The sequence below is a fragment of the Neolamprologus multifasciatus genome, chromosome 10, assembly GCF_963576455.1.
Source record: "Neolamprologus multifasciatus chromosome 10, fNeoMul1.2, whole genome shotgun sequence".
Lineage (NCBI taxonomy): Eukaryota > Metazoa > Chordata > Actinopteri > Cichliformes > Cichlidae > Neolamprologus > Neolamprologus multifasciatus.
In genome coordinates this window covers 19,083,238-19,217,791 of record NC_140448.1, presented here as the reverse complement: position 1 = coordinate 19,217,791, position 134,554 = coordinate 19,083,238, and the positions used below count along the sequence as shown (strand labels likewise).

The 134,554-nt window shown below is 40.9% G+C and overlaps 13 protein-coding genes and 1 pseudogene across 20 annotated transcripts; 2 read left to right on the top strand and 12 right to left on the bottom strand.

Moving 5' to 3' along the window:
* Positions 1 to 1,851: 1,851 nt before the first annotated feature.
* On the bottom strand, positions 1,852 to 13,612 carry pcyox1l (prenylcysteine oxidase 1 like). Of its 4 annotated transcripts, none has more exons than XM_085174818.1 (9): positions 12,587 to 13,612; positions 10,908 to 11,114; positions 10,531 to 10,705; positions 9,254 to 9,514; positions 9,101 to 9,162; positions 8,838 to 8,978; positions 8,205 to 8,616; positions 7,399 to 7,688; positions 1,852 to 6,562 (listed from the first exon to the last, which is right to left on the bottom strand). In XM_085174818.1, exons 1-8 carry the CDS (start codon positions 12,693 to 12,695, stop codon positions 7,439 to 7,441), a joined length of 1,617 nt encoding a protein of 538 aa, XP_085030944.1. In that variant the 5' UTR covers positions 12,696 to 13,612; the 3' UTR covers positions 1,852 to 6,562; positions 7,399 to 7,438. The 4 variants fall into 4 exon arrangements, with proteins under 4 accessions (XP_085030944.1, XP_085030945.1, XP_085030943.1 ...); XM_085174819.1 differs by having other exon boundaries at positions 7,409 to 7,688; XM_085174817.1 differs by having other exon boundaries at positions 1,852 to 7,688.
* A 120-nt stretch (positions 13,613 to 13,732) lies between these two features.
* tcerg1b (transcription elongation regulator 1b (CA150)) lies at positions 13,733 to 33,654 on the bottom strand. 3 transcript variants are annotated; one of them, XM_085174813.1, is made up of 21 exons: positions 33,287 to 33,654; positions 31,536 to 31,761; positions 30,047 to 30,199; positions 28,623 to 28,899; positions 28,295 to 28,537; positions 25,809 to 25,868; positions 24,594 to 24,794; positions 23,284 to 23,390; positions 23,086 to 23,174; positions 22,817 to 22,977; positions 21,446 to 21,527; positions 21,200 to 21,335; positions 20,928 to 21,017; positions 20,701 to 20,819; positions 18,528 to 18,678; positions 18,227 to 18,391; positions 17,796 to 17,978; positions 17,367 to 17,576; positions 17,169 to 17,252; positions 15,585 to 15,685; positions 13,733 to 14,461 (listed from the first exon to the last, which is right to left on the bottom strand). In XM_085174813.1, exons 1-21 carry the CDS (start codon positions 33,331 to 33,333, stop codon positions 14,260 to 14,262), a joined length of 3,087 nt encoding a protein of 1,028 aa, XP_085030939.1. In that variant the 5' UTR covers positions 33,334 to 33,654; the 3' UTR covers positions 13,733 to 14,259. The 3 variants fall into 3 exon arrangements, with proteins under 3 accessions (XP_085030939.1, XP_085030940.1, XP_085030941.1); XM_085174814.1 differs by having other exon boundaries at positions 17,397 to 17,576; positions 33,287 to 33,647; XM_085174815.1 differs by lacking the exon at positions 25,809 to 25,868 and having other exon boundaries at positions 33,287 to 33,649.
* Positions 33,655 to 40,415: 6,761 nt separating this feature from the next.
* Positions 40,416 to 44,954, bottom strand: LOC146510123 (uncharacterized). 2 transcript variants are annotated; one of them, XM_085174821.1, is made up of 5 exons: positions 44,658 to 44,949; positions 44,421 to 44,555; positions 42,023 to 42,262; positions 41,657 to 41,921; positions 40,416 to 40,723 (listed from the first exon to the last, which is right to left on the bottom strand). In XM_085174821.1, the coding sequence occupies exons 1-5, from the start codon at positions 44,851 to 44,853 to the stop codon at positions 40,483 to 40,485; spliced, it is 1,077 nt and encodes a 358-aa protein (XP_085030947.1). In that variant the 5' UTR covers positions 44,854 to 44,949; the 3' UTR covers positions 40,416 to 40,482. The 2 variants fall into 2 exon arrangements, with proteins under 2 accessions (XP_085030947.1, XP_085030948.1); XM_085174822.1 differs by lacking the exon at positions 42,023 to 42,262 and having other exon boundaries at positions 44,658 to 44,954.
* Positions 44,955 to 46,598: 1,644 nt separating this feature from the next.
* Positions 46,599 to 57,459, bottom strand: LOC146510122 (clathrin interactor 1-like). Its single transcript, XM_085174816.1, has 12 exons — positions 57,230 to 57,459; positions 54,741 to 54,845; positions 54,529 to 54,625; positions 54,030 to 54,138; positions 53,591 to 53,767; positions 53,058 to 53,226; positions 52,548 to 52,764; positions 52,382 to 52,463; positions 52,217 to 52,294; positions 50,258 to 50,580; positions 49,901 to 50,084; positions 46,599 to 48,871 (listed from the first exon to the last, which is right to left on the bottom strand). The coding sequence occupies exons 1-12, from the start codon at positions 57,268 to 57,270 to the stop codon at positions 48,471 to 48,473; spliced, it is 1,983 nt and encodes a 660-aa protein (XP_085030942.1). The 5' UTR covers positions 57,271 to 57,459; the 3' UTR covers positions 46,599 to 48,470.
* An 838-nt stretch (positions 57,460 to 58,297) lies between these two features.
* Positions 58,298 to 67,823, top strand: tmtops3b (teleost multiple tissue opsin 3b). The gene is made up of 5 exons (XM_085174589.1): positions 58,298 to 60,572; positions 60,879 to 61,047; positions 62,060 to 62,231; positions 62,335 to 62,568; positions 63,804 to 67,823. The coding sequence occupies exons 1-5, from the start codon at positions 60,251 to 60,253 to the stop codon at positions 63,996 to 63,998; spliced, it is 1,092 nt and encodes a 363-aa protein (XP_085030715.1). The 5' UTR covers positions 58,298 to 60,250; the 3' UTR covers positions 63,999 to 67,823.
* tpst1l (tyrosylprotein sulfotransferase 1, like) lies at positions 64,187 to 76,833 on the bottom strand. The gene is made up of 6 exons (XM_085174532.1): positions 76,564 to 76,833; positions 72,076 to 72,757; positions 70,772 to 70,930; positions 70,365 to 70,618; positions 66,179 to 66,380; positions 64,187 to 64,752 (listed from the first exon to the last, which is right to left on the bottom strand). Exons 2-6 carry the CDS (start codon positions 72,481 to 72,483, stop codon positions 64,717 to 64,719), a joined length of 1,059 nt encoding a protein of 352 aa, XP_085030658.1. The 5' UTR covers positions 72,484 to 72,757; positions 76,564 to 76,833; the 3' UTR covers positions 64,187 to 64,716.
* Positions 76,834 to 78,563: 1,730 nt separating this feature from the next.
* crcp (calcitonin gene-related peptide-receptor component protein) lies at positions 78,564 to 82,053 on the bottom strand. The gene is made up of 6 exons (XM_085174580.1): positions 81,915 to 82,053; positions 80,981 to 81,017; positions 80,787 to 80,885; positions 80,604 to 80,698; positions 80,429 to 80,486; positions 78,564 to 79,436 (listed from the first exon to the last, which is right to left on the bottom strand). Exons 1-6 carry the CDS (start codon positions 81,920 to 81,922, stop codon positions 79,290 to 79,292), a joined length of 444 nt encoding a protein of 147 aa, XP_085030706.1. The 5' UTR covers positions 81,923 to 82,053; the 3' UTR covers positions 78,564 to 79,289.
* Positions 82,054 to 82,472: 419 nt separating this feature from the next.
* Positions 82,473 to 85,357, bottom strand: LOC146510118 (E3 SUMO-protein ligase ZBED1-like). Its single transcript, XM_085174512.1, has 2 exons — positions 84,194 to 85,357; positions 82,473 to 84,059 (listed from the first exon to the last, which is right to left on the bottom strand). The coding sequence occupies exons 1-2, from the start codon at positions 85,261 to 85,263 to the stop codon at positions 83,402 to 83,404; spliced, it is 1,728 nt and encodes a 575-aa protein (XP_085030638.1). The 5' UTR covers positions 85,264 to 85,357; the 3' UTR covers positions 82,473 to 83,401.
* Positions 85,358 to 89,168: 3,811 nt separating this feature from the next.
* Positions 89,169 to 93,200, top strand: LOC146510116 (uncharacterized). The gene is made up of 3 exons (XM_085174583.1): positions 89,169 to 89,263; positions 89,350 to 89,467; positions 89,599 to 93,200. Exons 1-3 carry the CDS (start codon positions 89,192 to 89,194, stop codon positions 89,757 to 89,759), a joined length of 351 nt encoding a protein of 116 aa, XP_085030709.1. The 5' UTR covers positions 89,169 to 89,191; the 3' UTR covers positions 89,760 to 93,200.
* Positions 91,364 to 91,933, bottom strand: LOC146510117 (claudin-4-like). Its single transcript, XM_085174574.1, has one exon. The coding sequence runs from the start codon at positions 91,931 to 91,933 to the stop codon at positions 91,364 to 91,366; it is 570 nt and encodes a 189-aa protein (XP_085030700.1).
* A 1,111-nt stretch (positions 93,201 to 94,311) lies between the features above and the next one.
* Positions 94,312 to 95,851, bottom strand: LOC146510115 (serine protease FAM111A-like; annotated as a pseudogene).
* Positions 95,852 to 96,670: 819 nt separating this feature from the next.
* LOC146510114 (claudin-4-like) lies at positions 96,671 to 99,674 on the bottom strand. The gene has a single exon (XM_085174560.1). The coding sequence runs from the start codon at positions 99,525 to 99,527 to the stop codon at positions 98,865 to 98,867; it is 663 nt and encodes a 220-aa protein (XP_085030686.1). The 5' UTR covers positions 99,528 to 99,674; the 3' UTR covers positions 96,671 to 98,864.
* Positions 99,675 to 100,627: 953 nt separating this feature from the next.
* Positions 100,628 to 101,868, bottom strand: LOC146510113 (claudin-4-like). The gene has a single exon (XM_085174568.1). It carries the CDS (start codon positions 101,598 to 101,600, stop codon positions 100,974 to 100,976), a length of 627 nt encoding a protein of 208 aa, XP_085030694.1. The 5' UTR covers positions 101,601 to 101,868; the 3' UTR covers positions 100,628 to 100,973.
* A 341-nt stretch (positions 101,869 to 102,209) lies between these two features.
* On the bottom strand, positions 102,210 to 106,125 carry LOC146510112 (serine protease FAM111A-like). Of its 2 annotated transcripts, none has more exons than XM_085174518.1 (3): positions 105,749 to 106,125; positions 105,056 to 105,118; positions 102,210 to 104,840 (listed from the first exon to the last, which is right to left on the bottom strand). In XM_085174518.1, exon 3 carries the CDS (start codon positions 104,451 to 104,453, stop codon positions 103,008 to 103,010), a length of 1,446 nt encoding a protein of 481 aa, XP_085030644.1. In that variant the 5' UTR covers positions 104,454 to 104,840; positions 105,056 to 105,118; positions 105,749 to 106,125; the 3' UTR covers positions 102,210 to 103,007. The 2 variants fall into 2 exon arrangements, with proteins under 2 accessions (XP_085030644.1, XP_085030645.1); XM_085174519.1 differs by having other exon boundaries at positions 104,455 to 104,840; positions 105,749 to 106,111.
* Positions 106,126 to 134,554: the final 28,429 nt, after the last annotated feature.

Here is a 134,554-nt window from a genome sequence, read left to right as displayed (position 1 = left end):
TAGCAAACAACATGGCAAAGAACCAGTTACATTTTTTTAATCTTTAGTCACAAAACCTTTGCTGAATCTACAAAAATGCCAAAGATAACACAGTTTGAGAGAGATAAAATAGCATTTTTGCACCAAGAAGGTGATTCCCAAAAAGCTGTTAGCTGAAAACATGGCATATATCATGGTGTGCAGTGTGTCCTTAAAAAAAATTGGAAAATAGATAAGTGGAGGACAAAAGAAGAAGGGGAAAGGCTAAAAGTCTATCTGTAGCAGATGTCAATAAGAAACGGGGAAAAGTATAGCAAAGACCTGACACAACACCTGAGAGATGCATATGATCCTTCAGATGATCTATTGCTCACTGACGCCTCATCAGAAATGGTCTCAGTGGAAGGGTGGCTGTCAAGAAGCTATTAATAAGGAAGAGAAACAAGGCAAAAAGGTTGAGGTATGTCAAATTACACAAGAACTTATGGAGTGATGAATCCAAATTTGAAAACATTAAGAACAAAACACCATCAGTATGAATGGTGAAGGTCAGGAGAGAACGTCTACAACTATCTGCAAAACACAGTTGAAACATTCAGATACAGTTGAAATGTTACAAGACTCAAAACCAGGTCAGGCAGTGGAAAACACATCACACAAACACACAACTGAAATAAGCTAAAAACAAACAAACAAACAAACAAAACAAAACACTGACAGAGGCATAAAGGGAGAGAACATAACCACGACTGCAACAGTGCAAATTTTTGGTATGTGTTGGGCTTTATGAATCAGTCAATAACACTGAATAAAAACAGGAAACTCTATGGGTGTGCAGTCACTAACACTGAGCAAAGACAGACAGATTCCCTTCAAAGTTTTTCTTAAAAGTTTTGAGGAGTGATAATGATGGGGTGATAAAGTGAGAACATACTCAGATGCCATGCGAGTTCCTGGCGAGATCAAATGAACATCCATGGTTATGACTAAATGAGTAAAGAGCAAACAAAGTTATCAAACAGCTTTTTAACAAAGAGTCTATATGATAAAACAACTTAGTGTCCTTGTCGAAGAACAGACACATCCTTTCAGAAGAACCAGTGGCAAGCTGAAAAATATAATTTAAAAGCTTTCAGTTCTCTGGTTGAGGAAAAGCAGGACTAACAGAGTAAGTCTCCATTGAGTTCATTCCAAAAGAAATTATCCAAAAGGGGGTCATAAAGCCAACTGTTCCAGGCAGCCTCCACCCACCTCTTCACTGGAAAGAGAAACCACCAAGTGTCAACACGGGTACAGACTGTCACAAACAAATTTAAATTTACCATTAAAACATCCTTGAAAAAAAAAGACATATTTTGATCTGAAGTAAAAGTCTTGATGAAAGAAAGAGAGCAGAAAAAAAATAGTAATTTTAACAGAAAATGAAACAACATAGCTCTTTCAGTTTCATTATTACTCAGTCCTAAAAGTGAAAGTCCAAAAAATGTTAGCACAGTAGTGAGGTTAATAATATGATAGTTGGGGGGTTTGATGGGTGGTCTTCAGATGTGGGGGTTTGCAGTCAGAGGACTCTCTTAAAGAATCACATCGATCTCTTCTGCAGACTTCCAAGGAAGACTTAAGTTGTTCTGGTAACATGTGGTGGACCAATGCCTCACTAAGACAAATATGTGTCAGTTTTTCCCCTTTAATTTGTTTCCCATCTGTATCTGTCAGGTCGGCTGAATACAGCAGTCTTACAGACTTCCACTGATTTAATAGCCTCAGAGTAAACAGATCACATGCACATCAAACGGCCTGTGGGAAGCTCTGCCAGGCTGGTAAGGGATGGGAGAGGATCAGATAGAAGAGAACAGTATGAAATATGGAGTGTGTGTGTGTGTGTGTGTGTGTGTGTGTGTGTGTGTGTGTGTGTGTGTGTGTGTGTGTGTGTGTGTGTGTGAGAGTGAGAGAGAGAGAGAGAGTTCTGTGGAATTTCTGAGCCTCTGCTGAAATTAGGTTTCACAGGAATTCACTGCATCCTCAGAGCAACTCGTGTCGGCCCACTCAGCTGCACTGTTATCAATTAAATCCCTTTATTTAGCACACTTTTTTGGTTATGAGTTATCGTTCTGTCAGCCTAGAAAAGGATCATACTGCATAGTACTACATACTGATCATCTACCACAAGTGGTAGGGGTGAGGGGAGGAAGACAGGACAAAGACATGTTGTAGATGAGAGCCAGTGTACATCATGGAAATCCCCCAGCAGCCTACACCTATTACAGCGTAACTAAGGGAAGATTCAGGGCCACCTAATCCAGCCCTAACCATATGCTTTAGCAAAAAAGAAAGTTTTAGGCCTAATCTTAAAAGTAGAGAGGGTGTCTGTCTCCCAAATCCAAATTCAAAGCTGGTTACAGAGAAGAGAGGCCTGAAAGCTGAAGGCTCTGCCCCCCATTCTACTTTTAAGTACTCTAGATAAAAACAAATAAACTGGCAGTCTGAGAGCAAAGTGCTCTAACAGGGTGATATGGTTCTCCCTGATTATTCAAGACCTTGTATGTAAGGGGCAGGATTTTGAATTCAATTCTGGATTCTCTTTTTAGTCCCTGTCAGTACTCTTGCTGCAGTATTTTGGATCAACTGAAGGCTTTTCAGGGAGTTTTTAGGAAATCCTGATAATAATGAATTGCAGCAGTCCACCCTAGAAGTAATAAATGCATCAACTAGTTTTTCAGCATTTATAAGCATGTAGTTGTAAATCCATCAGTCCAATTTCTTAACCACTTACCCCACATCTAAAATATGTCTAATAGCAATTTATAATTCTCTAAAAATGCTATAATCAGTAGATGTATTTCAGATAAAGATAAACCATTTGGCTTGTGTCTGTATGATACATACACTCACCAACTACTTTATTAGGCACACCTGCTCAACTGCTCGTTATTACAAATATCTAATCAACCAATAACATGGCAGCAACCCAGTGCATTTAGGCATATAGACATACTCAAGACAACCTGCTGAAGTTTCAACCGAGCATCATTAGGGGGAAGAAAGGTGATATCAGCATGAATGTTGGATGTTTGTTGGTGTCACATAGGCTGGTCTGAGTGTTTGTGATGAGAATGTTTACAGAGAATGGTCTGAAAAGGAGAAAATATCCAGCGAGGAGCAATTTTCTGAGTAAAAATGCCTTGTTGATGTCAGAAGAGAATGACCAGACTGCCTCAAGCTGATAGGAAGGCAACAGTAACTCAAATAACCTCTCTTTCCAACCAAAAACACACAGAAAAGCATTGGTGAGTGCACAACACTTGAAACCTTGAAGCAGAAAGCCAAACCATGTGCCACTCCTGTCAGCTAAGAACAGGAAACTGAGGCTGCAGCAACTGAGGAATGGGCTCACCAAAATTAGATAGAAGATTGGAAAAAGTTTCCTGGTCTGGCCTGCTGTAGTAAACAACCTGAAAGCATTATGAAGACAACTGGAGAGATGAGATATTTTATTGTTCAGTTTTCATTACTAATGATGTAATGTCCCAAGTATTTAAAATCAAGGGGAACCTTGCATCTGAAGAAAACATCTTCAGTCAATTCATTATATAAAGGTGCATGATGACAGGCTTGATGATTTATGACTATGGTCATAACTCATCAAGCCTTTGTAAAACAGGGTAATGGTCACATAAATATTTAATTATAAGAGTTTGACCTAGTTGGCTATGTGCCCATCAACCCGGTTGATTGAATGACGAAAAAGTGCATAAGTGGTTGAGCCTTGGGAGACTTGCGTTCTATTTTCAGCAGTGTGATTGTTTTCCTGCTGCTAGGAAGCCAAGCAGGAGAAGATACAGAGCCCATTATATGTTACATTACATTGCTGCAAGCCTGGAGATGGCTTTTATTGCCTTAAGTTACAGCAGCACCATCATCCCTTTACATGTAATAACCTGCAAAATACACTATATATATTTAATTGCATTTCTTTCAGTAGATGATTAAAATGTGTTTTTAATGTCTTTATCCTCAGTAACCATCTGATCTGATGTACATCAGAAATTCTGTGATCCAGAGAACGACCAAGGGACCTTGGGTAACCTCCCTGGAGATATGGTCAATTTTCCGGGTACAGACGCAGAGGCAGGAAAAACAAAACGAATAATTCATTGTGGAATAAGTACTTACCCTGTCAGAGTGATTTAGATTATATGCCAACTGGAGCACAGAATTAAAACTTGACTGGACACCAGGAGGCTTGTTTTTCAGGACTTTGCATTATTGAACAAATCAATTTTCTTATGTGTAATTATTAATAGAGAAGAAATAAAACCCTGTCTGCTGACACATAGTCAGCACTGAAGTAGACTTCTTAGTGTCCTTGTTTGAAAGCCAAAATGAACAAAAGCTCACTACAATAGAATAACTTTTATTCTATTAACAGTCAGAGAAAAATGCAAATTACTCTAAAATGCATTATTATGTGCATCAGAAAGATTAAATGCAACATGTTGATTAATGCCACTTCATTTTTACATTTCAAAAAGATTTTGGCAAGTACAATATTTTACAATCAGTGTATGACATTTTGTGAAATTAAACACTTTGTTAAACATTAACTTGTTGGTTCCGAATGAATTAAGGCATCTGACCTCAAGCACAGAAATAGCCCTCAGCTCATTATTGTTACCAAGTCTTTAGGTGGTCAAGCCCCCTCAATAGCCCCTCAGATCACTCATATGGAGGACTTGATCCCAAGGACAGGAATCACTGGACTGAACTCCCCAGCTGGATGTCAAGTAGGTAAAATTGCCTTACCAGCCAGCTACAAGAATAACACGCTATACAAACCAATAAGGTCATGTACAGTTAGTTAAGTATTTGGACAATAACAAGCATTTCGTTAACTGATTAGGAACTGCAGACATTTTTATTTAGTTCTTCATTTTCCGAGGCTAAAAATTAGTTGGACAATAATCCGACAAGCACACTGATGGCCAGATTAAAGATCTGGAGCTGACTCAAAGTGTAAACCTTCCATTTGATAGATCTTCACTGGAACTCTATATCAGGTAAGAAGAAATACTTGATGCCTGTGGGGGAGGACATCATTAGGCTGAAAACCAAAATAAACATACAGAGAGACGGGAAAAACTTTAGGAGTGGCTAAATAAACAATCTGGTACATTACGAAAAAGAAGGAATGCACTGACCAACTTGGAAACATCAAAAGGCCTGAAAGATCACAGAAAACAACTAAAGTGCATTATGACAGAATTATTTCCAATGGTTAAGAAAAAAAAACTTTACAACATCTGACCTCTATTAAAGAATGCTTTTCATTTACTGAAGACAAGCGTGAAGCCACAGACACAAAAACAAGTAGCAGCTGAAGGCAGCTGCAGTAAAGGCCTGACAGAGTATCTAAAAGAAGGAAACACAGCATCTGGTCATGTCCATGGGTTCTGGACTTCAGAGGATTGGACTGTAAACGATTTTCATCAAAGTATTTAAAACAATTCTGATATTTAAAATTATGTTTGTCCAATTACTTTTGAGCCTCGGGGGAACTCTGTATAAAAATTGCTGTAATTTCCAAACAGTTAATGCAACACGTTTGATAAACTCACTCAATTAAAGATGAAAATCAGCACTGTGGTTCTATGCAAAGACAAAAATACAAATATTGTGTCATTATACAAATACTTATGGACCTGACAGCATAATGAGTAATACCAAGGGGCAATTTATTACTACTTTCACTCTGTACTTACAGTACAGCTTTAGAAAGTTTATGACTATACTAATTTTTACCTGTAGAGGACCCCCCCCCCCCTCCCCCCGTAACCACTGTACTATTCAGAGTGCACAAATTGGAATGGGAACATTTAGACCATAAATACAGAAGTTTGCCAGATAATTCCAATTTCAGACCCCATTCGTCTCACTACTCTTTAATTTGATCATGTTTTCATGATCAGAACTTTACAGCTGACACAGACAAGTAGTCTGAACAGTATTGAGATGTGTATTTGCTAGAAAATTTACATACAAGTACTGGGGTTACAAATTCTACTGTTATACCTAGGGAAGCAATTTTTGAAATGAAAAAAGAAAAAGAAAAAAAGGGCTAAAAATACACAGTTTCCACCACATTGATTCTGAGGCCATCACAGTGTTTTAAATCAGTGTCATCAGCCACTTTTCAACACACAACAGAAATCACATTATCCATCAACTGAAGCCCTTTGGAGTCACAAGGTTTTCTAGAAATCCACTTCAGCCCAAATCCAGTGCAGATAAATTAGAAATTCAGAAAACAAGACTACTCAGTCACATGAAGATAATCAGCTGTCAGCGATTTCTCATTGTGTCTTCGTACAAACCTTTTCCCCATTCTGAAAGTGAAACCCAAAATTTTCATGTGTGTGCTTTACATGATTAAAGTCCTCAGCAGAAAAGCTTTTTTCCCACTGACGCTTTTAATGCTTGCGAGAAAATGGAAACATTTGTGGTCAGCAGCAGCAGCAGCAGCAGCAGCAGAGATCTGTCCTCTGCTTTTATTCAGTCCGCTGTGAAAGCCGGCTGGCTCATTTCCCTGAAAAAAAAAAAAAAATCCGCTGGATTATGCAACAAAAGCAGCAGGAAGGGGAGATAATAATGAAAGGGACAATAGAGCACTGCACCAGTGGCCACTACCATGGGTTGGTGAATAATTATTAATTTACAGAAATCCTACTGAGATTACTTTAATGAGATCTCATTGGTGGCAACAACCAGTCCATTAACAGTCCCTACATTTACAGAGTAGCAGCAGCAGTGCTGTGGTTTCGATTAGATGACAAAGTTAAATCAGTTACGTGCTGTACAACAGCTTATTGTTCTAAACGCTTTCTTGGCTTGGAAACAGAAACATTTGTTTAAGAAGAGCAGTACCAAAACCGTAAACTGGTATTTATATTAAACGGTGTTCATTAACAGCACTACCACCTCCTAACAGTCCGTACAGTATACAGCACGCCAGCTGGTGTTCACCACATTTGCTTGGTTTTCTTATTTCTTGGCAAAGGAAAGGTCCTTTTTGGATGGAAACTGCCAATTAGCATCGGCAATAAATCCACAAACAAAACTGCAACATGTCTCTTTTATGTGGCACAGAGAATCAGTGAAGTGAAACAGGCCTTTTGAGTAGCAGAGCAGGACCAGAGTCTATAATGGTGCCAATATAATGACTTGATTTATGGTTTTTGATGTTTACGTTTAGTTAGGAGGCAGCAGGGCTAAGTTATGTTCAACTTACTGTACTGACTGAATAAATTCAATGCATTCACGAAAGGTTATATTATATAAATGGACATCTAAATTCACTTGCCACTGGTCAAAATCACAAAAAGTTTATCATTTGGTTGGGTGACACCATACACTCAGACATACATCACATTACCCATCTGGGTCTTAGCATTCGTTTGTGAGGTTATAGTTCGGTTTTGATCCTGTGCACCAGATCTCTCTGGTCCACCATGTCTGTCTGTCTATTCCAGCGGTGGTAGGCTAGCAGGGCGATGTTTTTGGCAGCCACTGAGCTCATCTCCATGGCGCTACCAGCCCACTCAATCCCATTGAGGTAGTAGAGATTGGGGTGCAGCTCCACAGGTGGCAGTCGCTGGCTGCTGCTGTAGCGAGGGTAGGCCTGCCACTCCGTCACCTGCACTGAGTAGTACGACCTAAAATTGAAGAGGACAGTATGATAGAGTAAAGCAGCCAATTTAAATAAATACCTAAATTTCACTACCTGAATAGGAATATTTGCTGGTTTTCTCTGTCTTATACAATAGTAAATTAAAAAACTTACACTAGACCTTGACTGATATTTACCGATATCAGCGCTGGCATTTATAACAGCCGATACATTACAAATTCAAAAGGACGAGACGTTAGAAAAATACCCTTCAAACATGTAATAAAAGCACAAACAACAGCTGAACCAGTCAGAGCCTAAACAAGTAAACGTGGAGTCATCCACGACTTGCTGTAACCACAAATCAAGTTTATTTTTAAACTGAACTGACTCTTACATAACTACACTAAGAAACGTTAGGGAACATAATCGGCCAATATATTGGATTCTTACAGATTGGTTTTAAAAATCTCATATCCGTCAGGCTTTAGTTTGTACCAAACAAATACAGAATTGCCCAGGCATGACTATGGGATCAACTTCTGGGAAGAACATGGCTGACCTGAATAGCGTTTTGAGCTGAGACTTTTCCAGCAGCTGTGGGGAGAACACCTTGTAGACTCCAGCCTCCTGCGGCTGCTTACGCCGGAACCCTGCTGAGATGTTGACGGGACAAACACTAGCCACGCTGTTAAAGAACAGATCAGGTGTGTCGGTCGTCAAGACGCTGGCGAAAGGGAACAGACGGGGGTCCGGGAACCCAAAGAAGGAAGTGTTGAGGTAACCATGGACGATGGTTGCTACAGTGCTGTGATAGCTGCCAGGCAGCTCATCAAACGGAGGCGTGAAACCTTGAAACTGGACTCCAGACCCAACGCTAGCCTGTAGAGGCGTCGCCAACACTACAATGTCATACAGCTCTGATGCCGTCCCAGTTGCCGTGGTGAAGCTCAGCTGGTACTGGAGTCCCTCCCCTGTATTACAAAAAAAGCTCTGTGGATGACAGTGTAAATCCTGACAAACCATCTCATTCTTTCTTTCATGTTTGCTTTTATGTTCAGCTCTCTCTTCAACACAACAGGTGGATTATAATATACAATGGACACACAGACTCACATAGAATAATCAATACCAGTAAAGCTGTCACAGCTGAAAAAAAAAACTTAAAAAACAGGACACATCAGGATGGCATTACCTGAGTGGATGGGAGAGATGGAGTTGACCTGTGCCTCCAGCAGGTTAGCACTGGCCATTTTCAGCAGGCCTGAACACACCAACTTGTTGCCTCCTTCTACCGCCCACAGGTTGTTCTGGGCACCAGCTAAAGACACAGCTCCTGAAACACACACAAGCACACGCAAGCTGAACAGACAGTGCCAAGTGCTTTAAACCAATTATCAGCTGCCCACACGCTTTCCTGTTCTCTCACTCCCACAGACCACCCCGCTCCCCTCTCACCTTGCCTTCCTCTTCTACTCTCAACCCTGCATCTCTTTTCCTCTCTCGTCCTTTCCTTTCTCCTGAGCCAAATCAGAAAGGAAGACGTTCAGGTCATAATTGTCCCCAAATGCACCTTCACAGCTGTTGCCCTCTTACATCACTACTCATCACCCTTTCACTTCTTCCTCCACTGCTGCTTGCATCTTCCCACTTAGCTGACCTACAAAGGCGGGGATGCTGACATTCTGTCCGTAGTTGATCCTCATCACGGGTGCGATAACCTCATCAATGAAGCGTTGGGACACACCCAGCTCCAGCAGCGAATCGGAGAGCGGCCTCCGGGTCATGTTGATGAAGCCGCTGCCCCCGAGAGAGTCCAGCAGTTCCTCTACGGAGCTAAAGGCGTAGCCGTGGGCCTGGTATTTGTAGATCCTATATTTCACATGCACAGACACACAAATTATAACAGTTAACGGCTAAATCAGTAGACAGAGCAATATGGAGATGTTTTGTTGTTTTTATTTGGTTTCGTTTCCTGCTCAAAGTTATTCAGTCAGCAATAATCTATTGGCAACAAATCAGAGACGGAGAGAGAGATATAGAGGCTTGTGGTTGTCGACTTAGAGAGAAGGAAAGAAAGAAAAAAGTGATGAAGAGATAAAAATCACTTCCTGAGGGAGGAAATAGATGTTGGTGGTGGAGGAAGGAAAAAGCAAAATTCTGTTTCTGGTTCATCTTTCAAGGCAAAACTGAGCAGAGGAAATATAAATGTAAGCAAAAGATTTGACATGTTTGGCCTTGAGAGGGTTTGATATCTGAAATACACTCATGCAATTCTACACTGTATATTTGTGTTGCTGGAGGATAAAGACAAGTTTCATGTCAGTGGTCCTTTCTCACTGGCAAATCCCAGGCAGATGGCTATCTATATTTACGCAGACCTCATGCTCGGAAAGGCACACAATGAGTCAAGGTTTTGCAGTTATTATGGCTGCAGATGCCTAAGGCGCAGGGAACAATAAATAGCTCAAAAACAGGCTTCCCCCACTGACTGCAACACCAGAAGGGAATGCTGTGCACATTTTAAGGGCAAGACAATTGTTTTTATAGTCCAGCCTTATCTATGAGATAGAAAAAACAATTTTGGGAAGAAAAGCACTCGAGGCATGAATGACTCAGCTGGATCTGCAGTGCCAATTTTGGAGCATTCATGTCATTACCACTAATCAACTAACAATACTGCCACCAGAAAAAGGCAGGAGAAAAAATGAGCATTAAGAAATAAACAAAGCTTTGCTTCCACTTGCAGAGACACCCACAACAGAGTTATGATACCCTGACAGCGCAGTTTGTAGCGGCGCCCCTGCCACATCCCATCAAGTGTCCAACATGCAAAGAAGCTGAAGAGACAAAATAATAAAATCAAGGCACTAAAATTTCTGACTCACCTCATAAACTTCTCCATAATCTCCTCCACCCACATCTGCAGACGTATGAAGCTAATACCGTAGCGCCACCACAGCCGGAACAGGTCGAGCAGGTACCAGTCCGTCTCCTCCAGAATCACCTCTTCGCCGTTAAATACCGCCATCTTTCCGGCCACGTTGCGACGATACTTCAAACCTTGTATGGGCAAACACAGGACGACATGGAAGACCAGCATAGTGTCAGGTTTCTAACTTTCCTCTTGTAAAGTGATCGCTTTTGCTGGGGAATATTTTAAAACAAACCCGCAAGAATCCCTCCCCTGGTTTGAAAAAGCAAAGCCAAATTTTAAAATCTGACCTCTGCTGTGACTAATTAATGTCTTTGTCCATGAACTCACCCAGCTGCTTGACAAACTCCTGCATGTGGAGGTTGAGTGAGTGAATAATGGAGCCTCCAGACTCATAGTCGTTGTGATTGACGGTTACGGTGGCGAGACGGCCTCCCACCTCTCCCTTCTCAAACATGTCCACCTGGACCTCTGGGCCAAAGTGCTGCCGCAGGAAGTGGGCAGTGGCGCTGCCTCCTATCCCTGCCCCAACCACAGCTGGAGAGCAAGAGACACAGAGTGAGGTTGGGTGATGAAATGTGCCTTAAATCTAACGGAGATCTATAATACAGTGTAAATTTGCTGTTTGCTGGTGTTGTTGGCCTCTCTATAAGGGTAATAACAGTTTCATCAGTATTTACTATTCATCTATAGGTGGACTGAGGATGAGGACAATAAATTATGCTTTTCTTGAGTTTTTGGGTTATCTTGAATAGAGGCACATTGATAGGGCATATTGTTTAATATCGAATGATCTCTTGTTACAGCACTTCCACTCATCATGGGGATGAAGGTCATTGTAATTCTGGCCTTTTAATGATTTCTTTGAACTGTTCTTTTTTTCAGGGTGAAATGACTGTACAGCATACATCTTTACATATGACTTTAAAAAACAATAATTGGGTGCACAAGTTTTGGATTTTCTTTAATCCACATAGGCTTCAAATTAAACACAGATTCAAATATATATATATATATATATATATATATACACTCAGTTAAATCTTTTATAAGTGGCGCTGAAGGCTCTACAATGTTGTTTAGTTTGACAAGGCCAAGGCCTACAAACTTCTCATTAGTGATCACGATTAGGAAGCTCCCTTGTAGCCATTTGTATACAACTGCAGATTCCAGGATTATCAGACAAATGTAATTGTAAAAATGATTCAGATGTATCAAAACTTTGCCTGGGGCTGTTACCAGTGGTACTGGTACATTGGGGGGAATAATGAAGAAGGACTAATTCTTCAACCTTTGGACACAGGTGTTGCAACAGAACAATGACCCCCAACACACATCGAAACTGTTTTGAAAAGGCTAAATCAGACTAACATTAAGTTTCTGGGATGGCTTTCCCAAAGCCCTGACCTCAACCCTGTTGACACTTTGTGGACTATGCTTAAAAGCTGGGTCTGTGCCAGGAAACCAACCAATTCTGCCAATAAACTCACATTGAGAAAGAAACCGCCAAAACAAAACAAAATATACCATGACATTCATGCTCATGATGACAGTATGAAAAACTTCTGACTGCAACTGTATGTAAAAGGAAAAATGAATTTATTACTTCGATGTTTAACTTAAAAAAAACCCCCAAACAAACACATTATTATTTTGTTTTTTCAAGTGTAAGATTTGCTGTATTTCCTCTTTTGTGCTTTTATATTTTCCGTCATATCTTTAGGTTTTTTGGGCCTCCTGGATGGTGATGACAGCTGAAGCTTTACTTCCTGTTTATTTGAATAAAGGTTGCTTCAAAAAGCAAATTAACAGATAACTCGTGTCTATAATTAAGCTTTCTTAGTCACGTGACACACAATGTTCAGGCTAGGTTAGTGTTTGCCTTTATCTTCAGTATTCGGAGACCCCTGATGGATGCTGCTTATTCATCAGCCCTCAGACTGACTGAGAGGCTAATATTAGCTGAACTAAACACCTAACTAGGATGGTTTAATAACTGCTTTTCTTGCCTATCTTTGAAGGCGGAGCTCCGTCGACAGGACCGTGTTCCTCCGGGTCTGCGACAACAAACCGGGCTGCCAACACAGCGACGAAAAGAGGGAGCAAAGAGCAGCCCATAGCGACAGCAAAGCAGCGATGACCGGATGGAGAGGAGAGGATGCGACCGTTAGGCTAATAGCACACGAGGCTAGCTTCTACCTTCTCTGTGCGTTCACAACAGTAGAAACTCAACGGTGTGACGATTAACGTGTAAGTAAATGAGGCCGAATAAGACGAGGATACAGCACAAAGGATGGATAAAGATGGTGACGATGATGGTGCAGCAGTGGACCGCCACTCACGTCTACGTCCGGCAATATCACGTGATCCAAACAGATTGTTCCGACCAATCAGAGACGGTCGACTGCTGTGTCGTGCATGTCAGTGGTTTTCCAGCTTACTGCTTCCAAATTACGCTGAAAAGCACACCTTTAATGATATCTATAGAAAATATGTATATTATATAGCATTTTTGGTTGTCAGATGAACGCAATTCTGAGCATAACACCCACACTTTTGTTCATTGCTTTGTTTCCGGTGCCCTCTTGTAGAACGTGAAGTTTTTTTTAAGGAGAGATTGGTTTTCAGTTGCCTCTTTCACTTGCTTGGCGGAATGCTGGCATTAGTTAATTCCTTCCAGCAAATGACTCACTGTCACTGGAGGCTGTTTACATCCAGCCGAAACCATAAAGCAAACTGCTTTCACAGGAAATTTCCGCCCCTCAGGTGGTTTTGTGTCAGAGGAACAGCTCTGGAGACAAAATTACAGAGACAAGGCTGAGATGGTTGGGACACGTGCAGAGGAGGGATATGTTTTTTTTTCTCTCCAATATATTACTTAAAAATTGTGTGTATTGTACAATTTATTTAGGTTTGTCAATAAAAAAAAATTAATTTCAAAAACACATATTTAAAATATAACACACTTGTTGTTACAGGGTTAAGGAGTATTTTATAAATACTTGCAGTTTTAATAACTGCCTAAATAAGTGTCCCGGTGCACTTAAAGATTCTTGCTGAGCAGCAAGACTTAACTTTTTGACATGTGTTATTTGAGAATAAAGTGTTACCTCGATTTTGACATTTCAAATAATCCAAAGCACAGCATATTGAAAAACAGTGGAAGTCGTCTTTATTTCATTCAACAGAAAAGCTGCTGCAACATTGGAGTGAACCACTGAGCAGAAACTAACATTCACACTGAGCCGCTGAAAAGATGACCTGGCACAGTGGATCTGTAAGGCTTAAGGACGCCTCAATCACATGCATACACACACTCAACCTCATTTACATCGGCTTTCTTACACCTGTGTGGCTGCACAACCTGCAGCCTCATTGCTATCCCTCCTCCCTCTAATGTGGTCAGTCAGAGGTGAGGGGTTAAGGGTCACCTTGGGATCAGGTAACCTCTAGTCCCTGCGCCTCAAACGCAGGGCTTTTTCATGACTTTGACATAACACAGAGACGTTAACCGTTCATCTCTATGGTACACATCTAAGCAACGTAACCCCCCTGAAAAAACACTGCATGGCCAGCCGTGGGCCAGGAGAGCGGAGATCAAGGGTGCTGAGGGGAGGGCATGCTCTGGCCAAAGGGAGGGCGAGGAGGAGTACAGCACTGGCCAAGACAGTAATTAGATTGGTCACTTGGTAGATCGTCGGGTAGGCTCAGAGGCGGTGGGAGGAGGTGGCGGGCCACGGCGGTCTAGATCTTCAATGTAGAACATGATGAGCTTCCTGCGCTCCTCTGGGACACACTCCAGAACAAGGTACCGCTTGTCGTTCTGAAGAATCTTCTCTACGTCCTTCAGATGCTGCTCCGACTCCTGGATGAGCTTTCTCGACCTGGGCACAAGGAGACAGGGAGAGCGCGCTCACAAGCAGGAATACAATAAGATGAACATCACCCTCTCCGAGTCCCGGGGATGGAGTCTACTCGCTCTAGAGCTGAGTGTTTTTAAGACGTCAGCCCGATTTAGTTGGACTCAGGCATGCTGCATATAGCTGCCTTTAGTAAAAATAGCTGTGTTAACTGACAGCATGTCACCACTTCTAAAATTGGTCCTCATGAAGCTACAAAATGTAACAACGTTGCATCCTGGATGCTCTGCAGCAGATAAAAAAAAAAGATCTTGCAGAGGGTAATAAAACCAGCAGAAAAGATGGCTGGCTCTGGTCTTCTGTTGCAATCAAAGAGACTGCAGAAGCAAGACACCACTCAAGGGTTTTATGTAAGAGTCACTAAAGACAGATCTCATTCTGCACTCACTGTTTGACCTGTGCTAGATGCTACAGGTCCATCAAAACAAGGACACGTAGATTAAAGAGCTGTTTTTATTCAGCTGTGCTACATCAAGCATGGTTACTGCAATACACTATGGGATGTTCTATTTAATTCTCGACTCCTTCATATTAAAAATTATTTATTATCTTTTACTGAGAGGGCTTGGATTATTGTGTGAATGGCTTGTTTTTGTAGTGTTCTTTATTTTGGGAGTAGCACTTCTGTTACGTTGTATTATTTTAACACTGTAGACAATGAAAGGCATTCTGATTCTGAAAATGTTGAGCATCACTGCGCTCTGTGTGTGCGCACATCAAGGACTAGCGAGCTGCTGAGACAAACTTAAGCATACTCAGGTGTGAATCATGTGCAGCGCAGTGTGAGTGCAGGCCAGTGGGGATACAGGGACAATGGTTAAAAACTGTAATTCAGATATTCTCACTATTAAGCAGACTACGGTTTCAAGTCATGCAACCTGTGCAAGAATCTTCCAGTGTCGTTACAAAAAATAAAATAACTCAGATTTCACCCACACCAGTTTTCCACTTAAACATCTAACACACCATCTGCTTAAAGGTGCAGAGAAATAAAGACTAGATAAGCTTTATTTATAACAAGTTCCTAGGAAGGGGCACAACTGTGTCAGGTTATGCAAACTGAACATATGTGAAACAAAGCACAGACCTGTATGTGATGAACTTTGTCTCCTTTAACAGTGTCCTGAAGTCAGCTTTGGCTGTGATGTATTTGTCTTTGATGTAGTCTTCAAACTCCCGCTGTCTCTTCTACAAACAAGGACAGACAGAAGTCAGAACTCCAGAAAATGGAAGTGTACTTCACACAAATAATTAAACTCACATTATAATATGTTTAAGATATATCAGCCACTGTTGAGAAGCTTTGCAGTCCACAGGCAACAGCTTTCATTGTAGAGGTAGGATTATGAATAGAAACACCACATGAATCCAAAACAACGTAAGCTGCCAAGTCCTTGAGATCATGACGATGAAAGTAATCATTTGATTACAAGAAGCCTTTGAATAATAGCCTGAATTCATGCATGCGTTTTTTTCATGCTGACATTTCATTTGTAATTTAGCGTTTGCTTCAATCTAAACGTTTCCTTGAATAGGACGGATGCGGTTCAGGCGTCTACTAATCGGAAGGTTGGCGGTTCAATTCGTGGGCCCCCCTACTCTGCATGTCAATGTATCTGAACCCCCATCCATTTAAATCTTTTAAGCTTCCCCAAATCCATCCATTGGAGTGTGAGCGTGTGCGAACGATACACAAAAACTGCTTGTATGAATGTGTGTGTGATGAGTGAATGAGGCTTGTAGTAAGAAACCACTTTGAGGGCTCAAACTCAGTAGAAAGCCTCCTTGTAGACACACCTATGTAATGGATTTCAAAAGGTTAATTGGCACTATGTATTCTTGGCGTCTCAGCTCGCAACCAAAGGTGATCAGGAGATCCAGCACCACCTTATGGCAACAACCAACATGGGTTTAAACTAAACTAAAAAAATGAATTAATTGCTGTTTTAATAAAGAAAAAAAAATAGAGTATTTGTCCTTTTTCTGTCCTTCTGTAAACGATGGTGATGTTTTTATGCTGCAAACAGCAGAGCACGTTGAAAGCGAAAGTTGAGACATTTGAACTCTGGAATTTTCTGGACTTCCCCTTTCTCGCATTTCGCTGAACAACAGAGAGAGTTTATCCACAATAATTACCACACACACCACCGAAGATTCAGCAGAGAGTGAGAGATACAGCATCACTTTCACTACCCTCTTGATAAATTCAGATTCATGGTTTGGATTTTATTAGACGCGCTTTTAGTCTGCAGTTTTAAGTCAAATCATCTTTTGGGCTGACTGAAGAGACGTGGAGCAGGACTGGATTTATAATTCACTTTTGAATTATCCGATTCTTTTGTTTAGACTGGCAATAAGATAAGATAAGGTTTATTAGTCCCACACGTGGGAAATCTGTTGTATCACAGCAGAAAGTGGACAGTGCAAAGTTATAGCAGCAAAAATTTAAGAAAAACACTGGAATAGGATAAGAAGCAGCTGTGAAGACTGCTACAGGGTGTTTACTCCTAAGGTGTGGCATTAAGTGAGATTTTAAGTGAAAGAGATAAACACACTGCAAGAGACACACTACAGAGCAATACTGCTTTCTTGTGACGTACTTTTGCAACACGACTAATCTCTTATCATCTTATAATAATATAAAGATGGGTTGGAGCCCATAACGTCTTACCCTGTCACTGGAAGAGAATTTAATACAGCGAGGATCGTCTTTGATAACTTTCTTCACCTCCTTCCATGTGGTTGTCAAAGTAATCTACAACACACACAAAAACAACAACCTTTTCTTTAAAATTGTCAGTGATCGAGCTGCAGATCTATCATATATAACGTATTATATATATATAACATATAAAATGACTTCTGGCACCTTTTTCTGTCCTGTTTTTTCACTTCTTACCATGCTGGTCTCATCCAGCAGTTGTCTGAAATGTTCCTTCTTTTTCTTGGCCAGCGCTTCTACATGTTCATTAAACAGCTTCTCCTTTTCCTCTCTCTCCAGCAGCGAAGCTGACTCCCAGCGATGGTCTTTCCGCAGGTTACGACGTGTGTCTGACCATGTTGCATCAGAAGAACGGACCTGAAGGGTGAATGCAAAAACAGCCGTGAAAAAAAACTGCTTGAAGGGATCAAAGAGGGGGAAAAAACCCATCTAGTAGGATTAGCCCCAAAATAAGCAACACATGAACTGTAACATTTCAAACACTTTTTGACAAACAATGATCACAACTTAACGAAACTCACACATGATAAGAGCATGTGTTTTTTCACACCCCAGTGTTTCTGCAGAGCACCTCACCATGTCAGACATTAGAGCTTTGAAATGCTGGATGGCCTCCTCCCTCTTGTGCTGTTCCCTTTCTCGGTCGATCTCTTTGGTCTGTTCTGATCGGGCCTTCTGGACCTCCCGCTCCCTTTCTCTGAGACTGGCCTCAATACGAGCCTGACGTTCCAGCTCTCGCTCCTTCTCAATGTCAATGTTCTGCAGGTGATATCACAAGAAGTCTGTGTAAGCTTCTTTCGATATGTTGCACTAAATTCTCTCTTTTAGAAATACAAGTTAGGTTGAGCTGGTGCCATATACATCAGGTCAACGTCCAGTTAGTTAACATTTATTACATGTGCACCTCCCTAAAAGTACATGAACAGTAATTATTCCAATGAATGCTTTCGAACACATCAGATATCAGCACATAAACCCTGACGTTATCTCCACAAAGCTGCTCCTACCTTGGCTTGTTTTTCCATGAACTGTTTGAAAAGCTCTTCTCTGAGTGCAGAGCTCTCCACATTCTTGTATCGCGGGTCAGTCTCTAGCCTCTCTTTCACTTTGCTCCACCGCTGACCTCCCTCTATGTGCTGCTCACTCAGAAGATCAAAAAAGTCCTGCTTGACCTTAAAGAAAAAAACAAACACGTCAAACTTTATTATAAATCTGGGTAAAAACAACGTCAGCAGCAGAGATACAACTCTGGAGAGTTTAAGGCTAAGAAAGAAAGACTGTGCACTTTGAGGTGTGAGTGAGTCTTACCTTCTCTCCCCTAGACTTGGAGTCCTCTTTTTCTCTCTTCCTCATAGCAGTGATGAATTCCACAAAGATAGCCTCCCTGTCTTTCATCTTCTCTATGGTCTTAAATCTGGGATCTCGGCCATGCTTCACTGCAAATTCACTAAATGTTGTCCTGCAAAAAAGCAAATATGCTGATTATTAGGAAGCAAAACCACTCGGTACAAAGATATTTAAAGTCTAAAAAGGACCTTGCAAAAATACTGGTGGCTGACAATGCTACTCCTTAGCCTCCTAGTAGATGCGTGCATCTGATTTTCAGAAAACATGACCTGACCTTGACCTTCGAACTCATCTGAGATTATTTTTTTTGTAGATTTTTTTTTTTTTTTTGTGGGGGGTGGGGTGTAGAATTTCAAAATATTACGCTACCCGGTTCCTGCATTTATTCATTCATAGCCTACTCAAACAAAAGCCTCCTTTCCACTAGTACTTACTCAGCTAAACTCTACTTGATTTTTAGGGTTTTCTATTTAGTCGTAGTATTCGGCAACAGTTACTGTTTTTAGTACCTCAGGGCTGAAGTTCCAAACCCCTGAGTTGAGCTGAAAATGTGATGTCAACAGGCTGCATGCCACTGATTGGTCAGGAGGTGCCGTCACTGGATGAGAGTCATTCCTTCATGAGAATCAAACCTGACATTTTTGAAACCCGGCAATGATGTCGCTTCGATGTCCTGCATTACTGTGTTGTGTTTGTGTTGCATACAAATTACATGACGGCACTTTCTCACCACCTTGCTATAACGACTAGGGCTGGGTATTGTCACTGATTTCTAGAATCAATTCGATCCACGATTCCATTCAATTCTATTTGAATTGGGGAAATTTTGCCTCAGTCTATTCTATTATACTATTATAATTCTGATCACATATCAGTACATTTCCATATTTTTATATCTATAAAAAGAAAGCTGACAGTTGCGAGCCTTTATCAGAAGTGTAAGCATCACAGCAGATGCCTTTGTGTCAAAGTAACTGAGGATAAAACACAGAAAAACATGAAAGCGACTTTCCTTGCCTGGGATTTTATGGCAGATGACCTTAAAAATATTCTGCAGTAGATCAAAAACGAAAGAAAGTGATTAATCAACATATGAACATTACCTGATGCTGCTGAAGTGAAGCAGAGCAAAGTTACAGAGGTTTTATTAGAGACACAGCTAAGCGTTTTGCAATTTTGCATAATTTTAAAAAGTTTACATTTGTTCAGAAGCCTATTGAACAGCAGAAATGAGGCTTTCTTTTCAGAAGTAAGTAAAAGGAAAAAAAACAGCGGCCGACAGCGCTGTAAACAACGGTAGATTTGTGCGTAATAAGCAAGCGAATAATGCAGAAAAAAGATTTTTAGATGGGAAACTGTTCTTGAAGTACAGAGAGAGAGAGACAGCGAGCTCTGCATGATGTGTGATTTTATCGTGGTGGAAGCAAAACAGCAAAACTAAGAGTGAATTTATGACGACGTTTACGTGAAGCGAAATGTGAAGCATAGTTTGGATCTTCTTTTGCTGCTGGTTCAGTCAATATTGTTTGGAGAGAGATAAAACTAACAGCTTTAGAATCAGCGCAAAAAGGGCGTAAACACAAAGCGCGGACCCGCCGAAACATCAGAATCAGCGAGCTGTCAGCTTTCAGCCCCGACCGTGTCCGTGCCTTCGGGTGAGAAAGGCGACATCTCACTGATTCTGATCTGTCGGCGGGTCCACACTTTGTGTTTACGTCTTTGTGCAGAATCCGTGTACCTGCTCTCATTTACTGTTTTAGCTGTTTGGTGGTTGTTGAAATTTTGTGAGGTTTAACCTGAGATTCTGGCGTTTCGGGCAAAATAAAAGTATATTTAAAAATCGATTCAGGATTTTAATGAATCAATTTTACGTTATCCAAGGTAGAATCGATTTTAATTGATAAATCGATCATCAAAACCCAACCCTAATAACAACCCTACCCACATTGAGGGGGTACTCAATTGTAATGGAAAATGACCGAAACCAATGGTTGAACGGCGCTTAGTAGGTACTAGTAAAAAAGAGGCAAACGAGTAATGTAATAAGACTTTTCTTTGAGGGTAATTGTAGTGGTGACTGATTTGACCCCATAAAACCACTATGAAATGTAGTAAAAGTGGACTGTCCTGTCACCTTGGTGTGAGCTTCGCCTCCTCCATCATCCTCCTGAACTCATCTTTGGCCTGCATCAGCTTGTTCTTCTTCTCCTTCCTTTCCTCCTCTGCTCGTGTCTTCACATATTGATCAAATACCTGAAGCACAATTATACCAAAATGACTCAAAGACCGCAACAAAGTGTAACAGCTAAAAATACAGTACAAAGAAATACTGAGAAAAGGGTAAAAAGAAAAAAAAATAACCTGTTTCCTTTCTTTGGGGTTCAGTAGTAGGTAACGTGGGTCAAAAACAATCTTGTGGAGTTCTTTGTCCCAAGTTGAGAATGCAGACACCTACAGGCAGGAAAGACAACAACAAGACTAAACGGTGACCACGTGTCTGACAAAAGCCTGAAAGATTTGACATTTCCGAGCATGTGCAATGGAAAGAAAATCTCAACAAGTGAGAACAATTCATCTCATGTGGTTCTCTCAAACAAACTTTTTTTTTTTTTTTAAAAAAAAGGATGTGTTACCCCTCTCTCCAACAACATATCTTTGAACTGGGTCATCCTGGCCTCTAGTGGCACTATAGCTCTTTCTCTAGCTGCTCGGAGCTCTGCCTCCATGGCTGCTTCCTTCTCAGAGTCTGCCTCTTTCGTGTCCTCCTTCCTGCAAGTGTTAAAAACAGAGGTGGTGGTGAGAGAATCATAATTTGTTAAAAGGTTAATGAATCAAAAAGAGAAAGGAAAAAAGGAATTTTTCACAGGGATAGGACTTACTTCCTCTTTTTGGCTTTGGTTGGCTCCTCATCTTGATTCTCTTCAGCAGCAATGGATAGTTCTGGATCCTCCTTGCTGACAGCTGTGTGTGAACACAGACACAACACAAATATAGTGAACACAGAGAGCCAAGAGTGACTGCAACACTTGTGGGTTTTTTTTTGAGGGCTCCCTGCCAAAAGGTAGTGCCACACAACTTCAAAGACTACTAGTTCAACTTGGACTGTTTAAGCCCAGCATTTGTTTGTTCTGAGGGCATGTGCTGTGTTCATGGCTAACTGATAAGAGCTGAGCCTGAGCCTGTCCCTCTAATGAACGTGGCCACGTGGGTAACTGTTGTGTGACGCAGGACTATTGTTGCAGAAAGTGGTTTTACCAGCGTGCAGCCATTGTGAAGTCCACGCTGACAGAGGTGAGCCTTAGCCTTAAACTGTATAACAGTGGAACAGCTACCCAAATGTCATGCACAGGGTTTACTGTTCCAAAAGAGAGAAAATAAACACTTGATCTGTGCAACTACATCACTGCTGTCTCTCCAATCACTGATACGTGGTAATGTTCAGTAAAAGGTGGTTAAGGGTGAAAGTCAGAGGTCTCACAGGTGGGTTGAAGACACAAGTGTACGACTGTATCAGTTCTTATCCCTACTGAGCCACAAAGATCGACTGATTATACAGATTCAGATGCTGCAAAAATTTTGGGAAAAAACAAAACAACATCAACAACAACAACAAACACTGTAGTCTTTGCTCCTGGTCTTGACTTCTTCTCTTCCTATATCAGATCTGATGAGGGAGTATTGTCTCAGTGGCGACACCTATCATTCAGGAGAATATGGTAGTTTGCCCCTTAATGGTGAGCATGAATAGAAGTGGCCGTGTGATGATGTTGCCAGCAGCATGTGAAGTGTCCAACGTGGCAGATATACCGGGGCCTAAAATATGTCAGTATTTAGATGAACTGTAACAAATTAAATATCAGCTGCTTCAGGCAGGCCACACTGTGAATATATTTTAAGTGTTTATTTTTGTTTCACTAACATGTAGTTTTAAGCAAAATAAAAAAAACAGGGGAAAAAAGTTGATTTCAACAGAAACACATTATGTATTCTGTGGCTCGTTATTATGGAAAATCCATAAAGCTTGACATAACTTGGAAAAAGAAAAGAGGACAAACACTCAAATATGTGAAAACATCTGACTGAAAATTCGGACCACAGGCTGTACTCTTGTTGCTTCGTCAAATAAAAAGATAAATAAATAATAATAATACTAATAATAATAACAACAATAATTAATATGCCTTTCTTACCTTTCCTATATCAATACTCACAGTACATAATGTATAATTTATAAAACATTGCATCCACACCTGTCTTCTTGTTGTCCTCCAGACCCCTCTTATGTGGTGGCTCCTGGATGTGCTTGTCAACATCAGCTCGACCAACCAGCTCCTCGGGGCGGTCCCACATGGAGAGCCGAGTTGTTGGGTTGTAGAAGAATACACGATCATCGCCTGTCCACACCACACACCTAAAGCAGATTAATAGACACAGAAGAAGAGAAAAAAAGGGCAGCATTATATTACCGCCCTGCCATATACCATGAAGGAAAGTGTGCGATGATATGCAGGGTCTGTACCATGGCGTGCCAGGAATAGGGTTGGTGGCTACAGGCCTGGCTTTCTGAGCTGCCTTTTCCTCCTCCGTCATCTCTTCTTCTTTCGTCTCCTTGATAAAGAGAAAAAAACAAGAAATGGTTCTCTGTTGCTGCTACCTTCAGATGGTTTACTGGATTCAATCTGTTTTGGCTTGGCAGTGCAAGTGGTTAATCAGATACCTCCTTCTCATTATTAGTGTTTTCCATTTTGTTCTCCTTATCCTCCATCTCCATTGCCTCAGCTTCCTCCTGGGCAAGTCGCTCTTTTGCCTTTTCTGCTTCTTTTTCTACAGAGAAGGGAGGAGAAAAAAAACCAGACATAAATGCGGACAGTGAGATAACTAAAGTTTGGCTTTACAGCTGGTCTGACAAGAAAGTCAAAGTGGTTATAGCCTATGAGTTTGGTAAAACTGAGAATGAGCCCTTTTAATTTAATTAACTCTTCCACTGAATGAGCTGGAGCCTGAAATCTCAGCAGGACTGGGAATCAGTGTATACAAGCTTCAAACTAACTGGATACTGTGGCCATCCACTCACCAGTCACAACATTAGGTACACGTTGCTGGCACCAGGTTGGACCTCCTTTAACCTCCAGAACTATATTACCTCTTTATGGTCCATATTGACATGACAGCATGAAGCAGATTTGTTGGCTGCTCACCTATGACGCAAATACCACCATACCCCAAAGACTGGACTGAGATCTGGACACTGTGGAGTGTCCAGATCTGCGTTTTCTCCGTTTTTCTCGTCCACACGTAAATGCAAAAACTGAGTTTTCAAAAATATCCACCCTGGCCGGAGTTTTTAAAAATCTCCATTTTCAGTGACCAAAAACGCAGTTTACGTGTGGATGAAAGGTGCAAACGCATAGAAAAATCTGCGTTTTCAAAAATACCCAGGTACATGTGGACGTAGCCTGAATGTCAGAGCAAAAACTGACCCCAGCATTTTCAGAGAACTGCTGCTTATCGGATATTTTCTCTTTTTCAGATCATTCTCTAGAGATGGTTGTGCAGGAAAATCCCAACAGATCAGCAGTTTTTGAAAAACTCAGATCAGCTTGTCTTGCACTACCCCAACCATGCCAAGTCACTTAAATCACCTTTCTTCCCCATTCTGATGCTCATTGCAAAATTTTGCAGATGGGCCAGTTACATAGAGCAGTGCAACAGATGTACCTAATGAAGTGACAGGTGAGTGTATGTAAAAATGACGAGTCTGAAGAAACATCGTTTCCTGTGTTTTGCAGTGCAGAAAAATCGTTATTACAGATTTTTGGGACATTTTAGAAGATTTGAAAAGAAATTCAGCTAGACCCACTATTTGATTTGCATTTAAAAGAACACAAGTCTCTCTTTTTTTAAAATACAGATAACAGATAGCTAACAGATAGCACAGTTTTGGGAAAAACTCATAGCTCAAAAGGATAATACTGGATAAGACACATGATGTCAAACTAAAAATTTCACCACGTCAGCAAAGCCTACCTTTCTCCAACACAGCCTGTGGTTTCTCCCAAGTGGACTCGAGCGTCCGGTTGTTGTAGTAGTACGTTTTCCCGTCTGCTGTTTTGTACTCCGACCACTCGGGGAGCTGCAATGATCCAGCCATGGAAGCAGGAGCTGCAGAGAGTGTCAGCTGGGGGTGCATCACGGAAACTAAAGGCGGGCCCATACCAGGAAGCATGCCTGTCAGCAGTCATACAGGGAAGAGAGAGACCATTGTTGGCTGAGTGTCATCTTTATGTCTGAGCCACTAACACTAGCTACAATGGCATTAGTTTAGACATTAATGAAGGTGATTTCATGACCCAGACTGTTACCAACATGTGGTGATAATAACAACAAAAAACCCACATCTTAATAAAACCAGAGGTAAGAATGACTCACTGCAAGCTAAAAACTGTTGTTGTGAGGGTTTGTCTGCTCATCAAGCAGAGCAAGACGAGGGAAAATAAAAAAAGAGGGTATTGTGATTTTTGTGAAAGAAACTCTTCACGTCTAAAATGCTTTGAACAAGCAACTATATGACAATGAACACAGGCCACACAAACAGACAAATACAATAGTGACCACAAACACACAACCATGCCACAAAGGAGGACGAACACAACAACACATCATGTAGCCCTATCCGTTACACTACCAAAGCCCTGACAACAATGAGACTGCCCTTAAAATATAAAGATGGTCACTCCTTTCTTATAAAAAAAAACAAACTTGTTTACAGTCGACAACCACATGCCTAAAAATGACCCAACAACCAACAACTCAGTAACATCTAACAATTTACAACAGTTAACAGCAAAAAATTACCCCCTTCCGGTTCAAAGAATCAGTGTCAGTATCATTTGTTAAATGTTAAATCGTGTTCTTGTATGTTTGCTTCTCTTCTTCTTTTTTAAGTGGGGTGGAAGAATTCAGTTAAGAAACTAGAAAAGATGTCACACAAGATGAGAATGAAACACTGCACGTGACTCTATCTAATCACCCTCTCTGATCATGGAAACAAAATTAAGCTTCTGTTTCTATCAGCTTTAATGGAAGGAATTTCACCACTGTACACCCAATGGACCATGTTCACAGCACTCAACACCATGCCACTGTTTGTGGGTCTGCATATACACCAGACTACGCATGTAGACATCATTCACTACCATGCCATCTACTGTAGATCTGATAGGCGAGCGGCTGGGTGTTTACCGTTGGCGCTGGGGCCTGCCTTTACACAGGTTGCATCTACTATCTGCATCATTGCTACACCTGCAAGAACAACGGACAAGCAAGCATCTGGTTGAACACAGCAGGACACTAGATATCAGCTACCATGTTGTGTAAGAGCTTGTATATGTTTGGCCCAGTTCAGACAAAACACACAACCAGATTTTTTTTCTGCCTCTGTTGAAATTTATGTGGCTGTAGTATATTTAAAAATGTCAGGAATCAGCTGCACAACATAACGTACGGCCCGTATTGATGGCACATCTGAGAGAGTGAATCCATAATAACAACACCGTCAATCAGGAGATTCCAAGTCTGACGTTTGAAAACCATCTGTCCTAATTGAGGTGTGCTTTCAGCCAATTTTGATTTTAGCTGGCAATAAATTTATCCATCTGCATGACCTTTCACTTTAAATTAGATCTAAATAATGGGCTGGATGCCTGCTGGCTACCCAAATCTTTTGTTGTTAATATTTACAACAATAATAAAGCTTCTTTTGGGTGCTCCCTTATTCATAAGGGGTCACCAACGCAGATGAATCTACATGTAAGATTTGGCACAGATGCTTACACCCTCCTGACACAACCCTCCCAAGCATCTGTGCCTCTTCCCAGTCTTGACCTGGGGATCTTTCACACATCAGGCAAATGTTTTTATGACTGCACTATAAAGTCACAATTAAAATAAAATAAAAATCTGGGTTTCAACCCCCCCCCCCCCCCCCAAAAAAAAAAAAAAAAGTTGCTATCTGCAGTACTGAGTGTGGCTGTATCCAAATACTTGACTCTGTGGATTCTTCTTTATTGTTGTAATTATTCAGTTTCATCTCTTACACTCAAAAAAGGAGAGAGATCGCAAACTGATCTTTTGCTCTCCTACAACCTAGAATCTGGTCAGTGACCCCCTGGCAACCTTCATTTGGAAGTAAAAAAATGTGTATTCCCCAACTGGTTGGCAAGCAGTTGCTGGATGTCGCTGGGTGAAATCGGTCGTGATGTAGGGTTGGGCGATATGTAAAACTTTTCCAACTGGCAATTGTCAGTCCAACAATCGCCAATGGGCAATATATTCGCGCATGCGCAGAGTTTTTGATGGGCAGGGCAATGTAATCATGCATGGACTGATTTTGTTTGACGACCCCCCCCCCCCCCCCCCCCAAAAAAAAACAAAAAAAAAACCCAAACCCAGCTGTCAGCGTTAACGCGGCTTAAATGCAGTCATCACGATTAAAAATTTTAACACTCTCAACCCATCTGGAGCGCAGAATGAACAAAATTTGGACTGCCAAAATGCGTTGACAGAGACATTTCAGGGATTTTGACTCAGTCTGCGCTCCAGATGGGTTAAATGGAAATTCCTTCCATTAAAGCTGAGGGGGAAGGAACGTGATGAAGGCACGTTAACGCTGACAGCACTAAAAAAATGTAAAGTCGACAATTTGGGATTTCTTAGGCGTTAAACCAGATGAAAGGGGCAAACCTAAGGATGTAACCAAAGCGTTGTGCCACTTGTGCAGACGTTTAGCGTGAGCTGAGTACTTAAACACGGTTAACTTGCATGAGCACTCTGAGGAGGGTGCATTTCACTCGCAGATGAAAGAGGGTGCAGTTAAAACAGCGTTATTATTTTTTTCTATTGACTGCTCCATCATTATTAGCAAACTTACTCATGGGCAAATAAATAAATAACACCCTTGTAAAAACTATCGTCGATAGTCGATATATTCGTCCAATCGCCAAACCCTAGGGTACTGCATAAAAAATTCCTTGTTATTGCTTTGGTGGCTAACAGATTGAGGAGGTCGCTTATTGTTTGTTTAGAAGATTGGAAGATCACTACAACTCAGAGACTAAGAATAAGAAGAGAAGATGCAGCACCTTCTTTGCAACTGATTTCACCATGTGACAGCCTGCAACCAAACAGTTGGGGAATACACATTTTTCCCTAGCAACCTGTGGTCCACATGGTTAGTGACTGACTGCTAGACCTACATGAATGGGGTCTAACAATCACTGTCTCTTTGCTATGCAGTGTAAAAGAGCAGAAATCTGGGGCTGTTTCTAACATTTTCTCTGAGCAATCATCTTAAATGTAATTAAAGCTAAAAATCACAACACTAATTATATTTAAATCAAATTTGTGGCAGTTCTGCTGACCAAACGTTCCCTTTTGATAACCACTAACAAGCCTGGAGTCCAAAGAATAGTATTCAGGAGAATCATACACCCTATAACCAGCCCTACGTGTCTTGTGCACACCTGACTGGATTGAATCATATGTACATCCAAATATTTTAGAAGACCTTAGATACAAAAACCCCTCCTGGACTGTAAAAGACAGCCTTACAGCAACAGCAGCAGGCCATGGTGGACAAAACATTTAAAAACATGGCCCAATGAGGCAGAATAGTCATTACAGTATATACATGTACAGCTTGACTAAAGGTTTTCGTGTCTCATTCTCACCTGGTAGAGGGATGTGCATGCCTGGCAAAGGCACCCTGAAAGGTGGCACCATGACAGGAGGGAAGGCAGGTATGGCTGCGGTGGGCTGGGCCACACTGTGAGGCAGGGCTGCTGGCAGCAGTGGCACGGTCTGCACTGCCGTAACAGGAGATGGCACCGTGGAAACAGTCACCACAGTGACCGGAGAAACAGCAACAGATGAGGTCACTGTGGCAATAGGAGGGAGGTCTGCTACAACGGTGGCTTTTGGGAAGAAAAAGAAGTACTTTTGGTTTTATTCTTGCTTTGTGTGTGTGTGAGTGTGAGATGTTGATGAAGTGCTGTTTACCTGCTATGCTCGCAGAGGGAGAATGGGTGGTGATGGAGTCTGGACTGGAGGTGAGTGTGCGGGAGGGGGCCGAGGATGGAGCTTGAGTAGGGGAGGCTGCTGCTGCTGTGCTTGCTGTAGTGTTGACACTGCTTGAGCTGGCGGTGACCCCAACGTTTGCCCCTGAACCTGCAGCCCCAGCCACAAGAAGAGGGTTGAGCTCAGACTGCTGGATGACCTTCACGCCATCAGGTTTACTCCATGATGACTCTCTGGTCCGGGCGTTGTAGTAATATGTCTGTGAATGAGAAACAATCACAGTTGGTTTTTTTTAAATATTGTGAAAAAAATCAGTTTTTTATGATTACAAAAAATGAAAGAACAATTTGTATTGAATTACAAATAATTAATAACAAAAATTGAATCTTGTTACAGCAGAGCTCTGATTTAGGGAATACAGCAAAATTGAAAAGGAAGGTTTACAAAATGTTAGTGAGACCTGCTTTGACACATGGTTTTGAGTAGGTGGCAAAAACAAAAAGACAGGAGGCTGAGCCGGTGGTGGCAAAGCTGGAAATGCACAGATTTTCATTGAGAGTGACCAGAAAGGATATGATTCAAAATGAAAATATAAGAAGGACCAGGTCAGGTTGAGCGATTTAGAGACAAAGTTATAGTGGCATGGTTGAGAGGGTTTAGACATGTGCAGAGGAGGGTTAGTGGATATATTGGACAAAGAATGTTAAAAGTGGAGCTTCCAGGCAGGTGGAAAAGAGGAAGACCACAGAGAAGATTCAGTGAAGGAGAACATGCAGTGGGTTGGTATAAGAGAAGGATGGAAGACTTGGAGGCAGATGATATGATAAGTAGTAGTACAGTGACTGGGAGAGTGGCAGGTGCCCACTTGATAGGCTTATCAGTTATAACTACACTCAAAAGGCAGGTCCCGATTAACTAGTTCTGAAAAGATGACAACAACATTTACAGTGAGTCGATGACAATTGAAATATGTTAAAAACTGTTATTAGCAGCCTTGTTGTCTTCCAACGGTGACTGAAATGCAAACCAAGTAAAACATTAAGTAACCAATATGGGAACTTGACAACTCGAGTCTGATGACTGAGCTTCTAGGGGCAGCAGCCAATATTTCAGGCTAAGCAAGATTTCTTGTTCTACCAACTAAGGAATTTAGCAAACTGTAAAAATCTCATTATAAAAAAAAAACACAACACACCACTTTTAATAAGAGACAATATTGATGCAACCATAATTTCCAACCTAATGTCAAGCAAAATAATTCGATGATTTGCTGTCATTTCCTCTAACCAGCTTTAACTATGTGTGCACAAATTATTATTAAAGCTGTTTTAGTGCAATCAACTTATTTATTACACATATCATCTTGAGGATGCCTGCTATCTGCTTTCATAGGACCTCCACCTTACCTTTCCTTCTGGCGTCTTGTTCTCTACCCAGATTTCTTCAGCAGGGTTGAGCGCAGGGTTTCCAGATGCGGGAACGGGAGGCATCCCAGGAGGAAACAGCATTCCTGGTGGAGGTGGCAGGTTACCAATAGGAGGGGGAAGGAACGGAGGTCTCTACATAAAAAAGAGAGGGCACAGAATTTAGCTTTCATATAATAAAGAGCAGAACTGAGAGTCTAAATTATCCCGTTAAAGCACGCTATCCTCCAACATAATGTGTCTGTAGAGGATACAGAAAAGTGCACAGTCACAAGCAGTGGAGGGCTCAGCCAGCAGTTGATGCTAATTGGCCTTTTTGGATTCCAATTAGGGAGATTTGAGCATCATTACCGTATTATACAAGAGAAAAATCACATTGCACCAAAGAATCAATCATGAACCCAAAAAGATTATAAAACAAAGATTAGTCATATGCCTCCTTATTGCCTGCCCCTCCTTTTAAGAGTGAATACTGCTGTTATGCTGTAACAGAGAAGGACACACTCTTCTTTGCAGACTCTACCTGGGGCTACACGGCTGATCAATGCGTATTCAATAACTTAAAATAATAACTCAATTCACTCCGTTTCAAAAACCATTGTGAGCACGTCGCCAGAATAAAGTTGTCGCAATATAAGAATTTTAAACTAGATACCAAAACACATGACAATACTTGATACCATTTCTGATACCATGAGGAAGATTTTAAACCCATCCTACATCACCAGAATAAATGGCGAAGACGTCATATCCTCAACTTGCACTCACTGTGAAAGTTTATTATCTAGTTCACATATGCCTGCAGCCTCGCTCTCATCCAGCATGTACACTGCTCCAACTCAGCCTGCAGCTCTTCACCTCCACACCTCTGCGTTAAGAATTGGAACCGCCTGATTTCCCGCTCCAGACTTCCGTCTTTATTTGCTCGGATTAGTTCGCCACATTTCCCTTTCTGCTTAGCTCGGCTACGGTTCACTCCCTGCTCTGTACAGCCAGGAACCTGCCAGGTTTTCTGTTTCTCCATAACCACCTCTGCCATGGCTAAGTATTCGATCAGTCAGTCGTTCAACCTGCAATAATTATTCATCATTTTTCATTCATTCATAACAGACAGCTAACAAGGCTGTTGGGTAACTGACAATAGTTAAATAGCTAATGTTAATGTGTGCACTGGTCGGGTTAACATTTTTATCTATTTAATACTCATGCTGTTGAAACAGGAGCTTTACTAACCTTAAAAAATCCTCTTAAAGTGTTGTTCAGTGTTATGAACGTTAACTACTACAACTGTTAATGACAGGAGGAGCCATGTGAAGTTGTGTGTCATGGAGGAAGGAAAGACAGGACTGTTGGTATCAGTATTGTTGCAAGTGAGTATCGAGTATTGATTTTTTTTTAACAACCCTACACCACAAGAGGGTAACATTTCCATGATGAAAACCATGCTTGTAAAAGAATGTGGAGCAGTTACCTGTAGGTGGGGAGGCCCAATAGGTGGAGGCATCCCTCCTGGTGGAGGGATTGGTGGCATGCTGGGGTCGAAGGGTGGACGTGCAAACGGAGGTCGTGGCGGAGGTCCCCTCATCATCCCAAAAGGAGGCGGCGGTGGCCTAAGGAGTGGTGGTGGGCCTCTTAACACTGGGGTCTGTGTAGGCGCAGGCGCAGGGCCGCGAAACCGCACTGCCTGCTGCGCCATTCTGGCACAACATAATAAAAGTTATAGTTAAAGCTTATGATCAATACTAACATGACACTAAACTGTAAATAAAGCCTTTGAAAAGAGTGCAGAAAGCAATTATCAGCTTAATACAGTACAAATTATACAGTGCAATGACAAATTATCCTTCACAATCCAAAAATAAATGACACTACAAAAGTAATAACATCTGTAATATCATATTAAAATCTTTTTACAATCGAGGAAGCTGCAGTATAAGCCAGGAATGGTTAGCAATGAATACAAACACTTTCTGCTGACTAATGTGAGACTTGCTGCAGAAATGGGCCAGCAAACAGCAGCGGAAGAAGTACTCAGACCTATTATCAAAGTCAAAGTAGCAATAGCACAACTTAAAACCACTCTAATAAGAAGCAGAAGCTTTGTGTTATGTCGCAACAATTTAATGCTGGCTAAATGTTCAAAGATGCTATGATAGAAATGAAAGATTTCTCTGGTTCTCTGACACAAAAAATAAACAAATATATATAAGTAAATAAAAAAAAATAAACTCTGGGCCATTGCCCATCACCTAAACTACAATTTTAATCCGAATTTGCCTAGAATTTCACAATCAGTGTATCGCTAAAGTATCCATCAGACACCAACATGAGCTCTGTTGTATGCTGTACTTGTGAACTGTTATTACTGATGCATAAACATACATTTACATGTACGGACTGTAAATACTGCTCGCTTTTCTAACCAGCTGACTGGATGGTGTATAACACATTCATTTCATTAACTTGTAACTATGTCTCTCAGATACATGTTCCTTATTCAAGCAACTCAAGAAGTCCAGACGCTTTTCTTTCCAAGCTCCTTAGACTACGATGACCTGAATGACTGAGAACCTTCACAGATACATGTTCCTTATTATAAATACCTTAGGATTCTACTTAAGGACATCATTTAGGGGAAATTTACTTAATTGCTATGCAAGGCTGTTTGAAGACGGTGTGACGTGAACGTGTTGTCCATTCAGACTCTGTGGTGTTTATATTCCTTCATATCTGCATGCTGAACCCTTCAGGGTTATACCCGCTTGGCCGATGAACACAAACATTCAGCAAATGTCGTCTTGTGATAATCGGGCTAACATCAACCTTTTTTCTGTCTATTTAAAACAGCTACTTTCCAATCAATTTAGCATATTTTTGGTAGCTGGTTATAATTGATAACAACCGCCAAGTTTGAGCCCAAGCACAAAGCCGGGTGATTGGGGTGGCCTTGCGTGAGAGGTAAACATCTGTCTGTTTAATCTGTCTGGCCCATGTTTACCGCGTGCCGGGGAGCGGAGAGCAGAAATCGAGCCGCTCTTCAACACGGGGCTAGCTAGCTGGAAGCTAGTTAGCTGGCGTGGCTACATTGACATGCACGGGCGCCACATATCAACACCACTGAACCAAAAGCAACGCAGACTAGCTGCATATTAAATGTCCGCAAATGCTTCATATTACCCACGGTTAATAATCATTTTAACGCTTTACTCGCTGTTATCTGACCTGTTGTCGTTGAACCCGATAGTCTCGCTCTCTGCCTGGTCCGCCATTACAGGAAAATGTAACCGCTCTCTTCCTGGAAACGCCCCTTAGCGGTGACTACTTTTCCTATTCGCCAGGCGCGGACCTCAGTCACGATACAGTTCGAGCTGCGTGGACTGTGATTGGATATTGTCTTTCTTGCGAACGTTCAGTAAAGTGTTCATTGGTCCGTTTGGGTCCCATTTTTCATGATGTCTTTGTTCAGTCGGTGCTCCGTGCTGTTGATAATAAGGCGGATTCTAATCACTGGAGATTTGCACACACTCCACTTGTGTTTTGGTGTCCGTGTTTTGTTTGATTTACACCTGTTGAGATGGCATTCCGCTACTTAAAAGAAGTGGCAGTACACCATATAGTGGAAACGCCCTGCGCTTACTGGAAGGCCTTCTGAAATGTAGTCACAAACCTAAAAGTGCATGATATTATCTTAAAATCACTAGTAAATATTATCAACATCTTTTTACGGCCAACGATTTTCCCTGTTTCTCTCACATGTGCTATTATCATTCTGCGGATCCATTGGTAATTAATAATTATCAGCCTATTTCTAATCATTATTTGCTCAGCAATATATATATATATATATATATATAAAGAAATAACTGAATGAAGACCTTTCATCTCACAGTATTAATAAGTGCCAATCAGGTTTCAGAGCCAGAAACAGCTCTGACTAAAGTTATCAACCTGACCTGAAGATCAATAGTGCTTGGTGCAGTGTCTCAATGTTGGAGAATTTTCAGATTTCCAATGTAGCAGAATGCACTTTTTCATTGCAGTACTCGCAAGTAAAATAAAATATTTCTTATGACAATTCACTCTTCTATCACTGGGCAATTCCACAGCATGTGCAGGAGATCACTATCTGTCACCTTACATCTCAAACATTTGAGGGAATAATTATTATCAATTTTATGTAACCTATAAGGGGTGTAATATATCCTATGAAATATATTAAATTGCATTTGCCTGTGTTTTGTAGAAATTAACATGGTCTGTGCCTGTTCCAATAAATGGTGCCATTCTACCTCTTCATAGACATGGCCCAGGTCTGTCTCCCATTTTCTTTTTATCGACACTTTGTTATGGTCAGATAACTTTTCACTGGTAATAGCATATATAGAAGATGCTATTCCTTCTATTGACTTCCATGGTTTGGTGCAAAATTGTGTTTCAAGAGGAGTTTCTTTTGGTATCTCGGGGAATAACCCTTTGGATTTCTCTTTGACCCAATCTCTTATTTGTAGGAATTTGAAGAAACTTTGTCCTGGGAGTTTGAATTTTTCCTTTAGTTGTTGAAAGTCAATAAATGTATCATTATTGTATAAGTCAGCAACAGTTTGAATATTTCTGTCCTTCCATCCCTGCAATATTGGGTCAGCAATATGATGAGAGAGATTAGGGTTGCCTCATAGGGGTGTCCTTCTAAAAAAAGAGATATTTATTTTCAGAAGTGAGTGGGATTCCTGCCAGGCACAGAAGGTGTTTAATATTATCAAATTGTTTGTGAGCTTGGATAGACATTTTTTTGTACCTAAAAATAGAACATCTTTTAATAGTATGGGGTTCACCTCATGTTGTTCTATTGGAACCCATCGAACCTCACTCCTCTCTGCATGTAGCCAGATCCAAATTGATCGATACTGGGAGGCAAGATAATAGTTTGGTACTTTAGCAATCAGAATTATTGTCTGAAGGCCAAGAAAGATGCCCAATGAATTAATTTTACCAAGTGGATCATTATGGTAACTAGATTGACCTTTGTTATTATTATTTATTTATTTTTTATTTTATTTATTACAAACTGGACAGACATGACTGGGGGATGGGAAAGGGAGAAAGAAAGGGAGGGAAAGAAAAACAGAGAGGAAGAGGGACAGTGAGAGAAGAAAAAAAAAGAAGAAAACAAGCAAAAAGAGAGCAAAACAATATGGAGACCACAGCAATAACCTAGACAAGTGTAAGTAACAATAAATACTAAATAGTGAATGTTATTTTGCAGCACGCAAGACCGACAGCGCACGATGTGCTTTGAGGTAGCAGCCAAGAAAGATATAATTTGTGTCTGTGATCACCCGTGTGTACACCTGTGTGCACACCTGTGTAGATGAGTGCGCTTGTATTAAAAAGGTTTCTCCATGTGAATTTCTGCCAGAGGTTGTGGGGAGCCATAGCCCTGCCCCCCAGGCCCCAGACATCCAGAAGCCCCCAGAGCGCGAGAGCCCAGGGAGGACCATCGGAGGGGCAGCCACGCCACCCTCCCGTAAAGAGCTGAGGAGAGCCCGAGATGTGGGGTCACCAAGCCGGCACGGTGCAGAAGCCACAGGGAGCTGCAGTGACGTGTCCGTGGGCTCCGCCAGCAGCCAGAGCAGACTGAGGCCTGAGGTCCGAGAACCCCCCCACCCCCCAGAAGGGACCCAACTGAGCCAAGCAGGCACCGGTAGTGAACCGGTACATACCTGAGCGCCCAGTCCTGGACAGCAAGAACCACCAATGCACCGATGTCTGGGGACACCTGAGATGTTCCCAGATCGTCTAAGACCCGACCTGACACAGACACACACATACACAAACATGCATTCCCACCCTCATGCACACATATATAAATACTCGACACTCGCCCAACATGGAGACAAACAGAAATGGACACTGTACTCACACTCCCCACACATACTCTATACTCTCTCATGGGGCGACCGTGGCTCAGGGGGTTGGGAAGCGTATCTGTAACCGGAAGGTTGCCGGTTCGATCCCTAGGCTCTCTGTCCTGGCCGTTGTGTCCTTGGGCAAGACACTTTACCCTAACACCTACTGGTGTTGGCCAGAGGGGCCGATGGCGCCAACAGGGAGGACCATCGGAGGGCAGCCTCGCTTCTGTCAGTCTGCCCCAGGGCAGCTACAACCGTAGCTTGCCTCCACCAGTGTGTGAATGTAAGAGTGAATGAATAGTGGTATTGTAAACCTTGAAAAGTGCTTGGATTGGATAAATCCAATCCATTATTATTATTATACCCCAGGAGATGTTATCCTTTTCCCTGGGGAAGAGACAAGCAGTCCTGCAGCACCCAAGAGGCCCAGCATCCCAGACCCCGACCAGAAGGCCAGCCCCCTGCCCCGACTAGCAAACAGCAAGTCTGCTAGTCTGCAGCATTCAGATCCACCCCAAAAATCGTTCAGTGCTCAGAGAAACTGCACTATACCCAAGAGCTGCATCTGAGACCAAAGTGGAGGTTTGGCCATAATGCACAGCAGTACCTTCAGCAAGAATCAAACACCTCAAACCAACTGTCAACTATGCTGGTTCAAGGGTGGTGATTTTTTCAAAAAGAGCTTGTTCTGCAGCCACAAGAGATAGTCACCTTGCAGCTGACAAATTTGAGGCCGTTTGTCCGACAGCTAAAGCTTCTCCTAAATTAGGCCATGCAACAGGATAATGACCCCAAGTACAGAAGCAAATGTACAGCATGGAAGCCCAGACCTCAACCTGACTGAAATGCTGTTTATAAAGGAATGCTTGCAATGCTTGAATTGAAGCAGCAGAGTTGCGGCTGCTAACTGCTGGTTCTGTAAACTACTCAAACATAGAATGATTGTGATATTGAACTAAAACAAATGCCTGAATCCGAAATCGTGGATATCCTATTGTGGTGATCTGAAATGTAAAACTAAATGTGATTCAGAAAGTTTTCCTTTATATATATTACTTTGCATTACTTTGGTTAATATATACTAAAGAGTATATATTTTCATCATAGTCAACAAAAATTGGAACTAAAATCTGGATTTAGTTACATGGAAACCTCTTGTTTATTTTGTGGCATGTACTGTCACATATGCTAAGCCTAATTACACAATGATTGCCTGAGCCTATTCTTTTTAAATGATGAAAAACTCAAAGGCACGTTTGAGCAGTGGATCTGTGTGAAATCAGCAGCTTGCAAAACTAAATCAAAATGTGTGCTATCGATTCTAAAAATAGAAATCACAATAAAGTTCAACATTTACTAAAACCGCCATTCAATCATCTGAGAATCTTTACTCATGAAATTATAATGGTTAGATTAATTTATATGCAGTGATTTACTGATCATTGATAAAAGGGGAGATTTATGCAATAACGAAGACTGTCATGAAAAGTATTTGGCATCTGATCTCCTGTAACCCGCGGAGCTAAGCTGTTTTACCAGCTCTGCTCTCTGATTTTTCTTTTTTCTTTTATGAAAAAACATAAGTTGTCAAAGTTATTTGTTTGCAAATGTATTTCAGAAATATCGACATACTTTTTTTTAATCAGCAGAAACTTTATGTCAGTAGTACAAAAACCTGCACTGATCTGACCTAATTTCTTCCTCATCCTGATTACTGACCTGGGAAGGGAGAGAAATATTTGTTTTTGTTTGTCTTCTTGTTTTATTTAATTCCTTGTGGGATTTGGATCCAACACGTAAAGTATGCATATTATGCACACACACACACACACACACACACACACACACACACACACACACACACACACACACATTTCTTGTATTCTTGAATAAAGACATTGATTTGACACATTTAATTAGCAGCCAATTGTTTTTATTGTTCAATTATTAAGATAAAAGAAAAGGTGGGGGTGGGGGGATGTAAAGAAGAGCGTAAAGTAAAGGGAGAGAGGAGAGAAAACCCCAACAATCCCCTCTGAGCAAGCACTAGGCGACAGTGGATAGGAAAAACTCCCTTTAAAGGAAGAAACCTATGACAGAACCAGGCTCTAGAGGGGGCAGTCAACTGTCGGGACTGGTTGGGGGGTGACTGTGAAAAGAGGGGAGGGAGATGAGGGAGATGGGAGAGGTGTTAGTAGTTAAAGGAAGGGAGGGGGGGGATTAAGCTGGAACAGAGGTGGGGGAAGAAGAGATGGCATCAGTAGTAGTGAAAGAAGGAGTGTTCTTCCTCCAGAAGAAGCGGAAACGTTTTTTCTTTTTCTCCAGCTGCTTTTCCACGAGCACCTTTTTCTCGAGGATGAGGATTTTCAACTCTTCGATTGTTTCTGTGTTTTGCTTCTGCAGCTTATTGCATTTTTTCTCCACTTCTTCTATTTCGCCTTGTTTTTCTTCCAACCTTTCTTTCAGCACTTTAGATGTTGCCTCCTGTTTTTGCAGTTTTTCATTTTCTCCTTCCAGCTCAGATGCTTTGAACTTCATTTTGTTGTAAAGTTCTTGCGGATTTTGGTTTTTCTTCTCAAACTCCTGGAGAAGAAGTTTTTCTCCTCTCTGCTTAATGACCAGCTGTTCTCTCTCTTGAAGCAGGTCTTGATATTTGTGCAGTGTCTCATCGAACTTTACCTGCAGCATCCTGTCGTTTCCCTCCATGAGCTGGAGTTGGCACTCCATGTCTCCCTGCTTTCTGTCCAGCTGCTCTTTCTCTTGAAGGATTTCTTTATTTTGTCGCAGAGCTTCATCAAGCTTTCCTTGCAAGCTTTCATTTTGTTGCTTGATGCTCTGAAGCTTGGAATCCATTTCTTTTTGTTTGATTTCTTGTTCCCTTTTCTCTTGAAGAAGCTTCTCCTTTTCTTGCAGTGTGCGATCAAGCCTTTTTTTTGTCTACACTGTACATTAGCTCCATGTCTCTGAGATTGCTGTGCAGCCCTCTCTTCTTCATGCCATCTTGTTTCTTCTCTTGAAGGAGTTTTTTATTTTCTTGCAGAGCTTCATCAAGCTTTCCTTGCAAGCTTTCATTGTGTTGCTTGATGCTCTGAAGCAATGAGGTTGTCACATGATGTTTTTGGAGGAGGGCATTTTTCAACTTGGACAAATTATCAGTAAAGTTTCAATCTCTGTTATTTTCCCCAAAAAACGTGTTGTCGCAATAATGTTTTCTACTGTAATTGGTGCCAACAGATGGCGGCAGTTTAAAGTTGGCTGTTACTCTGCCCAGGCTGCTACCATAGAAGAAGAATGTAGACCAATAGTACTTTAAGGTTGGTCAGGTTCTTGACTGGTTGTCGTCATACCTAAAGGGTAAATGAGTAATTTTAGAGCTGCAGAATGAAACCAGGTGTTCCTCAAGGGTCAATTCTGGGTCCAGTACTCTTTAAACATCCCAAACCAGTCAGGAAAAATGGATGCCCCTCCTTGATCCTGCTTCTGCTGGAGGTTTCTTCCTGTTAGAAGGGAGTTTTTCATTCTTACTGTTGCAAAGTGCTTGCTCATAGAGGGGTCATCTGATTGTTGTGGTTTTCTGTGTATTATTGTAGGTTCTTGACCTTATAATATAGAGCACCTTGAAGCAAATGCTTTTGTGATTTGGTGCCTCAAGGCACTTTCAAAAACTGTGAAATCATATAAAACAATATATCAATCAGGTTATGACTATTGCTCTATTTGCAGGATCACCCGAATCATCAGTGCGCCTTACACACACGCGCGTGCGCACACACACACACACACACACACAGAGAAACTTTACCATATTTCTGCAATACTGAAGCCACTTCACAGGCTCTCAATGTAGAATTACCTTTAAAATACTTCTATTACTTCATAAAGCAGCTTTCAGTGGTTTGGCTCCCCTCGCAACATCTCTAATTTGATCATTGTCTATAACCTGATTAGACTTCTCAGGCTATTGGGTGCAGAGCTTTCAACTGTTTCCAGAATCACATCCAGGTATGCCATGAGGGCTTTCAGTTACTGTGGTCCCATTCCTTGGAACAAGCTGCCTGACCTGAGGTCCATTACAACAGCTGTGTGTTTATGTGTGACTGTTAACGTTATTTTTTTTGTAAAGTGGTTTTACTTTTATTATTTGGAATGCCTTAAGACATTGTAGTTTTTTTCTATAGTTTCTATGTTAAGCACATTGAGCTTTCATGTAATGAAATAGGTATATAATGAAATGTTTCAAGAAGAATTGCTGATTTACTAATTGCAGCAGATTACACTGCTGTTTGAAGCATGTGTGCAGTCAACATCATTCATCCTGTGTGTTTCTGCTGTTAGTTTACATCAGTAGCAATAAAAAAAAGCACAATTTCTTTTTGTGTTGTGGAGTGCTCTAAATACATGACAACAGCTAAACAAAAAGTAGAATAAAAATGAATAAACTATTAATATGCGAAAAATGTATATTTGATTTGCTCCAATGAAAATCAGCCAGTGTGTGCTGAACATCTCCTAGAACAGTCCAACCACGTCGATGTCCCCCTCAGATTTGTTCGCCTCGTTTCTGTTTGAAGACAGCTGCTGATTGGTGATGATGCTGGGCTGTGTGTGGCTCTCTAATGTGAATGAACCACTGAGGACTTTCTCAGTGCTGTTAGGCTGCTGCGCTGTTTCCCCGCTGAGGGAGGCTGGAACAATCTGGCCTGTCTGCAGGTGAATGCAGTGGTGATCCCTCCCTTCTCCCATGGAGCTCCTTGGATTTGGACATATAGAGAAAAGCCATACATAAAGACACGGAAAGGTAATTATTAGAAAATGTGACAGTGAAATTAAAAGTCCAGTAGCTGCCAACTATGAGAATCTTTACATTCTGTTAAAGCACTAATATTACATTTATTGCCCAAAGAGCCCTGACCTGTCCAGAGCAATGATAACGGACCTGCTGGGTGTCCTGGGGTGTCTGGATGAGTAACACTAACTGCAGCTTGTTTGCGAGCAGCTTTTGCACACACTACCATTGTCTCTTACTAGGATGGTAAAAGTGGTGACTGGTTTGGGTGAGGGTGCTCGATCAGGTTGGGCTATGGGGAGTTGCTACATGTCAAAACTACATTCGTGCAAGGGATCAAACTTCATCTGTCCGTGCATCTTTTGTTGTGGCTGCTTGGTGTAACACTAATGTACAATATGTTGATTAAAAATAAATAAATTCCCTGACATAAGAACTCCTGACTGATATAAGACTTAATCAAGTCGAAACCCTATAGTGCTGAAAAATGAAGGCAAAAAAATGCATTTCCTTTAGTGGTAACTAGGGGTTGCTTCCAAAAGCAAGTTGATGGCCATAGACAGCCATGTTAAAATATCCAACTAAGCGACATTAAAAAGCATATTTACAGCCTCATAGAAAAACTGGCTTATGATCTAAGGATCGATTTGTGGGAACTTTTTGATAACTCAGGATACAGGAGTTAGAGGCATGGTCGCTTTGATTGACAGGCCTGCTGCCATGATTAATGATTTCCACTTGTCTCCGAGCTCTCAACTCAATAAACGGTGTCACTGAATTGGACTTCTCTGTGACGTTTATGCCGTTGGTGTACTGCCGCAAGATTAATGTGTTCGTGAGCTATGTAGTGCTTAAAAGTCTGAGTTTTCTGTGTCATGAAAGTGGCTCTCTCTTTACCTGGTTAAATCAATATGGTAACTCAGACTGGACACATAGGGGACAGGTAGTAGGTAGTAGGGATTATAGTACACTTTGTAGGAGCCAGCGGGTGCCGAAGATATGATGGGGACCGGGCACGTGGGCTGAGCTGAACACAGTGTTGTCTTTTCTTGTGGGAAAAAGGGGGAAAAACTAAACTGGTGCTGCCCCCAGTCCTGTCTAGCTTCCTGCACTGGGGTGAAATATTCTCTGTGCTTCCTCTTTCTGGGTTGATACTCGTAATCTGGCATGATGAAACAAAGACAAGTGTTAATGGAAAACAGATCCACTTTTACTCTGCAATAAATGTTTACTATCATGTAGTCTAGGGTTTTTGCTTCATACCAGGAAATTGGTGACTATGGATGTTTTTCAGTTGATGAGCCACTTGAAAGTAGGGCTCCTGCTGTTCCTTGCTAAGCTTGGACCACTCCAACCCGAGCTGAATGCTAATGTTTTTAATACTGCCTCTTGTCATGGTTTTCTGCAGGACCTTGCGGTGTATGTGAGCCCACACCATGAAAGCATTCAGTGGCCTTTTAATGTATCCAGTTGCGTCTCTGCGAGTCTGCATTTGCTTTATGTCTGTGGGAGACATAAACGTTGTGTAACTATATTACTGGCAACTTTTGTTAATTTTCTTTTGAATTTTTTAGAAATATTTTTAGAATGTTTTTTTAACCTTTAAACACACTCCCAATAGAGTAAAAGCATACCTGGATAGAAAAACACACAGTCAAACACTTTAATTGTTAATTGTTTAATTCGGATGTTCACTAGCACCCAGATGTCAGTATTATTGAAGCAGTGTAGGATCATTTGACAGAGAACTAAACAGGCAGCCAACATCCAAAGAGGGGCTTTGGGTGTCCATCAAGATGCCTGAACTATTCCTAAAGACAAAGGAGCTTGCAAAGAAAAGCGTCTGGACTTCTTTAAGTTACTTGAAGACGTTTCACCTCTCATCCGAGAGGCTTCTTCAGTTCTAAGGTCAAATGGTGGAGAGTCCCAGATATAACCCTGGTGGGAGTGTCCCCCCACAGAGGGACAAAAGAACCCCCTGATGATCCTCTAATCGCCTGAGCCAAGGTGTGGAACTGGGTGTGGGTCCCAATCAGCCAGAGTTTCGGGTGAGTTCATTGTGAAACCTGGCCCCACCTTATCATGCGAATTCCTGAGGTCAGATGGCCCAGGGTGTGAGTGGGCGTTAAGGCGTCTGGGAAGGGATCTCAAAACTGGATTATAGATGGCAGAGAGTTGGTGTCATAAACCACCGCCTCTGTTCAAAGATGGTCGCTCACAGTGGACATAGATGGCTTCTTTCACTCCTCTTTCAAACCATCTGTCTTCTCTGTCCAAAATGTGAACATTGGCATCCTCGAAAGAGTGTCCTTTATCCTTAAGATGCAGATGGACAGCTGAATCTTGTCCTGTGGAGGTGGCTCTTCTGTGTTGTGCCATGTGCTTGTGAAGTGGCTGTTTGGTCTCTCCAATGTAGAGGTCTGGGCATTCCTCACTGCACTGTACGGTGACAGTGACACTGTACGGTGACCTTAATGCCCACTCACACCCTGGGCCATCTGACCTCAGGAATTCGCATGATAAGGTGGGGCCAGGTTTCACAATGAACTCACCCGAAACTCTGGCTGATTGGGACCCACACCCAGTTCCACACCTTGGCTCAGGCGATTAGAGGATCATCAGGGGGTTCTTTTGTCCCTCTGTGGGGGGACACTCCCACCAGGTTTATATCTGGGACTCTCCACCATTTGACCTTAGAACTGAAGAAGCCTCTCGGATGAGAGGTGAAACGTCTTCAAGTAACTTAAAGAAGTCCAGACGCTTTTCTTTGCAAGCTCCTTTGACTACGATGACCTGGATGACTGAGAACCTTCACAGACATATTCCTAAAGACTACTTAAAGAAATTATATGAAAAGCTTGGCTATGAGAGTTCAGGCTGTGTTGCAGAATAAAGGTGGTCATACCAAATATTGACTTTTAAGCTCACTGAAATTGTACAAACTCAGTTTTTCCCTTATGTAGTTCCATGTATGTCTGCACATGTTTCAATAAATTGCTGCACCTAATTTCCATTTTTCTGGCAAAATATAATAAAAACGAGGGGTGACTAAAGACTTTTGCATCATACTGCAATAACATGCAGAAAGGCCAGGAGTTTGTGATTTTGATTTCATAAATGATTCCTGTTTTCACTTAAAAAGTTAAGATCTGGCAATTCTTCCATACATACTGTTACTTTTCACCTAGTATATCATAAATGAGGTTAATTCCTTGTTGGGTTGTTAATATAGATTCTACCTACCACTATACTTAAAGTGACATTTACATTAATGAATCAATAATTATGACCCAACAATATCATGGACATGGGTCTGTATAATAAATGGTCGTACTTTTACTTTAGATACTTCAAGTACATTCTGTTACTAAAACAGTTTGTATTATTACTTAGTACTTGTATTATTACTGTTTGTAGTATTACTAAGTAATACTGGCTCACAAGCCAGTATTACTTAGTAATACTTTTACTTAAAAGTTATAAATACTTGTTTCACTACTTTTTAAAACAGTTAGTCATTTTTTTTTTATTCATAAGAAGACACGCAATACCCTGTGCTGGTCCATCACATTGAAAAAGTCCTGAAAACACTCCTGCATACACGTTTATTTAATACAAATACGATTTAGCAGGCTATGTTAACAGCTACTACTTATGATACCTTTCTCTGTTGGTTGGATGGTTAAACAGACAGCCGGAATATCATCTCCCTGTGTGGGCGAGGTTTGGGTGAAGTGGTCGGGTTCCTCCTTCAAATATCCACCAACTCCACAGCCCTGAAACATCCCATTGTGACCTGAAAAGGGATCATTCGTTCACCACCTTTTCTGACCTAGCCCCGTCATAATTTTGGATACTCATTTGGAGGTGGATACTTTCTCTCTTTCTCGTAACTTACTTGTTTCAACTGAGGCCAAACTGGTTTTGTTTCTGGGAGTAGTTGGCCCGCTGATCCCGCTCTGGTGACCCTCTTTTTTGACTGGACAATCCTGAAAGGTCTCTTGACCCGGGCTGACACTGAGCCACGGGTGTTTAAAACTACCTTCTTCAGCCTCTTCTTCCTCTTGTTTTATCTTTTTGGAGTTGGTTTCCATTGTGAGACTGTTGTAGCGATTATTTTGGAAGAGTCTCTGTGTGTCGTGCGTGTTTTAATTGAGTGTGACCGAATTCAAAACCGTTAGTTGCCAAACGCGGACGTTATGCAGCGCGAGATCTGAACGTTGAATGCTAATGTGTTTGTAAAATGGGTTTTAAGAGTTTTACAGAGAGAAAGATGATGCGATAATTAAAAATAGCTACTTTTACACCTTTCTGCAAGTTATAAGGTTAAAAAACTATTTCAAACATGTCTGGAAATGTACAGAACTATGAAAAAGTCTCGAGTCTCGAGGAACCGTTGATTCCTTTATTTATTTGTCAGGAAAATTGAAAAACAGGTGTAACGAATTACTGCAACATGTGCTAACATGCATGGAAATACCGTTTTAAGGGGGAAAAACAGAGTTTGTACAATTTTAATGAGCTTCAAAGTGAATATTTGGACCAACCACCTTTATTCTTCGTTACAGACTGAACTCTCTTTTCCGAACTTCTTGAAGGAAATTCAAAGCTCTCCTTTGGATGTTGACTGGCTTTTGTTCTGTTCTCTGTCCATGTGATCCCACACCGTTTCAGTAATGTTGAGGTCTGGGCTCTGGGGAGGCCAATTTATGACTGATATTATGTTTTTTTCTATTCAGATATGCTTTTACTGCAGGGACAGTGTTTGAGATTATAGTCATGTTAAAAAAATGTAGTTGTTGCCAATCAGATGCTTTACAGATTGTTAGGTGGACCAAAATCTGATGGTACATTTCTGTGTTCATAATTCCCTCAATTTCCTCCTGGCTTTCTCTGTACATATTGATGATTTGGACATCAAATTTCAAATTTTGATTCAACACACCATAAAACCTTTTCTTATAGCACTATGTAAGAACCAGTTCACTTACCACTGAATCCATTTCTGATGAGGCTTCAGTGAACAGTAGACAGATCAATGAAATCCATCTCTGTGGATATGGTTCTGTCTGAGGTTTTTACTGGATTTTATTAGGCACAACATTTCTTTGGTTCCCAACTTATCCTTTTCCTCAAATCTTAAGAACTCACTGTTTACCGTATGCCAAGTTGTTGGTTTTTAGCTCTTTGGGAATCACCTTGTTGGTGCAAAAAAACATTCTGTGTCTGTCAAACTGTTATTGTCAGTATTTTTTGTCACTTGTTCTTTGCTAAGCTTTCTGCTATGCATAGACACACCACTGGTTCATCTCTTGAGTTAGTTGCCCTTTTATGCTTGAGTGATTCATGGGGCAGTGTTCCAAAGTTGTAGAATGATCTGACCTTGCACGTTAGGCAGGCCTCTTCTCTTTCTGAGCTTAAAACTCCTCTTAAGACACATTTATCTGCTAAAGCCTTTGGCAGTCTTTTAAGGGGTTGACTCAATTTGACCTTAAAAAACAAACAAACAAAAAAACAAACAAAAAAAACCCCTCTGGTTTTATGTTAAAGTGCTTTATGAATAAAGATGGTATGGAAGTGTTCACTGGCTTAACAAAAACAAAACATAAAAAGCTCAAGAAACAACAAAACTACTGCCCAAGACTATAATTTTGGAAACAACTGAATTACAAAAATAGAAATCTCCTGTGGTCAGACTAAAGCCTGTTTGTGGGTCTGGCAGGCAGGTCAAGTTCACCAATGTCCCCCATAGATACCAAATCTAAACACCAAAAATACGTTTTTAAAAAGACAAAGAGAAACTAGCCTATAATAAGTACACAAAGAAGAAAACTCTCGATTCATGTTGTCATTTAATTTATTGTTGAATGAATTACAGAAAATATAGGGTACAATCAAATTAAATGAGCTGTACTGAGAAAAAAATAAAATAAAATCATGATTTCAGTTAACTAAATTACATCATCAGTAGCTCTCCCATATGAACACAAAATTACAACTAATAAAATATTAAACTAATAGCTATGGTGTTATCCTTTTAAGAGTAACAAAATAAAGATTTGGTCTTTTGGAGTGCAGTGCCTCAAAAACATGACAAGAGGTTCTGCTGAGCTGTGTCTGCACATCAAACAGAGAAAACTACACACACACACGCACACACACCTCTCACACAAACTCCACTCAAGATCCCCAAACCTTCCATAACCATTTATGATAACTAAGCAGATGAAGTATCAAAAGGTGAGGCCAGATTTTTTCTTAGCAACCAAGAGACCCCCACCCCCAAGTGAAGTGTGAGTTGACAAAAATACTTTCTAAATAAATGTACCAGGCAGCTGTCTCAAAAAACTCAGCATTGTCTCACTCAAACAAAAATGTTGCAGATTGTGTTTTCAGTTTTGTAAATATTGGCCCCGCCCTTTCCCGCAATCAATACATATATGGTGTCCATACGTAAAGCAGAAGAGACCTAACAGAAATATGTAGAAAGAAATGACACAATCACAAGGAGGTTTAAGGGGAAATAGGAGTGGAAAATACTCCGAATAAAATACTGACAGCCTTTTAATGAGGCTTGTAGATGTCAGATGCACCTACAATAAAATATAAATACAGGGCAAGTGCCACTTTTAACAGTAACTGACTGTTATGAACTTTTAATTTCCTCCGAGTATTTTACAGTAGGTATATTAGTTTATGTTGTCTTTTGAAGGGCATGTTATTCACATACTGAGCATCCATTATAGAGAAAAGCTACAAGCCTGATAAAAAGAGAAAAACATGAAAGCAATTAATCCACGCTCATATGGCTCAAGAATAAGTATAAGCATCAAGTGGTACCTCAACATGTACAGGTTTCTACCCTTTGATGGACCAGATTAAGAATTGTCTACACTCCAGAGGTACAAGTGCCTCTCTTCTGCAGACGAGTGCAGGTACTGCTGCACAAAAAAAATAAAAAAATAAAAAGACTGCTGCAGCTGTCAAAAAATAAATAAATAAATAAATTGTGTGTGTTTTTTTAAACAACTTCTGTTGCATAACACTGTAATATTCGCTTCTTTAACCTGTTGAATTCTGGGCTGGTTCTCAAGTCACTGAGGCAGGATTAGCAGTGCGCTCACACAGCGTCAGTGTGAAAGAGATGAAGGAAATAAATGTATCTCTTGGCATGATGGAACAGATTCTATTCTGCTACTGAATTTGGTTGAAACCACACAGAACCTGATCTCACAGCTATAAAAAGTTAAGGCAGTAATGCCATTTTTATTGGAGTCCACTGTAGTGATTAATTTCTCTGAGCAGATACAGATGGAAAGATTTTGCAGTGTTTCTGTACTGAAGAGAGATACACCGTGAATAATACTGTATATGAAACCGTTAAAGACGAAGATTTTACCCCCTACAAGGAGGTAATGACTAGAGGCTTTGTGATGACACCTTCTCTCCATTTCTGAGAATCTCATACATCTAATTACCACTGGATGAGGAGCACCAGTGGGTGCTTTCCCCTGCCTCCCCCTGTATCAGCAGACTGGGATGACGAATGATTACTTCACCAAAGGAAGCAGAAGCAGAAAAAGAGACTCATGCAAGGTTGTCTTCGAGTACAGCAGTCCTTTCATAATTCACTCCCTCATCAAGTCAGACATGCACACCCGCACACAACTCTCTCACTCGAACACACACATACGCACACAAAAACAAACCTTTATTTCCCAAAACTGCCAAAGTTAGCAAAGGCATCTTGTTTGGGTGGGACCACAGCTGGGGTGATGGAGTGTGGTAGGCCCATCCCTACTGCTGGAACTCCCATTCCAGCCATACTGCCCATCATCACTGGAGCAGACATGCCCATATTCATGTTCATGTTCATTCCCATCATGCTTTGGTTTACAGGAATCCCACCCTGTAAACCTGTGGTCATTGAAGCTGGCATACCTGTGGCCAGGGAGCCAGGCATGCCAGTTGTCATTGTTGCAGGCATGCCCATTGTCATGGGGTTGCCTACCATCATGGGATTAGCTGGTGGTCTTATTGATGCCGCATGGGGCGGAGAGCTGAGGTTCAGTCCTCCGAAGTTCTGGGCCAACAGGTTGACGGGAGGCACGCCTACACGGACACATATGGAGAGTTACTCAATATTCTCTGCTGTATAACTTATAAAGTATTATCACATCTAATAACTGGATCATTAGATGGCCCATTATAAACAATATACATTACAGCACAAAAGCTTAGGGCAGTTGGCAGAAAATTAAACATCCCTACATACAGAGTAACAATTATTTTCAGCAACAAGGACGACACCTGCAACAGGTCCTTGTCTCACAGAGCCATGCTGTCAGTATCACAGGGATAATGAGGAGACAGAAGCAACTATGACACATTCCTGAAGCTATCCAGAACAATAACAGCCAGTATCAAAGTAGTGTGAGGTCACTCAAAGGTTAATGAAGCCCAGTTAGGAAGCCTTGAGCTGAGCTTTTTCATGGTTGCCATCCTTGTGTTTTACACCAAATGGGATGAGCACAGCGTGGATCTGACTGAAGACTTACACTATCTGAGTAATAATTTGATTGGTAAGTTGTTAGACTATGAGCATACCTGGGATAAACTGCCTTTCTGACTCTTAGAATGACAAATTACATAAGACAGTTACATGAGGCTTAATGTTTTATTCTAGATGAACCGAAACTATCGACTAAGCCCATAAAGTCATCAGAAATGAGGTTTACTGACCTCACAGAGTGAGGGAGCTGAGGGCTTTTCCCCCCATTGACTGCTCTAGAACTAAAAGTCAACCCCTGCTGGCCATTAAAAAGAATGCAGACAATTTTTAACCCTTGAAGCCACACCCATCTTTCATACCATCAACAGGAGCAACATCTCTGGAACTCCAAGTACTTTCAATAAATGAGTGCAAGTCTATGGATGAACACCAACTTTATAATGTTCTGTTTATTGCACATTAACTCTTCATGCAGGGGATTATTATTTAAAAACATCTTCAGTTTACTTAAACTTTTCTACAGTATTGAATATCCAAAAGGTCTTTTGACTTTGCCATTACACTAAATCTGTAATGTGCATCAATTAAAATCCTTATTTGTTTCCTCATACTGTGTAATACACACATACCTTGTTGCTGGATGATATTGTTGAGTGTGGGTGGTGTCTTAGTGGGGTTGAAGCCTGCTGAAAGGAAGTCCAAGCTGATGTTGACAGAGGGGTCAGACCAGGTTGACCCTAATGTTCCCTGACCTCCAATACCAACCTTCTGCTGTTGTCCTATGGGTGGCTGAGATGACATGGCTCCCAAACTCTGAAAAACAAATAAAAATGTTTTCTTTACACAATACAAAAATAAATATAGTAATGTGTATAATAATTGAAAATGTACATTCTCAACTGAAGTGCCCCCCCTCCAATTTTTATTTATTTTTTATTTTTTTTTATTTTATGAGAAAAATGAGACCACCTTGTTACTGCACCTACCTGTTGAGAACGAGAGAGGGGCATGGTGTTTAAACCACCAGAAGCGCCGGGTGTCACCCCTCCCAGAGAGAACGTGAGGCTCTGAGAGGCACTAAGTGTTGTATGTGGACTGGTTATTTGATTGTTAACTCCGCTCATCAGGTCCAAAAGCTCAGCAGAAGGTGGAATAGAGGTGGTACTGGAGGTCGGGGCTGTGGGTGACTGAACGCTGCCAAACAAGTCAGCGACAGGTTGGGAGGGACCAGAACTAGATGATGCTGGAGGACTGGCAGAGAAGGCATTCCAGTCCCCAAATTCTCCATTTCCATTGGATGATGCAGCAGCTGCCAATTGGACGGCAAAGGTACGTTTAGTTGTAACATATTGACAGGAGCTGCTCCACTCCTTTACTGCATCTTTCTTTAAAAATGTATTACTAAATATACACTCTCAAAAAAAAGAAAAATCTACATAAAAGTATAGTCCAAAGTTTACATCCACCCAAGGGCACAAATATCACAGTAATTTTGGGCTTATAATGATTTCTTTGACAGTCCCTTTTCCAGGGTGAAATGATTGTTCAGCATAAATGTTAAATGACTGCTGAAACTCCAGGGTCACTGTCCACAGTGAAGCGAGTTTTACCTCGCAATGGGCAGTGGCTGTCAACTAAGAAAAAAGACCCTGCTCCAAAATCGACACCTTCAAGCTCAAGTGAAATTTCCAGCTGCCTACATGACCAAGCCAAAAGCCTAGAAAAAGGTTTTATGGACATGAAGTACAGATTGGCCATAACAGAAAGAGTTATGTTTGGAGGAGTAAACGTTAGGCTTTCAGACCCAAGAACACTGTACCAACTGTTAAGCATGGTGGTCGTAGCATCAGGCTCTGGGGCTGTTTGGGTGGTACATTGCAAAAACTGAACTAAGAGAGGAGGACTACCTGCAAATTCTTCAACTTCACCTCAAATCCACAGATGGATAGTTAAAACATAGACACAGTTGGTTGTTCCAACAAGACAAGGATCCCAAACCATGAAGAGGTGGTATTAATGGGAATTAATGAAGTACAAATACTTCATTACCGTCCTTAAGTGGAATTTTCAGGTATCCATACTTTACTTGAGTATTTGTTTTTCTGACAAATGTTTACTTTTATACCAACTTTGCATTATTCAAACATTGCATGAAAATACTGGGTAGTTTTGTGCAGGATAAATAAGTTAGCCTGCAGCAAGCTTACAGCTTGTACCTGTGGTGAATTCTAAGTTGCACTGGTGCACAGTGGCTACGGTGCTGATGTCGGTATTCGGCTACATAAAGCATAATAGATCAATCTACATTTAAGCTGTGGAAGCTTCAATTAATTCACTGAATACCAACTGTATATGGTCTAGTTAAAAGATAATCTATAGTATAGTGTCACAGTAGGAAATGAAAAGCTGCCGAGTTAGCATATGAGACATTTGCTTACATATTGTTAAATTCAGTTTTGTAAATCCACAAAGAGCAGCAGGTGAGCTGATCACAGCTTGCAAACTTTAAAAAAAATACATAAATAAATATGTAAATAAATAATTTACTGGAGTTCACAATAGAAATTGAGCTGTGATTCTTTTTGCCATGCTAAGTGACTACAACAGATCTTAGTGTTCCCCCACCTCCTGAATCCCACAACTGTACTCATTTTTCTGTTTAGGTGTATGAGTTGGGGTGTATGGATATATTTGTGCTTGTGCATATACTTTTGACCCTGTTTATATTAGAGAAAATGCTAAATTAATTTAACTCGTGCACTGTTTTTTTCAAGTCATTAAAGACGATTGGTTTAAAATAATTTCACCCTGGAAAAAGAACAGTTCAAAGAACAAAAAATATATATATAAAAAAAATTAGCAAGACATTTATGCCTATGATAAGTTGTAGCAAACGTCAAGAGTATTATTCTACAGTATGAAGCCAGCACTAAAATGAGGTTTACCGGCGGAGGTTGGGAGGCTGGCAGAAGCTGCAGGAGATGAGAAGTCTGCAAAACCACCAATGAGGTCTGAACTGCCACCTGGAGAGATCAACACAAAAGCTGACTCATATAAACTGACTCATACAAAGTTCTAGAAAAAAAGTGACAAAAGCAGTTTTCATTTACCTGTTGTAGTGCTCTGATTGGACAAAGGGTCGATCACAAGCAGGTCAGCCAGGCCACTGCTGGAAGACTGCCTGCTTGATGGCTAAAGAGAATACAGGAGGAAAGTGTCCACATGTGTAAGTACACTGAAACTCTAACACATCTGGTAAGGAGCATGTGCAAATACCTTCTCCTCTGGGCTCTTGTCTCCAGTATAGTTGGCTGCAGCACCCAGGTCCAGGGTCTTGTTGGTTGCTGCCACGGTGCGCTTCCGTGTGGTGGTGGTGGTGGTTTCAGTTGCTTGTGTGATCTGAATGCTCTTTGTTGTGACGGTTTCCTCCTCATCCTTGAACTCGAGTGTTTCCTGCCTACCGTTTCTTGATGCTCGGTCCTCCTCATTGTCACTATGGCAACCACAAGAAGGATGTATAAGCGCTCATGAGATTTTTCTTTGGTTTCGTTGTTATTGTGCTATAACTGTATGTCGGTGCACATTATTGGTTGGATGAGTAATCCAGGTCCTGGTGGTTTAAACATTAAACCATTTGATGTTCAATGTGTGGGTGACCATGCATTCATTTTTGTTTATTTATTATGAGCACTCAGTTGGCTACTGTGATAACATCTTCTGCAGCTTAAACCCCGCAATCATGCACAGATCAGTGTGCATTATTATTATTCCAGAATGCATGTTTACCTAATTCTGTCAGGCGAGTCATCTCGTTCCTTCTTCCTGAACTTGTTCAGAGTGTCATCAATGGTGCTGCCAATCTTATCACTGATCTCTCCGAGCTTCTCACTAAAAGGGAAAGATCCTCTGCTTTTATCCCAGTCTTCATCCCACTTATTCCGATCCAACTCATTAGCTGAAGGGAAAGATGACAGAACTGGAGATGATTCAGTTTCATACGAATCAAACAAAGGATGAACAGTCTTTGGTACCACTAGTATAAACCTAACTGCACATGCATAGTATCTATACTATTTATATGAGATATAGAAGTAGATAGGTGTATAGTATCTACCTAATCAATAAAAGACAAACTCAAATACAAGTTAATGAATTAATTAACAGCAATAAAAAAAAACATAATACAGGTAACACTGGTTTAACATTTTCATAAATAAAATCAAGTCTACTGTGCTTTGTACAATCTCCTTACAAATGTTTGGAAGGGGAAAGTTATGTTATCAGTTGGGCTGTCAAAGAAAACCCAGCACATTACTTACAGTTCTTAAAGCTGCCCCCTCCTCCGCCCATACTGTCAGAGGAGACGCCAATGTATTTATCCTTGTTCTTCTTGGCCTTCTTCCTCTCTTCTCTTAATCTGTCATCATCCTGGATGAACTCCACCATCTCCTTCACCTTTTGACGCACATTAATACCCTGATCTTTACCATTCTCATCTGGACACAGAAGACACATGCAACACAGAAATGAAAACAAGACAATTACCTGGACAGCTGTGACATTTATTATCAACAGTACTTTGAGCAACACTGTAACCTTTCTTCCAGAGTGAGCCATCCGGGTCAATGTCTTGGAAGCTAAATGCTAGATTTCTAGACCTAGTTTATTTTAGACATAACCACATTACATCTCAAATTCACAGAAACATTAAGAAGACTTTGGACCACAAAGAACAATTAAATTCATTTAGACACACACCAATGAAGTGGTAGTTTTCTAGAGATCTCAGGTCGTAGATGTGTTCTCTGGCACTGGTGACGACCCTTTCAGAGCCATTCCTGATCAGGTAGGCCAGCAGCAGTAAGGCCTGAAAAAAAAGAGAGATAGAAGTAAGCAAAAACAGGGATGAAAATTTTTTATTTTTTTAAAATAAAAATTAAGAGTCGGATTTGGTTGATGTTAGTGAGAAATAATGTTTCCTAAGAATGCTCAAATTCAGAGTGTGTTAAAGTTCCCTTTCCTCTATCTAAAAATCTAAACTTAAACACAAACTAATCTCCACAGCTGCGTGACTGAGGCTTAAGTTAATTTTCTTCATATGTAGTCTGACAGCAGATAGTGTTCAAAAATATAAGTAAACCAGTATGTCTGATTTAAAAACAAACAAACAAAAAAAAACAACAAAAAAACCCACCTATAGGACAAGAGACCAAAATTGCCTCAGTCAGGTTTGTACACAACAATAATCCAACAGTACCTTGTAGACTCGTCTCCAGTTCTTTTTGTTGTCCTTCAGCATCCTGGTCCACAGCATGTTCATCACCTCTGGGAACTGCTCATACATGAAGGTAGATCTACAAATACAAAAAACAATAAACAGCATTAAAAAGCTTAGAAACCAAATGCAGGCAAGTCATTTACACAGATTACACTACACTTACGCTCACTCTGAGTGAATACATGACCTACTTGGCTATTTCTCCCATTAGTTGTCCAGAGGGTCCCCAGGGGTCATCATTGGTGGCCTCTCTCACCTTGGACTCGATTTCTGAGTAGTTCATCACCACATTGGTGCTGTTGACACATAATCTTCATGAGCAATTGATAAATCATTTTTCATGCACAGGTGAATCTGCTGACTGTTTTTTTTTTTTAAAGATAAAAAACAAAACAACAACAAAAAGAAACAAGAACAACAAAATAAATGATTAAAGTCATGCATATATTCATGCAGGATACAAGAGAGTTAAAAAGAATGAAACAAATGTTTCTCTGATAACAAGAATCCCAGTTCACTGAATAATGAATGAACTTTGTAAAAGCCTGACCGCTGCACTTCAGATACTCGAGACAAAAAGGGAGATGTGGGAAAGTAGAGTTTTTGTGTGTGTGTGTGTAAAAGGCAAAACAATGCCTGTTTCCTGCCCTCTTTGTATTTCAGGGCTCACCTGCTGCTGTGGTTGTTTGAACTGTTGTGCTTGTGTGCATGAGTGTATGTTGCATTTTTAATGGACACAGCTTAGTTTTGCAAATAAACACAGACAAAGAACATCAGCTTAAAGCACCACTCATCCTTTTCCTTATCATAGTCTTTATTTCCTGCTTCCTGATCTTCAACACTCTTATCACTTCTCCATTCCTAAGCAGCTGCTTGTTTTCTCCTCTTCTTTTTTTAACCTTTCCTCTATCTTTGCCTTCATAGCTCAGCCACTTTCCCAGCTAGGGGAAGATTCAGCTGTGATATTGTCAGTAGATACGATAGAGACAGACAGCAAGAGTTATAGGTCACCCTGACTTTTAAAAGAAAAAGCCACAACTGCCAGCTCTATTGAGGCAGATCAATAAAGTCCATTCACTATGCCCAGCCAGGTACAACCAACAGCTGGTGGGAGCTGTTGTCCATTTCTCCATCTAAAGCTCTGCTGAGATCTCTGCCCAGGCTGCTTCTTTATATCCGCTCTTCTTAAAATCTCCAGATTTGAATTATCCAGATGCCACTTTGGCCTTGACATTTAGCTCATTTTGTATAATTTTTAACCTTATGAGACAATTTTTTGTCAATTGTATTTACTTTATTCAGGCTGGTTTATTATAGGTTCTGTTTAGATCTGCGATCCATCTCAAATCACTGTGGGCCTTCAGCTTGACCACAGATTTACCTCCAATTTTATCATCTACTGTTTGGAGATAATAATGGTTGAATGTGAAATCTTACCTTCACATTTGAAAGACTTTTGAAATATGTCTTGTAAAGTATAATAGTCAACCCAATTCCACCATGTTTTTCTTCCCGCACTTTGAAATTAGTATTTACCAACGAATATATCAAAAACTATTAACTATAAACAGCTGAAGTTTTCACTATCTTACCATAAAATAACGGATCAGGATCAATTTATTGGGGATGGATACATAAAAGATGTTCAAGTATTGGCTAATTAAGATAAAATTCGAGCTTTCATGTAATTTAAGCCAAATTAGCGGTGGTTGAGCAGAAAATGTTCTGAAAATATGATGATTTGAGAATGATCCAAAGATGAATGAAAGGACCTTTTCAAAAAAGTTGGTTTACTCTCTGACCTAAATAATCTCAGTAAACTTGAAACTCAATTTTCGTTTCCAGATTTGAGGCAGTGTGAGTAACTCGCTAAAGCTAACCCAGTTTCTCTGTGAGACCTGAGGTGACAGGAAGCTGTTGTTCTTGCAGTGCAGAGACTGTACACATTATGCAGCACATTGTGCATACAACAATAGACACCACAAAGAAGCATGCGTAATCTACTGTTCACACAGTACAATGTGGCAGGCTGCAGCACCAGCATTAGGTCCTGGATCATGTCGTTTTAGTGGCTAACAAGCTTTGTTGTTTGGACCACGGGGACATGGGCCTCCTCAGACTGATGTAGCTTCTCTGAGGCAATGGAAAAATTTACTGCCCACATACATTTATTCGGCCAGTTACATGCCCATGATTACTGCTTAGATTCTCTATATATTATATTGAATCATGAAGGCCCATTAAGGATAGCGGGCACTACTGTAGGGTGGGACAGGGCGTGATTCTGCAGCAGCACGCATAGAAACACTCATAACATACCCGACCTGGGCTTAGCGATGCTAGCAAAATTAGCTAATAGGATAGCATTTTCTCTGGATGTGAGACAAATACATCTCCGGTTTATAGCACCGCGCTTTTCCCCTCCTGACTTTAGTTATTTTTAAGCAACGTGGGTAGAGACAGAGCTTTAAAAAAGAAACAACAAAAAACACATCTATATTTAAAGCATCAATGTTAGAGATTGGCAGCTAGCCAGCTAGTCGACGCTAACAGCTGAGGACTACCGCCGTGACGTCACAGCACTAAAAGCTGCTGATGCTGCCCGGCTCGAGCCGCCCGGCTAACCGCTTAGCTCAGAAGCCACTTAGCGGTTTAGCTCCACCTGCTCATCGGTACTCACGCTTTGTCCACCAGCTCTCTGACTTTCCACATGTTCAGCATCTCCGCGCACAGCTGCGGGCTTCGCCGCCTCGATACTACGTCGCCCCCGTGTCTCTACACCCCCCCGCCGCGAGCCAGAGGTGGGTGTCCGGTTACCGACGACACTCTTCCCCCCCAGTCACTCCTCGATCAGCTCCGGTTGTAAGCGATCGCTGCAGTTATAACGGACCGGCCCCAGTTGCTACGGAAACGTCGTTCTCTGTCGACGTCACCGGCGCGTCGGGACCACGCATCGCTCGCGGATTGAATCACGTGCTTTTTATGTCAAACGAGAACGGAAGACTCGTTTTATTTGTTTGCTTTTGTTTTCCTGCATACAGTAAACAGGCAGTGCCTTGCTATAGGACACTTCAGCCTGGGGATGTTTGGCCTGTGCGGGATAATTGGGGTTTAGCTGACGGTATAAATAACGTATTTCTCATTTATTCGTATTTTCATATGTTAAACGGCATTATTATATAAGAAAAAATGAGCCAAGTTTTTTTTTATTAGTAAGTACTTTATTCAAAATTGTGTATTCATTTTTGATGAAAAAACACAAAAATATTCAGTTATTTAATGTCTTATGAATTATATCTTTATAAGTAAGAGAACTATATGTATAATAACACATATATTATATACTATCTATAACTATATAGATGTAAAGTTTTACCACTTTGTATTTCATATATACTGTTAAACAAAATAAGAAAATAGATGAATATACTGTTATTGTGGTCACTTTAATATAAATTCAGTTTTTACTTTTCTGAATTTTACATATTTTTAGTTTACCTTGTTATAGAATAGAATAGAATAGAATAGAATAGAATAGAATAGAATGCTATTATTTGTCATTGTACCTGTGTTCAGTGAAATTTGGAGTATCTCTGTGAGCAGTGCATACAGTTAAAATGAAAATAAATAAATATAAAAATGAGAAAAAATGCATGCACGATACACACCAGAATTACAAGAACTATACACATATCCATTTCACAGTCTTTGGTCATATTAGAAAGTGTATGATTATCTAACATTTGTATTTTTTTTTTTATTTATACTATTTTTTTCTTTGTAGTGTTAATTTTTTATCTTATAAAGGTATCTGTTTTGTCATATTGTGAATATTAATTTATTCAATTAAAAAAGCACCTTTTCTCTTTTATACTTTTTGTTTTATGTTTGTTGTTTTTAACTTCATTCTAAAAGCTGTAATAACAATTTCCCTGCGTTGGGATGAATAAAGTGTGTACCTGGGTGTTTGTGTAGAACAACATAAATTCAAATAAACATAATTAGAAATAGACAAAAGTGATGTTTTCCACATCCCATATATATCAGGTAATACACTAAAGAGCATGAACAGAATCTACATGGAGAAAAAGAAACACTTTAAACTGGGAGCACTGGACCAAAATCACAATATCCTTTACAAATCTGTAAACAGCTCCAGTGAGTTACAAAATACAAGTCTGAGTGGAAAGGACTACAGAAGACACACTATAACTACAAGTAAAACTACACGTCCAACAACACTGTGTTTAACTGACACAGAGAATACCACCACCAAGAAAGACAAGGATAGGCTCTTCCCGTCATCACTGCAAATTATATCATTTTATAAACAAATATAAAAATGTAATAGTTAATTAAATTAGCCTGATTCAAATAACAATATAAGCATTTCTGTACAGTTAAGGTTTGTTTTATCTATAGTCTGAAGACCCGAAGATGACGTTTTAACGGTACTTTCATCCATTAGAAAATGCTCCCTCCAGTGGTTAAAGTGTAGTACTGCATCAAAGTGATCTTATAGACCTAAGTTCGACTTTTGAGTGAGAGCTGTTGGCTTGAATTATTCCATAACTAATAATGGCAGCTCTAAATTAGTTTAAAAATGATGTAAATATTATTTAATTAAAGTACACAGGATCCTGTATGATTTTTTTTTATATTTACAGGAGAAAAATAATGTTTAAATCTGTCAGCTGATCTCCCGCCTGCAGATCTCCTATCATTTCTTCATTCTTCCATCCATAATGATGCCCACCCTCAATCATCACCCTTCATCACTTCCTAGCTCCACTTCTTTTCCACAGCAGCCCTGCTCCACATCCTGCTGCAGAGCATCACAGAAGCTTGTAACCCAGCATCCAGGTCTTAGTGTTAGCCCGGCTTGTCTCCATACGTTGCTCCAGAATCATTTCTGCATGCTTAGCCTTTAGTTCCAGTTCCTTCGGGAGTAATCTTTCTTCTGCTGCCAGTCACCTGCCTGCCCTCATCTTCTCCCCTGTTCACCAGTTTATTCCACCGCCTGGCCGCTTTCTGCACAGCTTCCCGCTGTGTTCTGTTTCTCTGCCCTCTGGCCCTGTTGGGCCATTCTCTCAATATCATTGTTTCCCATTATTTAATTATTTATTTTACTTTTTAACTAGTTTTTGCATTTTCCTTGGATTCTCCTCCAAGAGTTCTCCCACTGACAGGCTTCACTTGAATTTTTTGGACCCAAGTGTGTTCCTGGCTCAGCATCTGAGTGAGCCAAAGCTTATATTATTGATAAGCTGGCAGAGATATTTAGGTCCCCAATCTGGTTCTTAACACAGTATTAGCCTCTAACAGAACAAAATAAAGACATCTCTTCTTTTGATTGATTCTTTTCCTTTCATAGAAGTGTTCTTCACTTTTTAATCTACCAAAAAAACAAACAAAAACGGGCCCATCTTAGTATTTCCTTGTTTAGTTTAAGTTCTTCTTTGACAGTATTCAGTGTTTTCATTTGAAGAAATAAACTGGCAGCAACTCATACAACTCATATCCATAATGTATGAGAAAAAGACAAATCCCCCCCCCCCTATTCTGCCCACTCCCCTTGAGTATTTAAGCATTTGCAGACATCTTGTAGATGCATTTCTTAATAATGCCTCCAGTGAATTCAGTTTCACTTCTCTAAGAGGATACTTCCATACGCCTTTGCTTTGTCTTTCTACTCATTGCCATGGAGACCCAACTGCAGCACAACAACCTCAGCACAGAGCACATCCCCAGTGCCCTGAGCCAAGCAGGTCACACCGCGGCGGCCGTCTTTCTTGGGTTCGTCCTGGTTCTGGGGTTCTTCGGCAACTTTCTGGTGCTCCTGGTGTTCTCACGTTTTTCTGGGCTGAGGACTCCGGCCAACCTGCTTCTCATCAACATCAGCATCAGCGACATGCTCGTTTGCATCTTTGGCACATCCCTCAGTTTTTCCGCCAGCGTACGTGGCAGGTGGCTGACAGGTTCCTACGGGTGCCAGTGGTATGGCTTCTCCAATGCTCTCTTCGGTGAGTGAGGTTAATGAAGCCCAGTTTTACTCTGGGAAAGGAGTGCGTAGCATAAAAGGCAGTTTTTGAACATCATTGTAGTTTGTATTTTTTATTCTTCGCTATTTCCATTAAAAAACTAACAAAGATCCAAATAAGAAAAAAAACCCACAACAAGGCTTCTTTGTATCCTGTTGGGTATAGTTTGTAAAATGTTTTTATAAAATTATTTTATCTTGAAATGTTTCTGCTACTCTGGTTATGAAAAGTAAGAATGCATCCTGTTTGATCACTGCTGCTCTTTCACCTGACGTCTCTCTATGGCAGGGATCGTGTCTCTAGTGTCTCTGGCTCTCCTGTCCTTTGAACGCTACTCTGTGCTGCTCTGCAAACAGCAGTCGGACTCCTGTCAGTACCGCAGGGCCTGGCTCGCCGTCGCAGCCTCCTGGCTCTATTCGCTGGTGTGGACTGTGCCGCCACTGCTGGGCTGGAGCAGGTCAGCCAACCTGAAATATTCCAGACCTCAGAGAAAAGTCTGTGATTTATAAAATAATGAACCACTACAGCTGGTAGAAATAGAGGCAGAGTGATAATCAGAAGGTTGGTGGTTCAATTTCTGTCTGCTGAACCCTTGTTCCCGATGTCATCAGAGTGAATATTAGATTAAAGGGCTAGAGCTGAAAAACACTAAATAAGAACCAGTCTGTTCACTGCTTTAACAATGAGATCAAAGGCTGAGAAATGTTAGGTCATTAGAGAGCTCTGGCTCATTGTAGTTCATTGTTTAAATGCCTAAAGATGATTAAAGACACAAGATCTCTCATGACTTAAGCACACTTTTTTGTTGCAGCTGTGTGTCTCTAATATATGTTTCTCTCTGGTTAAGCAAGTGACACGTATAACTGAGAATATTTGCATTGAATTGAACATTTGGGTAACAGGAAGCTGATTTTTCATCTTTCTTTTTTAATTTTGAAAAAAATCTATTTTTTTTTTTTTTTTTCATATTAAAGGTCAGCTGTGGATTTATGTATGTCATGCTGGACTTTGGTGCTGTGCCTTCATTTCCCTTTAAACCAGTTTATTTCTGATTGACTGTCATTCATTAAAAACAGGTTTCAACACTGAGCTGATGGGATTTCTCGGTCAGGGCTGTGTGCCTGAGATGACAACATTAAGGATATCTGCTCGTTTTGGCTCACAGAGAGTATTTGCACATATGCTGACCTCATTATTTGAAAACTTGGCCATATTTTATATGCATCCAACACTCTAACAGTACAGATATGGCAGGAAAGTCAAAAAAGGACCTCTTTAAAAAAATGAAAACATTAAATCAACCTCATTAAAACTGGCATTATTCTTGTTTTTCACAACAGAAGTATTTAAAATGTGCACATATTTTAAAAAACAAGATATTTTTCCTGCTCTGTGCAACCCCCCTGTCTATTCGAGAGCTGCTTGTTTCTGCTTTACTGTTTTACTGTTCATCCTGTGTTGCTGTGCAGCTATGGGCTGGAGGGTCCTGGCACCACCTGCTCGGTCCAGTGGCACCAGCGCACAGCCACGGCTCGCTCTTATGTCAGCTGTCTGTTCGTCTTCTGCCTCCTCCTGCCGCTGGTGCTCATGTTCTTCTGCTACGGGAAGATCCTCCTGGCTGTACGAGCAGTGGCGAGGCAGGTAAGCTCGTAGCTTCACCTTTGACCTCTGCGTAATGTTTGAAATCTGGCTCTCACCTCTGTGCATCTGCCAGTGTGTTTAAAAGAAGTGTGGGTGTCTGCAGGTCACAGGGATTAATTCAACCTACCCTGACTGGAGAGAAGGCCGTGTCCTCCTGATGGTGGTCACCATGGTGACAGGCTACCTATTGTGCTGGATGCCATACGGAGTTGTGGCGATGCTGGCTTCATTTGGAAGGCTGGGCTTAGTGCCACCTGCCGCCAGTTTAATCCCCTCACTGTTGGCAAAAACCAGCACTGTGATCAACCCCTTCATTTACGTGGTGCTGAACAGCCAGGTAAGAAAACAGGAAAAACTCCTCCAAATTAAAATGACACCAACTGTCATCAGCAGCAACTCCGATACCTGATTATTTGAAATCATTTTCATTAAAAACAAAAATAAAACAACAAAAGATTGAAAATATTCATTGGAAAACATTTTAAAATGCAAACACCTCCAATCATAAAGTGATGGACATGGTCAGGAGCAATATTCAGGGAGGCTGTATCATTTAAACAGTGCGCAGTTGATACTAAGGGATCCAAAGCATGCTGAGAAAATATCCCCCACATCATTACACCAACCGGCCTGAAATGTTGATACAAGGCAGGCTGGATTCATGCTTTCATGTTTACATCAAATTCCCTATTTCCAGTTTTCTGTTCTTCAATTTTAGTGAGTGCATGTGAACTGTTGCTTTGGTTTTCTGTTCTTAGATGACAGTAGTGACACTCAGTAGATCATCTGCTTCAAGGTTTGACGAGATGCACTTCTGCATTTAATTGATAAAATGATTCAAATTGCTGCACCTTTAGACTGCTTCCAATCTTTCTTCTCTGACCTCTGACATCAACAAGGCATTTTCACCCAGAGGAGTGAAGCTCAGGGATCTCCTGTTTTTGGACCATTCACTGTAAACCGTGCAGATGGTTGGGCAGGAAAATCCCAGCAGATCAGCAGTTTCTGAAATACTCAGACTAGCTTATCTGGCTAGTCACTTTTTTTCTTCATTCTGATCCTCGGTTTGAACTTCACCAAGTTGTCTTGATCATGTCTACATGCCTAAATGCATTGTTCTAGCTTCAATGTTAGTATACTTAAAAAAACCCAAACTAAAAGCAGGTGTAAAAACATTCAAGTTAACTGAAATAAAAATAAAAACTGAAACTTGCAACTTAAATAAAAATGTGGAACCCCTGAGAAGATGTCCTCCAGGTGATAATAATTAGAAGTACTGAAACTAACAGTGAAACTAGTAAAGATTTATATAAAATTGAATGAAGCACAATAAATCCACAGTAGTTGAACTAAAATAAAACCCTCATACAATAAAGCCCCCATACAGGAAAAATAATTAGACAAAATTCCTGTTCCCATTTGGACTTATTGTACAAATGTTTTCTGAAAGTCTAAAATCCGCCTCATAGCGTGTGTAAGAGATGGTCTGAAGATCTTTTTTCCCCTAAAGATTATCATGTGGTTAATATCAGGCATGCATGGATTTTCCTTCTACCTCTGTTTCCCTCTCAGTTCTCCAGGTGTCTCCTGCACATGATCGGTGGCAGCTCACAAGCTCCGCCCACCCCAGAAAACCTCACGCAGCCCAGCAGCAGGGAGCTGTGGCATCAAGCTCGCAGCACGCTAACACAGGAACAAAATACAGTAACGCCCCAGTTCACGTCCAGAGGGCAGCAGGTCCAGCGTGGTGCTAGTGGCTCAGTGTGAAGCACAGAAGATAACGACTGTCCTGCTTTATAAACATGCTCTGTATTTATAATTAACGAGTCAGTTCTTTTTCAATTACAAGAAAAACTTCACATTACTGCAAGTGCACTGACATATGCAGACTCCGTCGTTCCTTTAAATGGTGCTATGTCAATTTGGCGGCACCGGGTGGCGCTATGGAGGGCATTAAACTAGTAAACAAATAGGTGGACCACAGCAAGAAGTGACATTTATTTTCTTTTTAATAATGCTCAACAATTTACCACAATTAGAAATTGTTCCAGTTCTGAAATTCCTGAATGGGCAACAGCAAAATAATTTATTAAGAAAATAAACATACGTCTTCAAAAAATATACAGTCATTATGCTTCACGAACACCGAGCTCCCAGCGAGTGAGGGATTGGTCTGAAGACAGATTCACATTGTGATGGTGAGGTCATAACAGCTGACATGATGGTCGAGCTGAAACACAGATTCGACCTGGAGGGGTGGAACGATGAGTGGCGAAGAAGCAGAACTTCCCTGACCAGGTAGTCCACTCCAGACCTGCATCTTAAACACTCCGCCAGTGTACAGACACGGACACCGCACACGAGTCTTACGAACGACTCAGAAACACACATGGAACACTTAAATCTTTCCCGCCAGGTGTAGCTCCTCCAGAACTTGAAATCTGTCTTTGCGGCGCATCCATATCGCTGAACATCACAGCCATGCTTAGCTGGGGTGAGGAACATCTGCTGATTTTGCTTTCTATGGAAAGAAAAGACAGAGTCATTCACAGGTCACAGAATAACAGGAGAAACTATCGAGGCTGATTTATGGTTGCAAATTGATTCACTCTGGCAGCTATGTGAAGCTCTCTGCACCGCTGGATGTCACTTGGTGAAACATAATATCTGATTAGAGTGGATTTCTTGCTGTATGTTAACATGCAGGTGCAGCAGTGGATGTGCACCAACATCTGGGCTGCAGCAGCTGTCGAGAAACAAGAACTGTGGCTCCTTCAGACTGTTTATCATGGCACTGAGATTAAGGTCAAAGACCTGTTAAGGAAGTAGAGGACTGTTTGTTACACACTTCCTGCTCGCTGGCTCATCAGTGTGCATAACAAGGAATGAATTATTGCCAGCTTTTGTAATGTAATTAGCTGCTATAGTCTCATATGGCTGCAATCCGACTCTGAACTGAGGAGGTTGAAGCAACATTTGTGTTCTTGCATTTTGCTACGCCAAGTACTGTTGACTGGCTTCATTTACCCTAATGTGGGCAATCAGGATAAGCGGTTATCAGAGACATGAACAAGTCTACTTGAATCTGATGGATTACAACTACAAGAGTCAGCTGTAGACTCAGTGGTGTTTAAAGCTGCGTACACACACAAACCACAAGCAGCTACGGGTGAAATAACCACAGGTGACAGGAAGTGAGCAGGACAAGATAAACTTTTCTCAACTTCCACCTGAGGGACTGAAGCGACTACCAGTGAGAGTGAAGAATACAGCTGATTGACATTTGACTTCTCACTGATTTCATAGCCGTTGGTCTCTAATTTTGAGCCTAACCTGCTACGGAACAGGTTTTTAGAAAATGTTAACATGTGAACCTTCCTTGTAATACTGAAAACCCAAGGTTAAGTCTGAAGTTAGGTGGATAAGGCCAAATCCTACTTTGCAGTACAGATCTCTGGGCTGTGGTGCATTTGTGAAACAGCCAAACGGAGCTCGCCTACATGCAACACCACATGTAAAATTAGGTAAGCTACCACACAGCAAGTTGTAAAAAGACTATATAATGAAAAAGAATACATCTCTCCTGATCATGAGAAATACAATCATTCACTTTAGTGAAAACAAGCAGGAAGAAGCTGATGTTTTCCTGTTAACAGAAACATATACAAGCCTACTGCAGGACTCCCTTGAATCCTTCGACTCAAGGGCAAATCTTTGTTTTTTTTTAAGGTTTCTCTTGAGAGGAAAAGCTGGCTCATTAGTTTAGTTTCACCCATTCCTGAATTTAAAAAAGCAGAGCCAACTTTTCTAATTTAGGTAGTTATTGTTCATCTGCATGTCCTTTTAGTGGTACAATAAAATCTCCTTCCACTGTTTCATATGGTAAATTCATCATGTTAGGGTTTGGATGTCTAAGTGGCAAAAACACTTTTAACTTTTAAACTCACGTGTGAGTAGTTGAACTCAGGTGCCAGGGGCTCCGTTTTTGTGTAGTCGGGAGGGTTGGCATGGGGGTCGTAGCCCAGGCGAGCCAGCATGGGAGCGATTTCAGCCATGTCGTTGACCACGTCAAGGGGAATTTGCCCCACCCACTTGGACAGTGCCTCCGTGTTCACTGGCTTCATCACCTGGTCTGTCGAACGCTCCACCCTGCAGAGAGCCAAACGCCCACGTCATGTATGCGAGTGCGCAAGTTTTATACAAAGAAAAATTAGTTCTGCTCATTCATTTGATCTCTTTACAACCAAGGCGTGCCCCTTCACAGCAGCCTCAATGGGAAATAATAATTCATAAGTTACTGGCCACCAAAGAAAGATAAATAAAAGGGTTAAATACAAAAATAAAATATTAAAGAATAAAATAAACACATTTTTCTATGTGCATTTGTGTCATAATCATGATTGGCAAGAATAAAACAGTTTAGTTCTTTACTGTATTTTTAATTTTGTTATTAATTTGCTTTTATTTTGTGTATTGACAGAAAATAATAAAGAGCGTCACAAAGAATTGCAGATGAAAACAGAGAATAACTCAGAGGAAACTAGTCATTTTAAATCTTCCATATAACTCCCTCTGATTTAATTAATGTGTGCACCCTGTTCCACATTTCCTACTTTAAGCATTTGGGTGACTAACACTGTGCCGGCCGTTGCATAACTTCTCAAAGTGAGGGTGCTAATTCTCTCAGAATGTGGCCTAATTCCTTCAAATGCGCGCCAGGTTTGGGTTTAGCAGCCAGACTCCCACCAAATCCCCCGAGCTTCTTGCCTGCAGAGAAATGCTCTACTTGAGGCACAACAAACAAGTGGAGCAACACAAATTAAAAAGTCTTTCTGTGGGAGTCCTGTAAGCTTTACTTGACCCTGAACGGTTTGGCTGATTTAAAATGAAGATTTTCGGCATCCTGCACGACGTGATTAGTATTTTTTTTTCTCATGGTGGGTTTGCAAGTCTTTACTTTGCCTGTTTTGAGTTGCATTTTTAGACTCGTGCTTACTGCTTACAGTCCTGATTTGCATGAGAACAAAACATCTGAGGTAAAACCCACAGGGTCAATCGCATTTGGTGAAATTCCCTTAAGACTAAACCTGAAACTGCTAGGGGAAAAAAATCTGCAGTAGTTTTTTATAATAATATAAATGTATTAATCAATAATGAAAACAAACACAAAAACATACACTTGAACTTAAAGTGATTTTTTTTGCCAATGTGCTTGCAGTCACATTACATGACAAAACAAATGAGTTTCAACTTTAGAAGACATGAAGGTCTCACAGTCATGTGACTTCCTGTGGTTTAAGACTTGTTTTGAGTGAACACCTCACACATATCATTCTTCACACATATTTTCACACCGTTGTGCACCCTGCTATATCTGACACTGTCATCTTAAGAAACAGAGAAAATCTGTTGGAATACAAAACATAAAAAAACCTGCAGGACGGAGGAGGATCCCAGTGAATTAGCTGGGATCGCTCCGCACTTTAAATGAGTAAAAATCCAATTTTTTCCAGGTGCAACAGTTTCACTTTTTTTCTCACTAATGCAGATGGAGTACTATCATATAGAAATGGATAAACATGAAGAAAAATGCGGCCATATAAAATAACTTATTCATTATATTATGGAAGACTTTATTTTAATTGCACTGTTGTTAATGAGGACTGACATAACTGTTGGCAGCACTGCAGAGTAAACAGTCCAACTGGTGCCTTTCTTAATCTTGGACCATCATTTAACCTTCAAGCTGTGCTGCTTATTTACCATAAGCACATCTGAGAAGGCCTTATCATTCAATAAAGCATGTTGCAGTGTAAGAACATTTACTAATGGTTTTCTCTGAATTTTATTACAATGAAACTTTTATATGTTCATATACAGTTACTGAATAAATATCAAAGATGAGTGAGCAAAAATCTGGTCAGCACATGGTGTGTGTGAGCGAGACGTGTGAGAAGTGGGAATCTCAGCTGCTTTTCAGAAGCCTGAAAAAAACAACACTTTCTATCGTGAAATATAGCTGCCCCTCAAAGCCAGCGGGGCGTGAATTCACAAATGCTAACCACTGCGCCACCGAGTTCTCAGTCTAAATTAAACCGTTTAAATTCAGCATCATGCATGTGCACAGCGTATATGGCCTAACAATAAAACAGGAACACAGCCTATTAACTGTAAGCTAACTGCATATTCAGCAAATCTGTTTCTTTCATGCAAACCAATTAAAAATCTTCCCTAGACCTCCTCTAGATTGGATATGGCCAGATGTGTGTTGATCATTCACTTCATGCGCATTGGAGAATTTTTACCATCCTCCAGCAGAGACTGCATGAAAATTTGTGGGATTACTCCTGACTCAAATTTGACGGTCTGATTTTCACTTTTGAAACAACTGAAACACTTTTGGTTTCTCAAGTTGTGAAACATCAAATTTTGCAAAACTAGTAAAATGGGGAAACCTCAGTTAGTTCAGTTTTGAATAAGTCGAGTGAATTAGGCACTTTTAAAAACAACAAGGGTTGAACAAAATGCTGTGAACCAAAGCGGTATAAAATGCAACAGGAAAATACAGAAAAACAGAAGACAAACAAGAAGCAAAACAAACGCAGCTGCAAATGGCTGAATAAACTGAATATTCAGCATACTCCTCTCACAAGGGACAACACCTCTCTTTGTCTGTCTGGGTGCTGCAGCTCTCTGCTCTGAACAGAGTAGATGGGGCAAGACAATGCTCTGCCCAAAGGCACTAAATCCAGCAAAGAACGTTACAACTTCTCAACAATAGTATGAATTTACAGTGCGTTACATCACACACAGTTTCATCCATTTTCTTCAGCTTCAATTCAAGTTTTTATGTGTAGGGTAGGGGGCTGGTGTTTATCCTACCTACCATAAGGTGAGAATGGGCAAGCAGTCTGTCACAAAACCATTCACACTCATGTTCACACCTATGTGCAATTTTAGAATTACCAGTCAAGCTAACCCCACTGACTGCATATCCTTGGACTGTGAGGAAGCCGGAGTACTTGGAGACACCCCTGCAGACACGGGGAGAACATTTGAACAGGGCCTTCTTGCTGCAAGGCAAAAATGCTAACCACTGCGCCACAGAGTTCTCAGTCTAAATTTTCATCTAAAACGCCTCCTACATCCCTTCTGGATTTACAACTTGGAAAGCTGGAAGAAAGCTAGCAGTAGACACAACCAGTATTAAAACCAGAATCTGCACTGCCTATGTTGTGCGTTTTTGTTCACTGATCAGGCTCTGTTCATGTACGTGTTTGCAGCGGTATTTTTAAGTGTGAAAACAAGTATTGTGCTCTCTTGCTAGCGATGCATGAATCGTTCAACCTCACTAAGAAGCAAAGCAAATCCCGTTTTCACTCACTGTCCTGCCTTTACTACTGGAATGTGCTCAGATGACATCTCAGTTCAGAGCTACCTGGAAGGCGGCAATTAAGTGTGATGACCTCTGCTGTGAGAGAGATAGATGTCAGGAGATAAGCCTTCCAGCTAGGGTGTGTGTTTAACATTAGCGTACACCACAACTCAACAGAAAATACCCTCTTACATGCTCCTTGATGCAACCAGACTGCAAGGCTGATCCAGCAGATCATTACATAATTTGCATTTAGCCCCGTCTCCCTATGCTCTTTTTTTTCTTCCTCATTTAAAAGTGTAAACAACAAACAGAAACTTCTGTTAAACTATTTTTTACACTTAACAGAAATAAAATCATTTCTAAACAGAACTGAAGGTGAAAATGCAAAGTATGCATGTGCATTAAAACCATGTCATGGTTGAAATGTAGGCTAGCACAATTTGCTAAACTTCTTCAGTGCATGCACACATTGCATGCAAATACATTAGGACTGCTGCTACTTTTAAAGGTTAAAAATAAACCACTGTGTGTATCTTATCATGTGGAGAGTTTCAGTGTAGTGTGCTGTTTATTATGCTGAGGTTTTGAGATACCCGCTTCTAAAACGTTTGCCACAACAGAAGCTTTCGTTTGAAAAGACACTTGAATCAAAGGCAGATATATAAAGGACGGCCCATCTGAAAACTTTATAACATTAAACAAACTATCTAAACAGATAAGTATCACTAGAGCTAGCACATATTTCATATACTCACTTTGATAGAGACACGCCACCAGCCTTTCCAATCAGCTCTTCGTGGTGCAGCACCGATGGGTCCCACTGCAAATCCAGAAAGTGCAGCAACTTTCTCATTTCCTCCTCTGGGTGGAGGACAAGCTGCTCATACCGGATGGGCTGACACCTAGCGTATCCGACCGCCTGGCACTGGCTGAACATGGTCTCCACCGCACTGCTCCACTTTGTTAGGCAGTCCCTGTAGCTGGTCAGGTCAAAACCGGAGATGGTCACCTATGAAATGAGGCAGAGTGTGAAGGTCACCACGGGAATCCCGGCAGGGAAAACCCAGCGAGATGGCATGTTTTTTTTTGCATCTCTTGTGGCTGCTCGAACAGCCAGCCTGAGAGGACGCTGTAGCATGAAGGAGAAAACAGACAAACGCACCTTGCGTGATATCATTGAGTGCACAGTTGCCCGTCCATCTCGTAGCATGAGCACAAACTTTGCTTTCGGGAAGATGTGAGCCAAATAAGACAGAGACTTCAGTGCAAACGGGTCCTTGTTGCAAAGGCGAGGCGCAGGCTCCCCGTGACCAACTATCACCTGGAACACACACACACCCCGAATAAAGTCAGTTATCATCATCTCAATATACAGAAATAATAACTGCATCAATATAAGGACTCACAAATGTCAGCAAACCCCTGGAGGCAGATCGCTGAAACTATTGGAATGAATGTCATCAATCAAAAAACTTGAAGTTGGAAAAATTTGAACAACAAACATGTTTGAAATTGACCACAACAAAGAGTGCGGACCCAGGACATTTTATTTGTTTCTATCACCTGGCACCACATATGAAACTCAGCCACGAGGTAATTAATACGTAATGCACTAACTCTCACATAAATGCTGGCAACAACGTCAACCACTTCTTTAGATTGCGTCGCAGCTCTACAAAGATTCCCAGCAGAAGTGTAAATCGCGCTTAATGGCAACTCACCACTGTATTATTGTACTAAACAATAAGGTGCTGCCACTTTTTCCACATCAGCGCTTTTATAGGGGAAGAAGTTAAAACTGTAAACATTTATTCCAGGAAGTTTCATCTTATTAAACTGCTGCAACAAAGGTCTGAGCTTTTTTACTGGTGTATCGTTAAAATGAAGGTAAAAACCAACACAACTGAATTAACTTCCCACTTTTTTTTTTGATACACCATTTCTGCTCATTGGGAACTTCTTCCTGTCTCCTTCCTGGAGTTTGTATTGTTTATTGTTCATGGGGTCTCTAAGCTCCTCTTTTCTATTTCATCTAACCCTATACCAGCTGTGACAGATGTGTGCTCCTCCCTGAGCCTGATTCTGCTCAGAACTTATATCTGACTGTTAGAGAGAGAAAGAGAGAGAAAACCTAACTCACAACATAAAGCAGGTTCAGACTGCTGTTGCTGTAAAGTGGTCCTATACAGCTAAGACCGAGCTGAATTAAAGCAAAAAAAGGAACTTTTTACAATATCCTGCAGGTTAATCTGGGCAAGCTAAAGATTTTCAATGCTGAAGAACTAAAAGATGAACTACAGCTTAAAAAATATGGAAATTTGTCCTTCAATATTGGCATTTCTCTGGGGATTTATTGGGCTATACATGTGAATACAAACATGTGACCCTGTCTCTCTCACACACTCTTCACCATTAAAAAACATGAAGATGTGTTTCATTATCGCAAAAGCAGCCTGAGAAACCCACCTCCAACAGGAACGCTCGCACAGCTGAGTCCAACACGTGGTCAGTGACGCCGGCCTCATCCAGTCGTATTCTCTCCTTCACTGAGCGGCTCCAAGTGGCCCTCATGGTCAAGAGGCGGGGAATCACTCGGGTCTCTTCTCCACACCGCACGGCATTGTGGGCGTCCAGCATGACGCGCATCAGTGTCGTGCCGCTCCTGGGGAAGCCCCCAATGAAGATAATGGGTGTGTCTTCTGGGAAGTGATCAGTCAGGGATAAGCTCTGATTGCCTGAGCCCAGAGTGAGCTCCATCCATCGGCGCCGATGGCTTTTCGGAGGGCAGTCTACCCCGCTCATCCCCAGGTAGAGAAGGGAGACGGAGCAGACCAGCACGCAGCCCAGCAGCAGGTTCGATCTGGTGCTCCTCATTGTTGGGGAGGTGTGTGTTTGGGAGTTAGGAGGACATAAAATTAATTCAGGGGCAGCTGAGGAGACTGGTGGAGGGACTCACTTCAGTTTAACTTAGCCAGTTTGACAGTCAGCTTTTAGGATGAGTGCTGGAAGTGATCCTGAAGAAATCCTGGAGGATGGTGTCTAGGAAGGTTCCTCACTTTTTTGCAGTTCTTTGCACCCGTTATCGGTGAGCAGGATCCAGGTGTGTCGCACTCCACAACCAGCTGTGCGTTTTATCCATGCTTCTTACCTAAGACAAGAGAGGAACATGTCATAAAACTCAGAAAAAGCTGCACAAGAATCAGCTTATAACCAAAGACACTGTGTTTCTCAATGACGGTAAAGCACTTCACTATTAGAGTACTTTCCCAGCCTCATTTTCCAGCTTCTGAGTATTAAAAAGCATGATTATCATGTTACAAATTTCCAATAAATAACTCTCAACATTAGCCCAGAGTGAGTTATCATCTGCTGGCAGTGTGCGAATGGTGGCCGTCGTTTTTGCCAAGAACACTTGCGCACACTTGCGCGCACACACAAACACACACACACACACACACACACACACACACACAAACACACAAACACACACACAGGCTTTCAGAGGAGCTGAAATGCATCCAGTTTTTCTCCTCAAAGCATCTATTTTGCATCACTCCTCCGGGGAGCCACCGACTGCTAAAGCCATATCAAAGTTCACTGCGGCACGCAACGCAGACACACTCTCAGGCAATGTTTCTGAAGCCACTAATTACAGCTCCCTCATGCTTTTATTCTCACTGACAGTTTCTGCCACGCTGAAATGCAAATCAATTTGTTAAAGCTCACATTACTATTGACCAATTCAGACATCCTGCAACTTCCCCATTTATCTTCTGCAATGTGCATACGAGGAGTTTCACAAGTCGGTGTTTAATTCCTCTTACTGGCACTCTAAAACAGCAAAGCATGTATAAAGCACCGAGCCACTACTGACTTAAGTAAATGCTTGAATTAATGCAACTGAAACTGCAGCGTCTTGCTAAAGTGTATCTGAAATATTCCTCCATTTCTCAGGGGCATTTTGGCATCTTGCTTGTTCTGTCTGGGTGTGGAGGGATCCCGAACATCTGGATGGCATGTGGGGGAGCAGTACCCTCTGTGGGTTGGATGAAACTGCCTGAAAAAATGTTCTCTCTGGCAAAACTAAAAGTAAAAACAGCTGTAAATGAGGACATTGGGTTGGGCTATGATGGTTTGGTGCTGTCTTAAACTATCCTAAGTCTAGTAGCACCCGAACGATTTTTACATGTAATTCTAATTTAATTTGATGCAGAGATTAAGCCACTTGGAGCCTGCAGAGAATTAGGGCAAAGTACTGAGCCTTGATGCTTTTTTTCGCCCCTTTTTCCTCAACAGATTTAAAAGCCTGGATCAGACATGTTACAGAAAAAGAAGCATATTTTCCAATTTAAACACTCCAGTGTTTTAGTCCTCCCATTGCCAGTTAAACAGACATGTATGGATAGTTTTTGTCTTACATACAGATTCAGTAGAAACAGAGAAGGGAAGGAAATCCTCTCGAATGAGAAACATTAGTTTCTGATTATTTGATGGCACCTGAAGTGCAGAAAATCTACTGGATATTTTATTTTTAGAGGGAGCAAAACACTAGGAACATTTAATTTGTATATTTTTTAATGCTTAGTAAACCACAAACAAAAGTCAGTTCTCCTTTACTGCACTTCAGTGGAAGTAATAACAAATATCTGAAAACTCAGGCAAACCTTTCTGCATGGGTAAGCACGGGTTTAGAAAGAATGGTTAAATTGGTTTCTGCAAACAACATATCTGAAAACTGTCCTTTCACAAACAAACCTAAAATAATAAGAGGAATGAACCGTGATCACAGTCCATCTGCAGAATCTGCAGTTCAGGTGGGTTGCAAGAAAGCAACACCTTTGAAACCTTTGAGCAGAAGACAGTCACGAAACCTCCAAACAAATATATAAACTGACTTCCTGCCAAAGATAAAAATCTTGACAGTTATGTTTTAAAGTTTCAGTGAAGAGACTCTCAGTTTGCAGTTCTCACCACTGAATGTCCGTGTTCATTCGTTTTTATGTTTACTTTATTTATACTCTATACCGTAATGACAGGCTTTCCTCAGTGAAGTGAATGCTCACCTCAGGTCTCTATATTTGTTTTATTCCTCATTTATTAACGGTGTTTGAATTTTTAGCCCTGCTCACCTGTTCTTACACACACCATGCTTCTGGTTTACAACAGTGAACACACTCTCACCACACACTTTGTTAGGCACACCTGTTCAACTGCTTGTTAACACGAATATCTAATCATCCAAACACACGGCAGTGACTCAGTTGGATGTTGTTCCCAGACAGGCTGATCTGAGTATTTCAGAAACTGCTGATCTACTGGGCTGTTTTTGCACACAATCATCTCTAGTGTTTACAGTGAAGGGTCCAAAAATAAAAAATAAAAGAGCAAATACCCAGTGAGGGGCAGTTCTCTGTGAGAAAACGCCTTGTGGATGCCAGAGGTCAGATGAGAGAGAATAACCAGTATGCAATAGAGCATCTCTGAAAGCAAAACACGTGAACTGGGAAGCAGATGGGTTACAGCAGCAGAAGACCGTACTGGGTGCCACTCCTGTAGACTAAGAACAGGAAACTGAGGCTAAAGTGCACACAGGCTCACCAAAACTGGACAACAGAACACTAGAAAAATGTTGCTTGCTGTGACGGTAGGGTCAGAATCTGTTGTAAACAATATAAAAGCATGTTCATGAAAGCATCCATCGTGTCTTGTATTGACAGTTCAGGCTGATGCTGGTGTAATAATGTCGGGGATATTTTGTTACCAACTATCCATCATTTAAACACCACAGCCTACCTTGAGTATTACTGCTGACCATGCCCATCTCTTTATGACTGCACTGCGCTCTTTGCTTTTGATGGCTATTTCCAACAGAAAGCAACACTTTCTGGTTTCCTGACATGATAATAATTTCACTGTACTCGTATGTGCTCCACAGTCACCAGATCTCAGTGCAGTAGAGCACCTTTGTAAGGGAACAGGAGATCTGCATTATGGACGTGCAGCCAAAAATCATGTCAATAATGACCAAAATCTCTGAGGAATGTTTCATTGAATCTGTGCTATGAAAAATCAAGACAGGTTTAAACCAAACAGGGATCCAACCCAATACTAGATGTACCCAATAAAGTGTCCAATGAGTGTCTCTCACAGGAAACACGTGGCTCTAAAACTAATGAGCGGATCTATGGGTACATCCCTTCTGAAACCCAAAACGATTAGCTGACAGAAAAGCAGCTGAAACAACAGTTTTACTGTCATTAAACAAGGAAGAAGTGTACAAAGTCTACTAAATCACTGTATATCCGTCCTATATCTGGGAGACATTTATCCTGCCATATAAAATGCCACGTTAACCCCAGCTTTAGTAAGGAAATAGTCCTTACTGTCACACAAAAACATATCCTTTGCTTCACATTTAGTTTGTAAGGATGTGCCCTCCTACTCTGTGCTGCATTGTTTCCTCTCGGTGTCAACAAATGTGAAATGACGGTCTCAAAGGCTTATGCTGAGTTGCAGCTGCTTCATCCTGAATTGAGGCTCTCTCTCGTTATTTATTTATTTTTGCCGAGTTGCACAAAAATATGTTGGCCCAGCTGGCTGCTGGTGGGTGTATTTGAAACAGGTCACCGCTGTCACTGCAGTGCGCGTGCTTGTATAAATAGGATTACTGCAAGGCAGCAGAGCGCAGGCCCAGCAGCCACAAACATCTGGTCTCCCTGCACCCCGAAGCAGGAAGGCAAAAAAGCCGCCAGGTGAGTGAGTCAGTGCCCCGTTGGCGTTCACACACACACACACCGGGGACACCTACGGCTCTCCATAAACGACAGCCAGACTGTCACGGCGCGTTTTCACCGCCTGCACCTGGTATGGATGGGCTAATTCGGTTCCATTTAGATAGCTATCCTAGCTGGAAATGTCTTAACCGTGAAAAAGAAAAAAATGGTGTTCACTCACCAGCCGAAATACGAAGAAGAAACACACACATGGACCTTAAGCCAGAGGCAGACAACTGCTCTGTCTCCCCCCCACCTTCTCAACACACACACATCGGTGTTTACTCTCATCTATGGGCGAAGGTCACCGCCGTGGTGTCTACACCATTTCCTAACTTCGTGAGAAGTCGAGCTGTATCTAACATTCACACAGAGAGCGAGAGAGAGAGAGAGATAGATAGGGGAACAGAGGATACGAGCGCAGGCTGGCAGAGAAAGCTGGGCGCTGATTGGACGAGCACAGCTCTCAATTCTAAAACGCATCTGCTTGGACGATTCTGATTGGCGGACGCGTTAAAGGGCAATTTCGTCGACATAAGAGAAGCCGAGCGAAGCAAAGCAGTTGCACCGGAGGCAAGAATTACTTTACCTTATCGATTTGTATGCTCTCAGTAAAAGCCCACCGGGGAAATTTAATCACAGCGCGCGATTTAGAGGAGGTTAAAGCCGCCTCATTTAATTTACCCATCGTTTCATTAGGAGCAGGTTTTTGGCTACCCTTAACATCGCCTTTATGATAGATTGCGGCCTCTGTGGACGACCATGTGTGACCAAATTACAAGTAAAGCTGCCAACATGCAATAAATAAAATATTCAATATCGACTCAGTCCATGGATAAGTCATGAGAGACATGAATAATAAATGAAATAACTAGTGAGGTGATGAAAAAAATAAAGGAAAAGAATTATATGCTTGTGCTTTATAGGCTGACACTCTCTGGACACTTCATTAGAAAGCCAGTAAGTGGGCATCAAGTCAAACAAGTTAGGCATGTAGATATAGTCAAGATAACCTGCTAGAATTCAAAGGGAGCCTCAAAAGGAAAGAACCATTTCACTACAGTAATTATGGTGATTATTGTTGGTGCTGGTCTAATGACCTGCTGGGATTTTCCCACACAAGCATCTTTAGGGTTTACAGAGAATGGTCCGAAAAAGAGGAAATATCCAGCGAGCAGCAGTTCTCTGTGCAAAAATGCCCTGTTAATGTCTGAGGAGAATGGCCTGACTGCTTTGAGGACACATAAGAACAAAGGTATGCAGAAGAGCATCTCTGAAAGCGCAACCAAATCTTGAAGCAGGTGGCCTACAGTAGCAGAAGACCACACTAGGTGCCACTCACTGTCATCTTAGAACAGGAAACTGAGGCTCACCAAAACTAAGCAGCAGGAAATTGGAACTACACTTGGTTTCATGAACACAACACTGAGATCATTGCACTCAATTGGCCTCCAGACTCACCAGATCTCAATCCAGTAGAGCACCTTTGGGGTCTGGTGGAGCAGAATCTCATCATGGATGTGCATCTGAAAAATCTGCAGCAACTGTGTGATGCTGTCATGTCAATGTGGACATGGCATCTCAGAGGGATGCTGTGAAGAATTAAAATCACATTGCCAAGTAAATACTGAGTCTAAAGCACATCCCTGTTTTTGTAAATGCATTGTGACTCATTTTAACACCACATCCTATTTCATATGTAGACTTTTTCCCCTTTTTACTTCTCCCCTATTTAAATCTGGAAAAAAAAAATTCCCTCACACAAGCGTAGTCCTCTGATGGAAAACTTTAATTACGATAATATGTCAATCTTTTCCCCCAATGATGCCAAAGATATGTTGCCTACTTCCACTTTTACTGTGTTCTTACCAGTCTTGACTGCAGAACAAAATTAATATAGTACAGTAAAACTATCAGATTTGGTAGTTCGTTATCGTAATAATGAAAGTAACAGCGATAACTGTGATTGTCATATAGAAATTAATAAAGTGTTCCTCCTGTTTACATTTACAAGCATGACCGATTTGGCTGGGTTGGGGGGCTTGGCGCGCTCAGATGTGCTGTCCAAAAAATCTGTGTTCACTTCACTTAGGCATCCCGCCTCGGCAAGGTACTTGGCAAGCACAGGAAACTGATGTGATATCTCAACAGGAAGCCCGAAAGCAGAAATATACATGAGTCTAACTAGCACATCCTTCCTCTACTATAACAGAAAGTAAAAAAAAAAAAAAACTGGAGTTGATCCAGGGCCTGTGGTTAAAGAGTTTGTGCTGCAAACCTGTAGTTTATATCCCGTGTGACCTCTGCACAGTTACAGAAACACATCTCTGTGAAACATGTCCTGCAGTACTGACAACTACGGCCCTGCAGCCATACCTGAAAGCAGCCATACTGGCTGCAACTTTTCTGTGTGATCCAAAATTTACAAACAACCACTGCTTATTTCAGCTGTTACATCTCTTTGTAATGCAAAGGCCAAATTAAAGTGTCAGCATGTTTTAAAAATCATTGCTTCGCATACTGAATAAGAGTTGAGTGACAACCTCCTGGCTTATATTGTTCTTCGTTATTACACAGCCAATCTAATCATACTGTTTGAGCTTACATTTATGCTGCACCAGCTTAAGTTTAATGGCACAACTGTCTAACATTGCATCTTTGGAAATCAGAGTCCAATAATTCCAATTGTGACACACTACCCTGTTTGATTTAATGCAGCTATGTAGTATGAATCCACATAGAGAAACAATCAGTATATCTTCTTCTGCTTATGTAACAGGTCAACTTGATGTGAATTATCAAGATGTCGGGCAGCATGTGTCCCATCATGCACAGTTCAATTAGTTGTGCAAATAATCACAGTCCATCCAGTTCTGCAGTTATCTCCAGTTCTGGCCCGTCATCGTGTCATGACTGTTCGCCGCCGTCATCCATCTCTGTGTCTGCTGGAGCTGCGTTTTCTTGCTCTGGGTCTCCCGGTAGGACATCTGTGACTGTCTGGATAAGCTCCTCAATCTGCTCCTCTGATAGTCGCTCTTCACTCTCTTCTACCAGCTGAACACAGAAAGAAACTTCAGACAGTGCAACACTAAAGCCTCCTGATGTGATTTCATCTTCTGTTTTCAGTTAGTTTTTGCTTTATGTCTTTGTTCTCAAGCTTTTGATCATATCACATGATTTCCATCAGTAGATACAGTTTGCCAGCTTTCATGGAAGTGTCGATGCTTGAATGTCCAACAGGGGCAACTAGTCCCTGAAGTGCTCAGATAAAACTGGGAAGAGATCTGTAAAAGATCTACATATTACTGAAAACTGTTGAACTCTACAAGCTGATGAAAACCATGTGATATGAGATGAAAAGCACCAGACTCAACAGCGTCACTTTATCAGTGCATTCTTCAGCACATTTAGCGTCGGCAAAGAACAACTCAAACTACATTTTTACACAGTCTGAATGAGCCCAGACTGCTGCAGGGACACTCCAATCTACTAACTTTAAGGTGCAAAGTGGATATTTTTTGGTGGTGTTATTTTCATCTGTGATTTACAGCTCCACTGACAGATTTTGAGTTGAAATGACCCACAAATCTGCATGTTTGACATCATTTTTGTTTTTTCTTCAATAATGGAGCCTTAAAAGTGGCCATTAGCAGAGGTTAGGTTATTAGTCCTATGTAAAAACAACACAAAACAAAACAAAAACAGTGTTTCTGTCCCGTCTGTGGAAGCCAGGCTCATCTGTTCCTACTTAAGTGAGCCATCACACAGTTCATTTGTATTATTCAAACAATTTGAAGGTGCATTTGCTTTGCTTGTTGTTGCCTTCACAAATGTAGGTGTCCATGCCGCCTGCCTGCCTGGCAAGATTAAGACAATATTCCATCAGCCTTTTACAGCTCGGGCGTATAAAGCAGAATACCAGCACACCTATTCTTTAGGTCACTCTGAGAGTACAGAGTCATTTCTAATTAAATGAGAACAATGTAATAAATAAGAAATAAAAACACTGTAGATATGAAGATGCAATTTAATTTAAAAACACTTACAAGCTGGATTTCCACTGCAGTCAGAGGCCGGTGGTTCAGTAGCTGTAGTTTTTCTGCCCTGTTTGGGGGGGAAAACAGTTCTCATCTAAAAAGAGCTGTGCATCTTATGCTGTCTGTAAAGTTCTATTGAAAGCATCAAGGCTGGAAGTTACTGTGATGGCCTGATCTTACTGACTTTGTGAGTTTGTGCGGCACCATGGTGGTGAGAAACTCCTTGACAATCTCAGGGCTCTGTCTGCTGCAGGGTGTCTTCGACAGGTACTTCAGCGTCTGGTGGAAGTACAAACCAAACTGTGGCTGTGCTTTTGAAAACAGGTAAACATGAAAGGCACGAGGAACGCAGACGACGTTTTCTGACCTCATACATGATGGTGTTGAGGTTCTGCTGCCCGGCGCTGTGTTTGTGCTTCCCACTGTCCTTTCTCTGCTCCTTCAGGTCTGTGAGGAGTTTGAACACCTGAGGAACACACAGGTAAACAAAAGTGTCATCGGCCTGATGAGTTATTCTTTGAACTGACCACAGAAAATAAAGAAGAAAGTGAGAAAATATACCTCATAGTTGCTGAGCATTGCAGCGTTAGCATTTTTCCTGAGAATAAAAAAAAAAGCACATGTAAGCATTTGTTTTTGAGAGTTATCTCAGTGGAGGCTGTGGTGTTTAAAAGATGTTTATACAAGGTAGAACAGATCCAGGCTTTCGTGTTTTTTATGCCAAATTCTGGCCCTACCATCTAAACATTACAGCAGAAATTGAGACTCATCAGGCCAAGCAACATTACTCCAGTCTTCAGGTGTCTAATTTTGGTTATCCTATATGTACAGTAGCATTAGTTTTCTGTTCTTAGTTGACAGGAGTGGCGCCCAGTGTGGTCTTCTGCTGCTGCTGTGGCTACAGAGTATTTGTGTAGCACATTTATAAACAATATAAAATATGGGCAATTTGCTACCATAGCAATGGGATTGCAACTATTAATATACTAAGATTATTTGTTCAAACGAGTCAGTTTAGTGCTAAGTGTCAAAATCTCAGCATTATTATCATTATTATTATTACCTAGTAGTAGTAGCAGTAGTAGTAAATAATGCATCACACAAAAAGAAAACATCTCCTCGCGTGAAAGAACCTGGCATCTGTTTTCACGTGTAATTTATAAATAAATAAAAATAAAAAACAATTTCGATCCAAGCACAAAAATCCGGATCAGTAAAGTGCTGACAAATGCACTTGTTATTATGTTGTCATTAACGTTCTGCTGCGTTAACTTAATTTATTTGTTGATTGTTTATTTCAGATTAACTGGAAAATGTGACTACAGCCCTCACACGGGTCCCAATAACTGAACCGGAAACTAAAAGACAGCGAGGCAGATTCTGCACTTTTAACCACAGTGTTTAGCCTCAGGTGAAAAAAAAAGGTTATAAGAATATCAGTTAAAATTATGCAGATATAAAAATGAAATCCATTTTAACTTAAAAACGGTCTTACACTTCCATTTCGCCTGGCACGTCGCTCCGTTACAAATGTGTCCGTGTGGGAATGCTAGTCCGCGTTAAACGTTCCGCCGCTAGGTAACCTCGATGGAAGTTGGAGGGCAGAGGCCAACCTGGTAAAGGAAATTAGTACCTGGGGTATCAGGTTACTGTATGAAAAATAAAAAAACTTTCATCTGTATCTTTTTTTTCTTTAATTGTTGAAATCTCCCATTCCTTCATTGTTTTGCTTTATGCTGCCCTCTGCTGTTCAGACTATTTATGATTTTATAAATGCTGTTTATTCCTAATGTGAACATGTGAAGCAGCTGTCTTACAAAAACTTATTAACATCCAGATTAAAGACTGTAGAGATATGGTCATCTGTCTCAGCATGATCTTGCTGAAAGTCTGGGAGGAGGGGCTAATGCATATGACAATGTAACTCCAGACACCTTTCTGGACAGACAGATTATTCTGCAGGGCATCACTCCTACTCTATGGGGGACCACAAGAGCCACATGCGTCGAAATAAAGAATTCTGTGCTTAAATAATGAATTGTACAAAAAATGATGCGTTTGTAAAATCATTGTATTTATCCAAACATCAGTAAATTATTACATTGTAATTATACTGATTTGAGCTCATTTAATTTAATATGCGGGTGCACACATTCATTCTCAACTGGACATAAATGATGATCAAGAACAATGTTTAGTTTTATTATTAACATGATGTCTGTGTTTATTAATGCAATTTGAAAGTAAATACTCAAAAGTTGGATGTATGATGGACTCATCAAATCCCAGCTTCTAAACACAGTATGCTGAATCTTAGCATTAAATACCCAGTATATTCTAATCAGTACAATTTAAGCATTCACAGCACCTACAATATCTACACCTGTGTGGTGGCAAATGTACAGATCTTTCTCTCTCATATATTTATATCTATCTATCTATCTATCTATAGTGTCAGTTGATTAAATTATCGTGACTAAATACTCATGATAAATCACAAATTAATCTTTTTTTTTTAAAAATCTGTTCTAAAGGAACTTTAGGATACTCTTCATGTTTCTAATACCTTCAACAGTATGGGAGTGGACAAACTACTATACTTGCTTTATGCAAATATGTGTTTATTTTTAATCGCAACAATTCAAAACAATGAAAAATACAATGAGAAATCCAGAATACTGTTCAGCAAAGCCTCAAAGGTACTGAATACTCAAAATTATGCCAAAAGGAATCATATACTCCCACACAATGTAACTGTTTAATTTACCATTAGAGTGGGATCAAAACAAGGAGTGCAGTTAGGGTATGAATAAAACAATTTGGCTATACTTCTTTTTGCTCTCCAGTTTGTTTGTTTTTAAGCAGAGGCTGAGCAACCCAAGCTTCTTCCTCTTTTTTTCCTAATAAAACATGAACATGGAAACAGCACATAAGAGAAACAAAGAAAAAAAAAACCCTAGAACATACAGTACATGGGTTGTATTACTTTGCACTAACCCAATTGCTCAAACAGACATGCATCTTAACATTTTGAGATGACAGGGCAGCTCGCTTGTTCTGAAAAACATGCCCAGAAAGTGAAAATAACCTCTCACATGGTATGGATGTGGCAGGTGTTGCCAAGTACATGCGTGCAAGGTAGGCCATCTCACTGTGTGCCCCTTCATGCTTGGACCACCATTTCTGGGGACAGTCCTCTATGTCAATAGTTGGCTCTGCCCTGTATCGCTCCACACATTTCTCAATATAGTCCTCCTCTTCATCAGATGAAGACTCTGAGGCAAACATGAGAGCTGATCTTTTCTTAGATGGCTCATATGTTGCTGGTTGTTCAGGCTGTGCAGGCCTCTGCCTCTCCCTGAGCAACGCACTGATCAAGCGCCACACCTCAGCCCTGTCAGCTCTGCTTAGACACTTAAGACCCTTAAACCTAGGATCCAGTGCTGTTGCAACCCTGAGCCACATGATGTTAGTTTTTTCCTTGTGCTTCTCCATTTCTGCTTTAAAGGTCTCCTTGAATTTAACCATGTAAGCTGGGTCATACTCAGAGACCTCCATCACTCGCGACAGGTGACACAAAGCTGGCAACACCACTGAGCAGGAAACAAACTTCTCCCCTCCCAAAAGTTCAGTTATATACCTGCAGTAATAGAGAAACATAATAGAGAAACATACGTCATTAAGAATTTGTTACATTCAATCACAAAAGGTCAAAATACTTTATACACACACTCTCTATGTCAGAAGTGGTAAGAGTAAGTATTAATAAATTACCTGCAGTGTTCAAGAACCGTCTCCAGCTTCTTCAGTTTCTCCACTTCAGCTGTTGTTGGCATTATGACATTGGTTGGATGTAGTGCCAGTGCATCTCTCAGTGGTTCTTGATTTCTCAGAACATGCTTGATCATCTCCAGGGTACTGTTCCATTTTGTTGATACGTCCTGTGTAAGTGACTCTTTTTTATGAAAATGTGCAATTTGCTGTTGTTCGAGCTCCAGTGCGTTCGGTGGGCTATGGTTGAAATGGCCTATGACCTTTCTGCATTTTGCCAATGCGCTGTTAAATGGACTGTTCTGTAGAGAAACTGTGATGGCTCGATGGAGGCTGTGTGCGATGCAAGGCATATGCTCTACAGGTAGCTGACTGGCCGCTGCAACCATGTTGCATGCACCGTCAGTGGTCAGCGTGCTGACTTTATGTTCAATCCCCCACTGTCTAGCTACCTGCAGAAATTGCTCGGCGCACGTGTCGGCGAAGTGCTGCTCCTCAGTCTCCATAACAGTCAGAACATGCGACTTTAGTTCCCACTGTGGTGAAAGATAATGTGCTGTTATTCCAAGGCAACTGTGATTACTTCGAAAAGTCCAATAGTCTTCGGTGAGTGCAACCGTATTGGTCTGCCCCAAAGCCTCCTCGACTTTGGCTTTCTCATCTTCATATAAGTTGTGGATCTTGGCTACAGTGGTGGCTCTCGAAGGCAATTCATACGTGCAGTCGTTGGACGCTATGCGAATTATTTCAAGTAGCCCCTCATCCTCCACAATGTCAATCGGCCTCCAAGCTGTAGCCACCCATTTTGCTATGGCTGTTGAAAGTTTGTTGGTTGTAGAATTGTCCATACGTCTCCTTTGAAAGCTATCCAGCATGGTCTGCATTTGGCGAGGGAGATTCTCTGCTTCAGCTGTGTGCTTGGCTAGCAAATGGTATTTGAGACTGGACGTGCTACGGTGATAACGCAGTTCACATCGACAGTAAATACAAATTACTTTGGTCTTGTCAAGAGATCCATCTGGCATTGCTTTAAAATTGAACTTGCCGTTCAAAATACGCCCTTTTTTGTCCATTTCTGCTCACTAGCGATGGCTCGCTTGAAGCTGAAGCTCCGGTGCGTCCACAACACACTGGTTCTCGAGGCTTGATTCGTTTGGTCAGAGTCACGTGACCAGTGACGTCCGAAGCTTCATAACTGATACGATTCGCGGGATTTGTGGAGTGTTTTGGTTGCGAGAGATAGCAAACCACTGATCATTTTATTAAGAGATATCGAGCCAGCGAGGAAGAGAGGAGGTTCTGTCGTGTGGGATTATTTTGAATTGATTTTGGTCAATTGGGTGGGTTTGTCAGCTTTCTCTTCTTGTTTTTCGCTTATGTTTTCTGTGTTTTTATTTGATCTGAAAACGTGAAAAGGTTAAAATGTCTTAACAAAACAAAAATCTGCTTTTCATAATATAAATATCGTTAAATAACTTTAGAAAGACTTCCATTTGACCCTTTTAATTTAAAATAATCTAATAAAATAATCTTAAAACCTCTACCAGAAGCCCGGGGGCTTGAGGGTCCTGCGCAGTATCTTAGCTGTTCCTAAGACTGCGCTGTTCTGGACAGAGATCTCCAATGTTGTTTCTGGGATCTGCTGAAGCCACTGGGACCATTGTTACCTTCACCCTCCACATTTTCTTGAGCTCTTCTCTGAGCCGTTGGTATTTCTCGAGCTTCTCGTGTTCCTTCTTATTGATGTTGCTGTCAATCGAAACCGCTACATCTATCACTACGACTGTTTTCTTCTGTTTGTATACCACCGCTATGTTCAGTTGGTTAGCCATTACCATGCCAGGGTTCCCTGGCCACTGAGAGTACACCTTGGCTGGTTCTGTAGAGAACAGCTAGTTATTCTCCTGCCTTCAATCTCTCTGGTGTACCTCTTCGAGTGGCTGGCCAAGGCTGTGAGTCTTTGCTTGGCAGTTTCCAAGGCCTCAGGTACATAACCAACTTACCTGGATGATTGAGCATGCATTTAGAAACTATTGATTAACGTTAATAAGCGAGTGCACACATTTCTGTCCTCTTAGATTTCTGAATCTTAAGAGTGAATCAATTTACAGCAGGAACCGCACACCTAGTCATCAAATGTTTGGTAAAGCAGCATGAGTACTGTAAAATTTAGTAGGTTCCTGTTAAAAATCACACAAGCATCACACCACATCTGGCATATATACTTCTATTTTATACAGTACACAGTTGAAATTATAAACTATATATTCCAGTCATCCACTTATCAGCAATTCTTGAGTAAATGCACGTCACTGATAAATCAGTGCAAGTGTTTTTAACAATCTGTTTCTTGTTTTTGTAGAACTCATCAGCAGCTGTATTTAAATGTCTTGTTCAATTTTCCCAACCTGGAAGCCAAGCTTCTGAGTCTTATCCCATGTAGGTGGCTCTTCTATGTTGTGCCACTTCTTTCCAAGATCCAACCTTTTTCACTTGTGTTTTCTTTATCTAATAATTTAATTTGTTGAATGATTTGAAACACGTTTTCACACCACTGTAAGTACGTAGAAGTTCAGTTCAAAAACTATGAACAGAATCCAATATCCACAAAACAAATATGTAAGACTGCTTTCTTCCATTTGCGCAACATCTCTAAAATTAGAAATATCCTGTCTCAGAGTGAGGCTGAAAAACAGGGACTAGAAAGAGAGAGCATATTTCTCCTGTTTTGGCTTCCCTTCATTGGCTTCCTGTTAAATCCAGAATTGAATTCAAAATCCTGCTCCTCACATACAAGGTCTTAAACAATCAGGCCCCATCTTATCTTAATGACCTTGTAGTACCATATCACCCTATTAGAGCACTTCGCTCTTGCACTGCAGGCCTACTTGTTGTTCCTAGAGTATTTAAAAGTAGAATGGGAGGGGGAGCCTTCAGTTTTCAGGCCCCTCTTCTCTGGAAACAGCTTCCAGTTTGGATTCGGGAGACAGACACTATCTCTACTTTTAAGATTAGGCTTAAAACGTTCCTTTTTGCTAAAGCATATAGTTAGGGCTGGACCAGGTGACCCTGAATTGTCCCTTAGTTGTGCTGCAATAGTTGTGATGCGACTTTTGTTGTTATTTAGCGCTATATAAATAAAATTGAATTGAATAGAATTGAATTGAATAATGTGAATCACTGCAAATGTACTAATGCCCAGTTTGTAACAAGAGACACGATGCCTGATACTACAAAACAACCCCAAGAGATTAAATGCCCTCTCCAAGTCCAAAACACCCGACATATATCGACCAGTTGGGCTTACTTGGACAACCATTCTTCCATAGCATTAACAACAGACAAAAATGAATGGCTTGTATTTGTATAGGGCTTTTACTTAGTGCCGATGGACCCAAAAGCGCTTTACACTACATTCAGTCATCCACCCATTCACACACACGTTCACACACTGAATTAAATTAAGATTTAAATTGTTTAAACTGCAACTTTCAGTTGCAGAAACTAGAAATTTTAGTTATTGTGGACTTTCTAGTGAAAAATACCATCAGGCAACCCTGTCAACAAAGATCACCTATGGCCACTGAATTGTTGAGTGCAATATTAAATGTTGAGATTTCTCCTCTCAACAAGTTTCTTCACACACTGACCAAAATGTCTTGCTGTCAAATGCAATTGCAAACAAGGTATTTCTTCAGCAACAAACTCTGAACTCTTCACTATCTGGATAATGTTGCCTTCAGTGATATTTGGAAAAGGATAACCAAAGTTAATTATACTCTGGGTTTGACTAACAAAGTGTATTCCTGGAGTATTTTATTTATTCAACTAAAAAATGTTTACGATAAAATTGTAAGTTAAACTCAGTAATATTCTGCTGTGGCTTCTTCTGAAGTTTTTCTTCTACACAAGTTGGACCAGCCGGCTGAAGATTCTCTAGGCTTCCCTCACTGCTTTATCAATATAGACACTGATGGCCTTCACATGCTGCTGAAGCATTTCTATATCTTGCTGTGTGTCCTGGTTTCACTGTTGGATGTTGAGTCATGTTGGCCTGAGCTCTCTCTGCGTCTCAGTCCTTTCTGCTACAGCTGACACTGTGTAGTGTCCTCTATGTTCCTCTATACCACAGACGTTAACTGATATACTGCTGATCGCTGGTTCTGAAAAGTCCTAATTTTATACCGAACCTGGAGGTGGCTCTCACAGTAAGAGGCCACACACTGCAGACAGGAGTTGGAGACTTTCAGGGCTCTCCCAGTGCACACACCACAGGCCACATCTTTAAAGTCCAACATAGTGTTGTGGATGAGGAGCAGTTTAGAGTGCTAGTCTTCTTCAGCTAATTAGGTGTTTGCAGAACTAGCTTTGGTATGAAGCCCTTTCTGCACTGATAACAGCTGGAAACTCTTCTTAATCTCCTCCTCTTCCCAGTAGTTCTTGATACAGCTTATTCAGTAGTTGTGCCCACAGATAAGAGTTGTTGGATACTTGAGTAAATCCAGACAGATTAAAAAGCACAACTTCTTCTGGTCCAGCTGAACCCTCATTCAGACATTTTCATTTCCTTACAGTAGATCAAATCTGAGCTTTGATCAGCTTAAGCCTGTGTTTCCTGTGTTTAGATCTGCAGCGAATAGGACTCATCACTTTTTCCTTGTTCTATCTCGTGTTATGTGACGGCTGTGTGCAGGCAGGAAAAGGACCCAAAGTGCAGACTCTGGAGACAAATGTAAACTTAAATAGCTTTAATGCTGAACTCAAAAGGGTAACAAACCTCAGAATACAAAATAACTAGTGATGTGACCGTCACATCACTAGTTATTTTGTCACATTGTGACATTCTGTATCGAGGCTTCAAAGCTTGTGTCGAGTAATGGAGGGGGCGTTTCTGCGATGCGCGTAACGAGGCTTGCTTAATTTATAGGAGGAGCTGAAAATGATGACGTCCGAAGCCTCGCTGCCCGGTTTAGGAGAGTGAGTAGAGAAAGTCAGGAGAGAATGGAGCCAGCTAAGAAGAGGAGGATGTCCTCCCCTGTGTGGGAACATTTTGATTTTATTCCTCCCAACAAGGTATGTAAATGTCTACAGAAGATTAATTTTCATAATACTGATGGTGCAATACAATTTATGTTAAGCTGTCTTTACTTTTGTACAAGGTGAAGTGTTTGCTATGTGCCAGGGAGCTGGGATATAACAACAACACCTCATCCATGCTTAGGCACTACAGAGCTTTGCATGAGAATAAGGGGAACACTGATTGTGGAGCAAGACCAGGTGAGCCATCAAATGCCATGATAATATAGCATGCTGTAATGTTACTAAATGATATAACAATATTATACAACTGTAATAAGTTACGTATGTGATATTTATATTTGTGCTTTGTTTTTGTTGTCTTTCCTCAGGAGAACAATCTCAAATAGATGAAGACCTGGTTAGCATGGTGATTGAGGACTCCCAGCCATTTAGCATTGTGGAGGACAAAGGATTTAAAAGATTTGTTAAATCATTAAATCCTAGCTATGTTCTCCCCACTAAAAAGGTCATAAAAGCAGTGAAAATTTAGTTTTTACAGAATAAATTGTGAACAGGCAGTGTGTAGCTGTCAATACCTCAACGTTACAAAAGCACAACCACTGTCCACACCCCAACCACACCTCACCTCACAGTAAATGATCATTTCCATTTTAAGCATTCTGAAATAATCATTTTCCATACTGCCAGTATAAATATACACAGTATACTGCCATCACTACAATATACATGTTTTACACACTCCTTTTGTTGTTGACATTTACAGGCTGTGTGCAAAATGCCAAACTCTTCAAATTCATGGCAACTAATATTTTTACGTCCAGTAGATGTCCTACTAGAGCAAATGAAGCTTCAAGATGCTTTGCGCTGGGGTGAACCAATTGGATGAAAAGCTTCAGTGCTTCATGAAGCTTCTTCTGCCCATCACTAAAAATAACCTTACACAGCAAGGTGAGGGTATAGATAAGGGAGATCGCGACACGGACAAACTGAAACACAGGGCTTAAATACACAGAGGGAGCAATCAGGGAATGGGAAACAGGAGGGAAACACAGCTGGGGCAACTCAGGCCAACGAGACAAAGGAAGCACAACCAGACACATTAACATGAGACACAGACTTTCAAAGTAAAACAGGAAACATAACACAGACTGAACTTACAGACACAGAGTCACAGGCAGGCACTGCAACAGAGGGAACAGAGACGTAAACCATTAGATAGAACTCTAACAAAGAAACCAAAGACTAGAAATGATAAATAATATAATAAACTCAAAACTCTGGGTCAACGACCCAGGCATCCTAACACCTCGTTCAGAGCTGTCTGAAAAAATGGGGGAAAATGTGGACAGAGATAAGTCACTGTGTTAGAGAGGAGGCAGCAAGTTTCCCTTCATTCCAGGAAGAGGAGTGGCTTCTGTCTGGCAATGAACAGCAGTTCAACATGCATTGTATGCTTGACAACAGGAACAAAAAAATCTGTGCTGCTAAATATATTTGTTGTGGATTTGGCTCTGAATGTAGAATCTGTGTCCCAAAAATTCCAGCGTGACACAAAGCATAATAGTTAGTAGTATGGTTAGCATTATCTGCATTGGCCCTTCTGCTCCAGTTAGCATTAGCTGCTGACATGGCAAGCTGGAGCAGCTAATGCTGCTAATGCTGAGAAAAACACTGTCCAACTATAACTTACGGCCTGAAAATCTATCACTTTGGAATAAGTAAGGGGATATAAGACAGAAGAAATTCAGTAAAATCTATTAGAACATAAACTTGCTCAACTCAGTTCCCATATCCTGTAAAAACCCATGCATATCAGAGGGTATGATTTTACACCGGCTCTGTTATTTACCCTGTAAACATTAAAAAAAGAAACTAAAAAAACAACTTTTGTGTGCTCACAAGCATTCAGAATATTACACATGCTCCTATCATATGTTTTGTAGACAGACAAAATGCAAAGATTCCTACAAATTTTACTCATATTTCAGACTTTATTACCTGATGTTAACAGTGGATTCAGTTAAACAGAAAGTGAAACCATCATGAAACCTTTTTCTTGTTTCTAGGAGAACGCTGTCTAGATGAACGTTGTTGTTTAGTGTTAGTATGTGCAGATTTAACGTCACATTCTGTCTAGTTCCTGCAGAAAAAGGAGCAGCAGAGAAGGGCTCCTCCCAGGTATAGCAGTCCTGCGGACACGAAGCCGATGTAAAGTGAAGCTCCCAGTTCCGTCATTTGATTGTTGGCCAGGTCAGGGTTGAACATATCCTTAACGATGGCGTGTGTGGTCCAGTGGACAGGCAGGGCCACCAACCTAGCTGCAATGAGAAACAACACTCCAGAAGCTATATCCGCTTTGGTCTTTCGCCTTGCGTCTGGTATAAAGTTGGTGCACTTGCTCCCACCTACACCAAGCAGAATCCCACAGAACTGGATGATGATAGCAAAAACGATGAGCACTCTGGCATCCTGCAGGTCTTTAGGTAAGTCCTGTATAGAATTGTAGGATTTGCACTGCATCTTGCCTGTACTCCTTATCACACACGTCACCCACAGACCCACAAAGTGGATCTGAGAAGTGGTGATGCTTGAACCAATGAAGGCTGAGGTTTTCCACAACGGCAGTGCGCAGATGAAGATCGTCCCTAAAAAGCCAATGATGGATAAGAGCAAACCCAGAACATGTCTACAACAGGCCGACATGATGAAGCTGTGTCGATCTCTTCAAGGAGGAAAGGAGGGTGCTCCTGAGAGTTGCATTAATTTGTCTGTGAGAGACGATTTCAGCCGGTAGTTGTTTTTGTTGCACATTCTCTTCCTCTCCATGACAGAGGAGGAGTTTTCTAGCATGAGCTGAAACAGGTTTGTGAAGAAATATCACTAAACCACCCATGAAATGTAGAGCTGAGTACAGAAACAAAGACTTGACAAAATGAATGTGTTTTGAACAAACAATTCAAATAAAGACATACTGTTTTATAGGGTGTAAAAATTAAGTGTGAAAACAGAGACTGAGTGATAACTACTGAAATAGTCCAGCGGTGAAAGCAGTCACTGTGAAACAACTCTTTATTTATTCAGAATTTTGGGATTAAATACAAATTGAGTCCCTTAGTAAGTTGTTTCAGTGTAAATTATCAGCATCGCTGCAATGTGTGAGATTTATTCGCAGCACTTGCTAACATATAGTTCCCAGCCAGAACACATAACTTTCAGAGTGACCCGATACTCTTGGATTAATGACTTGCAGAAGTTTGAATATATAGGAGTGATAAATTGTCTTGCACTTTTTTTAACCTGAGTATCAGTGAATGACCAAGAATTCTTGGCACATGTAGGGTCTGGCAGGCAAACCTTACAATTAGTCAAAAAATAATAATAATCAAACCCTACACAGCAAAATAAACCTGCATCTTTAGATCTGGTCAGTATTCTGTTCATTGTGTGTAGGGAAGATATTTACTGAAAATAAATCTGAAAGTGACCCTGATTCAGGCTCTCATATGATTAAAAAACAACATAAAAAGCAATTAAACAGCAAACCGTATTTATTTGATATAAACTGGTCATATTGAAAATATTTATAAGGTATGATATTTTGAAGCCTTTGATCAACACTCCATATATATTCAGCCACAGTTGATTCTAAATTTTTAAATTTGAAATAAAGCATGCACAAAAAAAGAGAAAAAATACAGATAAAAAACAGTACAAAGGGTATAAATGTAAACCAGACTTATTTGAGACTGTACTGTGTAAATGTCACATCAAAATGAGAAACCTCAACATGATATTTATTAGGGATGCAACGATACCAATTTTTTCAAACCGATACGATACAGATACTTGGATCTGAGTACTTGCCGATACCGAGTACAAAAACCGATACTTCTACCACACACACACACACACAAATGCAATGAATTGGAAGACAGGTTTTATTTTATTCTCTGCCGATAATAAATAATATCTTAATAAAAATGACCACAAAAAAATTTCAAGTGAAAAATAAACACTTCTCTCAAATTATTGCAGTCTCCACATTGTAATTTAACAAAATATCACTGAACTATTGGCACTGTCTCCAGCTTTCAGAATAATAAATAAACACTTCTGTTTGGAATAAAATAAATACAAATTAGGTTTGAGAATAAAATAAACTTTTAAATTATTGCAGTGTCCATATTATAAACAAACAAACAAAATAACGAAAGTATTTGGCATTGACCAACGAACTCCTCATCTGCCCGTGGATCATCAGTCCACTGTGCCGTTAAACCAAGGACTGACATCGCACACACTGCTTGTCTTTACCTCTTTAGAAAGTTTTGGCACCATTATCTCCCTGATGTGTGGGCGGCTGGGAATTTCATATCGCAGCTCGAGTATGCTGAGAAAACGGTGCAATCCTATGTTTTCCACGACCGGCATTGGCTGGTCATCCAGAGCAATAAAATGAGTCAGAGCCTCTGTTATTTTAACTGCCCGTGGATTTTCTCTTGACATTTTTCATCGCTTTTCCAAAACCCGAGTTAAAGTTGGCTGTTCCGGTCCACAATGCTGACATTTTGTTTAGCCTAGCTACAGCAGCCTCCAGTTTCTCTTTTTTTATCTGGAGCCGCCAGTCTCACTCGTCTAACCCTGTGCCTGTTTAGTGCGGGATGTCCCCCTAGTGGCCAATCTAAAAAACTACATCAAAAATGACAATCCACCCTCTGATTAATGAAATAAGTTAGTATCGGTTCGTGGTATCGGTTAACTTTTACGAGTTAACCGATACCACATTTTACAGTATCGGTCCCGATACTCGATACCAGTATCGGTATCGGTACATCCCTAATATTTATCACATCCATATTATTCGAGCTCTTTAACATCGGAGCAGATTCTCTTAGTTTCTTCACATTTAACCGAACACAACATTGGAAAGTCATTATTACATGCATTTCAAAAGCACAGAACCAGCATACATGCATTATTATTATTAATATTATTTATAGTACATGATGCATCAGTTGTTTAACAAAACCTTATGTGAAAGAGTCAATTGAAAAAAAAAGTATTAGTTTTTTTAAACAAGTGTCCTGATTTATTAAAAATAACGACTGCTTTTACTGCTCGAACTGTTCTCACTTTATCTTCTGTCTGCAGTTAACCTTCTGTGCACTCAGTTAATATCCATGGGCTCTGGCTGCTCTCTCCGAGAGAAGAATTCAAAGAAAGCCTTCAAACTCTCGTCATCTACAGCCACTGAACTGTTCACTACATTTTTAAACCTTATGAGATTTCTGCTCTCAACGAGCTTCTTCACACCAACCAAAAAGTCTTGCTGTCGAGCACATTTGCAACTGAGGTATTCTTTCAACACATCAAACTTTTCTCTCTCCACCATTTGAATAATGATGTGCTCAATGATGTCAGAAAAGGGATACCCAAACTCTATGACACTCTGGTTTTGACCCATCACACCAGGGTAGGCATACCCTCCTGAATGCATTGCAACAACATCGCCGTCCTCGTTAAAGACAGGAGAGCCAAACGACCCAAAATACAAACAAGACTCGTAAGTCAGAAGGTGTTTGCGCTGTTTAAGATCAACTGCCACTTTTTCAAAGAACCTGCGAGTAACGAACTGGACAGGCTCTTTTTTACTGTAATGCCTTTCCACAACGTGATTCCGGTTCTCAGATGAAACAACCAAACAAGATTCAATCTTTTCCACCATCTGGATGTCCAACAATGCTAATTCCACCACTGTGACGAATGAATCCACAGTGTGTTAGGAGACTACCAGGCAATATCTGGATATCACTGAGCTTTAACAAAGCCCAGTCAGTCCCTGACACATCAGGTAAGTAATTATAACCAGAAACCTCTTCCACATCTATCAGACCATCTTTCTGCTCCAGACTTTCATAAGAGAAAGTGACAGTGACCCGCTCATTAAGCCGGCCGTTATCATTACAGAAATCTTTAATAACATGGGCATTTGTGAGGACAAATCTGCTGAACACGAGGAAACCGCTTCCTTGTGGTTTTCCATTTATTCTTACTTGACAAACAGAATGACTGAGTTCCATGAGTTTCCTCATTGTTTTTACTTCTCGGCACGACTGAGCATTGCTCCCAAACTCCAGACGCAAAAGATTCTGGGCGAAATTAAGATCATGAGCTTGTTTTTTTGCTGCTTTTGATTGAGTCTTTAAATTCTGAAGACAAACAATTTTGCATCTGTTTTAAATAAATATTTCCACACAGATTTGGTTTCTTTTCTGCTACATTGTCGGTCTCTGATTCGACTGTGTTAGTCTGCTGTGAAAGCTCCTCATACCCACCAGAATCACCTGCCTGAGATTCACTTTGCAGCACGTAAGCGTCATCAAGACTGCCAGGCTGACTTTCTGGTGGATCAGACTTGTCGAGCAATTTGATCTTAAAAGTTTCATCATCAAGGTCGTCAACCAGATTGCACATCTCTGTGACCTGGGGTCTCACCTGGTGTGATAGACCGCAGCCTCTATGGATCTTGTGCTCAGAGCTTGTTCCTGTGATGCCATGATTAATGCCTCTGTGCTGTTTTTCAGTCCAGCTTTGTCCAGCCACTGGTAGGATTTCTGGATGTCAGATGGTTCATTTTTACTGCCAGGCGCTCATGGAGTGCAGTCAGCTTCTTCAGCCAGTAGGCATGAACATTACAGGGCCTGGTGCTGTCCAACTCTTCATGCTGGAGACCCTGTCTTGGATGTCTGCCACTGTGATGGTTACTGGTCCCTGTTCAGGGAGGTTGCTGTGGTCTGCCCTCAGATCCACTAGCCATTCAGCATTGCCGTTATGGGTTGCATCCTTCTCCCATATGCTCTTCCAGTATTGCTCTATTTCTAGCCTTGGTGGTGCTGTTCTCATATTGTTCCCTGGCTCGTTCTGTAGAGAACAGCTAGTTTATTCTCCTGCCTTCAATCTCTCTGGTGTACCTCTTCGAGTGGCTGGCCAAGGCTGTGAGTCTTTGCTTGGCAGTTTCCAAGGCCTCAGGTACATAACCAACTTACCTGGATGATCGAGCATGCATTTAGAAACTATTGATTTACGTTAATAAGCGAGTGCACACATTTCTGTCCTTTTATCACTTAGATTTCTGAATCTTAAGAGTGAATCAATTTACAGCAGGAACCGCACACCTAGTCATCAAATGTTTGGTAAAGCAGCATGAGTACTGTAAAATTTAGTAGTTTCCTGTTAAAAATCACACAAGCATCACACCACATCTGGCATATATACTTCTATTTTATACAGTACACAGTTGAAATTATAAACTATATATTCCAGTCATCCACTTATCAGCAATTCTTGAGTAAATGGATGTCACTGATAAATCAGTGCAAGTGTTTTTAACAAATCTGTTTCTTGTTTTTGTAGAACTCATCAGCAGCTGTATTTAAATGTCTTCTTTTCACTTTTCCCAACCTGGAAGCTAAGCTTCTGAGTCTCATCCGATGTAGGTGGCTCTTCTATGTTGTGCCAAAAAGAAAAACAATTTCTTTCCAAGATCCAAGCTTTTTCACTTGTGTTTTCTTTGTCTAATATTTTAATTTGTTTAATGATTTGAAACACTTTTTCACACCACTGTATGTACATGGAAGTTTAGTTCAAAAACTATGAACAGAATCCAATATCCACTTCATTTGAATTTGAATTTGCTGGTAATGTGAATCACTGCAAATGTACTAATGCCCAGTTTGTAACAACAGACACGATGCCTCATACTACAAAACAACCCCAAGAGATGCGGTTAAATGCCCTCTCCAAGTCCAAAACACCCGACATATATTGACCAGTTGGGCTTACTTGTCGACACTGTTCTTCATAGGATAAAGTGCTGGTGCCGTGTTCCACCACCAAGAGCCAAGATCATTTCCAGAATTTTTATTTATTTAATCGTAATTCTAGGAATCTTTTGGCACATGGTGTTTTGGAAATGTAACAGTTTCTGTTTGTAGACTTTAAAAAACTACAGTTGATTCATTCTGAAGATGTTATATTACTTTAAATACAAATTCAAACTAGGTCCTCATGGTACTAATGTCACTTGTAACTGTACTGTGTATACACAGGACTACTGATATAGGGTTGTGTTTTTGTGGCACTTAAGTTTAAATTGGCCTTGGACAACCATTCTTCCATAGCATTAACAACAGACGAAAAAAATAAAAATAAGAACATCATGGCTGTGTACCTCCATACCACAGAGGATAACTGATATACTGCTGATCGCTGGTTTTGAAAAGTCCTAATTTCATACTGAACCTGGAGGTGGCTCTCACAGTAAGAGGCCACACACTGCAGATGGGAATTGGAGACTTTCAGGGCCCTCCAAGTGCACACACCACAGGCCATATCTTTAAGTCCAACATAGTGTTGTGGATGAGGAGCAGTTTAGAGTGCTAGTCTTCTTCAGCTAATCACGTGTTTGCAGAACTAGCTTTGATATGAAGCCCTTTCTGCACTGATAACAGCTGGAAACTCGTCTTAATCTCCTCCTCTTCCTAGTAGTTCTTGATACAGCTTATTCAGTAGTTGTGCCCACAGATAAGAGTTGTTGGATACTTGAGTAAATCCAGACAGATTAAAAAGCACAACTGAAGCCCTCATTCAGACATTTTCATTTCCTTACAGTAGATCAAATCTGAGCTTTGATCAGCTTAAGCCTGTGTTTCCTGTGTTTAGATCTGCAGCAAATAGGACTCATCACTTTTTCCTTGTTTCCCTCATTTTGTCAGACAGCTCTGACAAAATGAGGGAAAATGTGGACAGAGATAATTCACTGTGTTAGAGAGGAGGCAGCAGGTTTCCCTTCATTCCAGGAAGAGGAGTGGCTTCTCTCTGGCAATGAACAGCAGTTCAACATGCATTGTATGCTTGACAACAGGAACAGAAGAATCTGTGCTGCAAAATATATTTGTTGTGGATTTGGCTCTGAATGTAGACTCGGTATCCCAAAACATTCCAGCGTGACACAAAGCGTAATAGTTAGTGTTATGTGTAGAATTATCTGCTAATTTGGGTAAAAAGCAAAAAGAACATAGCATTAGCCCTTCTGCTCCAGTTAGCATTAGCCGCTAACATGGCAAGCTGGAGCAGCTAACACTGGTAATGCTGAAAAAAACACTGTCCCACTATAACTTACGCCCTGAAAACACTTAAAATAAAGCCTACCGTGAAATGTGTAGTTCTTTTTGCTGGCCAACATATGCTGGTCTACTAATCATTGAGAACAGTACAGTTAGCACAGTGTAGGTAAGAGCATATGAGACAGAAGAAATTCAATAAAATCTATTAGAATGTAAACTTGCTCAGCTCAGTTCCCATATCCTGTAAAAACCCATGCATATCAGAGGGTATGATTTTACACTGGCTCTGTTATTTACCCTGTAAACATTAAAAAAAAAAAAAAAAAAGAGAAACTAAAAAAACAACTTTTTTTGACTGTGTGCTCACAAGCATTCAGAATGCTGCACATATTCCTACCTTATGTTTTGAATACAGACAAAATGCAAAGATTCCTACAAATTTTTACTCATATTTCAGACTTTATTACCTGATGTTAACAGTGGACTCAGTCAAACAGAGAGTGAAACCATCATGAAACCTTTTTCTTGTTTCTAGTAGAACGCTGTCTAGATGAACGTTGTTGTTTATTGTTAGTATGTGCAGATTTAACATCACATTCTGTCTCATTCCTGCAGAAAAAGGAGCAGCAGAGAAGGGCTCCCCCCAGGTATAGCAGTCCTGCGGACACGAAGCCGATGAAGAGTGAAGCTCCCAGATCCCTCCTTTGATCGTTGGCCAGGTCAGGGTTGAACATATCATTAACAATGGTGCGTGTGGTCCAGTGGACAGGCAGGGCCACCAAGCTAGCTGCAATGAGAAACAACACTCCAGAAGCTATATCCGCTTTGGTCTTTCGCCTTTCGTCTGGTATAAAGTTGGTGCACTTGGCCCCAACTACACCAAGCAGAATCCCAAAGAACTGGATGATGATAGCAAAAACGATGAGCACTCTGGCATCCTGCAGGTCTTGAGGTAAGGTGAGCGTAGAATCATACTCTTTGCACTCCATCTCATGTGTAGTCAGCAGAATGCAGTTCACCCACAAACCCTCAAAGATCACATAAGTAGTGGCAATGTCAGCACTAATGAAGTCTGAGACTTTCCACAATGGGAGGAAACAGATAACTATTGTCCCTAGAACACCAATGATGGCTGAGACCAAACCCAGAATCTGTCTGCAGCTAACTGCCATGATGAAGCTCTGTTGATCTCTTCAAGGAGAAAAGTTAGTAAGAGAGTTTTGTAAGAGAAGATTTCAGCAGGTATTAAGTTTTATTGTCCACACAGAGGAGAAGTCGACTCTGGTTTTCTTTCCTACTGATTAGAGAGTGCTAAAGGAGGTGACAGAGGAGGAGTTTTCTAGCATGAGAAGAAACAGGTTTGTAAAGAAATCTCACCCAACCAGCTTGTTTCAAAGCACCTGTGATACGGACAGTTGGTTTTCAGATGTGAATACAAAGGCCGATATCGCAAAATCAGAAAAATGCAGACATGCAAAATGTTAATTATGAACAATCGGGGTTCAAATACTGGTGGAGGCATACAAGGCACACATCCAGTAGGGGTCACCAAGCTAGGCTACCTTAGCTTAGCTTACCTTAAATGTAAACAGGAGGGACTCTGTTAAATAGTGAATTGATATATATAAAAATGACAGTGATGACTAAAAGTAACTACCCAAGTAACTACCCAAGTAACTACCCAACTCTGTACTAAGTCACAAAGCTACTAAATTAGCTGAAAATGTTGCGAGTTAAAATTGTTAAAAAACCCCATTGTTATATATTATCTGAGCGATATTTTATGTTAATAGGCTAACATGTAACAATCGGCCAATCTGTTTTAATCAGATTCTTTTGTAGAGCTGAAATATAAATTGTCACATATTATAAATGTACTCATATTTACTTGCGCTGTCTTGTTTCATCAAATATTAGCTTTGCGTTAATTTTTAATAAGGTTGATCCATGAAAATGCATTTTGACATAACTTTGATCAAAATAACTCACCTTTGTTCTGTCTGCTTAACACAACTGGTGTCTTGAAAAAAACTGAGACAAGTCTGACAAGTCTGTGAGCTGATAATAACTTTAACTTAGTATGTGACGTTCTTTAACAAATGTTGTGTAAATATTTGTTAGGAATATGGGGTTTTTCCTTACGCTCTCATTCTTTAATGCAAAAATCTACCAAACGAAATAAAAAAAAATAATATATTTTTAGACTGTTTGGCAGCAAGGATCTACCACAAAAGCTGTAAAGATACTTTCACAAACACTCCCAAAACCAGATTTAGTGTTAGAATTTCTTTATCGTTTGACATTATTGTAATTATTCTTGCTAACATAATGATGTTATATACTCATAAATGCCAGTCTTAAATTATATTGGCATATAATTGTACACAGAAAAAAACATTGATCAATAACAAATAAAAGGAAAAGTAAGTTCAAACAACAAATTTAAATCAATTACTTGTTTTTTGCATTACTAGTATGCATTCACACATTCAAAATCCTGGGTGTTTGTTCCTACAGTTTGTTTTGAAGCCAAAAAATTTACAGTCAGTTAAGCAGTCATAATTTTTTTACTTATCTTAATAACAGACTAATTCAATGGCAAAGAGAAAGTGAAACCTTTATCTTGCTTCCACAGACTCAGCCCTGGAGTATCCAACCTCATATTCAGTCTCATTCCTGGAGGAAAAGGAGCAGCAGAGAAGGCCTCCTCCCAGACACAGCAGTCCTGCAGTGGCCCAGCCGATGTAGAGTACGTCTCCCGGCTCCACTCTATGAACGTCGTCCAGGAAAAGGCTGTTGGAATTCATACTATTGGTGAGGTTGATCCAACATGAGCTGACTGGTAGGGCCACCAAGATACCTGCAATAAAAAACAAAACTCCGGAAGCTATAACCACTTTGGTCTTTTGCCATTTGTTTGGCACAAAGTTGATGCATTTGCTCCCAACCACGCTAAGCAGAATCCCACAGAACTCGATGATGATAGCAAAAACGATGAGCACTCTGGCACCCTGCAGGTCTTTAGGTAAGTCCTGTATAGAATTGTAGGATTTGCACTGCATCTCGCCTGTACTCCTCATCACACACGTCACCCACAGACCCACAAAGTGGATCTGAGAAGTGGTGATGCTTGAACCAATGAAGGCTGAGACTTTCCACAACGGCAGTGCGCAGATGAAGATCGTCCCTAAAAAGCCAATGATGGATAAGAGCAAACCCAGAACATGTCTACAACAGGCCGACATTAGGAAGCTGTGTCGATCTCTTCAAGGAGGAAAGGAGGGTGCTCCTGAGAGTTGCAGTAATTTGTCTGTGAGAGACAATTTCAGCAGGTAGTTGTTTTTGTTGCACATTCTCTTCCTCTCCATGACAGAGGAGGAGTTTTCTAGTATGAGCTGAAACAGGTTTGTGAAGAAATATCACTAAACCACCCATGAAATGTAGAGCTGAATACAGAAACAAAGACTTGACAAAATGAATGCATTTTGAATCAACAATTCAAATAAAGACATAATTTTTACACCCTATAAAACGGTAAATGTGAAAACAGAGACTGAGTAATAACTACTGAAATAGTCCAGCTGTGAAAGCAGTCACTGTGAAACAACTCTTTATTTATTCAGAATTTTGGGATTAAATACAAATTGAGTCCCTTAGTAAGTTGTTTCAGTGTAAATTATCAGCATCGCTGCAATGTGTGAGATTTATTCGCAGCACTTGCTAACGTATAGTTCCCAGCCAGAACACATAACTTTCAGAGTGACCCGATACTCTTGGATTAATGACTTGCAGAAGTTTGCATATATAGGAGTGATAAATTGTCTTGCACTTTTTTTAACCTGAGTATCAGTGAACGACCAAGAATTCTTGGCACATGTAGGGTCTGGCAGGCAAACCTTACAATTAGTCAAAAAATAATAATAATCAAACCCCACGCAGCAAAATAAACCTTCATCTTTAGATCTGGTCAGTATTCTGTTCATTGTGTGTAGGGAAGATATTTACTGAAAATAAATCTGAAAGTGACCCTGATTCAGGCTCTTATATGATTAAAAAACAACATAAAAAGCAACTAAACAGCAAACCGTATTTATTTGATATAAACTGGTCACATTGAAAATATTGATAAGGTATGATATTTTGAAGCCTTTGATCAACACTCCATATATATTCAGCCACAGTTGATTCTAAATTTGAAATAAAGCATGCACAAAAAAGAGAAAAAAAATCCAGATATAAGACAGTACAAAGGGTATAAATGTAAACCAGACTTATTTGAGACTGTACTGTGTAAATGTCACATCAAAATGAGAAACCTCAACATGATATTTATCACATCCATATTATTTGAGCTCTTTAACATCGGAGCAGATTCTCTTAGTTTCTTCAAATTTAACCAAACACAACATTGGAAAGTTGTTATTACTTGTATTTCAAAAGCACAGAACCAGCATACATGCATTATTATTATTAATATTATTTATAGTACATGATGCATCAGTTGTTTAACAAAACCTTATGTGAAAGAGTCAATTGAAAAAAAACTATTCGTTTTTTTGAACAAGTGTCCTGATTTATTAAAAATAACGACTGCTTTTACTGCTCAAACTGTTCTCAATTTATCTTCTGTCTGCAGTTAACCTTCTGTGCACTCAGTTAATATCCATGGGCTCTGGCTGCTCTCTCCGAGAGAAGAATTCAAAGAAAGCCTTCAAACTCTCGTCATCTACAGCCACTGAACTGTTCACTACTTTTTTAAACCTTGTGAGATTTCTGCTCTCAACGAGCTTCTTCACACCAACCAAAAAGTCTTGCTGTCGAGCACATTTGCAACTGAGGTATTCTTTCAACACATCAAACTTTTCTCTCTCCACCATTTGAATAATGATGTGCTCAATGATGTCAGAAAAGGGATACCCAAACTCTATGACACTCTGGTTTTGACCCATCACACCAGGGTAGGCATAACCTCCTGAATGCATTGCAACAACATCGCCGTCCTCGTTAAAGACAGGAGAGCCAGACGACCTAAAATACAAACAAGACTCGTAAGTCAGAAGGTGTTTGCGCTGTTTAAGATCAACTGCCACTTTTTCAAAGAACCTGCAAGTAACGAACTGGACAGGCTCTTTTTTACTGTAATGCCTTTCCACAACGTGATTCCGGTTCTCAGATGAAACAACCAAACAAGATTCAATCTTTTTCGTTCCACCATCTGGATGTCCAACAATGCTAATTCCACCACTGTGACGAATGAATCCACAGTGTGTTAGGAGACCACCAGGCAATATCTGGACATCACTGAGCTTTAACAAAGCCCAGTCAGTCCCTGACACATCAGGTGAGTAATCATAACCAGAAACCTCTTCCACATCTATCAGGCCATCGTTCTGCTCCAGACTTTCATAAGAGAAAGTGACAGTGACCCGCTCATTAAGCCGGCCGTTATCATTACAAAAATCTTTAATAACATGGGCATTTGTGAGGACAAATCTGCTGAACACGAGGAAACCGCTTCCTTGTGGTTTTCCATTTATTCTTACTTGACAAACAGAATGACTGAGTTCCATGATTTTCCTCATTGTTTTTACTTCTCGGCACGACTGAGCATTGCTCCCAAACTCCAGACGCAAAAGATTCTGGGCGAAATTAAGGTCATGAGCTTGTTTTTTGCTGCTTTTGATTGAGTCTTTAAATTCTGAAGACAAACAATTTTGCATCTGTTTTAAATAAATATTTCCACACAGATTTGGTTTCTTTTCTGCTACATTGTCGGTCTCTGATTCGACTGTGTTAGTCTGCTGTGAAAGCTCCTCATACCCACCAGAATCACCTGCCTGAGATTCACTTTGCAGCACGTAAGCGTCATCAAGACTGCCAGGCTGACTTTCTGGTGGATCAGACTTGTCGAGCAATTTGATCTGAAAAGTTTCATCATCAAGGTCGTCAACCAGATTGCACATCTCTGTGTTCACTTCAGTGCGCATGTTAAAGAGCACGCAATTCTTTTTGAACATGGTATTGAGAAAACGACCATCTCTTCGTAGAGCTTGCTTCACTTTTTCCCCTTCGTATGCGTAAACAGTAATTTCCTGCATGTCTTTTCTTAGGTCAGGATTTTTCAGGATTCTAACAACATTTTTACCTCCTCATGCTATGACATGAAATATCACAAGCTTGTTAGATTGTCTCTATTTGCAGGGATAACCAGAGCCGCTAACTGGTTTCTTTGGCTTCTCCACAGCTTTCACAAACTTCAGAGTCAGACGGTCATTTTTAATTAGTCTGCATGGAAAGTGTGAAGCGATCGCTTTCCCACTTCTTACAATAACAAGCTCTTTGCCCTCCTGCTTTTCTGCAGCTGCTTTGAACTTTGGACTTTTCTTCAGGCAGTCCTCAATAGTTTGCGCTTGATTGCAGGTATGGGTATAGATGTTCTTCCTGTAACTCCACTCAAAAGAATGGGTCAGATGAGGCTTTTCGTCCTAGGAAGAACAAACAATCAGGTCTCTCTTACAGGGGAATCTTATTCTATTCAATTACTAACATGTTCTTAAGTCACTTTGCACTATTAAAACATTCCTAGCTAACAAAAAACAGGTACACCTATAACTCAATTAAACTGCCTGAAAATATGTGGGTATTTTATCCATTTCTTTTTATTGCCAACACAGAAAAGAAATAATGAATAAACCTTTACCTTTGCAGCAGGATTTAGATCAGGAGGTGGAATATTTTCCTTATCCTGGGAGTGTGTTGATTCCTTGAAGTAACAGAGAGGAACATTAACGCAGATGTAGTATACAGTTTTTAAAAGAAAATAAGGTCCATTATAAGAGTTAGGTACTATTGGTAAACTGATATAATTACAAAGCATTGAGAGTCCATTTCACCTGCTTTGGTGTGCAGTGACTAGAGCACTGGAGAGGCAACGAGAGGCAACTGTCAAAAATGGAATACTTTCCACAGACCATTGCTCAAGACTAACCTTTATCTAGTTCTGATTTTTGCTATGGTCCTTGTCACTGCTTGTACCATGAGACAATACCTGTAGTGACATTTAGGACACACAGGCAGTCAAGTTCCTCCAGGATGGAGCATCTATATGAGCAATGGCATGTGCTCAACAATTGTAAAACAATTTTTCTGGGGGTGGTCTTGTTGCCACTCCAGTGTCCCTTATTGCACTAAAGCAACTTAAACTGATTCATAGTGACTTATGCTCCCTGCCTGGTTATGTTTAACACATTTTGTATTACACTGTTGATTATCAAGTTTGAGCAGTGTATTGTATGTACACCATAACCTTACAAATCAAAACATCCCTGTACATAAATTCATTCATAACAACTTTAACTGCTTCATAAACTTAATTACATGAGAAAATCAGCACCTTAAAATTGTCTCTTGGAGGGTTATTTCTGCTCGTCATTCTTCCTGTTGAATGTGACAAACAGGTACTGCAGTTTCTTACCTGAAGAAAAGTGATTTTTAATCAATTACACAACACATTTTACTGTGTGCATTAATGTCAATGTGATTTATTAAGATCAACTTCAATGCAAAAGGAAATGCATAGAAACACAAAAGCAGATAACCAATGCCAGTTGTAGATTACAGAAGTTTTAAAAATTGGGCTGCATTACATCACACATAATTCTTAAATGTGACAATATCTGAAGATAATCCAAAACAAAATTCCTTAAAATGCAACCCTAAAAACAAAAAAGGTAATTAAAGTTAAAAAATAATTAATACAACTGTGGGCTAATAAAAAAAAAAAATCCTCTTTGTAGCAGGTGTCCACTTGTTGGAGGCTGGTGGGCCCCTTGACCTTCTTCTTGTTTGGATTCCTCACCATGATATTTGCTGATGATGCACAATGCCCTGGCTTGGAGCATTCCCCATGTTGCTGGAGCTGGTGGGCATGGCTGTTGTTGCTGCTATTGTATCTCTATCTTCAAATTCACAGGTGTTAGCAATATTTGCCCAGACCTCGCCTTTGTGTTGGCAGCCTCCGTGTTCTTCTCTGCCACCTGATGTTTCATCATTTCTTCTGTTAATTTTTCCATTTCTTTGCAATGTTGATCCTGTTTTTGACACATCTCCAGTCTTGGGGCTGCTTCTTCATCCAACAGTTGTCCCAATGGGTCAATTTCCCTTTGTTTACTATTAATAACTCCTGGAGGCGCTTTAATGTAGTTTCCGCATTCTTTATCATTGATTGAGTTGAGTTCATAAATAAGAAGGGATGTAGAAGTGGAAACATAGGTATGGACTCTGCAGCCACTGGTCCAGTCTCAGGTTCATCAACACTCTGGCTTTGTGTCAAATGATTCTGCTTCTTCCCTTTAACCATCATTTAACACATTGTGGTTATTTTGACCAGAAGATCTTTTTGTTATCCATATCAGCCTTCCTTGGACTGATACGGAGCCTTATAGATAAACATAAATCCCAACAGTACACATCCAGTATGGGTCCCCAGGCTATGCTACCTTGAAATATGAGTGAGAACCATAATGGCCTCAGTTATATGTAAATGGAAAGTTGTCCTGGGTATTCTGAACTTGGGTGTAGGGCCCCTTTTTTCAATTGCTGTGTTGCTGTTATACTTATTAAGTACCCGGTGAAGGTATAAAACCGAAACAAAGTGATGGCACATCTAACAGCTTAAAATGATGTCCCAGTAGTTGGTCATGCTTGTTAATGTAACAAGCTCTGTTAGACTCTGTTAAATAAAGAATTTTTATATATGAAAATGACAATCATGACTAAAAGTAAAGGACTCTTTCAACTACCCAACTCTGTACTTAAAGTTCTCAAAGTTTCTAAAATTAATTAAATTCCCAAATTAACTGCAAATGTTGCATTTTAAAATTGCTAAAAAACAAACAAACCCATTGCTATTTAGCATCTGAGTCTATAGTTTATGTAGATAGGCTAATTTGTAATAAAAAATAATATGATTCCTTTGTAAAAATGAAATATAAGCTATAACATTAATTTACACACATGTACTTAGATTGACTTTGGTTTCTTGTTTCCTCAAAAAGAAGCTGTGCATTGATTTTTGCTGATAGTTGATCCATGATAATGCATCCAAAAAAGATATCAGGCATAACCTTAAACCAGTGTCTACACTAAAATATTTATGTTAATATTATAAAATGTAAAATAAATTGCATCTATATCCTGTAAAATACAAGAATATGTACCAATAAATGAAATAAATGCAAGTTTATGTCTTGAAATATGTTTTCAATCTTTGTTTTAAACCCATTTTCACCATTTAAATCACTTAGAAAACTCAAATATATTCTGTGCATAGATGTATGTGGTTTATTAGTTTTAATCAGTGATGGGACTGGTATTTTGTGTACTGAACACAAATGAATTACCTCCTACACTTCAGAACTGGTGCAGTTAGTGCCACCAGGTTGAAAGTGACTGAAAATAACTGAAGCTGAGCTGTTGGTATATACATCCATGCTTTCATGCATCTTGCATGTTTGGGACATCACCATTTCTGATCTGAGTGTCCTTAACAAAAGATCCATATTAAGATATGTATTATTAAGCAGGGAAAACAATCCAAACCTACATGAACCGGTGTGAAAAAGTGCTCCCTCCCGCTGTTATAAGATAAATTATCTGGTTTTTCACATCTTTGGAAAGCTGAGTTCAATTTGTATAGACACACCCAGGCCTGATTACTGTCACATCTGTTCTCGATCAAGAAATCACTTAAATAGGACCTGCCTGACAAAGTGGAGTGGACCAAAAGATCCTCAAAAGCCAGATATCATGCTGCAATTCAAGGAAATTCAGGAACAAATAAGAAACAAATTAATTGAAAGCTCTCAGCCTGGAAAACGTTATAAAGCCATTTCTAAAGCTGTGGGATTCCAATGAACCACACTGAGAGCCATCATCTACAAATGCTGAAAACATGGAACAGTGGCGAACCTTCCCAGCAGTGGCCTGCCAAATAAAATTACACCAAGAGTGCAGTAATGGCTAATCCCAGGGGTTGAAAAAGAGACAAGAACAAAATCCAAAATACAAAGGTCTCACTTACCTCAGTAAAAGTTGATAACTCCACCATAAGAAAGAGACTGGGCAAAACTAGCCTGTATGGCAGGGTTCCAAGACCAAAACTAATACTGAGCAAAAGAAAGATAAAGGCTGATCTCAGTTTTTCCAGAAAACATCTTGATGATCCCCAAGACTGTTTGGAAACTATAAAAGACAAAAGTTGAACTTTTTGGGGTGTGTTTGTCCCATTACATCTGGCTTCAAACTAAAACAGCATTTCAGAAAAAGGAACATCATACCAACAGCAATAAAATGGAACCATGAATTCTGGTCTCTAACAAAACATCCTGAAGGAGAATGTCCAGCCATCTGTTTGCGACCTCAAGCTGAAGCACAGTTGGTTTATGAGTGCCTGAAAAAAAGAATGGCATTAGTCAGACTGAAAGGCATAACACAGTTCTCAAAATGACCTGGATGAGTGTTAAATGCGGTGTTTAATTTGTCTTCCTCCCTGATTCTGACCAAGTGATAGGCATTGCAGGCATTGTTGACTTTAGAGAAGATGGTGGCTCCTTGGAGCAGCTCAAAAGTGGATAAGATAAGATAAGTGTGCTGATAGTGTTAGTGCAGCTGTCCCTTTAATAGTTCTGATACCTGGTGACATCACAGGAAGCAGGAGGTAGTAAGGTTTAGTGAAGTTTGCACATGGCCAAGGAGACTGCCATGAATCCACATGCATCTGCCCTCAATCCTTCATCTTTTGGAGCATCGTCTGTATGTATATTGTTTATTTGATACTTATCTGTAGTTCTGTGGTTGTATTTTGTGATATGAGGGAAGTTTAATGTCTAACTTTGATACGTTGTTGAAGCCACATGTTTAGAGCGCGGCTATGCTTATTCTTGCAGCTAAAGTGCTACGCTACGTTGATTTAGATTATTGTAGACTTGTAGGTACAGTGTAAGATTTAAAGAATATACTGTAATTGTAATTGTGTTATGTTTGTTTCAGTTTCACACTTTCTACATCATTAAACCTGTGGACAAAGAGTAATGATCTTCAGAGTCTTGATGGAAGAAAAGTGTTGAACCTTGCTGCCGGTTCTTCTTCTGTGCAGTGTGAAGAGGGAAAGACAGTACAATAAAATAAGATAAGATAACCTTTATTAGTCCCACACGTGGGAAATTTGTTTTGTCACAGCAGAAAGTGGACAGTGCAAAAGTTATGTAGCAAAAATTAGAGTATAATAAGAATAAATACTGTACACAACTGTACAGAATAGAATAAAATAAAATACTATATACAGTAGAATAAAATAGAATACAATAGGATAAAAATAGAATACAAAACTGTAAACAACTGAGTAAAAATACAACGATGCCAGAAAAGAGAATTGCACTTAGTGTTATTGCACATGTGTGGATGTGTGTGTTTGATCAGTTGGAGTCTTTGTTGTGGAGTCTGACAGCAGTGGGGAGGAAAGACCTGCGAAATCTCTCCATCCCACACCGTGGGTGCCGCAGCCTGCCACTGAAGGAGCTGCTCATTGCTGTTAGAATTTCCTGCATGGGGTGGGAGATGTTGTCCAACAGGGATGACAGCTTAGCCATTAGGGCTGCCACAAACGATTATTTTGATAGTCGACTAGTCACCGATTATTTTTGCGATTAGTCGACTAATCAGATCATGCATCCATTGGACATACAGCTTATTGCACCAGCAGCATCTGGTCTTATATAACTATCATTATCTTACAGCTTTAAGTGTTTAAGGTATGTGCTAACTAAAAATAAAGACAAGATGATAGTTTATTAATTTTTAATGAAATTTGCAGATTGTTTCGGTGAAGTTTAATAAACTCCTTGCTATCTAAAATATAACGGGACACCGGAGTATATTCTCAAGCATCTTACATTTCTGATAATCAGTTGTCTGCTTGACGTTTATTCAGCTGTGTAAAAACTATAACTTTAATCTCAGCCAAACCGATTTACTCAGGAACAAATAAAATACTAAAAAAAAGACAAACAATAACATTTTGAGGTTATCTAAGTGACTTATATATATTTAACCTGAGTAGCGGAAGACGGCGGTGGGTTTGAAAATGATTTGCCGGGAGTCCGGTGTTCTCACGGGCTCTAGTGAGCCTTGCCCCCGGCTAGCTATCGAGCTAGTGGGTAACAGATGTCTCTGAAAATGTCAGATATTTTGAAAATATGTGGTGTCTTGATAAACTGAGCACATATTTGAGGTTTACACAGCTACATTCTCGCCTGAAAATATGCTAAACGTTTATTTTGTGACCCAGAAAGAATAATAAGAGTAATATTAAAACTAACTTGCAGCCGCCTTTGTTGGAAACTGAGCTGGGCTGCGCTATGAATTCTGGGACAGAGCTTCTTCTTCGGGGTTTAACGGCAGCTGGCATCCTTGTACATGCAGTGCTGCCATCTTCTGTTTCAGTCCGTTATTACTTTCTTAAATCTTACTACTTATTCCTGCGTCTTTTGGGATCTTACAAAGCTTCAAACGACGCGTCGACTATTAAATCAGTTGTCGACGATTTTGATAGTCGACGTAATCGTGACTAGTCGACTAATCGTGACAGCCCTATTAGCCACCATTCTTGTCGTGGTGTGTGGAAGAAGCGGACTCGAGCTCAGATCTCCTTGCAATGAGACAGTGAATTTATTTACAGAGTGAAACATTTACAGTCCAGTGAAATCCTTTGGCCGTGGCCCCCGTGGTCCATTCACCCAGCTCCCGTGTTCTCCTCTCCACCTCCTGGTGCGAAAGACAAAAAAAAAGGAGTAAATAGCAATCCGAAAGCGAATTGGAAAGAGCACACGCTCTTTCACACGCCCATCAGTGATGAGGCCGACTATTGCAGAGTCATCAGAGAACTTTTGCAGGAAGCACTGGGTGCAGTTGTGGGAGAAGTCTGCAGTGTAGATGATGAAGAGGAATGGAGCCAGAACTGTTCCCTGTGGGGCCCCTGTACTGCAGACGACCCTGTCCGACACACAGCCCTGAGTTCTCACATACTGTGGTCGGTCGGTGAGGTAGGGGGTAGGTGGATTTGTTTGTGTACACTTAATAATAAAGACCTTCATTTAGAAAATAATAATAATGATAATAATGGATTGGATTTATATAGCGCTTTTCAAGGCACCCAAAGCGCTTTACAATGCCACTATTCATTCACTCACTGGTGGAAGCAAGCTACGGTTGTAGCCACAGCTGCCCTGGGGCAGACTGACAGAAGCGAGGCTGCCATATTGCGCCATCGGCCCCTCTGGCCAACACCAGTAGGTGGTAGGGTAAAGTGTCTTGCCCAAGGACACAACGACCAGGACAGAGAGCCCGGGGATCGAACCGGCGACCTTCCGGTTACAGAAGTCCCTGCTATAAATTGTAGGTGTTGCATTCCATGTGTCCAGTTCTCTGTAACATGCAGTCCTCCCACAGCACATGAGAAATGGTGTTGTTGGCGAAACGAAAACTCTGATAATCCACATTGGGAGAACACAGATGATGATTATCCCTAAAAAGCCAGTGATGGCTAAGAGTTAACCCAGAATATATCTACAACAGGCCAACATGATGAATCATGTTGATCTCTTGAAGGAGGAAATGGTGTTCTTGAGAGCTGCTGTAATTTGTCTGTGAGAGATGATTTCAACAGGTATTTTTCATTACCCTCGCAGAGTCGACTGTGGCTTCCTCAATGACAGAGGAGCATTCTAGCGTGAGCTGAAACAAGTTTGTCAAGAAATCTCACCCAATCTGCTTTTTTCAAAACATCTGTGAGAAGGACGGCTGAGATAGATCAAATATGGGAACAAAGGCTGGTATGACAACATGAAAAAAAACACGGCACACAATGTGCTGTATTTTCTGTAAATTAAAACATAAAATTCAAATAAGGACACACCATTTTATACTGTTGTTGCTTGGATGTGAAACTAAGTGTGAAAACAGAGAGACTGAATCCTGAAACATTCTGGCTGTGAGAGTACTGGATGAAAAAAGTTGTTTCAGTATCAACCCTTTATTTATTCATAACTTTGGGACTAAATACAAATTGAATCCCTTAGTAAGTTTTTTTCAGTGTAAATCATCAGCCATCAGCATCATTGAAATATGTGAGATTTATTCGAAGCAGATACTAATTTAGATTTCCGGGCTTTAACACATGACTTTTAGAGTACCATGATGACCAATTGATAGTTGTGGATTAATGAATTGTGGGAGTTTGAATGCCTACAAGAAACCTTTCAGCAATAAAACTTCTTATTCTCCTCACCGAGTCAGTGAAATATGAGGAAGGAGTCAATCAGGTCTCTAGTCATTAGGCGCGTCTGGGCCCAAACGCCACTGCAGGTCCTTAAATCAAACCATCACTGCGGGATCACTGAGAGTTGAAAAACTGTCTAAATTCTTTCATCTGTAATAAAATGATCAGTGTGGCTGCTCTGCCAGGTATAACAATTAAGTCCCCAAAGAGGTGTCTCCATGACTGTGAGAAAATATCCTTATTTTCCAAAATAAATAGAACTATGCACACACATCAGTGTTGGTCTGAAGACTGTTCATACTGTGGTGATCCCTTGTTCAATAAAGCTCAGAACACAGTTTGGTTTCTATGCTCAATTTATTTTTGATTTGCAAATTACATGAGTCAAGAAGTCAACGGGTAAAACCTTTTCTTCTGCATCATCTGCAATCTAATGTTGTTGATGATGTTAGGCAAAGGATAACCAAAATCCATAAGACTCTGAGGCTGACCCTTAGCATCACAGTAAAGAAATCCTCCTGAATGTATTGCAACAAGATTACCTTCCTCGTTAAACACAGGAGAACCAGAAGAGCCATGGTAAGAATTAGACTTGTATGTCAGTCTGCCATTGAGTTGTGGAATGTTTTTTACCACACTATTAAGGCGATTAGCATTGCGACCTGGATTTTTCCTCCAATTCTCCTCCACGGCCTGTCTGCGGTTGTCAGGACAAATAATTGAACAAAAATCTACTTGTTTTACTTTGCAATTAGGATGTCCAATAATGAAGATGTTAGAACATTCAGTGTCAGAAACTGACTTAATGTGTGGTAAAAGACCATTGGGCAATGGCATACTGTCACTGACCTTTAACAAAACCCAGTCACACTTATTACCAGGATATTCACCATATCCATAGCAAACAACTTCTTCTACATCTATAAGATCACAATTAGACTCTTGATTTTCATATGAAAAAGTAACGGTGATGTTATTAGTAAGCTGACCAGTCTTAAAATTATAATGAGGTTTGACAACATGAAAGTTTGTAAGGACATACTCGTCAAACAGGAGAAATCCACTTCCAAATGTGTCCCTTGTTCTTACTAGACAAACAGATTTACCGAGCTCCAAAACCTTATTCACATATAGGTCATTTTGCAATATATGAGAATATATGTTCAATTTATGACCTTTGCTCTTTGCTCCAAGGAGAAAATCAGAAGCCAAGCGATCAGTTTTGGGTGCCATTGTACCTGAAAGAGAATAAATGAATCAATACTTTCTAATAATTGACACTACCAGTGTACCCAGTGTACTGTGTCTGTTGATATCAGAAGAACATTGAATATGATTTTACTGCACCAAAATCACGAAAACACAAAAGTAGTTATCTAATGCAGATACCATAATAACCGAGTTTTCTACAAAACTTGTTTTTTTCCCCCTAGAAAAATAAAACTAAATAAGTAATAAATAATAAAACTTATTATTTCACTTTTCCTACCACAATTTGAGGCCTCTCCACGGGCATAAGGAATGCTTGGAGTCTCTTCACAAGATGGACCTTCGTTCAGTTCAAGGTCTATGGACACCTGCATCACGCCCTCCACACCTTGTGGCGGTGCCTCTTTTGCGGTCTGTGAAATTAATGCACAACTAGTTCACAAATAAAGATAATGTGGTAAAGCTTTATTAATATCCTCTAATATTTCTTTATAGGAGGAAATCAGCACCTTAAGTCCACTAGCTGGGACACCAGTTTTGGGGGCCACCATATCTAAAGGAGAAAGGTGAACAAATGAATCATTAATTTCCAATTATTAACACTATCAGGGTACCAGTGTACCCTGTGTCTGTTGATATCAGAAGAACATTGAATATGATTTTACCGCACCAAAATCACGAAAACACAAAAGTAGTTATCTAATGCAGATACCATAATAACCGAGTTTTCTACAAAACTTGTTTTTTCCCCCCAAGAAAAATAAGTAATAAATAATAAAACTTATTATTTCACTTTTCCTACCACGATTTGAGGCCTCTCCACGGGCATTAGGAATGCTTGGATTCTCTTCACAAGATGGACCTTCGTTCAGTTCAGGGTCTATGGACACCTGCATCACGCCCTCCACACCTTGTGGCGGTGCCTCTTTTGTGGTCTGTGAAATTAATGCACAACTAGTTCACAAATAAAGATAATGTGGTAAAGCTTTATTAATATCCTCTAATATTTCTTTATAGGAGGAAATCAGCACCTTAAGTCCACTAGCTGGGACACCAGTTTGTGGGGCCACCATATCTAAAGGAGAAAGGTGAACAAATGAATCATTAATTTCCAATTATTAACACTATCAGGGTACCCAGTGTACTGTGTCTGTTGATATCAAAAGAACATTGAATATGATTAATTTTACCGCACCAAAATCACAAAAACACAAAAGTAGTTATCTAATGCAATCTCAGAATAACCGAGTTTTCTACAAAAACCTGCATTTCCAGAAAAATAAAACTTAGTTGAAAGTAAACTGCTTATTATTATCACCTTCGTTCATTCCAAGTACAATGGACACCAATTACTGACACCACACGGTGTACTGCGTCTGTTCATACCAAAAGGACAATCAATATGTTTCATTTTACAACACCTAAATCAATGCAACTATTCTCAATATATAAATACAAAAATACAATAAAAGTTCAACGAAGTAATCATTTATTTCTAATTATATTCATCGACTGTCAAAATGTTAAAAGAATAAGATAAACAATGCAGAATCTCCATTTTGTAGCCTTACTATTTGTAAACCAAGACTCAAGAATCTCCTATCCCTCGATGGTTTTTATAAACATGGTTATAAACACGGATGGTTATTCTAAAATTTTCCGTTGTTGATAAATAGGTTTGGTCAGTGTACGTTCACACATTTCTTCGCCATTCTTTTGTTTAGTCTCAGGAACAAAAGGTACGCCTGCCTACGTATACCTGAAACTAATACATTTCTTCTCGGAACTTTTAAAGAGTTATTTTGGAGATAAATCGGCAACAAACTCTTCCATGTACTACACTGTTACAAACACCACATTAATGGCCTCGTTTCTGTAATCAGTAATCAATTTTCGTAACAGTTCAAATTGAAATGAATTTGATCGATTGAATAAATATTCGTTAATAAAAATAGCCTTCAAATCTAACTGATCAGTTTTCATCTGTGTTCTATGAGCTACATTACAGCAGTCTAAAGGGGAGTAACAGTCGGTAACCTGTTACATCCAAACCCCCTGACACCGTAAGACACGCTGTCTGATCACACGCAGTCTGGGCTGATGTAATTTTAAATCAGGGCTTTCTGCGGCCTAACGTATCGCATCAAATAGTATTCTTTCATCAAATAATCAATATCACATCTACATTTTTATGTCATTTAAAATAACAAGCGAAATAGTGGCGCTTATAGGCATTTTTTCCTCGATTTTTAACAGGAAAATCTGAAAATAACCTGCTCCAGAGAACGAAGTGAAAAGAAAACACTGATACCTCCGATGTTAAATTAAACATAAGTGTTAATCCTTTAGTAATTTAATTTAACCCTCTGTTGTCGATAAGTTAGTTAACGATAGCTCGGACTTACCTTAAGGTTACTCTCTGGGTTACTCTCTGCAACTGAGGAACTCCACTGTCCTTTCTCCTCAGTCTACTCTACCACACGTAACTGAAGACACCTGTGTCAGTCCTTGTGAGAAGAGTTTCCAGAGGGTGTGGCTCTCACAAACAGGGGTGAGGCATTTCCAGTAAATTCTATTTGAATGTTCTAGTACAGTCTAGCATATTCTAATAGAATTTGATTGTAATGACTATTAGAATATGTTAGAATGGACTTTATTTAAGCATTTCTGTCATGCTGTTTTCTGTTTCCACTATATGTATACCCCTACCCACTCGGGCCCTTATTGCCAGACGGAAAACAGTTTCTTCCCCCAGGTGGTCAGACTCCTGAACACCCAGTGACTGGTCTGTGTCAGTTGTGGTTTGTGTTTTTTGTCAGTTGTAGTCCTGTGTTGATTGTCTCTAACATGTTATATGTAGCAGTAGTTTTATCTTCTTATAACGATGTTCATTTTTAAACAAATCTTTTTAATAATCATTGTCTTTCTATTTTAGACAATGTTTGTCCTGTCAAAGTTAGACTAGCTCCGGTTTCAAAGTCGTCTCCCTGGATAAATGACAGCATTCGCTTCTTAAAGCGTTGCTGTCGTAAGGTTGAGCGTTTATGGAGGAAAACGCCTTTGCATGTCCATCTCCTTCATTTAAAGGACCTTTTAGTCTCTTTTAACACTTCAGTTCGAGATGCGAGGGCTGCCTATTTCTCAGACTTAATGTCTAAGAGCAGAGGTAACCCCAAGGTACTATTCAACACCATTAGTGATATTGTTGCTCCTGCTCCACCTACTGTCCTAATTTCATCAAATGAAGATTGTGCGCCTTGAGGCGACATTTGTTGTGATTTGGCGCTATATAAATAAAATTGAATTGAATTGAAATTGAATTGAATTGAAAAATTTCTTTCTTTCTTCGTTGAAAAAGTCAGTAACGTGAGGAACAATGTCTCTCCTTCTGTGTCTCTCTTGTCTGCTCCAACTCAAGCTAGGCCTGTAATTTTAGAAAGATTTTTACCTGTGTCCTTACCAGAGCTCTTCAAGTTAGTTAATTCGATGAAAGCGTCCTCCTGCTCTCTTGATATTTTACCTGGATCTTTGTATAAAAATGTCTTTCAGTGTATTGGTCCCTGTGTGCTCACAATTATCTATACCTCACTGGTTTCTGGTCAGGTCCAATGTTCCCTCTAAGCTGCGCACGTGCGCAATTGCGCACTGCTGGCACGGTCTCTGCGCACAGAAAATCTGCGTTGCGCACAAAAAAAAAATCTAACCAGAATTGAAATTAAAATTAAAATTTCAACAATTCTGTTTTGCAGTGTTAGTCAGTCAGTGACTGGCTGCTCCTGTATGTGTTTAGAACGATGCCACCTTATCCCATAGTCCAGCCAATGATACGATTCACGTATATAGTGAATAAGTATATAGTTGGTATATAGGCAACTAATCAACGTCGTTGATGACAGCGTCCGTATGTGCTGACACCGGTGTTTTAGCTAGCAAAGCAGCGTGGCTGATGAGGAGTGAAGCCACGTTAATGACAACGTGTACAACCATTGGAGATGTGAACAGGACAGACGGAACAATTGATGGAAAAACGGTGGACTTTATATCAGTTTTTTAATAGTGTTGATAGACCACGTAAAACCAGAGTTATGATAAAAAAAAATATGCAATGTTTGGTTGTCTTCCTGAATACTATCGTTAGTTATATTTACTGCGGGAAGAAACGGTAAAAACGGCGTTTTATAAGGAAAACGCTCGAAAGCGCTCTCCACGGCTGTATCCCAATTCAGGGTCTGCATCCTTAAAGGCCGCATTTTAAGGCCGATTACGTCACAGCGACGCGACGAAGGCTGTCCCAATTCAAAGGCTGCTCGAAATGCGTCCTTCATTTCCCTGAATTTTAAGGATGTGGCGGTGTAGACTTCGTGGCCCAACATATCCCAGAATGCATAGCGCGGTGGTGGGTGTGGATAATTTTGCCGAAAAAAAACTGCGGATGAGGGGCGCCCGAAGAGTAAACTTTAAGTAAGTACTGAATATTATGTCACTTATTTATGTGCAAATGTTTAATAACGAAGAACATTAAAACATTACTGTTGGCCACATGTCGGCAAAGTTATGTGACATTAGTGACGTTTCTACTAACTTTTTTTTAAAGCCTTTACTTTAAAATATATGCCGTTCAATAGCTGAGCTTAATCTTACAGAGCTCATGTAGAAACAAACAAATGAACAAAAGATTTTCTCCTTCATTTCTGTCAAACAAAGCTGTATGAAACGTTTCCAGCTGTTAGTATCATGGTTGCTAGGCAACCTGGGCAGCGCAAAGGAGGCTAGACCGTCCCATTTTACAAGCCTCGCACTTCCGGCCTTAGCGGTCTTTAAGTACGCGGCCCTTGTGGACCGTTAAGGCTGCATACTTTAAGGCTGCAGACCCTGAATTGGGATACAGCCCACCTGTGAGCGAAAACGAAACCAACCCCCACCCTTTCCTATTGGTCGAAAAAAGTACCATGTCGACCAATCAAAAAATGATATGGAAACGTGGCATCTAGTTGTTAAGACACGGGGGGAAGTTTTAGGAGTGACGGCGGTGTTTTGAGATGTGATAGATTTGCGATGTTTAGCGCAAATCTTGTGTAGTTAGTGTGTAGTGTAGTCAATAGTTTTGTTGTGTGTGTCAGAACAATGAGGCGACTGCTGAATGTTACAGGTGTTACAGGAGTCATACATCTCCTGTTGTCAGGCCTGCAGGTATCAGGCTGGTGTTCTCCTTTATGACATAGTAGACAGAAATTATTTTTTGGAGTGGCACAAATAATTTGTGTGGCATCAGATTTGATGCAGAACAGCTGATTGTTCTGTAAATAGTTTGACATGTTTATTTAAAAACGCCTTGGCTGCATTAAAAAAAAGCTGCAAAAAACTTTGTTGTTTGCCAAACTGAGTTACTTTTTTGAAGAAGTAACTATATAATTAATTGCCCAACATTGGTCATTATATACTGTATTTTGCAGACAGAGAGTTACAGGACTCTCTCCCAGACCACAAACTCATAATACAATTCAGAGCTTAAAAAAAAAACAAAGAAAGAAAGTTGTGTTTTTAAAATTGGAGTTCAAGTTATTTTTACTTCCAATAGTGTTAACATGCTACACAGATCATGAACAAGATTTTTTACATTTTCATTGTAAGTGGGATAAAGCAGTTAATTAAAAGTAGTCTAACATAAATGTAAATGCTGTAATTTGATTATTTTAATAAACTATGTAACTTGGATGGATTAGATGCTGGCATGACCACAGTGCACACGTCTGCTGTCGCTCACAGTGGTCCACGAGATCGCTCAGGGAGTTTGTGTGTTCGCTCAGACACATGAAAAATTAGAGGGAACATTGGTCAGGTCCCTGTTTATTGTAAGAATGCTGTCATTCACCTACTGTTAAAAAAAACCTAAGCTTGATGCTTCTCTTCTTAGTAGCTACAGACCGATTTCAAAATTACCGTTCATTGCTAAGATTTTATTTATTTATTTATTTATTTTAGCCTGTCCCATTTGGTTCTTTAGCCGTCAGAATTGTTGTCTGAAGACCAACAAGGATACCCAATGGATTTATTTTGCCAAATGGATCATCATGGCATTGCCGTATTGGTCCATTTGATCGACTTATTGATTGATTGATTTTATTTTATTTTCAGTTGTTACAGATGGGACAGACATGAGTGAGGGATAGGAAAGGGAGAAAGAAAGAGGAAGGAAAATAAAAACAGAAGGGGAGAGGGACAGTGAGAAAGGGAAAAAAATCTCCTGGATCACCTGTTGAGAGAGAAAGAATAGAAAACAAGCACAAAAAAAAAACAAAGCAACATACTAAACACAACACCATTGCATTAATCTAGCTAAGTGCATTGCTAAGATTTTAGAAAATGTTGTGGCTAAGCAGCTTATAGCTGTTCTAGATGAATACAGCATTCTGGATAAATTCCAATCTGGCTTTCGTAGAGCTCACTCTACTGAAACTACACTTCTTAGAGTCTCCAACGACATTTTGATGAGATGTGATGCAGGAGAATGCTCCGTTCTGTTGATGTTGGACCTGACCTCCGCCTTTGATACTGTCGACCATCATATTCTGCTAGATAGGCTGAGACACTGGATGGGTATATCAGGGGCTGCTTTGGACTGGTTTGAATCTTATTTGCATGAACGATCCTTTTCTGTGGCTACCTCTAAGTACAGTTCCTCTTCTACTTTTCTTGCCTATGGTGTGCCACAAGGTTCAGTTTTGGGGCCTTTATTGTTCTTGCTGTATTTACTTCCTCTTCAACACTTATTGAGCACTTTTAAAGACATTTTGTATCACTGCTATGCATATGATATTCAGTTATATATCTCCTTTAAGCCCCACGATGTTTCCAAGCTACAGATATTGCATAAGTGCATAGACTCCATTAGAGGTTGGATGGCTGGAAACTTTCTTCAACTAAATGAGGAGAAGACTGAAGTTCTTGTTTGTGCTTCTAAAAATGTTGTACCTAGTGTTATGGAAAACTTGGGTCCACTTGCTACATTTGCCAAACCGTCTATCAGGAACCTTGGTGTTACTATTGACTCAGCTCTGACTTTGGATGCCCATGTAAAATCTCTGGTTCGCTCCTGTTTTTATCACTTGAGAGACATTGCTAAGCTGAGTCCCATTGTATCGCACTCCGAATTAGAAATTGTCATTCATGCATTTGTTTCATCTCGTCTGGACTATTGTAATTCTTTGTTTACTTGTTTATGTAAAGCCTCTTTGGAGCATCTGCAAGTTTCTCAGAACGCTGCTGCAAAGCGTCTGACCAAGTCCTCCAAGTTTTCCCATGTCAGCTGCACTGGCTCCCTGTTAAATTCAGAATCCACTTTAAGGTTTTGACCTTGACTTTCAGGGCTCTGCATGGACAAGCACCAACATATATAAGTGAACTTTTACATCCATACATTCCCAGCAGGTCCCTGAGGTCATGTGACCAGGGCTTGCTGGTTGTCCAAAACACAAGGCTGAAAACAAAAGGCGACAAAGCTTTTGTGACTGTGGCCCCCAGATTGTGGAACTCTCTCCCTTTGAGCCTGAGATCTGTGGACTCCGTGGTCACTTTTAAAAAACAGCTAAAAACTCATCTTTTTAAACTTGCTTTTGGGTGATTTTTATTTTTAGGTTTTAGCTTCTGTGAAGCACTTTGTGATTTTTATCTTGAAAGGTGCTATATAAATAAAATTTTACTTACTTACTTTACTTTGCACATGGTTGAAATGAGAATAAAGCTACTTGACTTGAATTAAAATATTCTGAAAATTCTTCAAGATGTACTCCATCCTTGATTTTAAAGCTTTATTTAATTAATTTTGCAGACAAACATCAGCATTGTAGATCAAGCTACCCAGCAATATATAAGTAACCTAAGTGAAATAATCCATAATCAAAATAATGGAGTATTTTAATGTGTATCATTTGCCAAACTGGGAATATTCTGATTAATATAATTATATTATTTGTGTACTATTGAAATGTATTGAAAAGTCAAGTTAAATATTTAGAAATTTATTTAAATAAAGATATCAAAATTAGAGAGTCAAAAATCCTGAAAGACAAAATTGATATGTCTAAAACACTAAATCATTGGTTAACGAGAGATATTACAATTTTTGGACGCAATTTATTATCAAAATCAGAGGGTGTCTCGCAAATGGTTTACCCAGCTTATTCATTATACATTACCCCAAAAAGTATTAAAAATATCAAATCCATAATCTATCAGTTCATTTGGCATAATAAAACAAATTAAAAAATCACAACTGTTAAAAAAAAATACACAAAAGGAAGTACAAGGACAATTGATTTTCTATCAATGGTTCGAGTATTTAAAATAAACTGAATAAAAGCCTGTCTCTTAAAACCTGACTCCATATGGTTCCATATCCCCAAAAATATTTTCAAGAAGGTGGGAGGGTTGGATTTTCTCCTGAAATGTGATTGTGATATGTCGAAGTTGCCTGTTAAACTGTCACAATATCATAAGATGGCTTTTGCCCATGACTTCACGCCCCATGGCTCCACCTTGTGGAATAACAGTACCATTGCAAGTAATAGGAAGTCATTATGCATTAAAGAGTGGTATGAAAAAAGCATCGTTGTTGTATAAAAGGCCCCAAAGTTCATAGAATAGTTCTATTGGTGTTTATAAGTTTTTATAAGTTAATTTAATATTCAGTCTTCTGTCAGTTTGGGCCAGCCCACCGTCTAGTGACATCATCCGGTTAGTAAGGTGGGCAGTTTAATGTCGGATGAGCAGTGTTGGTCCAGAGGGGGTGCACCGATTCCTGGGGGATGTTATGTGTGCGTGAATGACAAAAAACCACACACATGTACACCCACAACTGTGTTTACAGCCCCAGAAATTGAGTGGTGACAATAAAGTGCCTCAAACGGAACCTCAAGCTCCTTCTTCTTTCATACTCTGGGACAACTTGGCCTTAAGTGGTGTTCTGGCCAACACACCGGGGTGACCATAGTGCTCAAAAACTGAATCAGTGCCACAACCGTGCCTATCTTTGATATCTCCACTACAGTTGTAACAGATTTACTTGACGAGAAGGGGCAGTTGCTTGAATTAAGTGTTTTTAATGTAAAGTTTAACATTCAGTGTTCCCTTAGAAAATATAACACAGTTTGTAATGTAATCCCATTACCTCTGTTGAATTTGATACAAAATCCTTAATATTACTCTAAAAGACAAATAAATTTACCTTCTTTACAGCTAAAATGTTTAAAAATATATTATTTCACAATTTTAACAAAAACACAAAATTAAAACGGTGTAATAACAAATATACACATTTTTTTGAAAAAGTTTTTTTTCCTGTTTAGTAATGACTAACTTCTGGCAGGATTTGGTAAACTGGATGAGTGTAAGAATAGATGGGATGACCCCATTGCCTCTAACACAGGTTTTATATAATAATGATAATCTGTCAAAGGAACTTGTCATACTTTGTAATAATTATATGCAAATACCATATCCATAAGTGTAAATGGCAAAACAAAAAAACCTTCCCTAAATGGGTTGAAGATTGAACTAAAGTCTATTTTCTCTTCTTTAGAACTACTAGAGGATTCATGTAAAGATGCTGCTTTGATATGTCAAAATGTGACCCATCTTTTTAATGAATGCGTTTTATGTTTGTACCAAGTAAGCCTCATGTATGTAAAAGTGTTGTCAGAAAAAGGTGTAAAATGTCATAAGAATGGCCTTCACATATTTATATTGTAGCTGTTTTCCCTATTTCCTATTTTTTCAGATGTTATTGCACCAATGTTATATCCCAGTTTGTAAATTTGTGCAGACTAAAACAAACAAACAAACAAACAAACAAACAAACTGTTAGGATGCCTGGGTCGTTGACTCAGGGTTTTGAGTTTATTGTATTATTTATCATTTCTATTCTGTGGTTTCTTTGTTAGAGTTATGTCTTATGTCTTATCTGGTTTCGCTTCGCCTTGTCTCGTTAGGCCTGATTTGCCCCAGCTGTGTTTCCCTCCTGTTACCCATTCCCTGATTGCTCCCTCTGTGTATTTAAGCCCTGTGTTTCTCTGTGTCCGTGTTGCAATCTACCCTCATCTTGCTGTGTGTTCTGTCCATTTGCCAGTTCAGGTTATTGTTGTTTTCAGTTTAACAGTTTAATTTGTATTTCCAGTTTTGCTAGTTCTGTTTGCCTCCTAGCAATAAATCTGAGTTTGAGTTTACTTTCTGCCTCCGAGTGTCTGCACATTGGGTCCTCCTTACCACCACTCCTGCCTGCACACAGCCCTCACATGACAGAAGATTGCGACCATATTATGGACCCAGCAGACATTGAACTTCAGGAGCGACGCCGAGCAGCCTTTGCCCAGCTGGAGGAGGAACTCCGCTGGAAGCCATGGGTCACCCCTGACGTCGGGCGCATTTTCCATGGCTCTCGGCGGTCCCCGGAGCTGCCAGAAGTCTCCACCTGTTGCTCCGCTGGCACTCAAGATGCGGCCGCTTCAGTTGGGAGTCCTCCGTGTGGCTTCAGGCGCTCACGCTCCAGCCTCAGCGTCACCGTTCTATGCACCAGAGGCTCAGTTGCTCATGCCGCCAGCTACCTCTGCCCAAAGGAAACGGCGCTCACGTCGCCGTCATTTGGACACTTTGGAGCAACCTCCGGTGGTGAGTCAAAAGGACTACACTTTCCACACTCCACCTGAGCCCTTAAACAGTAAAGACTATGAACTCACCTCAGACATGTTCGGGATTTCTTTTCTCAACGAGGATTTGGATTGGGAGGCCAGTTTTGGTTTGAATCCTCCGGCGCTAGTTCATCATAATAAACATTCGTCTGAGATTTTTAGTTCGAGGTCTGCTCGTTGGGGTGGGAACAAATTAAAACCTGAGTTTGCTGAGTCGGTTTTTTCTGAGTCTGTGAACACTGCTAAACCTAAGACTGTACAGACTGTTAAACGTGGTGGGAAAGGGTCGTCACCCGTTTTTGATGGGCCGGTTTTCATTGAGCCTGCTCCTTTGCCTTCCTGTGCTCCTCCGCCCAGGGCGGCTGTAGTCCAGCCATCTCCTGCACCTGTATCTGTTCCTCGGGTGAGTGGGGCCAGGGCCCAGTTTGTCCCTGCTCCAGTTTCCAGGCCAGCTGAGGCTCTGCTAGTTTCTGCGCCTGTACCTGCTCCGCGGGTGGGAGCGGCTACTGCCCAGCAGGCCCACGCACCTGTTTTTGTCCTCGCTGGAGGCTCAGGTGAGCCCGTCTAGCAGTTTTCCTCAGGCTTGGTAGGCTCGGAAAACCTAGCTCAGCCGTCTGCTCATCCACCACCTCACCCACCATTACTTCCATCATTACAACAGTCGATACATATTAAACTTCTCTCCATAGCTCAAACATTAGCTCACCTATCGGCTCAGTCACCTGCTCAGTTACCACCTCAGTCGTTTACTCAGCCACCTGTTCCTACTGGAGGGTCCGAGGGGCCCGTCCAGTCCTCTGTTCCCGCTGGGAGTTCTGGAGAACTGCACCAGCCTTTGTCTGCCTCTGCTGGAGGGTCCGAGGGGCCCGTCCAGCCCTCTGCCTCTGTTGATGGGTCTGAGGGGCCCGTCCAGCCTTCTGTTCCTGCTGGGGGTTCTGGAGAACTGCACCAGCCTTTGTTCGTCTCTGCTGGAGGGACGGAGGGGCCTGTACAATCTTCTGCCTCCGCTGGAGGGTCCGAGGGGCCCGTCCAGCCACAGCCATCTGCCTCCTCCAGCCTTTGTTGCCTGCAGCGCCACCACCTGCAGCTCCCACGCCGTCGCCTGCAGCGCCTTCCTCCTCGCCTGGTCCAGCTTCAGCTGCGGCGTCAGCTTCGCCTGGTCCAGCTTCAGCTGCGGCGTCAGCTTCGCCTGGTCCAGCCGCTTTCCAGGCCGATGGCTGGACGTCATCGCCATCATGGACGCCCTCCTAAACGGTGTCGTTCTGTGCTGCCTTCCGGGGTGTGCTTCCTTCCGTGTGGCCGGCCTCCGGACCTGCTCCGCCACGGTCGCTGGCTTTGCAGTCGGCCTCCGGACCTGTTTTTTTTGGACTTTTGTGTTGTCAACCTCCGGGCCGGCCCCCTGAACTGCCTGGTTCTGGACTCTTAGGCCGTCGTCCTCCAGGCCGGCCTCCTGAACCTTTTCAAGACTGTTACCTGGGCCTCTGCGCCTTTCATGGGCTTCTTTGTCTGTTTTCTTTTGGACTGTTGCTGGGCCTCAGTGCTGTTGTTTTGGGCTTTTGTTCCCTGTATTTTGGTTTCTGGCTCCGTGTGTTTGTTTTGTTTCGGCACACAGGCAGGAAACATGTAGATCACCATCTAGTGTACTGGAGTGTCCAACAGATAAGAAACAGAAGGACAGGACACTGAACTGAATCCCTTGATTGTCATTGTACACAGCACAATGAGATACAAAGAGAACTTCTCTGTAAATACAAACACACTAAAATAAAAAACACAAAGATAAAAAATAATTTCCCTAGGAAAGATATAAATAATATATGACAAATATAACATATTTACATTAAAATCAATAACAGAGCATTGTGAGATGTTTAGTGTTCAGTTTCAGTTTCTTTTGAGCTCTAAGCTTAAACGCTTGGTTCACTAAAACCAAAATCTAATTTTTCTAAATTCATTCTTGAATACTTGCATACTTGCAGAATAGTAGACTGGTGTTTGGGTGTTACAGAAACCGATGAAAAGACAGAAATCTGAAAACAACAAAGGAATCAAAGTTGCACAATGTTTTAAAAGCAAAGGAGATGAATGTTAAATATATGGTTGCGTTTGCTATTAGAAGTCAGTGCAACTTAAGTAATTTCCAGTACGTGTTCAAACATGTGTCCTTGTCTCCTTAAGAATTATTAATCTTCATTAAACAGTTTTTGATTTTTTACAAATCCAACATGCATCTGTAACCGGTTTCTGCTTCATCCCGCTGCAACAGTTTGGCCCAAACAGACTCCTCGACTCTGCGTTGTGTTGTGTTTTTAAGAAGACAAGGAGTCTCTGATCGATCGTTGCCACTTTAATTCCTGAATGGAAACAATAGTGTTTTATCAGTGCAAAGGGCTCACCACACACCACTTCGCACAGCACACTCTCGTGTGGCTACGGCAGACTGGCCGCGATCACTGCAGCAATATTACAATTTTAATGTACAATAAAATAACAGCAACAACAAATGATGTACCTGAATGGAAACAACGGTGTTTTGTCAGTGCAAAGGGCTCGCCACACACCACTCCGCACAGCACACTATGGCAGAACATCCCATTAGCATTCCGCTTTAGCATACAGTTTTAAACAATAATAAACAAATGAAAAGTACATAAAACTGGTGTTGGACATGTGTCCACTGAGCACTTATTAACCCTTTAAAGCCGGTCGTAGCGGCATGCTTTGTTTTGCTAACTATTTTTAAATCCCGGTAGCTCTGCAACCACTTAAGCTAGCGCAATAATATTTTTTGCATATAAAACCGGAGGAGTTGTACTTACATCTTATGCCATCAGCTTGCCCTACAGGGCCGTGCAGAGAGGTTTAAAGGGGCGGGTGCTCAAAGTTAAAAAGGGGCACATTGAACCAGGCTGAATAACAGCAACACACATTCATCAAGAATCTAATATGGGAAGGGCAGGGCTGTGTTGATTTGAGACTGTAGACATTAAAAAGTCCATAGGAGAGATGGTAGCTGATTAAACAAGTATCATGAGATAATAACAAAATGCAAAGATTGGTGACAGCGCTTGGAACCATAAGGCAACAAAAAACTGTGAGAAATAATTTAGGCTCTGCCTGTGAATCACTCTTTGCTTCTCTTCTTCCTTCCATCTCATCATTTCATATATCACTCTCCACTTGCTGTCTATCTGAGAACAAGGCACAACTTGCTATTGCAATAAACCATAAACTAATTATCCACATCTAACAACTCTTGCACTTAATCTATAATAATGTGATGACAGAAAAATGTTATAGCACTGCCTTTAGTAGCCTCACACAGCTCCTACTGTTTCCTCCTCATGTCCTTACCAGCCATGTCTGGACAATGTTATATCATGAGTAATAATTTAAAATAATCCATATACATAAAACACACACATGCACGCACACACAATGACATTTTAGACCTTCTTCAGAATACTGTATATACTATGGGCATCACGGTGCTGATCCAGAATCCTTACATTATTATTTATTACTAGAGCTACAATAATAAAGCAATGAGGAAGGGGAAGTAATAAATATGAAATAATGTATTTATGATGATTCCATTTGTTTTACTATCCACTCTGTGCAGGGGCAAAGCTTATTACATTTTTAAACAGATACAATAATTTTACTGCTGTAAAATCCAAATTTTGTCTTATTTAAAATATAAATCTAATATAATCTGCTTCTTAATGTATGTTCTTTAAAATACAGCGTGTGTTTTTTTTAAATATTATAATAATGCATAATTATGTGGACATGCATATTAGATCGTTCTTTAGTGAAATATAATCCCTCCAGAAAGGCAGGAAAAGCCCTGTAACTTACTTTAAAACTAAATATGTTCCCTAAAACGGTGGACAAAGCTACAGACCCATGACAGCCTTACCCAGTGAGCTAGCAGCTATGACCAGCACTACTTAGCAGTTAATAAAAGGACAGGTAATGTTCGTCGCGCTGTTGCAAACACAGCACGCTCATTTGTTTCAGTTCGTCAGTTGCCACAAGACAACTTACCAACGTAATAAGCTAATACTCCTGTGTGCTATACACTACAGTGTACGCTGTACACCTACTTACTGGTTTTGTCGCATCAGTCTGTGTCTCTGAGTTAATTTGTGTTTCTCCTACAGCTCCGGACCGCTAAAAATGCGCGTGCTCTTTGTGAGCTCGTTCCCGGCTCGTAACCAGCGCGTTCTGCCGTCAAGGGCGATCATTGGTTAAATGTGATCATGTGACTGATGCAAGCCAGATCCTTTTATTTAGCAAAACTGTGATTAATAGTTAAATATTATTGTTGAGGGGCACAGACAGGACTCCGCATGCACACACACATTAAAAAAAATTTTTTTTTTAAAGTTGCCTCAACAAAAGGGCACTTTGGGCACCCATCAGGAATGGGGCGGGTGCTCAAGCCTCTCTAGCCCCCCCCTCTGCACGTGCCTGGAATCAACTTGCAGTTATCAACAATATTTAAACTTTAACAGGTCTCTGATGCATCATTTCAATCAACCTGGAAACAGGCTTAAGTAACCGTCCCACTCTCGATCTAGCACGAGTCCCCACCACCCTGCTAACATCAGTCGGGTCTGCCTTGGGCAGAACAACTGTGGTTGAGACATGACCCTCAATAGCAGCTTCATTGTCCTGGTCACCGTCAGTAGTGGCTGCCAACTCCAAAACAGAGGAGGCTGCAACTGGGGCCACAGACATAAGCAGGTCAGAATGTTGACCACCAGAGGTGGCATTTACCTGCACCTCAGTGTCAACAGGGAGAACACTGGTATAGGCAAGCTCTTGATCTACAATGCTGCCTTCTGGTTGAGTAACCTCTGTCATCAGCAATTCGCTGGACACTGCAGACGGCAAGTCAGACACCCAAGCTCTCGTTCTGTATTCAGCCGTGCCCACCGGTGAGTTGCAGACAGCCTCTCCTTCGCATCCAACCATCAGCGAGCCAGACTCAGAAAGCTCATCCCCATCATCCTGAACTGAAGCACCACTAAGAGGGAGGAAGTTCACTGGCATTATCAGGTTGCGATGCACAACCTTCACTTGACCTGTGGAATCATCTATCAGCTTTAAGGTGTGACTCTCATCATTTTTGTCAAAAACTGTATAGACAACACTCTCCCAGCGATCAGCAAGTTTTCTTTTGCCATGTCCCTTTTTGTTGGCTAAAAGGACACGATCACCAATCACTATTGGGGCTCCCCGTACCTTCTGGTTGTAGAGGTCTGTGTGACGCTTCAAATTTTTGCGTGCCACCTCCATGGCCTCTTTTATGTCCTTCCTCAGTGGCCTCAGTGTCTGGACATATCGATCATAGTCAATGATGTCTTGGTGCTCAATAACAGAGCCAAAGATCACATCAATTGGCAGTCTTGGCACTCCGCCAAACATCAGCAGAAATGGCGCATAGCCAGTCGTCTCATGGACCGTACAGTTGTAAGCGAATGTGAGAGCCTTCAGTGCATCAGGCCACCTTTGCTTGGCTTTCGGGGGTAATACACAAATCATGTTGCCCAAGGTACGATTCATCCTCTCGCAGGAGCTGTTTCCCATCGGATGGTATGGGGTAGTGTGGAACTTCTGGACACCTGCCACATTCAATAGCCCGGCAATGAGCACACTCTCAAAATTAGCTCCCTGATCCGAGTGCAGACGTTTCGGGAAGCCATGGATGCAGAAGTAGTTATGCCAGAGTTGGTGTGCTACTGCCTTAGCAGACTGGTTGGGGCATAGAAATGCCTGAGCCATCTTAGTAAAGTGGTCTGTGACCACAAGCACATCCACTGATTTGTTCATGGAATCCTCCGCAGACCAAAATTCTATGCAGACCAGTTCAAGGAGCTCAGGTGACTTGCTAACAACACACCTTCTGCAGCATCGTACATACTCTGACACATGTCTGGCCATACCAGGCCAGTAGACTCTTTGTCTGGCCAGATAAAGTGTTCTCTGTTGTCCCTGGTGACCAGCTTCATTGTGGACACCTTTCAGTACAGCGGGATGCAAGATCGGTAGAACAACATACAGATAAGTCTTAGTCTTTGTGACGGGATTCCTGGAAACTCGATACAGCACACCATCTCTTACAGTCAACTTGTCCCAAGCCTTTAGAAGCCTCTTCGTATCAACCGGTTCATTTGCCCGCTCCCTCCTCGAGGGTTTCCGTCCCCTTTCCACATAGGAGATCACTCTGCACAGCACGTCATCACGCCGCTGTTGTCCCACTAGGTCATCATGCGAAAAGGGTTCAGAGCCAGACTGGTTTGACGTAAGAACAGTCAGAATATTGGGGCAGGAGGAGAGCATGTGGCCACACTCTGGACTCATGTTCACTATGGGCCTGGAAGACAGCTCCCACCTCGAAAGATGTCAGCATTCCAGCCTGTGCAACAGCCGTGCACTGAGAAACAACAGGCTGGTCATCGCTTGAGGCCTTATCAGCTGAGTGAACAGTCCATCTGAAGGCCTTCTGAACCCCACCAGTGGCGACGGCCTCTGCTTCTGCCAGAAGTTCATTATATCGAACCCTTATCAACCGGTGGGAGAGAGCAAAAAGGGCTCCTCAAAATTAGGATGGGCCAGGAGCACTTGATCCAACAAGGCCTGCTTCAGCTCATTGAAAGCTGCCCTGCATTCATCCGTCCAGTCCTCCTCACACAGCTTTGTATGCACCAGCCGGTGCTTTCGCTGTGAACCACGAGGGCCTTTATCACCAGATGTCAGCCGAAACAGAGGTTTTGCGATGGATGAGCAGTTCTCAATAAATTGTTGGTAGAACATTACCATCCCCAAAATGAGCGGACCTTTTGTTGGGACGGAACACTCGAACCCTCTTCCGTAAGGTCTGCCTCTGTAAGGGATGTAATGGATGCTATTTTATCAGGGTCTAACTGTATCCCATCAGCATTTACAATGTGCCCTAAGAATTTCACAGAGTGTCTCAGAAAATGGCACTTCTTTGGGGCCAACTTGAGGTTGTGAACCTGGAGTCTCTGGAACACCATATGCAAGCGCTCCAGTGCCAATTCTTCTGTGGGGACAAAAAGATAGCACAGCACACTGAGGATGTTCTTATCCCCAAAAATGCCTAGCATCATCCTCATGAAGGTTGCCGGGCTGTTGCACAGTCCTTGTGGCATACGATTATATTCGTACAACCCAAATGGAGATTTAAATGCTGTGTACTTACGGTCCACCTCATGCACCTCCACGTTATAATAACCCAAAGTCAAGTCCATTGTGGAGAATAATCCGCTTCCCTCCCAAAGCAGCCAGTGCGTCAGCCGGATGCGGGAGTGGGTGAGCATCTTTGACAGTTCTAGCATTAAGCCAGCGAAAGTCATTACAGATTCTCAACTCACTGGACTTCTTCCAAACTAAGACCAGTGGTGATGCAAACTCACTGCAAGACTTCCGAATTATTTCCCGTTCCTCCATGTCATTCAGAGCCTGTCTTAGTTTTTCACAATGAGTCGGCAGCACACGTCGGCATGGCAACCAGAATGGCTTGTCATCCACAACTCAAATTCGATGTAGGCAGCCGTTAGCCTTGTTGCAATCCAGCTTGTCTCTCGAGAAGACAGACTCAAACTGGGCTATAAGGCCAACCGTTTTCTCTTTGCCAGCCGGCGAAACTGCACATGAATCAATGTTGATATCAGACGGCCCCAGATTTTGCAGCACTGCATGTAAGGGGCTACAGCAACTTGTCACCTCCTGTGAGGGTGAATCATCTGGCAGAGTGGAAACATCGGTGACTAGACTCTGCTCATCATGGCACCAAGCTGAGCCAGTAGACCGTTGCATGTTCTGTTGCTAGTAGGAGCCAGTGGGGCTGAAGTTCTCCACTGCTGCACAGGGGGACACGTCAGCCAACTTCATGTTCCGTTTCAGTGTTATCGGCCGGTCAAAGGGGTTCAGCACTTTCACAGGGAGCCACCCATCACTGTTTAGATGCGCTACAGTTCTCCCAACCATAACTGACCTCGGTCCAGACCTTGACCCGGTGGGCTCTACAACTACAGCACTGCCCACTTCCCCACTATTCATTAGCTGCAGCCTGCCCCAAACTAGGTGTTCTGTCAAGGGCTCTAATGTTACAGCTCTCTTTAGCTTGACAGTTCCGATCTTATCACCAACATGCCCTGGGGCCACCACTCCTGACATTGAACTCAGCAGATTTTTATTAGGCTGTTCTTCAGCACTCAGGGTCTTGGTGCATTCCTCTCCTAAATGTCCCTCTTCCGTCAGGCGATTACCCAGATACCTCATTAGGTTGCTGTCCAAAATGAGGTCCTCACTCTGCCCTGCAACCACCAACATTGGCATAACAACTTTACAGTCATACATCTCCACTGTAATGTCACACACACCTGATGGAACTGTCCTCGAACCACCAAGGGGTTGCAGGTGGGGGTCTGCAGCACTGCATGATGTAATAGTTGGGCCATCATTGGTGCTGAGGGTGCAGGCCATAGAGCCACTTTCAAGCATGGCTTTAACAGACACTTTGCCACCCAGGGTCACATTTTCATAGAACAGTTTATCATGCTGTTTTAGTCTGTGTGTGTTCTGAAGAATGGGTCGCCGGCCTAGCTGGCGCTCCTCACAAACAGGTTGGTATACAGATTCTAAATCATCAAAATCATCCTCTTTGGGGGCAATTTCAGGCCTAACACTTGCCCCCTCCACATGTAGGCCATCTAGTTTCCCAGCTGCTGGGTGGCTGATTCAGGCCCCCTCACTCTGACAGACATGGCCCTGGGGCATTGAGCATGTGTGTGATCGCCAGCATGGCAGATGAAACACAGCTGATGGGCTCTACAGTGGTGATACGTAGAGTGTTCAGTGTCGCCACAAATCATGCAAGCCACGATTTTGTGTGTTTGGTTCCGGGGGACCCTTACATCATCCTTAGCAAGCAGCTTTGCTTGTTGAGGCTGTTCCTCCAGGACTTTCTCTGACGGGGCTATCACATGATCAAAACGATCAGCAGGTTGTTGTGCATTAAGGTCGGTCAGTGATCCTGAGGTAGAGGTTGGTGGTGGTGTAATACACTTACTGCTGCATGTTGCCTGCTGCACATTAGGACTCACCTCCTGTCGCTGAAAACTCAAGGCACTGACTGCACTAAACTGAGGGGTGCACTTCCGGTCCTTGCCATGCTCCAGCAATTTCTCGTGCACATCAGCAACCGTCCACTGCTGCAGGGGCTTGCACTTGAAATAAGAGACAGTTCTGAGTCTGGGCAGTGACGGATAAACATAGCAGTCAGCTCTTTTGTCAGATATACAAAGGACTTATTTTGTCTCTTCAGACAGTCTTCTGTCACCTCCATGGCTCTGTTCAACCTGAGCCAGTAATCAAACGGTGTTTTACCAGAGTTAGGTAGTGTTGCATAAAAGTCAGCTAAAGGCATGCTTGAGCAGGCAGTGTCACTGAAGTGCCTCTTTAAGATCTCAAAAATGGGCTCTGGGCCCCTCTCAAGACACACAGATGGCTTACTACATATGCCTATTTCTCGTGCCCTCCCCAGCAATTTACTTAGCACATCATCAGCTTGTTCAGCAACTGGTACCCCTCTTCTCTTAAAAAAAGTCTTCATCATTTCCTCCCATTCCTGAGCACTGCATGTATCACAGCCATCCCCTCTAAAATACACAGGTTCTTTATCATCAGACTTTACAATCACATTCAATAGTGAGGGTTCTGATAACACATTATTGGCAGACAGGGCTGGACTGGGACAAAAAATCGGCCCGGGCATTTTGACTAGAGACCGGCCCACCAGTTATTACAGGAAAAGCCATAAAGCCTTTGAATGAAAACAGATGCTGTTGTGACAGTGATGTACACTGTCTTGTTGGTATATTTATGATTTCTATACATTTTACATAAGATAAAAACTTTGGTTGTAAGATTTAGATAA

Coding starts and splice junctions, on each gene's coding strand:
- LOC146510118 (XM_085174512.1), bottom strand. CDS start 85,263: ATGGACAAAAAAGGGCGTATTTTGAACGGCAAGTTCAATTTTAAAGCA. Junction 84,060..84,193: donor ACGGTTCTTGAACACTGCAG/GTAATTTATTAA, acceptor CTATTACTGCAG/GTATATAACTGAACTTTTGG.
- LOC146510112 (XM_085174518.1), bottom strand. CDS start 104,453: ATGCAGGAAATTACTGTTTACGCATACGAAGGGGAAAAAGTGAAGCAA.
- crcp (XM_085174580.1), bottom strand. Junction 80,886..80,980: donor CAATGCTCAGCAACTATGAG/GTATATTTTCTC, acceptor TGTGTTCCTCAG/GTGTTCAAACTCCTCACAGA. Junction 79,437..80,428: donor CTGCAGTGGAAATCCAGCTT/GTAAGTGTTTTT, acceptor TTCTGTGTTCAG/CTGGTAGAAGAGAGTGAAGA.
- pcyox1l (XM_085174817.1), bottom strand. CDS start 12,695: ATGGGCTGCTCTTTGCTCCCTCTTTTCGTCGCTGTGTTGGCAGCCCGG. Junction 11,115..12,586: donor AGCTCCGCCTTCAAAGATAG/GCAAGAAAAGCA, acceptor CTTGCTCTCCAG/CTGTGGTTGGGGCAGGGATA. Junction 7,689..8,204: donor CAGCTCAAAACGCTATTCAG/GTCAGCCATGTT, acceptor CTTCAATTTTAG/GTCGTACTACTCAGTGCAGG.
- tcerg1b (XM_085174813.1), bottom strand. CDS start 33,333: ATGGCGGACCAGGCAGAGAGCGAGACTATCGGGTTCAACGACAACAG. Junction 31,762..33,286: donor ATCGGGTTCAACGACAACAG/GTCAGATAACAG, acceptor ATGTTGTGCCAG/AATGGCGCAGCAGGCAGTGC. Junction 21,018..21,199: donor ATATGTTGTTGGAGAGAGGG/GTAACACATCCT, acceptor TCCTGCCTGTAG/GTGTCTGCATTCTCAACTTG.
- LOC146510116 (XM_085174583.1), top strand. CDS start 89,192: ATGGAGCCAGCTAAGAAGAGGAGGATGTCCTCCCCTGTGTGGGAACAT. Junction 89,264..89,349: donor ATTTTATTCCTCCCAACAAG/GTATGTAAATGT, acceptor CTTTTGTACAAG/GTGAAGTGTTTGCTATGTGC. Junction 89,468..89,598: donor TGATTGTGGAGCAAGACCAG/GTGAGCCATCAA, acceptor GTCTTTCCTCAG/GAGAACAATCTCAAATAGAT.
- LOC146510113 (XM_085174568.1), bottom strand. CDS start 101,600: ATGTCGGCCTGTTGTAGACATGTTCTGGGTTTGCTCTTATCCATCATT.
- tmtops3b (XM_085174589.1), top strand. CDS start 60,251: ATGGAGACCCAACTGCAGCACAACAACCTCAGCACAGAGCACATCCCC. Junction 60,573..60,878: donor CTTCTCCAATGCTCTCTTCG/GTGAGTGAGGTT, acceptor TCTCTATGGCAG/GGATCGTGTCTCTAGTGTCT. Junction 62,569..63,803: donor ACGTGGTGCTGAACAGCCAG/GTAAGAAAACAG, acceptor TTTCCCTCTCAG/TTCTCCAGGTGTCTCCTGCA.
- LOC146510114 (XM_085174560.1), bottom strand. CDS start 99,527: ATGGCAGTTAGCTGCAGACAGATTCTGGGTTTGGTCTCAGCCATCATT.
- LOC146510117 (XM_085174574.1), bottom strand. CDS start 91,933: ATGTCGGCCTGTTGTAGACATGTTCTGGGTTTGCTCTTATCCATCATT.
- LOC146510123 (XM_085174821.1), bottom strand. CDS start 44,853: ATGGAAACCAACTCCAAAAAGATAAAACAAGAGGAAGAAGAGGCTGAA. Junction 44,556..44,657: donor TTTGGCCTCAGTTGAAACAA/GTAAGTTACGAG, acceptor ATCCCTTTTCAG/GTCACAATGGGATGTTTCAG. Junction 40,724..41,656: donor TACCATATTGATTTAACCAG/GTAAAGAGAGAG, acceptor TCCAAATCCAAG/GAGCTCCATGGGAGAAGGGA.
- tpst1l (XM_085174532.1), bottom strand. CDS start 72,483: ATGAGGAGCACCAGATCGAACCTGCTGCTGGGCTGCGTGCTGGTCTGC. Junction 70,619..70,771: donor ACTCAATGATATCACGCAAG/GTGCGTTTGTCT, acceptor CTCATTTCATAG/GTGACCATCTCCGGTTTTGA. Junction 66,381..70,364: donor GGTGGCGTGTCTCTATCAAA/GTGAGTATATGA, acceptor GGCTCTCTGCAG/GGTGGAGCGTTCGACAGACC.
- LOC146510122 (XM_085174816.1), bottom strand. CDS start 57,270: ATGCTGAACATGTGGAAAGTCAGAGAGCTGGTGGACAAAGC. Junction 54,846..57,229: donor AGAGAGCTGGTGGACAAAGC/GTGAGTACCGAT, acceptor ATGTGTCAACAG/CACCAATGTGGTGATGAACT. Junction 52,295..52,381: donor CAATCAGAGCACTACAACAG/GTAAATGAAAAC, acceptor TGATCTCTCCAG/GTGGCAGTTCAGACCTCATT.